At 44.8% G+C, this 144,179-nt stretch overlaps 3 protein-coding genes and 1 long non-coding RNA gene across 10 annotated transcripts in view; 1 reads left to right on the top strand and 3 right to left on the bottom strand.

Annotated features, from left to right (window-relative positions):
• Positions 1–25,782: 25,782 nt before the first annotated feature.
• Positions 25,783–83,108, bottom strand: SLC6A20 (solute carrier family 6 member 20). 5 transcript variants are annotated; one of them, XM_032459023.1, is made up of 12 exons: positions 83,028–83,108; positions 81,787–81,824; positions 48,828–48,968; positions 47,018–47,109; positions 42,818–43,045; positions 39,577–39,687; positions 38,475–38,716; positions 37,444–37,606; positions 34,482–34,686; positions 32,533–32,692; positions 30,077–30,242; positions 25,783–28,341 (listed from the first exon to the last, which is right to left on the bottom strand). In XM_032459023.1, the coding sequence occupies exons 2-12, from the start codon at positions 81,794–81,796 to the stop codon at positions 28,192–28,194; spliced, it is 1,668 nt and encodes a 555-aa protein (XP_032314914.1). In that variant the 5' UTR covers positions 81,797–81,824; positions 83,028–83,108; the 3' UTR covers positions 25,783–28,191. The 5 variants fall into 5 exon arrangements, 4 of the variants coding, with proteins under 4 accessions (XP_032314914.1, XP_006173991.1, XP_032314913.1 ...); XM_006173929.3 differs by lacking the exons at positions 81,787–81,824; positions 83,028–83,108 and adding an exon at positions 58,111–63,267; XM_032459022.1 differs by lacking the exons at positions 81,787–81,824; positions 83,028–83,108 and adding an exon at positions 49,974–50,610.
• Positions 82,643–99,257, bottom strand: LZTFL1 (leucine zipper transcription factor like 1). Its single transcript, XM_032459024.1, has 10 exons — positions 99,101–99,257; positions 93,769–93,893; positions 91,443–91,637; positions 90,374–90,434; positions 89,223–89,294; positions 87,923–87,988; positions 87,759–87,836; positions 85,074–85,250; positions 84,180–84,283; positions 82,643–83,108 (listed from the first exon to the last, which is right to left on the bottom strand). The coding sequence occupies exons 1-10, from the start codon at positions 99,101–99,103 to the stop codon at positions 83,090–83,092; spliced, it is 900 nt and encodes a 299-aa protein (XP_032314915.1). The 5' UTR covers positions 99,104–99,257; the 3' UTR covers positions 82,643–83,089.
• Positions 99,258–100,893: 1,636 nt separating this feature from the next.
• Positions 100,894–114,715, bottom strand: LOC116657049. The gene is made up of 3 exons (XR_004311973.1): positions 114,703–114,715; positions 114,606–114,608; positions 100,894–101,259 (listed from the first exon to the last, which is right to left on the bottom strand). It is a non-coding gene; the product is annotated as an uncharacterized LOC116657049 (long non-coding RNA).
• A 19,410-nt stretch (positions 114,716–134,125) lies between these two features.
• CCR9 (C-C motif chemokine receptor 9) overlaps positions 134,126–144,179 on the top strand; it is a 13,337-nt gene continuing 3,283 nt past the window's right edge. Inside the window, exons 1-2 of one of the 3 annotated variants that reach the window (XM_006173918.3) lie at positions 134,126–134,274; positions 140,474–140,518. In XM_006173918.3, the coding sequence (XP_006173980.1) occupies positions 140,498–140,518 (21 nt within the window). In that variant the 5' untranslated portion in view covers positions 134,126–134,274; positions 140,474–140,497. Of the gene's footprint in view, positions 134,275–140,421; positions 140,519–144,179 lie in introns of those variants that run through there. The other 2 variants (XM_032459021.1, XM_032459020.1) reach the window with 2 other exon arrangements.

Below are 144,179 nucleotides of genomic sequence, written 5' to 3'. Positions count from 1 at the left end.
GCTGTACACCAGAAATTAACACAACATGGTAAACTGACTATACTTGGATTTTAAAAAATAAAAATACTGAAGGAATGAAGAAAGCCTATTGATAGAAGGGCAGATTACTGTAAAAAGGAACTAGAAACTCTAAAAAAGAAAGCCAATTTAAATCAGAAAACTCATTTGCTGAGATGAAAGCCAAACTAAAGGCAATAAATAGCCTCTAAACAATGCAGAAGAACAAATAAGTAGTCTGGAAGCTAGAAGAATGGAAATGACCCGAGCAAGACAGCAGACAGAAAAATGTTAAAAATGTTAAAAATGAAAGCAATACGAGAGGCCTATGGCATGCTCAGAAAAGCATGCTAATCTATGCATAATAGGATCCCAGGAGGAGAAGAGAGAAAAGTGAGTTGAAAACGTATTTGAGGAAAGAATTGAAACAAAAAAATGAAAGAGGGAAAATTAACACCCAATACCACAGAAGAAGAAACAAACGTCTGATAAAATACTGTGAACAATTACATGCCAACAAATTGGACAACCTAGAAGAAATGGACAGGTTTCTAGAAACATTCAGTCCACAAAAACTGAATCAAGAAGAAATAGATTCCTTTGAACAGACTGATCACTAGAAGTTAAACAGAGTCTGTAATGACAAACAAAACAAAGCAAAACAAAAACTCCCTGCCTGCGAGGAAAAAAAAAAGTTCAGGACCAGATGTCTTCACTGAGAAATTCTACCAAACATGTAAGGAAGAATTCATACTGATCCCTCTCAAACTCTTCTAAAAGATTGAAGAGGAGGGAGCACTCCCAAACTCATTCTATGAAGCCACTATCACTCTGATATTTCTCCAGTGGAGACACACAGATGGCCAATAGGTACACGAAAACTTGCTCAGTATCGCTAATTAGTAGAGAAGTGCAACCTCACACTGCTCAGACTGTTCATCACTAAAAAGTCCACAAACGATAACTGCTGGAGAGGGTGTGCAGAAAAGGGAACCCTCCTGCACTGTTGATGGGAATGTAATTGGGTGCAGCCACTATAGAAACCTGTATGGAGGTTCCTTAAAAATCTAGAAATAGACTTACCATGGGATCCAGCCAATTTCACTCCTGGGTGTATATCCAGAGGAAACTCTAGCTTGAAAGGATATCTGTCCCCCACCCCAACCCCCGATGTTCATAGCAGCACTATTTATAAGAGCCAAGACTTGGAAGCAACCTAAATGTCCATCAACAGATGACTGGATAAAGAAGATGTGAAACATTTATACACAGACACACACATACGCATACACGTATACAATGACATACTCCTCAGCCGTAACAGAAGAATAAAACACTGCCATTTGCAGCAACATGGATGGACATGGAGACTGTCATACTAAACAAAGGAAGCCACAAAGAGAAAGGAAAATATCATATGGTATCACTTATATGAAGGACCCAATTAATGACGCCAATGACCCTATTCACCAAATGAGAACAGTTTCCCAAACATATAAAGCAAACTTGGTTTCCAGGGGAGGGAGGAGCTAGGAAGGGATAAATTGAGAGTTAGAGATTTCCAGGTAGTAACTAATATATATATAAAATAGTTAAATAATAATTTGATACTGTATAGCACAGGGAACTATATTATCTTGTAACTTATGGTGAAAAAGAATATGAAAACAAATATTTGTATATTCACGTGTGACTGAAGCCTTATGCTGTACACCAGAAATTTACATACTGTAAACTGACTACAGTTCAATAAAAAGTGTGTATGTATATGTGTGTGTGTGTATATATATACACACACACATATACATATATGTATACACACACAAAACTAAAAATAGACTTCCCACGTGCTCCAGCATATATCCAGAGGAAACTCCAATTCATAAAGATATCTGCACCTCAGTGTTCATAGCAGCACTGTTTACAATAGCCAAGAGTGGAAGAAACTGAAATGTCCATCAACAGATGACTGGATAAAGCTGTGAGATACACACACACACACACACACACACACGACTACTACTCAGCCATAAAAAAGAATGAAATACTGTCATTTGTAGCAACATGAATGGACCTAGAGTTCATTATTCTAAGTGAAGTAAGTCAAAGATAGACAAATATCAGGTATCACTTAAATGTGGAATCTAAAAAAAAATGACACAAGTGCACTTACTCACAAAACAGAAACAGAGTCATAAACATAGAAAACAATTATGGTTACCAAGGGGCAAAGGGGAGTGGGATAAATTGGGAATTCGGGATTTGCAGATGCCAACTACCATATATAAAATAAACAAGGTCCTACTGTACAGCACAGGAAACTATATTCATATCTTGTAATGACCTATAATGAAAATGAATATGAAAAAGTATATCTAAGTGTAACTGAATCACTATGCTGTGCTCCAGAATGGAGTACATCATATAGTAAATCAACTATACTAAAAATTTAATTTTAAAAAGTCACATGGCCAAACTTGAAGTGATGGAGGAGGAAAACGCACCCCGCTGAGGAGGGACTGTATGCTGTCATCTGACCCAGGCTCCAGGCTTGCTTTTGCCCAATGGTTAATGGGAAAAGGCAGCAGAGAGCTTTCCTGACCCCCTCCCTCCCGCTGTGCAGCGCTGCTGCGGTCACACACCAAGCTCTCCTCCACCGTGGGTGTTTCTGGCTTTCAGTTCTGTCCTGTTGGCCTGGGTGTTTTCACTGCTGAGAATTCTTCCTCACGCAGCCACATCTTGCAGGGCGGCCCGGCTTTGTGCTAAGCGCTGGGCCCCCAGCTCCTCGGTCTGTTAAGCAAAGCATTTTCCTGAGTGTTTTGGAGTGACACGAGTCCTCCTGCGTGCTCCCAGCTGTTTATTGACAATAGGGATCCTTGGTAAGAAGTATTTGGAAACATTGGATTGAACAGTCAAAGAGTTGTGTTAACTCCAAGGCTAGTCAGAGGTTTGACTCTCCTAGAGGGGGTGTCTGAAACTCAGCAGTCCCCAGACTTTGTGGTCTAAAGAAATTTTTACTCACAGAGCATCTCATAGGAACATTCTATGGAACTCATTCTGGGTAAGGCTCGCATATGGGTGAGCACTCCGGCCTTGGAGTTGAAAAATATGGGCTCTCTTTTATATTTGGACCTCAGTTGAGTGTTGAACTTGATGGTCTCTTAACCGTAAGTCCTTTGTGGTTTTCTTTTGAGGGGGAGGGGAGGTAATTAGGTTTATTCATTTATTTTTAGAGGAGGTGCTGAGGATTGAACCCAGGACCTCAGTACAGCATTGGTACAGGCTAAGCATATGCTCTACCACTTGAGCTATACCCTCCCCCTTGTAAGTTCTTTGATCTCATTTATATGAAAATTCCCTACGATCCTGCCCACACCCACACACACCCCTGCTGAGAAACCCAGGTAAGCCTACAGGTGGGAGCTCTTCCTTGATGCCCAGTTCTCGTCCTGTGCTAGACGGACCTCACGCAGAGGCTCCATGAATGCAATTCCACTGTGGGGGCTGGGGACAGGCATTAAGGAGTTGTGACATGCTTAATTATTATATGATGAGTGCCCTGGTCCCAGGTGAACTGGTTAGTTGGCCCGTTTGTTCTTAGCACTTCCCTTACAGATTATTCCAAGTGACCTTGTTTTTCATTTTTGTTCATTTCAGCCAAAAGGCCCAGGCACTCGTCTTTCTCCTTTCACCATTTTCTATGATGATTTCCTATTGCTTATTTTTCTAACTGTACGAAGCTAAAGCACTAGCCATTACAATATCATGTCACATTTCATGTCCTAAATCAAGCTCCTGGTAAGAGTTGGGTTTAAACACAAACTCTCACGTTAGGAGAAGTAGAAAGTACAGGTTGTAAGTCATGTTGGGAGGATTTAAGATGTCCTCTCTGAGCTTCTGGGAGCACACATTCTCCTGGGGCCTGTCCAGCTTTACTCGCAGCTGTATTTCCCTCTCTTTTCTGCTTTATCCCTGCTCTGCTGATTTCTGGGAAGTAATCTTACACTGTTGTCAGTTAAGAATTGGGCCTGGCTCAGCTGGGTGATTCTTCTGTTCTAAGTGGCACTGATGGAGGTCATTCGTGGTCCTCAGCTGACAGAGGGGCTGGTCTGCCTGGTCCTGCACAAGGATGGCTAGAATGTGGACGTGGCTGGTTCTGTGCGCTGGAGCACCTCCGTGCGGCTCTGCAGTGCAGCAGCCTCAGGGTAGGACTTCATACCTTGGTGGTGGCTCAGGGCTGCCTGAGTGAGTGTTCCAGCAAACCAGGTGGGAGCTTCCACGGCCTTTTATGATCTAGCTTCTGTCAAATGGAGTCCTTTCTGCCATATTCTTCAGGGGAAGGGGACACAGACCCACTCTCTCAATGAGAAGGTTAAAAAGGAACCCATGTTGGATTTCTTGTCGGCTCTGGTCCTGAGTGAGCCCTCTTCATGGACACACTCACCCTGGGTGATGTGACTTAGACCTGTGGTTGTAAATAGCACCTTTATGCTGTGACTCCCAAGTATGTATCTCTAGACTGGACCTTTCCCAAGGCTCCAGATTCTACTGTTTAACTGCCTGCCAGATACTCCCAGTCACTTCACAGGCATCTCACACTCAATACCTGTCAAACAGAGCTCTTGACTTACACTCCGCAGACTAGTACCACGCCCAGTTTTCCCCACCTCAGAAAATGCCACCAGCACCCACCCACCCAGTGAGTCAAGGACTTCCTCCCTCTCCTTCCCTCAACTATGCATCCATCGCATAAGCAAGTCTTACCTCTCCCCACAGGAGTAACTCAAACTCACACATTCCTCTCCTTGCCTGTTTCCAAGTCCATGCTACAACCTTCACTCCCATGGACTGACTCAGGTAGCTCCTGGACTGATTTCCCAACGTCTCATCTACAACCTTCTCCAATCCATTCTCCACAGCTACCAGTGACCTGTAGAGTGTAAACCAGACCACCCGGGGCCCCACATTAAACCCTCAGTGGATTGTGTTGCTCTTTGAAGAAAATCCAGTCTCCTTGCCGTAGCCTGTGAGGCCTCATGTGATCTGACCCCTGCCCACTGCTCCAAGCTCACCTCTGACCACCCTCCTGTCCAGTCCAACCACAGGTATCCTTTCTGCTCTTTCTCCTCTCAGGGCCTTTGCACTGCTGTTCCCTCTGCCTAGAGGGACCTTCCAACAATTCCAATAACTAGTTCATTCTTCAAAATTCAGTCCACAAGTTGTTACCAAACATAAGTCTGTGTGCGCAATGCACTGTGAGGCCAACACTGAAACATCAGCATTTGGGGCAGAAAGAGGTTTACTGCAGGCAGGGCCGAGCGAGGAGAACGTGAGGCTTGTGTTCCCTAAATCCCTCCTAACTCCCCAGAGGGTCTCAGCCGAGTCCTTTGACAGGCAAGGCTGAGGGAGGGGCGTCCGAGGGCACGCGATCAGCTGTGCACAAGTCTCAGACTGGCTGGTGGTGATCAATCCTTAGGCACCAGAAGGTCCTGGGGCTCCATGCCCATGAAGATTAAGTAGTTAATTTCTGGTGGTGGTTTTTAGCATCTGAAAAACTCGGGAAACATGCATGTGATATTACCTGGCTACTTCAGAGGACATGGGGGAGGGGTCTGTCCCAGGAAGGCCCCACAGGGTCCTGTTCGGTTACAATTCCCCCCTTTACTTTGATATGTCTCAATTATGAGAACATGTATTAGCAGGAAAGGGAGTAATATTTTGGATAGAGAGGTTAATCATAAACTTGGCAGGGAACTCAGTTTCAGTCTCCAATCCTGTTTCGTCCTTCCCACATCTTTCAGGGAACAGGGCGACAACTACTCTGACTACTTCCTGCTCAAGTGGGGTGCAGTCCAGTCTCAATCTGGGGAACGGACAATGAGTTGGAAATATTCCCAAGTTTCAAGTTTTGGATATGAGTCTTGTGTGATTAAGATCTCAGTCCCTTAACCCACCCTTTTGGCGCCAACAGACCCAATTAGTAGCTGAGGAGTGACAACTGGAACTTGAACAGACAAAGCAGCTCTCATTCCCTGAGTTCAGGAGAATAAGCCTGACAGTCAGTCTGGACCTGGCACTCTGGGGGCACTGATGGCCAAAGAGCCAGCTGTCTAGTTTTATCTGAGGTTTTAACTTCTGATGTGGTATCAACATATATATAACAGGAGTTACTGGCCACTACACATGTCTTTTTCTGCTAACATCTGATCTAAGGTAATTTTATTGTCTAAGAATTTAATAGTTACCAGAGGAGACCTTGAAGTCATAAGTTTGCAGCTGCCAGTCTGCCAAAGGACACTGCTTTCAGAATGGCTGGTGGCGTCCTGAGTATGACACAGCCCAGAAAAATCAGAGCTCATCAATATAGGAATGTGTCTGAAATCACATCCACAATGGCCACCTAGTTTTACCTTGGAAGTCTGAACCACAGCGTCTCCATTTTGACTTCCAAATGCACTCCCCTCAAGGCCAAAGCAGATGCAGAATGCGTTTCCAAAAGGCCATAGGACAGGCTGCTTTGGTCAGTAAAATTTAAGTTAAACCATGTATAAGCCAGAATAGCTTACCCATACTGAAGGAGGATTAATAAAATGGCCGCACTTAGGCTAACAGATTGCTTATTCTTATGCTTGCCCTTAAAATGGTCAATTGACCGGTTGCTACTCACAGTTCCAGGCCCGTTGTTAAAACTAAAGCTATTGATCTTGCTGTTTCTACTTTATTCCAGTCACTGAAAGTAAGAATCAAGCTTGGTCTCTGGGTCCTTCTCCAAGGAGAAGGTCACAGGACTATAACCTTACAAAATAGCCTGAATTACCAAGGAGACCACACTTTCAGTGCTTACGAGATAAAGTGACCTATCCGCCAACTGGTCGCCTGGAGGGATCATGACGCCATTCTGTCTTCTGATGAGAAAATGATTCTGCTGCTTGTTTTCAATGCTTTGTTTGAGCCATGACTATATAACCACCCCACCCCGTCCCCAAGGTGGGTTCACTCACTGTTGTGAGTCCCCTTTGCCCAGCAAAGCAGTAACACTGCCTCTTTTCTTCTAAGCTCCAAGACTTTGTCTCTGAGATATTTGGCTCATCAGAGACAGGGGCGATCTTTTGGCAGCAAATTCACGGTGCCCAGCGAGGGATGAACCACCCTCTTTTCTAAGAGGGGCTTCAGGTCCCACCCCGCTGCCAGGCCAACAAGGCTGAAACGACTGCCCCTCCGGGTTGACAGGAGGAACAGCAGAGAACGGAGCCCAGCGGCTGCCAGGGGCTCTTTTGCTCTGGGGATCCTTTCATCCCTTGCCCTTCCACCGGTCAGTGGACCGCAGTCACCCGAACTAACTCCTTGGAGGAAGAAAAGATGGTTCTGTTTCTTCTGAAGTGTCTCATCTGATCGTCAGGCCTAAGGTAAGTTCCCAGTAATGACCAAGGCCCCTTGATCTCACCTTGAGAGTTCTCTAATTAGACAGGAGGGGAACTCTCATTTGTATTTGAAACGGGTACCCATTTGTAACAGAGATCTCGGGCTGAGAGGACTTGGAAGCAAAAGTATTTGTAGTTTGGAATTTGAATTTAATTTAGCCTGTCGTTTGTAAGTTTGTGCTTCCATTTACCGACAAAGGCCTGGTACTGCAATCTGAAATTTGCATTTGCATTTGCATTTGTATTTTGTATTTAAAATAAGTTGCCATGGGGCTGCGCCATCTGTTCCATCTAATAGCCCATTGGGTAAGATTTTGAATGACTGGTCTAATTATCCACCCATGACTAAGAAAAAGATGGCATTTTACTGTAACATTGCTTGAGGAGTGTACACTTTGGGCTCTGGGGAACACTAGCCTGAAAATGGGTTGTTAAATTACTAAACCATTCTCCAGTTAGAACTGTTTTGCCAGAGAAACTGTAAATGGGAAGAAATGCCATATACACAAGCCTTTATGAAATCCCATGATGAGGAAGGTCATGACTGACAGGGCCCGGAGCTCTTAGCCATTTTAAAGACCCCCATACAATTGCCACCCAAGACCCTTAGGTACAACTGACAGTTCAGTCTCAACTAATGGACTTTCTAACTTCTAAACTTCCGTCTCAGTACCAGTGACTCAACTGCTATTATGACCCCTGGGATGCAAATTTTGAGAAAGGGAGTAATTCAGAAACAAATAGAAATCTTAAACTGTCTTCCATAAAAGTTAGTAAAAATGTTTAGCTATGTAGACAGGCAACTTTGATTTGTTCCATCTGCCAGAAACCCAATTTGAATCCAGCCTCTTTTAACCAATGAGTCTTACATTGTTGTACCTGATTCATGGCTAAAATTTTGAAATGGGAGCTATGAGGTCTCTGTGTTCATGTGTTTGTATGTACCTATATGTGTGTTGTAGATATGTGGCATTGCCAAAGTTAATTTGTAAAAGAGCTCTATTTAATTGGTTTAAAGGAAAGTAAAGGCTTATATAAATACTCAGAAATACATTAAAACAAACAAACAAACTTGCCAGAATGAAAATCAGGTTCATGTGATCTTAAAAAAAAAAAAAAAAAAAAAAAAAATCAGTACTGAATTGATACCTGGTATTTGAAGCTAGCTTAAGCCTATTGGTTTAATTAATATAGACATATCTCAAGATTCATTCATGTTAAGCATAAAACTTCTATTGTACTTAGGTTTAACAGAAGTCCAATAAGACATTGTCGTATCTGTTACAAATTTGTCAGCAAGAAAAACAACTTGGAATAATATTCTTGTAAGTAACTTAAATGTAAATGAGAAAGAGCTTTTAGGTAAACTTTTTAGGAATGATTATTTCAGGAATGTCTACTGAAATGAACTCCCCAGATATTTGGTAACTTAAAATTTTAGAGTTTTGCTAATTAAGTTAAATGATGGAAGCTTATTAAATAGCTAGGTCATTTTCAGATAAAATAAGATACGAAAACATTAGTTGCTGAACATTGACTTTCTCTTACAGAGAAACTAAAGATATTTAGAAATATTAATAAATGTTTGGTGCCACCCTGAAATATTCTCTACTACTAAGGGAAACATCTCAATATGCTAGGAAAGTAAGATGAATGTTTTCAGTGAAAAGAAAGGTATAAAGAAGGGAATTATATTTTGTTAATGAAAAAAGAGTGACTTTGTCCTAAGGCTAGTTGCTTCTGAATGAAAAAGAAAATAAGGGACAAAAATAATATGGATACAGAAAGTTGTAGAAGGTGTGTGAAAGAGGAACCCTGAGAAAAAAGAGTTTTGTACATGGTCGGGATTGGCTGAGTTTAAAATAAATTTAGTTGATTAAATAAATCTTAGAAGTATGCTGGTACAAGATGACTAGATTTGGTTCTCTTTCTCTCTGTTGAGAGAACAAAGTTATCTTAAAATGTTTATCTGCTTTTAGTAACAGATTGTAAAGTTTCTTTTACCCCTTAAGTGATCCGTCCTGTATTTACCCTTGAAATATTTTTATTGTTAGTGAACAAGTACTTTTTCACAGTGACCTGTACTTTTATCTGACAAAGTATTTTGAAACTTTTAAACAAGCTTCCCAAATATCAAATTTTAATCAGAATTCTTTTGACCTTCGGCTAAATCTGGGATGCTTCTGAAACATCCTGAAACATCCCAAAGGGAGATTTTAAACTAGTAAGTTTCATTTAGTACATTAAATGACATGGGAAGTATTGTCAAATGAATAATAAATCTTTCTAGGTTATATTGCATAAAAAAATTACTAATATAGATATTCTAGAAATTACATGGAATCCCTAAAAATCTGGTATGTCTGAAATGTTACCAGTCATAATTACAGTTATTGTAACCAGGTTTCTTTATCAATTACAATGTAACTAAGTGTTTAACCATGCTTTTAAGCTTTTTTGTCATTTATAGACAGTTACTGTTTTATTCTGATGCTTTTGCAAAATGCTTTCTCTTCAAGGAGATTTACTGGTTTCTGATAAACTTCAAACTATAGAACTGAACTAAACTGGGTAAGAAATTTTAAAAGTCTGATGAAAACTGATTTCATAAACTGTTAACAAAAAGAAAGGATTAGTTACATGGGACTGGGTAAACTGATGAATATGGTTATAATTTTTGGTTTTGTCTGAAATATTACTGGCTTTTAATCTATGTTCTCCACATATAAAGAAGTCCTTCTTCTCAAGCTAATTATGACTTACAGCAGTTTGGTAAACTATACCTTTGTAAGTAGAATTAAAACAGTTATCTTTTCTATCTGATCCCTCCAGAGACTGGAAATTTTTAGGTTCCCAGTGGCTTTATCAGATAAATTAGGAAAATTACCTTCAGACAGGTTTAGGAATCTCAAGGTATTTTGAGGAACTTGAAGACAAAAGAATTCACCTAAGTCTGTAAGGCAAAATCTATGACAAGCCCTTGACGTGGCTTTCCTGGCCTTAGGAAACTTTATTAAAATTCTAGCCTGAGACTCCATATTAAAAGTTCCAACACAGCCAATTTAAAAGAGTCTATATGATTAAATAATCAGAGTTAATTTGTGGGCAAATTTTTCTTGATTTGGCTATATATGATAAAATTGAGGGTAACTTTAGAGAGAAAATGATTAGATTTTAGTGAATATTAAATTCTAGTTTTGTTAATTGAGGTCTATATTTACTAATACTCACTTCCCAGATCATTGCTTGCTGTTATGTTATGCTGCTGCAAAGTTTAATTGAATTATTAAAAGGACACTCTAGGTTTGTTTCTGAAGCTCTGTAATCTATCCTTGGATGAAGATCCGATGCCCCATCACCTGCAACCAGGGGATTATACTCACTGGAACAGACATGATTTAAAGGACTATCTTCAGCTTGAATGGAAGGACCCTTTATCAGGTACCCTTAACTAGACCACACACAGTGAAAGTTAAAGAAATTGACTTTTGGATTAATTTCCAGTTAGAAAGAGCCCCTGCACAGGACTGATCTATAGAGAGAACTGCTCACCTTAAAACAATGCTCAAATGGAGAAGCAGCTACCAGACCAGGATGAGAAGACGACGACATCCGAGGTAGACAGCTGACCCAAGACACCGGACCAGGCCCCTAGGCCAATTACTGTGATAATTGCTCATATCTTTGCTTATGAACAATGCCTGTGTAACATTTTCCTTAAAGATAAGGATTGGTGAAGAACACACTAAGTGAGATGACCTGGGGATACAATGAGCTGTCCCTGATGAAGTTCTTGGCTTAAATTCTTACCTGTGACCTTACTAATACTGCTAACGATATTATTTGTATTTTGCCTGTTTTACAGAATTGTTGTTTCTTGCATTACCAAATAGTGACTGAGCCTCTGATAAAATAATGACTAGGTAACTTAAAACAGTAGGTCAGATATATACTTCTGTATGGGACCAATGATTGTAATAGTGTGACTCTAGACTTGGGAAGAAGCAACAAGAGGGAATATTCTCTTGGATCGTAACAAGCTAGTAAGACAGGGGGCCCAGAGACTTTTTGCTACTGTTAACAAGGCCTAGTCCCATAACAGCACACCAAGTGGCCTATCGACAAAATCCTCGCCTGACCTGGGAATAAGCATTCCTAGCACCATGACCATGGCCATGCCAAGCCATGGTCAAATTTATGATCATGGGGGCGCTCGCCATCTGCCTCCACAAGGATTGGATCACGTTGGCACTTGCCATCTACCCCTGCTTGGATTAAATCACGAGCTGCTGCAGCCGCTGACCTCGGACACTCCCTGAAAGGAGCTCAGGGTGGAGGTCAGGAATGAGGCGCTCTGTGCTCTGGGAAAACTGGCTGAACAGGCCTTCAGATAGTTAGATATTTTCAGGAGAAGATTTTTATGAGCCCCAATTCTTGCATCTCCTCATTCTCTAGAAAAGCACTAAAATCATTAATGGTAACATCTGCTTTGGCCATTAAGGTGAAAAATGCATTTGAAAATCAAAATGGATGTCTGTAGTTCAGACATCCAAGGTAAAATTAGGTAACCAATAGAGATGTGATTTCAGACAAGTTTCTGTATTGCTGCGAACTTGAGTTTTCTGAGCGGTGTCAAAATTAGAATGCCACCAGCTGTTCTCAAAGCAGCGCCTGCTGGCAGCTTGTAGCTACAACCTTATGGATTTAAGTTCTCCTCTTGTAGTTGCTGAGTTTCTGGATTCGTACTGCCTGTTGTACTTTCCTACCAGATGAATCCAGGAACATCGCAACTGCCCTGGAGGACATAAAACAACAAATACAAAATGTAGGGGATTCAGATGCATATGCGTGAAAAGTTACAACCCAACCAAGTTACACCTGGCTTTCTGGCCTCTTCATGGATACCCCAGGGTCTCAGATCTATACTTATGGGAATTCTACAGTTTCTGTTATCACTTCTGTTAACAGGAGTTGGTATATATCTAATATTTAGACTGTTTTCCATCGTCTAATGTGTGGGAAACAAGCAGCCAAGGCTCTTTCTGAACCCCCAGCCACATGGCAAGATCAGCTTCGCTCATTCTATTTCAAGGCCCCTGAAACAATGCCCCCATTCCGCAGGAAGCAGCCATATGAACACGATGCCCATCTCCCTATTTCCTTAGAAATGGAATGAGAGAAATGGACAGTGGGGATTTTGAAGGATTAATAAAATGGCCGCACTTAGGCTAACAGATTGCTTATTCTTATGCTTGCCCTTAAAATGGTCAGTTGACCGGTTGCTACTCACAGTTCCAGGCCCGTTGTGAAAACTAAAGCTATTGATCTTGCTGTTTCTACCTTATTCCAGTCACTGAAAGTAATAATCAAGCTTGGTCTCTGGGTCCTTCTCCAAGGAGAGGTCACAGGACTATAACCTTACAAAATAGCCTGAATTACCAAGGAGACCACACTTTCAGTGCTTACGAGATAAAGTGACCTATCTGCTAACTGGTCACCTGGAGGGATCATGATGCCATTCTGTCTTCTGATGAGAAAATGATTCTGCTGCTTGTTTTCGATGCTTTACTGTTTGAGCCATGGCTATATAACCACTCACACCCCACCCCCAAGGTGGGTTCACAGTTTTGAAGGCACCAGCCAGCTGTGAGTCCCCTTTGCCCAGCAAAGCAATAAAGCTGCCTCTTTTCTTCTAAGCTCCAAGTCCTTGTCTCTGAGTTATTTGGCTTGTCAGGGACGGGGGCCGATCTTTCAGCAACAATACCTCAATTTGTGCAGGTTTCTCCATCATTTCCTCTTCTGATTACAAATCTTTCAACAGAAAACATTGATGATCAAAGTATCTGTCTGTTGAGGCTGTGGGGATAGCTCCTGCCCCAGGTTTAGATCATGTCCCTCAGTGCTAGACCTCCTTTATTAATTTTTTAAATTAAAGTATAGTCAATTTACAATGTTGTGTTAATTTCTGATACACAGCATAGTGATTCGGTTATACATATTTCTCTTCATAGGCCTCCTTTGTATTTGCCTAGTTATCCACGTTGGGGAAAACTAACCAGACATCAAGAACAGGCTCAGAGGTACGTTAATGGGGAAACACTTTACCGGCCATACATCTTATCACTTACACCCAATTGTTACACAGGCATCTTACATGTGCTCTTAGCAGGACTTAAAGCTAACATTGTTTTACCTCATGACATTGTTACACATCATGAGTAGTTACACTCTGTGACAACTCCATTAGGAAATTCTCTTTCTATCCTAAACATTGGGGGCAATATTGATAAGGAGACAAACATCTGGTAGACAGTTCCATTAGAAAATAGATGGAAAGCCAGTAATCTTTCTGACAACACCAAAAAATCATAATCATTTCATCAGGTCACTCAATCCTATGCAATCAATCCCTTTTACTGACAGTTTTATAAAATCAGAATTTTCATTAGACTTTAGATATCTTACCCCATTCAGCAGTGTGATTTAGAAGAAGCCTGTGCTTGTCAGAAAGTCCTCTCTATGAATCTTCTTGAAGATTCAGCAGTCTTGCAAAGCACCAGCTAAGCTATGACAAAAGACTAAAAAAGGCAAGGTTAAAGATCAGATTACAATGTAGAAATTTCAAGTTGCTGTGACATACATTTTAAGATAACTAGAATTATGACTGCCAGCATTAGACTAGGATGTATCTAAATGTCAAAAGCTTTATATAATTTCTAGAATATAGCATCTGAGGCAGCTTATCACTCATTTGACAATGCTTCTTGTGCAATTCAACATGCCAACCAACACTACTTAGTTTAGTATTTTTCTCTTGAGATGTCTCAGGGGCTCTCTCAAGCATCCCAGAGTCAGCTGGAAGTTAAAAGAACTTTAATTAGAATTTGACAGCAAGTTTGTATAAGTATGAAAGTTTTTAAAACATTTAGTCAAATAGAATCATAGGTCATCGTGAAAATTTAAAGTTGTAAGAGCAGGCAGATAGCCAGATATGAGCAGAGAAAGGGGGACACAGAACAAACGGCAGGAATTGGGCAGGAAGGAGGGGCACAAGCCAAAGGCAGGAAACCATACATCATGTAAGCACCAGGGGTCCCTGGGCAGAGAAAGGAAAGCAGGAACTTTGGGGCCGATAAGGGGTCACACCTTTTGGGGTGATGAGTGGCCTGGAGACTGACAAAGAAAGGTGAGAGAAGGCAGGAACTTTCAGTGTCTGAATGTAACCTTTTGCTCATTCAGCCCTCATTTCAATAAAATTAGCCTTGCAGATGAAGTACCCATCATGCACTGACCCCATGACACTTCCAATCTAAACTAAATAAGGACAAAAATCCCTCCTCCCTTTGGGAAGGTGGAGTTGGGATGATAATCAGGGAATAGAACCCCAAACCCTTCCCTCCCCAGTGAATGTTCTGCCCATTCATTTTTACACCCTATGTAAGTAACTTGCCAAGGAAACGCAGGGCAGCCGCTCACCTCATCCTGCCCCCTCTCCCCTTGAGAGTGTACTATCCATCCTTTAATAAATTCTCACTTTACTTTTTTAACCACTACGTCTTGCCTCTGAATTCTTTCTGGGACGGGACAAGAACCTGGAACACCGGTTGCATCCACCGGCAACATCTTTGGCACTGCAGCCAGGAGATGAGGAGATTAGGTGAGCCACAGCCTCTCGCCTCCCTTGCGCTTGAGAGACTCTTTCTCTGTATTACTTTCTTATCATCTGTCACTTCTGTAGGGCCTACTGCCACAAAAATGTAGACAAAAATCAAACATGTAAAAGCCTCTAGGGAGCTGGCCACTAAAAAAGGTCTCTCCTGTGAGGCTGAGGTGATCATGGATCAGACTAAAGAGATGATGGTTCTGTCCGCCCACCACAAAACAATTTCCACACCGCATTCTCTAGGCGCACAGTTAAGAATATAGCACTGCCCCCTCCTGAAGGCTAACCTTGTCTCCTCGCCTCTCCTCTATCTCACCTCTATCTCCTGCACTTTCATGTCTTACTCTGCGAAAGGGATGGGGGAAGGAAGAATTTACCAAGCACTTCCCAAACCTTGCTGCCAGGTTTTTATTTCTCCTTTTTACATATACAGAGGGCTTGTCAAGGAAAGTTCCCAACAACTTTCACAGGCACCTAAGGACCCAAGCAAGCTATAGGATATTTGCCGTCTGAGTTTAAAAAATAAATACAGCTTTAAATAGACTATAAGAGAGCTCACACAGTGGCTGAGGCCACAGTCCCTATGGGAGCTCCCTCCTGCCACAAGTGCTCCCTGGGGGACCATGTCCCTGATGTCGGTGGGGGGACAATTCTTCGCGACGCGGTGGGGTTGGGGCCATCATTTGCTGACTGCCACAGTGCAAGGTCCTGGTGTCTGACAGATCCCTCCAAGGTACACCGTGTGTCTGGGGTCTACACCCACTCCAACCCCGCCTCTCACTCTTAAGATGGGACAGAACTGCAGAGCCAGGACCATGCTCTTGGCTGCGCCCTGCTGACACTGCACTTGGCATTTACCACTCAGGACCCAAACAGGAGAAAAAAAAAAAAAACGTAAAGCACAAACCACTGGGATACCAGGCCCTCCATTTCCCCTCAGTACAGGCATGATGCTTCCACCTAGTGCCACCATAACCCTTCCCCCATGTGCAGCCCCAACGAAATGCATGTGTGAGGGAGAAGAGGGGATTGGAGTGCTGAGATCTGGGGCATCACCCACAAAAAAAGAGCTTATCCACTGGGCCTTCAGGAAGGTCGCCACCTCGGGTTCTTCAGATAGGGGATGGGACACAGTGAGCTCCCACGATGCTGGGACAAGCACAGCAGGTTGCCATGTGGGGCGTTGCTACCACCACATTGGCCAGGGTCGGCAGGACTAGGTGGACAGGAACAACTGGAACCAGTCCTGTCTGTAACAGAGTCCCAACGGGACCTCCTAACATTAATGCTCCTTTCCTGTTACAGGAACATTCTCCCCCTGAAGGACTACGGTAAACACCTCCCCCATCCCCATCCCCAAGGACTCACCTCTCGGGTGCATTTTGAGTCACTGGGACCAATTTTCTTTAGATTCTTTAAAATAGAAATAGCTCATTTTCTTTTGTAACACAGCCTGGCCCCAATACAAACTCAGGGACAATGAGGCCTGGCCAGAAAATGGAAGCCTCAACTATAATACTATCCTACAGTTAGACATTTTTTGCAAAATGCAGGAAAAATGGATGGAAGTTCCTTATGTTCAGGCCTTTATGGCCTCAAGAGAGAACCCAGAGCTATGCAAATCCTACCTAACAGAACCTTGTTGGCTGGGACCCATTCAGGCTACATGAAAGCCCCCTATGATAGCAACTCTGGAGGAACACAAGCTCCAGACAGAAGACCCAAGTCTGGATACTCTTTCACCATCTTCAGCCCCTCCTGCACCCTATAAGCCTCTGTACCCTTCCACCAAAAGGGCAGCCAGAACGTCTTTTCCCCCTTCAGGAAGTAGCAGGTGGGCCTCAGGGAATTAGCAGAGTCCACACCCCATTTTCTTTGTCTGACTTCAACCAGTGTCGCACTTGTTTGGGCCAGTTCTCAGAAGATCCCAGCTGGTTCACTGAGGAATTCCAGGCTCTGGCTCTCTCCTTTGATCCTACATGGAAGGACCTAAATATTGTCCTTTCCCACTGCTGCACCACTGAGGAAAAGACCCATATCTGGGCATAGGCTCAAACGTATGCTGACGGATTACACTATCACCCAGCCTCAGCAATACCCTGTGGGCTTGACAGAAGTGCCTCCGATTGATCCCAACTGGGACTATCAGCCAGGCCAGCCTGGCATCACTAGAAGGGACCACCTGGTCCGTTGCCTCACTGAGGGGATGAAACGGTGCATAATTAAACCTGTTAACTATGATAAGGTTAAAGAGACCACCCAGGGCCAAGATGAAAATCCGGCCCTATTTCAGGCTTGGTTGGTAGATGCCCTCAGAAAGTATACTAATGTAGACCCAAACACTTCCGAGGGACATACTGTATTTGCAACCCACTTTATTAGCCAATCAGCCCCTGATATCGTAAAACGCTTCAAAAGCTTGCCATGGGGCTCCAAACTCCTCTTAACCATCTTATTGATATGGCCTTCAGTGTCTTTAATAGAGACCTGGCTGAGGAGGAAAAAAAGGAACAGCGTGACTTACGAAGGGTGCAATGGCAGGCAAAGCTTCTGGCAGCTGTCATGACAAGACCTAACCCACCTCCTGGCCACGGCCACCTCAGAAGTACTCCCAAAAGACCCCCACCAAAAAGGGGAGCCTGTTTCAGCTGTGGGAGCCCTAAACACTGAAACAAGAAATACCCAGGAAGCCGGTCTCAGCCTCCATCCAAGAGGCCATGCCCAATCTTCAAAACACTGGGCCACTGGAAGAGAGAATGCCCTCGGCTCTGAAGGGAGCAGGGAAATTCCCCCACGCCAGTCATGGCAGTGGTTGACTGACGGGACCTGGGACCTCCCAAGGCTCCTGAGAAGACAGTCATCATCACACGGGAGGAGCCATGGGTGACCACTGACGTGGCAGGTAAGCTTGTCCAGTTTCTAGTGGACATGACAGCCACTTACTCTGTCCAGACTTCTCACGCTGGGCCCTTTTCCCCTGAAACCTGCTCTATTGTTGGGGTCAAAGGCCAAAGCTAAAACATTTCACCACCTCAATATACAAATAAAAAAATATGGGCTAGAGATAGGGGATACCAAATGGGCCCTGATGGTTGGTAGATTAAGGAGCAATCAATAATGCTGCTCAGGGCATCACAATAGCAAATTTTAAATGACTCCTCTCATCTGGGGAAGGATGCTTTGACTAGCCTGGTGGGAAAAGTTTTCTTGGACATGGGCCCTCCTCAAACCACCTTAGAAATCACGAAGGCCTGCAATATACGTTACTATAACAACCCAGGGGGGAAACTTAGGTCCCCACCCCTCCTCCAGCCTATGCAAAGGAGAGGAGCTTACCCAGGAGAGGACTGGCAAATGGAATTTACCCAGATGCCATCCTCCGGGGGATATAAACACCTTCTGATTTTTACTGACACTTTCACTGGATGGTAAAAGCCTTTCCAACTAGGACCAAAAAAGCTCAAGAAGTCATAAAGACATTATTAAAAGAAATAATTCCTCGGCCTGGGCTTCCATGGTCCTTACAAAATGACAGTGGGCCCCCTTTTGTGGCTAAGATTATGCAACAAACTTCCACGGCCCTAGGCATTTGCTACCACCTCCATGCTGCCTGGAGGCCTCAATCATCAGGAAAAGTAAAAAGGGCATATCAAACCTTAAAAAAAGTCCTGGCTAAGCTTTGTCAAGAAACATCAGAACCATGGACAAAGCTCTTACCCACAGCCCTGCTGAGAATCCTGGTGGCACCTAAAGCAGGGCTAAGGCTCAGCCCCTTTGAAATGACCTACGGTAGACCCTTTTTATCCTCTGATATACTGGTGGACTCTGACACTACTGAGCTTGTTAAATACCTAATTAATCTGGGACAAGTCCATAAGGCAATTACAGAATATGGAAGTCAGGTTTTACCAAGCCTCAGCCAGAAATCAGGTTCCATTCAGGTTCAACCAGGAGACTCTGTCCTCCTAAAAACGTGGCGACAAGGACCCCCTCTGACCAACTATTGCCCAAGTGGAAGGGGCCTTACCAGGTCCCTCTCAGCCCTCCTACTGCAGTAAGGTTACAGGGGATCACGAACTGGGTGTGTCTTTCTAGAATTAAACCTCCCCCTCCCCCAAGTCTTCACAGGACACAGAGGACCTTGGACAGCAAGAGGAGCCCAGGTGGACGAGTGAGGCTCTTCAAGACCTGAAACTCTTATTTAAGAAGGACAAAGGCACTTCACAGACCGGGCTGAGCACCATTATTTCCCCTTGTGCCTGCTGGTACCCTTGTCCGCCCACCTGACTAATTCGCTCTGGTGGGTCTGGATACCCACGGTCCTCCTCGTTCTCCTGGTTGCCCTCACAGTTGTTTATGAGTCTTGTGTCAACACCGCACCCATGCCTGGGAGGAACTTCTCTGCCCTACTGGCTTTAATAAAACCCGCTCCAAATCTAAAAGACACCCCACAGCTGCTTCTTTTTTTTCCTCTTCCTTTTTTTCCCTCCCTTCTTTCTCCTCTCAAAAAATGCTAGGGACCCTACCTCCACCCTCACTTGTTCTTGTCTCATTTATCCAATCTCTTTGATCTCAAGAGCTAACAATGAAAAGATAACATAATAGTCAATAACTCTCAGATTATCGCTGAAGGAGAAAATCTCTCTCTGCTGGATTTGCCACCCACAACCCACACCCCAGGAGACATAAGTACCACCTTCAAGGTCCACCCAGGCAACAACCACACTGTATTCTCTTAACCAATCTTTTTTAATTACTCGAGACAAAATTTCTCTTTAATTGTTACATGGGAGAGGCTCTTAACCAATCTTTTTTAATTACTCGAGACAAAATTTCTCTTTAATTGTTACATGGGAGAGGCCCCCTCTGCTTTGTTAACACATCTCCCTACTCAAAGGCTACAAATATCACCAAAACCTCCCTTATCTGCAGTCAAATTCTAGGATGCACCCCTTGTTACAACAGAGGAAACACAGACCCCTTTTTCAGTCCTTGAGGCTCTAACAGAAACATTAGCCTACCCCTAAATATCTTTAAGCTACAAACTGGAGTGAGGTAGTGGGCCAGCCTCCTTACACATCATCCTGCACTCCTAACAGCACACATGTATGCTATGACAATTCACAAACTACTGCCAACAGAACTTTCTGTGCTGGCTATTATCTCAGATATCCCCCTAAGGCCCCCCACCCGCCCTGACTATAGGACCCCCTCCTGGATACTCCAAACCAGAAACTAAATTCAAAATACAGATGGGACCCCTCCACAACTGTCTCCCACCTCCCAAAACTTTTCTCCAGCTGTGTAACCAAACCAATCACACAGTTTTACCAGCACCACCTAGATTATTACAGCTATGTGGGACCTCAGATAGCTACCTTACCATGACCAAAGCCACTGCTCTCTCACATCTGGACAACAGGCTTCACTATGGGGGCCGCACATTGGGAACTGTGGCTGTAGCCCAAATAACCGTCCTCAATGTGACCCACGTGAGACAGAAAAGGGCCTTTGGTCTGGTACTAGCAGGAATTATAGGGACCGTAGCTGCAGCTGCCCCTTGGAGAGGATTCGCCTACCATGAGACAACCTCGAAAAGACCTGACCTCCCAGGATAATGCACTAAAAACAAAAAACAAAAAACCTGAGATATTCTCACACTCTTACAAAAGTCCCTAGGTTCTCTGGCAGGGGTGGTCTTTGGCAATTGCCGAGCCCTGGACTATGTACTGGCAAGCGAAGGAGGGGTTTGTGCAGTCATATTAATGTGCACGTATATTAATGTCTCAAGAGAAGTAAAAGCAAATGTTAAAGAAATTTATAAACAGGCTTCCTGGCTCCACAGGTACAACCAAGGAAAACAGGAATGGACTGAGACCCTTAAGGGATGGCTTCCAGAATATACCTGGCTTCTTCCATTTCTAAGCCCCACAGCCACCATATTTCTCATCTTTCACTTTGGTCCTTGTATTTTTAACTACCTAGTAAAATTTCTATCCTCTAAAGTACAACTTCAACTTCAAATAATGGTGCAACAAGGATTCCAACCCATCCCACCTGAAGATAAAAACCATCAACATCACTGGACAAGGCCTCTGCCTTCTTCTACTCCCCATTCTCCATCCCTGCCATGACTAAAAACCCCGAGACCCCTACCTCTGACAGATAGCAAGGAGATCTGGGCCCACAGGTAGGGACTACGTACATGTTCAGCTTGAAGTAGTTACAGAAGACTGACCATCATCCCTTTTCTCCTTAAAAGATTTTAAGGGTCCAGACTCCTTGAGGGGGAAATGTTAGAGCAGGCAGATAGCTAGATACGAGCAGAGAAGGGGACACAGACCAAATGGCAGGAATTGGGCAGAAAGGAGGGGCACAAGCCAAAGACAGGAAACCACACATCATGTAAGCACCAGGGGTCCCTGGGCAGAAAAAGGAAAGCAGGAACCTTTGGGCTGATAAAGGGTCACACCTTTTGGAGTGATGAGTGGCCTGGAGACAGAGAAAGGTGAGAAAAGGCAGGAATTTCCAATGCTCATTATGTCCTCATTTCAATAAAATTAGCCTTGCAAATTAGAAGTACCCATCATGCACCGACACCATGACACTTCCGATCCAGACTAAGTAAGGACAAAAATCCCTCCTTTCTTTGGGAAGGTGGAGTTGGGATGATAATCAGGGAATAGAACCCCAAACCCTTCCCTCCCCAATGAATATTCTGCCTATTCATTTTTACATCCTATGTAGCTAACTTGCACAGGGCAGCCTCTCACCTGAGTCCACCCGCTCTCCTCTTGAGAGTATACTGTCCATCCTTTAATAAATTCCTACTTTACTTTTTTAACCACTACGTTTGGGTTACAACAAAGTGACAAAAGATTTCAAAAGCAAACACAGATTACTCAGAAGGCAAGGAAGTTCACACAATCTGTTATCAAAAGCAGCACTCTACATAAACTTGTCCTCTTAACAGAGAGGAACCAAATCTAGTCCTGCACCAGCCTACTTTTAATAACAAAATCCATTTACCTGATTAAGTTTGATCTAATCTCAGCCAGACCACACACAGAGCTCCATTCCTCAGGGCTCCCCTTCCACAACTTTCTAGATCCCTATTAGTCTGGCCCTCATTTTTTTTTTTTTTTTTTTTATCCAGAAAGAACCCAGATTTAGGACAAAATCATTTTTTCCCTCTTAACAAGATGCAATTCCATTTTTTTATACCTTCCTAAACATACTTTCCTACTGTAGACTGAAATATTTTTAGTAGTTTTAATGACGTTTCATTAGAATTTCAACTCTTAAAAAACTTCATTTCCAGTGAAATCCAGTAATTACACAATTATGAACTTTTACATTAGCATTCTGTAGGTTAGCAAACAAATAAAAATAATATTTTCTATGAAAAGCACATATTTTTAGAAATTATCTCAGGGTAACACCGTTCCTCAATAGTCCAAAATACTCAGGTTCTCTGCAAACGGAAGCCAATGTTCAGCAATCAATGATTCAGTATCTTACTTTGTTTTGGAATGACCTAGCCATTCAATAAACCTCCATCATTTCACGTCAGGTTACCAAATATCCGGAGAGATCACTTCTAAGTAGTCATTCCCAAAACACAACCATTTCCAAAGAGTTCACCCAAAAGCTCCCATCTCATTTGCATCCAATCCACCTAGAAGAATTTACATCATACCAAGTTAATTGTTTTCCTTCTGCTGACAAACTGCAACAGAAACACAAACCTACTAACCTTCAGTAAACCTAGGTACAAGAAAAGACATGTCTGCATGGATTATACGAGCAATCTTTAGCTAGCTTTAATTTAATACTGAGTATTTTCTGGATCACATGAACCTGAAATTTGTCCTGTCTAGCTTCTTTTATACTTAGAAGTATTTAATTTGCAAGTGTTACCAAGTCCAAACTCGTTCTGCTCACCAGGCCAGTATATGGGGATGTGGGGTGTTGAGACAAGATGAATTCAGGCTTCTTTTATACTAAACGGGGAAGGGGTAAAGGCCTGGTCCTAGCCAGACTCGAGGGAAGGAGTTAATTTCTTCCTTCCTGCAACCATTTACAGTTGATCCTGGTCAGGTGAACCATTTACTTTGTGAGCTAAACAAAGGTATTTTAGCTTAATGCTCATTACCTGGGAGGCAGGGCTCCCAGAGACGGGCCATTATGTTTAATTTAACCTATAGGCAACATCTGTGATTAACAAGCAATACAAAGGTTAAAGTAAAGGAAACAGATCTAATACAGGATCAGAGTTGTTTTTCCCTATTATACAAGTGCTTACGTTTTAGTCAATTAAATAGGGCTCTTTTACCGTTAATTTTTACACAAAGACAGAATCAGAGATCTTACCGTTTTTCACATAGTTTTAAAAAAGAACTTTTTTCCCTTGAGATCCCAAGTAGATTATTTACATCACAAAGGCACAGAAAGAGAAACGCAAATTCCTCTGCTAACTACTTTTATACAACCCAACCATCTTGACTATTTTCATGGATTTTTCCCCCCTAGTTCCCAAACATCCACTTCAGTTTAAAGAAATAATAGTAATAAACGATAAAATACGTATTATTTACACATGCCTCACTTTCAGCAAAATCCGGAAGAGAACAGGACTTGCACTCAGGTACTGAGACACACACCCACCCACTCAAGATGAAAACAGAAGCAATGGCAAAAGGCCCACTTGATGTAAAAGCAGAGCCATTAAGGGCCATTGCTGTCCAGATCTCAGGGAGTCCTGAGCCCACACAGTGTTACAATTAAAAAAAACTCATTTTCCTGCATTGTTGGGAGCATAGCTGAAGATCTCCCTGTTTTGCAAAATATACCCTAGGAGGACTACAAGATGGAACGGAGCTCTGATCGTCTGTACTTAATATTCACAGCCAATGTCATCAAATATCTAGCCACAAAATGGTCTCTCAGGGTCACAGTTCCCTAGCCCCAAAAAGGGAGATCCCCAACTAATGCTCCACTGGAGAGGAAGCTGAATGAATGGCCAAGGCCAGAAAGGGAAAATCCCAACCGATGCTCGGCCACCGGTGAGCCCAGTGCACCAGGGAAGGATACCCTGGCATTGTCACATGTGGGCTCTGCTACTCAAAGATGTCTCAACAAGCCAATGCAGGTGCTGATACACACACACACACACACACACACACACACACACACACACACACACACACACACACGAAAGCAACAAACATGGTCCGACAAAGGACCAGACAAGGTATAGCCCCAAATTCCACATCCACTCCCAGAGTGGCCTAGCTCTCAAAAGAGAACGGACCCCGAGTGGCTCCCAGTGAGCCCAGGCACTTCCTAGAAGGGAATGAATCCAGGTGAAGCAAGAAGAATTTTCCCGTCCTGCCCAGCCGGAGTGGCTCACCGCACAACCAGACACACGAAACCACAAACAACAAGTAAGCTATGGTCGCACAGAGATATTCCACTTCCACTCCCAGACAGAGGCCTCCAAACACATGGGCCCAGCTCTCGAAAGACAACAGACCCAGAGTGAATGCTATGAGCCCACTGTGGCTCCCTTCCTTGTGGGAATGAGCCCAGACCAGGCTGAGGGAAGCCCCAGCCCGCACAAGCTGGAGTGACTCACCCTCAGGCGACGTGGAGTGTGGACGCAGCTCCAGAAGATTCTCAGCTCCAAACAGCCTCGGCCGGGGCGGCGAGAGAAGGGGCTGCCCCGGGCCGGAGTTGACCTGCCACAGGCACAGACTCCTGTGCGGCGTCACCAAAATCGTTACTGAACGCAAAATTCACGTGCCTGCTGCAACGTGAGGCCAAACAAACCGAAATGTTAGTTTGGAACTGGAAAAAACTTTACAAAGCCGGGCACGGAGAACAAACGCTTCCTGCCTCAAAATCCCCGGAAACCGGAAGCGCTTCGCTTGAGCCCTTTTAACGGCTCAGCTGAGGGCGGGCCCTCCCAGGCACGTGACCTGCTCTTCCGCAATTCTCTGATTGGTTGGATTTGAGGCAACACAGCAGTTAACATTATCAATCCTCAAGCACCAGACGGCGTGGGGGCCACGTGCTCATGATTAACAAGTAGTTGATAATTCTTTTTTTCTCCCTCCTCTGACTGTGAGTCGAGTAGAAAACGCTGGGTAATTAATTCTTTGCCCCAGCTTGTGTATCTACGAAGTGGAACAGCCATAAATAAATTTCTGTATGTAAAACAACTCATACAAAACTCGAACACAATTGTTTACACCCTCTTTCCACCCCAGGACAGTTCTGAGGTTGCACTCAAACCTACTGTGAGTTCTCACAGCCTCAGCCAAGGAGGGACCCCGAAACGGGCAGACTGCCCAGGACACCTCTCAAAGGGGCTGGAAACATTCTGCAGCAATCTGGAAGAGCTCACATTCTGCTTAAATCCAGGAAATTTTTTTTCCTAATTTTTCTTCTGGACTCTACCCCTCCTGTTCTCGTGTCCTCATGTGCTGCACCTGTGCGGTCTCACTGCGTGTGACGACGGGAACGTGGGAAGGGCAACAGAAAAGAGACCAGGTGGATTCTCCTTCCCTTCTCTATTTTCCTATTTTTTTTTCTTTCACAAAATGAACTTATATGTTTACACAATGAGAGAAAAATCTCATGTCAATAGTGGGCTCTCAAAACCGCAACCCATAAATAACAACAAAAAACCTAGAGACATACTTGTTTAGGGTTTTATTGATGACAATTGCTAAAAACCCAAATATTTCTCTATATGATTTCTTAGACAAGTCAAGAGTTTCTAAGTCAAGAGTTGGTATGCTTTTAGTATAAATAGAAAGCTTTCTGGAGTCTGTGATCTGGCCACAATACCGTGGTTAGTGCTGAGGGCTCAGGGGTCGAATGTGCCTTTTTCTCTCCAGCTTATCAGAGGAGAGTGCGCAGACGTCAGGTGACCGCTGTTGTGCGGTCCCTACAAAACAGTCACTGGGGAGTTTCTGAGACGGGACTTGGTGGTTCAGGAGGATTACTGCCAAATGTTCTGCTCTTACTAAAGTCTCAGGAGCCAGAATAAAACCAGATCAAAACTGGAGACATTTTCACTTGGGACACATCATCTATAATAATGAGACTTCATCTCTCTGACTTTCGTGAGCAAAAATTATACTGTAGAAGTGACTTTTCCATACAATGAGAAATACTTTCCAACTTTTAAAGGCCATTTTTGATGTAAATGTGCCTGAATGCACAACACAATTTCCTTTTTAAATGGGGCCATGGTTCTCAGATTTGTCTGTTCCAGGGCGTGGACTGGTCACTGGGAGTTTAAATGCTCCCAGGTGGTTCCAAGGGCGGCAAGGTAGAGGGCACTGAGGTACAGCTACTGTGAACAAAGTGATGTTCGAGAACAAGGCTGTCTCCACATCCCTGAGGGTACCAGGCACTCGGGGCGGAAACAGCCTGCTGATGACTGATCCCAGGAGGGGCGGCTCTACTGTAAGACAGCGACCATGACCGGGGCTGAGCTGGAGACTGACCTGTAGGGATTCAGGAACAGACTCAGTGCTGCAGGGCTGCCCTCGAGTGTGCTCACTCTTGTTCCAGCCTTGATCACTGAGGTTTTCTGACACCAAAGAGCCCTCGGATGAGACACCCAGGTCTGACTGCTGCATGCATTTTAAAGCCACGTGACCTTATTATACCTGGACCTCTGGAGAAGCTGGAGGTATTGATAAGATGGCAGCTCAAGACAGCAGAAGACCTTTCTCATGCCTGATTTACTTATAGGGACATTAGTAGCATGAAAAACAAGTTAAAAAAAAAAAAAGACATCTCCAGCTGATGTCCCAAGTGAGTGTTTAAGCGTCTTTAAAGATGTCTGTACAAATCCACCCAAAGAAAGTTTCCCGAAGTCCATGGTCTCAGAGAAGCACAGATGTTGGAGCAGGAAGGGTTCCTTGCACTTCAGGGATGACCTTGACCTACTTACTGCAGTTAAAAAAAAAAGGCAAGACAGGTGACCTTCCCATGGTGGATGATGCTGTATCGTAAATATGGCGTCTTCAGTGACAAGATGCTCTGTTTGAGATACATCCGTTCTAGAAAACTTACGCACAGATCATTTAAAATTGACTTTAAGTCGTATTGATGGTCTTTCCTAGAAAGAGCTGGCCATCATGTCCAAACAGAAGCTTCAGTCTGTGCGGACAAGGCTTCACATCCATCCTCCTGGAGGCTCTGACAGCTGGTCCATCCACTGAGATAGCGGGGCAGGGGCTGTCTGCAGCGAAGCCCCATGTCACCCCGCCAAAGTTGGTTATGAGGTTGCAAACTGTAAGTTGGGGCAATTTTTGGTTTGTTTTTCTTTTTGTTGGGGGGGGATTTGGTTTATTTATTTACTTATTTAGTTTAATGGTGGTACTGGGGATTGAACCCAGGACCGCATGCATGCTAAGCATGCGCTCTACCACTGAGCTATACCCTCCCCTTAAATTGGGGCAATTTTTGTAGAGAGGACTAGTCCTGGACCCACTGTGAGGGAGCTCGGATTAGGGAAAAGTGACCCCCTTGGTGAGCCCCGAACAAAGGCCTCCTTTCTTCACGGCCAGTTGGTCCCCTTAGTGAAGGAGAACACAGGGGTTGCCTATTCAACGTGGCTGAAAATAAGAGAACTAATTGTGTACTGATGACATTCAGATTTGTCATCTCAGGCCCTTACAATACAACTGCCCTGTATAGTTCGAGATCTCTACAGGAAAACAAACATTGCTCACATTTTATTCCATAAAAATTATAGTCACATTTCAGCTCATAGTGTGGCCTAGTTCTAGGACCTTCCTAGAGCCAAGCAATTGTCTTAAGACTGCCTGGAGAACCCTGCCTCTTTGGTGATGGTTGGGGGGCGGGCATCTGGGTGTGACCCCAAGCGGAGGGGGAAGGAGAGAGATGGCTTGGCGAGCAGGGTCGGGGTTCCTCTTGAGGGACTCAGCTCCCTTCACACCCTCCTAATCCTTTATAGACTCAGCAAGACAATGGGCTGAGGGCTTCCCGAGTCACTGTCTCAGACAGCAGCAGAGGCGGCTCCGCCTGGACCTGGCAGCTGACAGGGGTCTCTGGGAGGCCCGGCTGTCAGGCCCTGGGGGCTGTGTCTCCCCGTTTGAGGCGACGTGTGATGAAAGTCCCCAGGGCCACCAGAGGGATGCACATGGTGGAGGAAGCCACGAGTAGCCCGATGATGGCCAGTGCATACGGCGGGTAATCCTTGGTCACAAGCTGGCCCTGAAAGGAGAACCTGAGTGTCAGCACAAAGAACCTCCCGCCCAAAACCTTCTGAGGGCACTGCATGCCCCAGGCCTCGGGCCTCCAGTGGCGGGAGGACAGCACAGGAGGCTGGGTGTCCTTGTGCCCGGGGCCGCCCCAGCTCTGCACGCAGGTCACTAGTGCATCTACTGTTCCCCCCTCACTTCCTCATTCTCTTCCATGACCTTCAACCAGAGTGTGTGGAGCTCCTGTTTGGAGCTACTCCACAGACCAACCACAGGAATAATCAGGGGGCCTTCTGTTCCAGACACCAGCTGGGCACCGAAATGCAGGGGCTACGCTTGCCCAGTGCCGCCTGATAGAATTTTCCGTGATGGGAGGAACGCTGCCCAATATTGCAGCCACCAGATATGGGAGGCCACGCAGCCCTGGGGTCTGGCAGTAAGACTCAATAACTGAATTTGCAATTTTAATTTAATGAATGTAGATTTCAACAGCCACATGTGGTTATTAGCTACCATGTCGAATAACACAACTCTGGTCTCAAGGGAAGACTTGATGGGCCCTGGGACTCAGCTGGTAGAATGGTGGACGTTTCCCTAGATGCAGAACTGATGAGAAACCAAACGAGGCCAAAAAGGCAATAAATGCTAGCTTTCCATGGAGGACCCAGGGGACAGCTCTGTCTAGGGAGCAGGTGTTTGCTGTCAATCCAAGTGAGATCTGCAAACCAAAATGCCACACAGAGTGGCTGGTGTAGGGGAACCAGCCCACCAACTTTTTGTTGCTGGTCTGTTACTCTCTGTGTTCTCTGTGACAAGGACAGAAATTGGGAGGAAACATCTGGAAACTATTTTAGCAATTTGATAGCATAATCCTGTATCCTCTGATTCTGATACGTACTTGGCGCTTGTATTTAATAAATGTTCTTTCAAGTAAATCACTGTGACTGCATTTTTCCAAAGTATCAGTCTGTTGTGGATTGGAGCAAACACCCGGTTCCTCCCCTGAGGGGGGGGAAGCCCTGATCGGCACCCACCGCTGCTGGAACCAGACCTGGGGGCCCTCCCGGCCTCCCTGCAGCTGTGTGGGGCTGGAGCCCCGGGCCCTCGCACCTGTCTGCACACTCCACACATACCATATGCTACAAGGCAGCATCTTCTCACGGAGGAAGAAATGCAAACTGGCCGGTAAGATTCCTTTCCTCAAAAAGTAACTCTGTCCTATGAAAGCGTGTGTGTGCGAGGAGTCAGGGCTGACCCTCAGGGAGGCTCTGATACAGCCACCCTGGCTGTCCCGACCCTGACCTGGTGCCCTCTGCTGGGTGAGCAGATGCTGCCCGGCCCCCGTCTGTGTCTTTTCAGTCCCAGCCACATCCGGACCAGACCCTCCCAGGATCCAGCAATTCAAGTGTTGATGCCAGCTCCTGCCCCACCCAGCTCCGCAGGTGCCTTCCAGGGGTCAGGGGTAAGGGAACATGCCCTCCAGGCTTGCTGGGTCTCCTCTCAGTGGCCTCAGGGGACGGAGGTCAGGGGCGGCTGGCTGAGGGTCACGGGCAGCCGGGAAGCTCCGCAGGGAGTCTCACTCCCTCTTCACTGCGGCACGTGTGAAAAACTCCCGGCCCAGCTCTGCTGTCTGGGCTGAGTGTTTTTAAACACCTGGCTGATGTGTTCACATTGTGACAAACAACCTACCCACACCCTGGGGAGAGCTCCTGGGCTTCAGAAAACTGAAGGCCCCAGACAGCAGGTACCTGGGAGGCGTCCCAGGCCTGGTAGCGCAGGGTCCCGGTCATGATGTAGTCGCTCAGGTAGAAGACAAAGAGGCTGACGATGAGCAGCGGGCTCACGCCGGCCCACATGGCCTTCCAGTACCAGTTGAGCTTGCGGCCAGTCATGGCCCGAAGGTCGCTTTCAAATCTATTTGGATATCGGGGAAAGTCTGGATTATCCATGCTGTTGGAGCCAGGGTTCCAGCCCTCATGTCCCCGTCTGCTTAGGAGGATTCTGTTCTGGGCACCACTGAGGTTTGCACATGACCACTGGGCCCTGTGACTCCTTCTGGGGAGAGGGGTGCTGGGCCTTGGGAGGGGAGGGGGCTGAGGCCGCCCCAGAGGGGACGAGGCAACCACCCGCAGATGAGTGGACGTCAGAGGACATCCTCCTGGTGCTGGCCTTGGGATGGAGGCTGCAGGTGTAGACGTGGGAACAGAAGGCCTGCCAGGACACCTGTGACTCCATCCTCAACACCAGGGGACCCTGAGGGCAGCCCTGCCCCACCCCTCCCACCCTGCTGTCTATCAGCGACTCTCCTGCTCATTAGAAAAGTCCCAAGAGGGGAATCTCATTTGTTTCAGAGACCTGGGCAGGCTTCCTGGGGTGGGTGGGGGTGGTTCAAACCTGGGACCAGAATCACCTTCGCTCAGGCCCGTTGGCGCTGGTGTGGAGCAGTGCTTCCCAAATGCAGGAGCCCGCAGACCCCCACTGTGATTTCCATCACGTCTGTGGACTGTCTCTTTTCACTTTTCTTTTAAATGGATTCTTTCTCCTGAGTTTAGCAATAGCACAACAGCATGCACTTTATGGATTTCTATCCATGGACTTGATTGGCTAATCACATGTTTCTCTAATACACACACACGATTAGGGAAAATATCTCCAGCACTTTGGGAAACGCTGACCCAGCCATCGCCCCATTTCACAGAGGAGGGACCGAAGCCCGAGGTGCCTGAGGGCACCCAGGTAGTGGCAGACCCAGGGCCAGAACCTGGATTGGTGTCCTACCTCCAGTCCAAGGCCTTTGAAACCGCTCCCCAGGGCGGGAGAGGCAGCCGTGGAGGAGGGGTTGGGGTGGGGGTGAGGCTGTCCAGGTGGCAACCACAGTCCCAGCCTCTCCAGGACCTGCCCTGCGTCCTGAGTTCCCATATCACCACCTGCCCCCGTGCTGCCACTGACCTAGCGGGGCCCTGGGCTCTAGGCCACCATTGCATAGTGGACACTTGGGATTCTCAAAACTACACATGGCAGAAAGTGCTGCATTATCTAGTCCCTTTACATCCCCTGCTCCCTGCTTCCTGGAGATAAAAGGCTTGAAGAGATGGCTGCAGAAGAAAAGGGAGTGTGGTACTGCTGCTGTGTGGCCACCAGATGGCGCCGTATCCCTATAAACTACCCAGAGAACTTTGTATTTCTGCCCCAACGTCCACCTCTTACCACCCACCCCCCAGCTGTGGGGGGACTGGAGCCCCTCTCCAGCACCTCCAGGGGCCCTAGGTTCTTCTCCCTCCCCAGCCTCCTCTCTTTCCCCCGAAACACCCATCCTCTCCGGTGCTCGTTATACTGGCATTTCCTAGGAGACCAATTAGTCCCAGTTTACAGGACTTCCCCGGGTTTAGCACTGAAAGTTCCTCATCCCGGGAAAGCTCTCAGTCTGGGAAAATGGGGACAGCTGGTCACTCTAACACTAGTGTCCTCACGATGTTAGTAGCTTGGCAGGGCAAAGGGCTTTCCTTGATCACAGAAGTTTTGGAAATGCTGCAAATTATAACGTCCTCTTTGAGATTCACAGTTGCCTTTAAGGCTCTGAGAAGACCTCCGGGAAAGAAATTTGGACTTTGTTTAACTTGTGAATTCTGGGTCCCCCCGCCTTCCCCATCTGCTCAATCAGCCTAGGAGTGGAGCGCCTGGTGGCTCTGCCATGAAGTCAAGCTTGAATACTGCTTTAAATCAGTGGTTCTCAGCCCAGCTGCAGGTCCATCACTAGGGAGATTTAATTACTTCATTGCTGCCCTGTGCACCAGGACTGGGGACTCAGCTACCTGAATTTGGCAAATTTTCTAAGGCCTGAGTTATTAACTCTACTTTAATCAGTTGACTTGAAAAATACTAACGTTGGCCGTGATTAGTGTATCTAGTGCCTGGAGGCACGATTCCCTGCCCAGGGAAGGTGTTGGGGTCCAGCAGGGGCAAGAGGAAAAGGTCCTATACTAAAAAGAAAAAATACAGAAATAGAGAAGATATTAGCTGAAGGCAAACTGAGGGTGGAATTGAGGCCCAGAATTAGCTGAGATTTGGGGGCAGAGAAAAAAAACTTGGAAAAACTTAAGGGTAAAGAGAAAAGAGAAACACACACTGGGAACCAACTATTCTTGTGGGACGGGGCTTCGTGGGTGGGATTCCCTTGCAGCTGTCGGGGGCAGGGCCTCCTCACCTCCTCAGCCCATACAGGTAACACACGGCGACCGTCTCCACCAGGACGATGAGCAGCAGGGACAGCGTGGCCGCATAGTCGTTGAAGATGTCGAACCAGTAGTTGCCGGCCTCCGTGGTGAACACCATGCCGATGGCGCAGTTGATGAAGCACACCAGACCTGGGGCGCAAGACCACCTGCTCACCTGCCTGAGACCCCTGCCTGTTCATCCCATTTTCTACAGGGCCAAGCCAGGGACTCCGAGGAGGTTCTGGCCATTTGGGTCATCCTCATGGGTTGGAAGAGCTGCCGTGGACTGGCCTCTCTGCACATGTATGCCACGTGTGTGGGTTGTGGGGCATGGGGCAAAGGTGTCCTAAGGAGTGATGGCAGGAATCGCTGATGTTAATTCATAGAGAAGGCCACCAGGTGGCAGCAAACTCAAAGGAACTGAGGAAGTTGCAGGCGCTGCTGTCAGGAGGTTCTCACCCAGGCTGTGTCTGGTGATGTTATCTCAACAAGTCAGTCCCTGAGCTCATGGGAGGTGAATCAGAGGAGATTCGAGCTGCACGGTGCCCCTCTCAAGACCGCCTAAAGAGGACTCGCTCACGTCTGAGTACAAGAGGAAGTAGGGAGGGGAAGGGAAGAAATGTTCACCCAGCTCCCTCTGCGCCCTAGGCACTTGCCATTCATTGGATCCTTCAGCCTTTGAGGCAGGTTTCAGGAGCTCCCTTTTACAGACAGAAAGCCAATGCTCAGAGATGTCAGGTAGCTTTCCCAACATTCCACAGCACGTAAGAAGCAGAGTTGGGATTCAGACTCAGGCCCTTCTGCCTCCAGAACCTGGGTTCTTGTCCCAGTCTCCTTCGCTGCCTTCCTTGGACACCCCACCAAGTATTTAACTCTAACGCTCCCACCTGCCCTGCCCTTTCCACTGCCACACCCTCGACCACCAGCCCCCGAGCCCCACTGACATCCTGAGGGAGACACACAAGGAGAACAGGCTATATGCTGGCGGGGGGCTGGAGGCACACATAATGCTGGCTCCTGAGGCCAGGAGCAAGGAGGGTGCTAAGTGCTAGAGGGCTCTGCTGGGAGCTGGGTTGACTTGGGCGGGGAGAAGGGATGTCCTGGATGTGGTGGAATGGCGTCACTAAAGGCAGGGGTGTGGTCACAGTGTCCTCCAGACACTGGCGGGTTAGAGAGGAGCAGATGGGTGGAGCAGATGGGTGGTGGAGTGAAACAGGGAAAGGCAGGCTTGGAAAAACAGGTTCTTTCCCTAACAACACAAATGTCCACCAACAGCAGAATGGGTAGGTAAACTGTGGTGGGCGGTTTTACGATGGATTATTACACAGACAGAAGAGAGACTGAAGACTGCTACTTGCAACATGGGTGGATCTCACAGACACAGTCTGAGTGGAGACAGCAGACACAGAGAGGAACTGGGTGACTTCACTATATGAAAATTCAGAACAGAAAAAACAAACCTAAAATGGTAGCCCTTGGAACAGAGGTGACTCCTGGGGTGGGGGGGTACTGACTGGGGACGGAGTGAGAAGGAGCCCCCCGGGGAGCAGGAAATGCTCTGTACCTTGATCTAGGTGGTGGTTCATTGGGTTTGAGCTTAAGAAATGTACACAGTGTAACTGTTATACTTCAATTCACGCAAACAAAGACAGGAGTGGGTTCTCTGCTGGCCCAGAGAGCTTCGAGTGCCAGCTTGGGGAGTCTGGCCTCTGCCCAAGGTTGGGGTGGCCTCTCCACTTCCCTATGACGTGGAGAACCAGATGCCTGGGGGAATCACAGGTACCAGGCCCCAGATGGCCCGAAGGGACAAAGCCAGGGCAGAACCCCTGGGAGGTTTCCACCGCCCCCAGGGGCCACTTCAGTAACCACATGGCCCCTGAAGAAACTCCTCCCTCCACTCGCCTCCCCGACTCCACTGCCCTGCGGGCTGGTCCCTCACCTGAGATGGCCTCCTTGGGCAGGTAGCTGGAGATGGCCTTGCTGTCGGTCAGAGGGGTGAGGATGGCGGCTGTGTTCCCCAGCATGCTCCCAATGCCCAGCATCAGCAGCATGAAGAAGTAGAGCACAGACCACAGCTGGGACACCTCCATGTTTTTGATGGCCTCGGTGTAGACGATGAAAGCCAGCCCGGTGCCCTGGACAGCCTGCCCACGGGGAGAAGGCACCAGTTACACACCCAGGGGGCCTGGGGCTCCTGAAACACCCCTGCTGCTAAGTCACTCGGGGGCCCTCAGAATGGGCCCTGGGAAGACGCAGCCCCTCAGGTGGAGCTGGGCTGGACGGGCACGTGGGCTATCATGGAGCCCGTATTTGCAAAGTGGGAGGAGACAATCAGTCAGCGGGGAACACTGAGTTCTCCTCTCCTGCCCCAACTCGCACCAATTCTGAATCACATATAATAAAACCACATATGTACAAATTCTGCTTCCCGTATCAGGACCGACGGGGTTCTCTGAGGCCTAGTGGCTAAGAGCTGAGGGGAGATGGTGGAGCCAGAATGGTGGGGAGTGGGCCTGGCCACCGGGCCACCGTGGGGTCAGTGCTGCTAGTGGCCTGATTCATGCCATGGTAGCGCTGTTGTGGGGAGACTGAGCTGTGGACACAGAGCCTGGAACTCCTGCCTGAGGAGGTTGGTAGGGGTCATGGGTGGGGCGCGCCCCCTGGTGGCCAGCAGCAGCAGCAGCAGGAGAAACACTGGGAAAGCTTCCACTGCAGGTCTAAAGAGGTCACCTACAACACCAAGAGGACCGAGCAGTGGGAGTGCAAACAGAGTTTTACAAACCCATGAGAAGACAGGCCACTATGAGTGAAGAGTCAGCAGGAGTAAGAACTAAGATTCAGAACACCCTTCCCCTAGGATGGCAGGTGCTGGATTGTCAGATTCGAAATACAGGTCAGCTCAACGCCACACCAGTGAGGACAGCGGGATTCATCTGCCCTGGGTGCAGACCTAAGAGAGTGATCACTTATCCAGACTTTACAAACAGCAACAAAACCTACGAAAGGTGGCCTGTTTATTATTATTATCATGAGCTGGCAATTCTAAATAGTTTCAGTAATAAAACACTCCCCTGCCTGTGGTCACCACTGGAACAGCTACATAGGATGTGTTTAAAGAAACAAAAGGTAAAATTACAAAGATAAACATATAACAAGAAACTACTGGAATGAAAAGCAAATTTGAAAAAAAAGAGTGTCTAAAAAAATAATTGAACTAAAAGGTTCAATTGACAGTTAATATCACCTGCAGCTGAAGACAGAATTCATGAGCTGGGCAACACATCCCAGGAATGAGTCATAATGAAGCAAAAAAAAAGAAAAGGTAAGATGGGAAAAAAATAGACATGGAGGGCAGGATGAGAAGGTCAACAGAGGTCTAAGTGAAATTCAAAAGGAGAAAAAAGGAGAGGCAATGATTAAGAGATAAGAGGCTTGAATTTTCCAAAACTGATAAGATACATGGATCCAGGAAGCCCAAACTCACCCAAGACTAGATTGGATAAACAAAAACACTTCCATTCTCAGATTGCAGAGGCCAAAACAAAGGGCAGGTGATGAGGAAACCAGAGAGAAAGAACTTGGATAACTAAGTGCTTACAAAGAATGAAAGAATATTTCAAAGTAACAGTGAAAAAAACACAAGGCAGATAACTTCAGAGTGTGGAGAAAAAATATCTGTTAACCTGGAGTTTTCTACTTAGGGTAAAACTGTCTTTAATAAGTAAGGGCTAAACATAAATATTTACATACAGACAAAACCTGAGAAATTTCACCATCCAGAAAACTGCTGTAAAGGAATTTATTTTAAGGGAGAACCCTGCCCCCCCCACCTCTCCCCTACTCCCAAGCAAAAAAGCTTTCTTTTGCAAAAAAACCCAACAATGGTAGAAATTGGGGGGGAAATTGATAGCAGTTACAATACCAACAAAACAGTAAGGTACCTAGACATCAAGGTGCAAATGTGCCAGAATATTCATGGAGAAAATCAGTTGAAGAATATAAAAGAAGACCCCAGTGACTGATGAGATAAAGCCTGTTCCTGAATCAAGTGATAATTCAAAAAATATTATTTCTCCTCAAATTACATTATAAAATCAATGCAATTGGAATAAACAATTATTAAAGGGATTTTTTCAATAGAACTTGTCAAATATGAAAAATAAAGGTCCCAGCATAGCAAATTCTGTAAAATATAAATAAGGGTAATTTTAATAGCAAGAAATTTTTTTTAAAAACCCGATGTCTATTAGTAAGGGAATGGATAAATAAATAGTGGTATATTTGGGTGATGAAATAAAAATGCAGCTTTTGAAATGAATGCGAGTCCACCTGTATCACTATAGTCCGATCTCAAAAATAAAATGTTGAATAAGAAAGATCTCTCCCATGACCACTTGTTTCCACTTAAAAACTGCCAACAAAAGCAGTAATATTACTCACGAATAAATATGGGTAAAAAAGATGTCAGAATGAGGGTTCTGGCATCTGGTGAGCAGGGAAAGCTCTGGGGCCATAGCAAAGGGGACTTTAACTTTGTCCCCAAATGTTCTTTTCTTCTATATACAAAAACCTGAGTACAAAATGACAAAATGTTTACAGTTGTTCACTCTGAGGGGTGGTTATATGGTTATTATGTTATTCTTCGTACTTTCCTCTGTTTTGAAAATTTAAAAAGAGAAAAGTTCAAGGAAGAAAGGACACAGGGGCCCCAAAGGAACTCGGCAGTGACTAGGATTCCTGCGCGGCACCCGGGAGAGTGGTGGGCAGGGCGCTCCCGTCCCCTAAGAGGCACAGCAGAGAGAATTCAGAGCTGTCCTTGATTTTCCTGGGACGTATCCCTCAGGGTGCAGCTCTCAAAGGCCCCTGGAGAGAAGCAAGCCGAGACTTCGCCAGCACCTTACCGTGTCGAGCTCCGATTCCAAGCTGCAGTTTTTAATTTGTGGGAACACCTCGTTGTATTTGCTCGGATAGGCAGATGCTAGGTAGCCCTTCACCTGTTCCAGGTTGCTGGCTGTCAAAAAGCCATCTTCAAGGTCGAAAGAGTTGGTCAGCAGCAGAATCACCCTGCAGAGCAGAGGGTCAGACTGACCTTCTCTGATTACAAAGGCCATTGTCGCCAAACTCTCTGTCTCTTCTTTCTGATTTAGGAGAGGTGGTTCCAACAAAGGGGATCTGTTGACTGGTGAGCTTTTAAAGGGTAGGGCAATTCTGAATGGCTTTGAGGAAGCCTCAGATAGGAATAGTGGTGACCAAAGGAACCAAACCCATGCAGCTGGGCGATTTTAACCTCTGGACCAGTGCTGTCCAGGAGAACTCCCTGTGATGATGGAAACGTGCTACATCAGTGCTGTCCCATACCGTGTCCACGACCCACATGTGGAAACCAGGCGCTCAAGCGAGGCTAGAGCAAGTGAGGAGCTGATGTGAATTAATTTACATTGAAACGGAAAGCAATTTAAATCAAAATTTGTATCAATTTAACTAACATTTTAACTAATTTTAAATCAACTTACATTTCAATTTGTAAGCAGCCCCTTGTGGCTAGTGACTACTACTCTGGACGGCATACCTTCTGGATGATGTTTCTGCTATCTGGGGCAAGGGGCAGCAGGAAGTAGGTTCTGCAATCTCCAAGGCTCGGCTGGAGAGCTCTAGGGGGGCTGGGGCAGAAGAACCTAAGGTGTGTGTGTTGAATGCCCTATTGTGCGAACTGCTTTGAACACAGGCACTGCCCTCACCCCTGCCTCAGGCTCGGCAGCTGCAGGTGGTGTGGATTTGAACCCTGGATCCCGGACGGCAGGGCTGGCGCCCTCAGCCCCACAGCCCTGGCCTTCTGGCGCCTGCCTCTTCGCAGGGGCCCCTTCGGCCCAGAGCTCTGGAGGCTCACTGCCCCACTTGAGAGGCTGGGGCCCACCGGGTGGCCCGGACTTACTTGTTCAAACAGCTTTCGTAGTTGAAGGTGGCCTTGAAGCCATAGATGGAGAAGGTGACGACGCTGGCAAAGATGGAGGTGGAGCTGTTGAGGAGGGACACGATGATGGCGTGCTTCTGGCAGTCGTTGGAGGGCTCGTTGTAGCTGGCGAAGGCGATGAGGCTGCCGAAGCCCAGGCCGAGTGAGAAAAAGATCTGGGTGGCGGCGTTGATCCAGGCCTTGGGGTTGGCCAGCTGCTCCATCTGGAGAGCCGAAGGGACGGGCTGGCGAACTCTCAGACCAGCAAGGGCGGGAGGCCGAGAGGGAAGGGGCTGGTCCCCGGCACACAGCCGCTGGAGCCCAGCTCTCCTGGTCCCCACTGGTGCCCTGCCCGGCCCTCGGCATATAAAACACAGCCTCCTGCCATCCCTCCACTGCCCCCTCCCCACAGGGGGTGTGCAGTTGAAAAGTGCAGGGTAAGGTAACCAGAAGGTGTTGAGCCCCCGATCCGTGACCCAGGCACCGCGTGGGTCTGGGCCCCCAGAGACGGAGGTGCTGGGGCCTAGGTCTGGGCTGTACCCCAGCACTGATACTCGGGGGCATCTGGAATGTGATGGGGGCATTAATGTGGGGAAGGGGGCGCTGCCACAGTCATACTGTTTCCAGGGACCGGATTTGCTAAATGAAGAACGTGTCCTGCCCCAAAGGCAACAGTGGCCCCTCAACAAGCAACAGCCATGGGGTGAATGGGGAGGGACCACAGAGAGCCCCGTGGAGTGTGGATTAACCCCTGTAAGGAAAGGGGGGCATGGAGGAGCGAGCAGGAGGGTGAGATGACTGGACTGATGCTCCTGGTGAACAACTCAGTCCACAGGCTGGAGGGAGGGTTCCAGGTGAGACTGGGGACAGGAGGCCAGACGTGGGGCTGGGGTAGCAGTTGGCTGGGGGGCAGTAAGGACAAGGAGGGTGAATGGAAGATTTAATGCCCCAGAATTAACAGGGCGTGGGGACTGCCTGGTGGGCTCACACCCACATCCCTGTGTGCACTAGGGCTTCCACCCACCTTTCGTGCACCCCCTTCCACCCATCCTGGAAGGTGGCAGAATGAAGGGGGCGCCCCTACCTTGGGAGTGAACATGTACGCCAGCCCATTGGTGGCTCCGTGGAGCGTGAGGCCCCTGATCAGGTAGATGAGGAGCACGCAGTAGGGCAGCGACGCAGTGAAGTACACCACCTGTGGGCACCAGAGGGTGGAGTCAGCCTCCTGGAGACGTGGTGACCACAGGGCCCTTTGGCCCAGGACAGACCCGCTGTCCCCACACACCACCACCGCAGTCTTGGCTGTTCAGGCTCCTGACAGCTGGAAAGGTATCGAGATTGTTGGTCAGACGCAGGTTCTGAGTTTGGGAAACTGGGTGGTGGGATGCAGATGCCCATGTCTGTGACCACCTGGAAATCTCTTATTCAGTGGAGAAGAGGGAACAGGTACTGAGGCCACGGTCCCCCACCCTCCCTTCAACCTGACCTTATTCCAGAAAGGATTTGAGGGCCACCCACAAAAACGTATCGATCACATTAACGTTTTAAAACTGCCAGATAAAGAAATCTGTATAAAAAGAAAATGGAGGCAATCCAGTAAGATGAACCTAAAGAAAAAGGTGGCCTATGGAATATGTGTGTGAAGTGCTGCCAAGTTTCTAAGCCAGATTCATCTCTGAGCTTCCCAGTGGCCCAGGAAAAGCAGGGAGCACAGTCACTTACAAGAGTTATACTGTCTCTGAAAAGAAGAAAAAAACATCTAAGGGCTTGGAGGAAGGTCAGGTATCCCCAGGACTGGGGCCTGAGAGAAGCTGGCTCATGAGTGCTGGGAAGGACAAGAAGTGGTATTTGCTGTCCCTATAATAAATACAATAGAAACACAATGATTTTTATGAAAGGTTTCACTTCCACAGGCTTTCAAACTGCACATCAATGGAATTTTTTATCAACTAAATCCTTTCCTGCTGACATGCGTCCTGGGGTCAGGGATGTTTTATCTTTGGTTTTCATAGTGGCTTTGGAAGTAGCTCCTCATACTCTGAGTAATTTTAACATTTATAAAACCTTACAAAGGAGGCCTTCAAGTGCATGGATGCCCATCCAGGCCTAGAATTTTTTTTCTGTATATCAACTCTTATGTGTACCAGAGCCCCTTATGTAGAGCAAAGAAATATTATTTGCAAGTTTTCTTTTGTTTGTTTTGGTGAAAGCAGTTCCCTTAGTGTTTGGGAAACATAGCTGGTGACCTATGTCCAGCTTGAGCTGCGCTCGGCCCTCCATCCCCACTGAGGTGTGGTGCCACCTTCCCATGAGTTTCCAAGGCCACCAGCATGGTGCTCTGTGCCCTCTCACCCTGGGGATGGAGGGCAGACGTGGGGTGTGTCTTCTCTGAATGCTTCTAAGCTGAAGTCATTGTGACTTGAGGAGAGTAATAAATCCACCTGAGATTGCAAGAAAATGAGCCAGGTTTGAGATGGAAATGGATAAGAGGAAAGTGAGGGGCATCTGGCCAGTGAGCTGAAGGAAGTCAAGGGACAGCAGGGGAGGGGTGACCAGTGTCCATAGCCAGTGGACACTGAGAAGACACTTAGAACAAGTCCTTGGAAGCTCCCACCTTCCCCTTAGGTGAATGAGTTTCCTGGAAGGCCCTCTGGAATTGAGATCAGGCTGGCTCACTTCTGCCCTGTCAGGCAGGATTGCTGGACATGTGATCCGGCCTAAACTATTAGGAAAAGCTATTTATGACCAATCCGAAAGAAAAATCTTGGAGGGGAAAAAAGCAGATTCCAACAGAGGAGACCAGGATATGGCGTTCATTCTGCCTTTACCAAAATTAATCCCCATAAATAGAGCTGTTGGGGCACTTCTGCCATGGAGAGGGGTGTGGCTTAAGCAGAGCAAACAGACAATAAGAATAAATAAGTTCTCAAGGCATGACATGGCCTCATTTAACAAGGTTCTAAATGATCTGGAAAAGGGATGGCCTCATTAAATCTCCAAGCTTGCAGATGTTGCCCTCAGATCTTTTGGATCATGGTCATAATAACATGTCAAAGACAGACTGCAAAAACTTTTTTATAAACATAAAATGTCAGCCAAGCTTCAAAATGGGACAGAATGAGTTGCCGCAGGCTCTAAACTTTCCCAGGGAAGATTCGCTAGTCCCTCAGCTTGGCTGTGGGATGAGGTGCTGTTGGGGCTCAGATGCTGGCCATCGCGGGGTCTTGGAAACCAAAAGATGTCCTACTAGGCATGGTTCTGGGGTGTCACAGGGCACCTGAGGTACCATGGGCAGTTCTGGGCTTGAAGCCTCAAGACAAACATGATGGGGCTGGAGGAAGCAACTCAGGCGGTCAAGAGGGGTAGGACAGGTGGGCTCTTAGAACCTTCCGCAGGGAAAAGTTGGGATTGATTAAGTCATAAAAAGTGTGGGGAGAGCAAACGGGTTGGTCTCTTGGGCAAAGCTGGGTCTGCCCGCCTCTGCTCTCACTACTTGGTGCCCTTGGGTAGGTCACTTTACCTCTCTGAGCCTCAGGCCAGTGGGGCAATGAAATCTACTATGAAAGGTTGTTGCAAGATTGCAACAGTGTATACGTCCAACCCATGGTGGATGGTGGATCAGCTGTGAGGAGTGACAAGTATGAGCGGGGCACGCCGGGGACCAGGGGTGTCTGCGGCAGCTTGAGAAAGACGGCAGGTGACGGAGACACTCCAGGACAACTTTCTGCGTGGAGCAGGTTAAAGAAATGTTTAGCCCCATCAGGAGTATAAGCCTGGGGATGCACCAAGAAGAAAAGGTTTTAAATCAGGCCTGACAGCTCTGCAGGGTCATTGAAAGCAGTTAGACCAAGGGTTCTCAAATTCGGCCGCAAAACAGAATCACCTGGAGAGCTTTTAAAATCCCCGTGCTGAGGTTGCACCCCAGACTAATCACTTCGGAACCTTTGAGGGGGCACTGAGACATCAGAGTTTTAAAAGCTCTCCCGGTGGTACCAGTGTGCAGCTAAGTTTGAGAGCAAGGCTGTCTCAGGGATGTCGGCCATCATTAAAAGTTTTTAAAGAAGAGAAAACTGTCCAGTTCCTTGGTGCCGCTATGGCACTAAGGGTTTAGGGCTGGGACAGAAATGCTCATCTTTCTATATAGTGGGAAAGTCCTTTTTTCAAGATTTAAGGTTGCAACTTCAAGCACTGCTGGCCACCTCTATAGGTGCTAGCAGGTGATTTGTGCCAGCATCACTGTCCGTGCCCTCCTCCCCAGCGTGGCTTCTGCCCCTCGACTGCAGAGGGCAGCCGGGGCAGAGGCCCCCCGCGCGCTGCCGCCCCACCTTGCCAGTGGACTCGGTGCCCCGCAGGATGCACAGGTACACCAGGAGCCAGGCCAGGATGAGGCACAGCGCCGGCTCCCACTGCACCGCCCCGTTTTCCTGGATGGACGGCGAGATGTTGAGGGTTTTCCGGTACCAGAAGTACTGTGTCGAGGTCGCCTTCTCACATTCCTCATCATAGCCCGTGCGGTTGCCATTCACTGGGCAGACAGACCATGGCAGGGGATCCTTTGGGATCAAAACAAGCATTATCCACAAAGTTGAGGGCTGAGGCCACAGGTCAGGGTGGGGAAGAAGGGAGGTGGCCCTGGTGGGAGGTTCTTAGAAGAGAAGGACACTGGTCCCCAAAGGCCAGGAGGCTGAAGCACCTGAAGACAGAGAATCGAAGGATTTATTGTGGGCATAGGTGGGGCTTGGGCAGAGAAGAGAGGCTGGGAGGGGCTCCACATGCCTTGCAGTGTTTGTTGAAAACTACTGAACTCTACAGTGGGTCTGAGAGACTGAATCACAGGGACCATTGATGACAAATGAACTCTGATCCACAATCTCTGCAGCAGGCAGCCCAGAAACTCAAAACACAGCACCTACAGCAATCAGCCCAGAGTGGTCAGAACTTGATCACTGACTGCGGCTTTCCTAACTGTGTTCCCTCCAACTTAGAACCAAAGGGAAAGAGCCAAATATGCTCCCCTAATCAATCACACGCGTAGTCCACCTATGGTTTCCATGCCAACAACCTCCAGTCAGGGCACACCCACAGCCTTCCATCTGCCCACCAACACGATTTCCCACTCCTCTGACTGCCTTGGAGTCTCTGCCAAATGCAAATTATGGCACTGACTCCCTTGTTATAGCAGCTCAGAATAAACAGCCTCTGCTGGTTCTCATTTGGGTGGTTTTTGTTTATTTCCACAAGCCCCTAGCAACTCCTCACATGGATAAGACTTCGGTCCTGCCCTCACTGACTGGTGCTGGAGACAGGCATTTCCTAGGACAGGCACTGGGTTTGGAAGTTAGAGGGGGTTGTGGTTCAGCCCCTCTGCAGCCATCTTCTGCATCTAGGACAGAGATAACTGATGACTTCCTTTGAGCCTGAGTCAAGCTACACCTGAAGCAGTTCCACTCCTGGACTTTGTGGATGGAGTCAGTAAGAGCCTCTTCTGCTTCCGCTAGTTTGAAAAGAGTTCTCCATCACTTAGGAACAAAAGAGCCTAAATGTGTACAGTGAACATGACCCAGGGCCAAGCACTAAAGAGAAGTACCCAGCTGGGTAGGGGAGAGTGGATTAAATTCTGGCTTGGAGGGAGATGGGGGTTAGGGAACCCACCTCTGCTCTGCCAAGAACAGCTCCACGTTAATCAGTTTCCCAGCTCAGACTTCATTAGACAAAAACCCTCCACTGACAGAATCAAGTCCAACCCCACAGGGTTCAATCCCTGTATTTCACAGGAAACAGCATTGAGCCCCAGTGGCGTTCCCTGGATGGGCCAGGGCCACACTGCCAGTGAGCAGCTGGAGCCCAGGTTTGTCACCTGGAAAGTACCTGGAACCTGTGCTGGTGGGACCCCTGGCAGCAATCAAGGGACCCTCACCCACTGGAATGGAGAGCCAGATTCAAGCTTTGGCCCCAAATGTTTCCAGAGGTGACCACCAGCAGTTCCTCCCTTTAAGAGGTGGCATCCACTGACCCGCCTCGTGAACCTGGGCTGGCCTGTGTCTTGCTTTGACCAACAGAACGCAGTGAAGTGAAACTGTGTGACTTCCTGGCCTCAGCATGAGGCCTTGAAGCTGTCATTTTTGCCTTCTTGGACACCAGTTGGCATGTAAAGACATCTGGGCTAGACCGCTGAGGAGGGCTCCTGGGGAGGACGCCCAGGCGGAGGGAACTGAGGTGCCTGCAGACTACCAGCACTGAGCCCCAGTCCTTGGGAGGCTCCCTGTGGACCTAAAGCCCAGAAGACAGCCCCCGGGCCATCTGCCCGGCTTCTGCAGGACTGACTGGGTCCATTCACTGGACAGTTGCTGTTGCCTGCCCAGCCCAGCCTGGTTCCCAGCCTGTACGTGACTCAGTCAGCTGCGACAGAGGCTTTAAAAATACAATGCCCAGGCTTTTACTGTGCTCCTCCCTGCCACCCCCTGCCAGTGACTCAGGTTTCACTGGCCTGGGCTGGGGACTGGGCACTGGAGTTTTAAAAGCTCCTTTGGCTGATTCTAGCACAAAGCCAGCATGGAGAAGTTTTAAAGTACAAAGGACTTGTTCAGTTGACCAATTCCCAGAACCTAGCATCTCCAGCTCTGAATCAGTGGGTCAGGCTGGGATCCCGGCACCTGCATTTCTAACAGCTGGTGCTCCTGCAGGGAAAGGCTGGACACGAGGCTGGAAAGCCCGGCCTGGAGGAGGGATGGACAAGAGCAAAGACCCTGAGGCCAGGCTGCCTGCATCGAATCTCCCAGCTACTTAACTCCCCTCTGCCTCCGGTACTCAGTGTATCAGCATCATGGGGTATGGTGATGATCACATGAGCAAATACTTCTGAAGTGCTTGCGACTCTACCTGGCCCAGAGAGGGTGTGAGTGAATGTTGCTGCAGGAACTACCGTTATTATGTGACCTTGGAGGATGCTCCAAGGCAGAGACAGATCTGTGAAGGACGGACCATCCTTCAACTGGAAGGATGACCACTCACAGTCAAGTGATTTTCAGGAATCACTAACCTTCACACTTCGGAGGGTTAGAAAAAGATAACCCCTTTCTTGAGACATTCTATTTTCGCCTTTGGAAGACGGTAAAATTAACCTGATTTGTTAGAGCAAGACACATTGCTTCCACTTTTGGAAAATTGTCTTAATAAGTATACAGATCTATAATGCCTGCAACCCCTTAGCTGGAATGGTGTTGTGCAATGCACAACTTGCCCAACCATACATGACAGCCCTGCACAGAGGAGGGGAAATGGTCCCCAGGCTGGAGAGTAGAGGAGTGCCCTGCTTCTCTGAGGAAGGTGGGGGAGAGAGAGGGTTGTGGCTAGTCTTCATGGTGCTCTAGGCTGAGCCAGGGAGAGGATGAGGGGCTGCAGCTAAGCTCAGGGCAGAGAGTTCTTCCTGTCAGGGATGTGCGCAAGGCATTTTCCAATGAGGTGACCTGGGTGGGGCGGATTGGGAATCCAGAATTGGGTGTGGAGGTAGCACCTTCTAAGAGTAGATGCCAACTCCTGATTATTGAGGTCATTCACCCCAGCATTCCTCGGGGCCCCATGTGCCCCAGAGACTGGCCTCACAAACTGGGGCCAGTTCACAGTCCATGCCGGCCCCACCTAGCTTTTGGACCTTGGAGACAGGGTCTGAGCCGTGAAGGCCTGGCTCAGTGGCCAAGGGTGAGGCATCCGTCCAGCGAGCTCCTCTCTCCTCCCACTGGGGAAGAGGCTGAGATGGAGGAGGCTGCTGGGAGGTGAGTGGGGGCAGTGGCAGTGGGGTCCCCAAGAGTGAAAGCCGGGCACCGAGGAAAAGAGTGAACACGGGCAGTGGAGGGGAAATCCCCATTTCAGATACGAAGACCACCTGTTGGTGCAGAATCAGGATTCTCTCTTCTCTACGATTTCCAGCCCCTTCCTCATTTTCTACAGTGAGCATCAGCGATGGTTATAGTCAGAAATGCATTTTTTAAATGTTTATCTTTGGGAAGAGCTGCTATTGTGTTACAGGGGGTGACAACGGTCCTTCTAGGAGAATTTTGCAGAGAAAAGGAGGGGCTCGGCCTGGAGGCAGAAACTTGGAAGAACAAGAAACAGACAATGATGATATGGGGAGGAGGAGGGGAAGAAGGGCGAGGAGCAGGAGGAGGAGGAGCAGGAACAGGAGGAACAGGAGAAGGACGAAGGCCGGTACTGTCATGCTCCGTGGGTGGAGCCCCTCCCCAGCAGTTCTCTTCACAGGTTTCCCCCAGGACCCACTATGTGGTGATTCTTAATATTTCAGGGGTCACATCCTTCAGAGAGAACCCGATGAAAGCCGTGGGCCTGCTCTCCAGAAGTGTGCACACACACAACAGCAGGGGTCCTGGGGTGCCCGGCCTCCCCCCAGCCCTTTGTACCACGCCCCGGCTCTAAGGCTGCCACCCCCACCCTCCACCCCTGGGCAGGTGGGTGGCCTGGGGTCCTCCCCTTCTCCTGCTGCGGCCCCTGCGCTGCCCAGGCTTGCTCACCTGGAAGGAGTGGAAGAGGTACCAGAAGGCCCAGGCGTTGATGACGTTGTAGTACATGGAGAGGAAGAAGGACACCACCACGCTGGCCACGCCTGAAGGGACAGGACGCAGAGGGCGCTGAGGGCCGCCCCTCCCCCCGACACGGACCGGGCAGTGGTGGCTCTGCCGTGTCCACCCTGTGGTGGCAAAACCTCCTTTGGCAGGTTGGTGACCTGGCACCTGCGAGCACTTTCTAAGGCTTAGTCTCTCCCCCACCTCTCTCCCCGTCTTCTGGGACGTGAGGCTGGTGACGTTCTTTTGAGATCTAAGTGCCAGGTGCTGGGCAATGTACTTTATATGCTTCAGGTCCTCACAATGCTGTTGTGAAACGGGTACTGTTATGCCCACTTCACAGAGGAGGAGACTGAGGCACAACGCTTGCCCAAGACCACACAGCTATGAAGTGGCAGAACTAGGATTCGAACCATATGAGAAGCACTTTGTCACTGATGCCAGACATCATAATTGCTCCTTCCTTGGCTTGCCTGAAGCTGGGTCACTTGTGCCAAACCCTGCCCAGTGGTGTCAGGGAGCAGGCTGTGAGGGGGTGTGTCAGGAGTGGAGGGGATGGGGGCTGCCCCGACCTGGTCAGGCCTGCAGGGAACCAGTGAGGGGTTGGGGGCACCCGAAGCAGAGAGAGGGTTGGTAACCAGAGATGTTTAGAGCTGGCCCTCAGCAGCCCTGAGAGCCACTGTGCACATCTCTGCTCAACCCCACACCCTGGGGCACCGCCTTAGAAGTTGACATTGGTGGCAGTAGTTACACCATTGGTATCCATAAATGCTACAACCAGGCCTTCCTCCACCCCCACCCACCTGGACAGCCAGCTGTTAAACATTCACCAGAATTCCTGATTGGCATAAACATCTGGTATCTTTCCTATTGCACCACAAATGCTGCGTCAGAGAAGCCCTCTGTGATTGATGACTCAAGCCGATTGTAAAACCACACACCTCCATGTTAAAAATTAACAGCCATTCAAAATGAGGCAGCTGGATCTGGAGATGATTTGTGAGGCCACCGGACGCATTTCTTCTGTATCTAAGTCATGTGCAGGTTTACATCCTCCTTGCTCCTGAGATATCCCTCAGCTTTCCCGCCTGCCTTTCTGCTGGAGGGTTGAGAGGGACGAGCAGAATGGACCATGGCCATTGCTGGTCAAAGTTCCTCCTGCTCACAGAGGAGCCCTGGCACGTGAGAGCTGTGCAGAGCAGGTGAACCATCTCCCCGGTGCCCAGGACACTGGCTCCAAGTAACTCAGCGGAGGCAGGATGGAAAGCTGTGCCCCTCTGGCCATCCACTGAGCCTTGGCTTCTGTGCACTGGAGATATGGATGGTGCCCCACAACCTCTCTGGTGTGATGAAGATTAAATGAGCTCACACACAAATACACGTAAAGTTAGTAGTAATTAGCAGGGGAGTTTCCAGAATGGTTGCTGGCCAGGACAGAGTTACAGCTGCTTTCCTGGTCAGTTATTTCCCTTTAACAGATGAGCAAACTGAGGCCCAGAGAAGAGAAGCAATGTGGCATCAGTTCCCTGGGGTATGCATCCTCCTTCTCTTACTGTCCCATGGGTAAGAGATCCAGCCCACATTCTACAGCATCTCCCTCCTGGGCCATCCGCCCACCCCATTCCAGGGTTCTCTCCTGGGCTTCATGCTTGCCCCTTGCTCCAGCAGCTTTACCAGTGGACTCTCCCCTCACCTCCTCCTGCCCAGGATAGAGTCTGAGGGTCCACAGGTGGGAGAGGACTGGAAAGGACCCACTTACCAACGCCACTGAGGTAGGGGCTGATTGTCCTCCAGGCGCCGATGCTGCCCTGCCGCATGCGCTGCCCCACTGCCAGTTCCAGGTACAGGAGCGGCATGCCCTCCACGATGAGCATGACGATGTAGGGCACCAGGAAACTACCTGCAGGTGTCCAGCCAAAACCAGGTCATCAGCGCTGGGCTTTGTAACCCACCCAACAGCTCAGCCAATGTCCTTCCATTCATCCTCCCTTTCTTCCCTCAGTCTTTCCACTTGTCCATTCATCCTTCTGCCTTTCCATCCATCCACCTATCTTCCATTCATCCATCCATCCATCCATCCAACCATCCTCCATCCGGTCTTCTTTTATCTTTCCTTCAGAATCCATCTGCCTATCTTTCTACTCATCCTCCATTCTTCCAATATCCACTCTTTTGTCTTCCATCCATCCATCCAACCATCCTTCTATCTTTCTACTCATCCATCTATCCATGGATGACATGTGGCCAGATCAGTTGTTAAAATCTTTAAATACTTCCATTCTGGGTGGTAGACTGCTGCTGTCCCAAGCCCCATGAGTGCCTTCCTCAATGCCTCAGCTGCCCCAGCCCCTCGGCCAGAAACCCCCATTCCATCTTCTGTTGCAGCAACTAATGGTTGATCAGAGCCTGGACCACTGCATGGTTAAATGTTCTGAACATCATTCCTGAATCTGTCCATCCAGCCGTCCACCTCCACACACTTCCTTTGGGCTTTTCGCACAGCCCTGATGGTGCCCACAGGAGGTGTTACGTTAAACAACCGTTTCACTAAACCTTCCTCTGAGCTGGGCCCTAAACTGGGTGTGGGGTGGATGGGAGGTTAGCAGCCCTGCTCCTAGCCCACGAGGGATCACGTGGGCAGAGGAGTTTCACCTTCCTTTACAGAGCACCTTCGTTGTGTTTATCCATTTTATACAGTGGCCTTCAGCCTAAAATTTCATTTTAATAAAGGTACTATACCAATACAAATTTTAAACCCACTGGTTTCCAAGGAGCCACCTGCAGACAAATGCCCCCATGATAGTGGGGAGCCAGAGGGTATGATTGGAGCCATGAAAGGCACCCCCCCCCACCACCGCCAGACACATGGACAAAGGATGGCAGCCTGTTGGGAGGTCCCCCACACCGGCTGTCCCCGCCGGCAGCTGAGCCACTGCTTCTCCGGTTGGTCTCGGCCCCCTCCTCCGCAGCCCCTCGGCCATTCCTCCCTCAGTTCCTGGCTCCTTGGCAGTGGACCTGAAAAAAGTTCACTAGGAGAAGAGGGCAAGACTTCTGATTAAAATAAAACCCTGACCCTACAGATGCAGGGATTAAAGGCTGCTTACAGGAGGAACTGGCTCTGAAAGTATTAGGGTAAACAACACAATACATATGCTCATAGAAACATCTGGTATTTACAAAAATGCCTCCGTTGTATGTACGTGCGGCCTTACAGCCCACTTTTCTCCCTCAACAGGATCGCACCATCACTCTCTGGGCTACCCCAAGCACCTCCACCTGACTCCGTAAGTAGCTGCAGGACATTCCACTGGGAAGATGAGCCCAGAAGCAGAAAGGCCAAGCAGAGCCTCCCGTCCTCCCACCCCAGGCTCCCTCCCCACGGAGAGAAAGGCAGCGGCTGTGTGCTCGGGAACGTGAGCCCCACACCGCCAGGTCTCCATCCGCTCTGCTCACACCGGGGCTACAACAAATCCTGCCCTCTCATTTCTGGGCTCTTGTGTTGAAGACGCTGCCGGGCCCTTCCTTGCTCCCTTCCTGCCCAGGAGAAACGTGTTTCAGCCTCTTACCCCAGGTCCTCTCAACAGCAAGGAGTCCAAGAGGCCATCAGGGGCTCTCACCCACCACATACCTATCAAGATAGGTAGCGTTGGGACAACCTGCTTGGAGCAACATTCAAACCCTCACTGGTTATAAGAAAAGCTTATTTTCACCCAAGGTGTTAAACAGTAACCACAGGAGGCCGGAATGGTCCACGGAAGGCTTTCCTCTTTCCCAGGGCCTGATGGTCCGCTGCCCACGGGCAGGTCGGAAATCCAAGGCCAGGCGCCCAGATGGGAATGAGGGCTCTTCAGCCCTGCCCTCCAGTGATTCTTTCACCCCTCCCACTGCGCAACCAGCCAGCCAGACACACTCTCCCAGTGGATCTGCTCCACTTTCACTGCCTCGACAAATGATGCCAGAACAAGCGAATATCTATATGCAGGAAAAAATGAACTTCAATCCATACCTCACATTTTATACCTTCCCCCTAAAAAAACCTCAAAATGGATCACAGACCTATTACAACTCAAAACTATAAAACTTCTAGAAGAAAACACAAGAGAAAATCTTCCTGATCTTAAGTTAGGCAAAGATTTCTTAGCTGAAACATCAGAAACATTATCTGTGAAAGAAAATGTTGATATATCTTCATAAAATATTAGACTTCACTTTAAAACTGTGCTCCATAAACAACATTGTCAGGAGAGTAAAAAGACAAGCTACTGGGTGAAAATATTTTCAAAACATGTATGTGGCAAAGCCTTTGTATCTAGAATATATATAGAACTCTCAAAACTCAATAATGAGAAAACAAGGAACTCATTTTTAAAATGTACAAAAAAATGTGAACAGACATTTCACCAAAGAAAATATGTGAATGGCAAACTAGCACACGAAGATGTTCAGTATTGGTGCTCAGCACGAAAAGGCACATTCAAACCACAATAAGATGATGCTACACACTTATTAGAACAGCTAAAACAGGAAATGCTGGCAATTCCATGTGCTGCCGAGGATGTGGAGGGACTCTGCTAGGGGAAGTGTACAATGGTGCAGCCACTCTGTAATGCAGTTTGGCAGTTTCTGATGAAGTTAAGCAGACGTTCACTGTATGACCCAGCAATCCCATGCCTAGGTATTTACTCTAGAGAAATAAAAACTAATGTTCACACCAAGACCTACACACGAATGTTTACAGTGTCCGCATTCATGGTTGTCTTAAATTGGAAACAGCCTAACTGACCTTCAGTGAGTGAATGGAGAAATAAACTCTGCTACATCCATACAACAGAATATTACTCAGCTAATAAAAAGGAACAAACTACTGATTCATGCAACAACATGGGAGAATCTCAAAAGCATTATGCTCAGTGAAAGATGCTGGATTCAAAAGGCTACATACTGTGTAATTCCATTTATATGACATCCCAGAAAAGACAACACTATTGGGACAAAAGACAGACCTACAATTGCTGGGGGCTGGGGGGGGGGCTGACTACAATGGATATGATTTTGGTAGTGATAACACAACTTCATGTATTTGTCACAATTCATAGAACTGTACACCAAAACAAGTGAGTTATTCTGCATGCAAACATATCACAATAACAGAAAATTGTTTAGTGACCAGTTTGAGAACAAGACTACTGACCAACCCTCTTCTGACTGAACTGCTCCTCATGCTCCTCTTACGTCACACTCTGCCCCTGGATCTGTATGGGAGACCCTGGCATCAGGGAGAGGCAGACAGAGGCCTGAAAAACGGCGTGTTTGCACCCTCGATGTTGTTGCATCTCGGTGGGGCACAGTGCTGGAGACTAAACATGGCCACACACTCTGCAGCCGCTCCCGGGAAGAGGTGAAGTCTGTTTCCACCCGTGGATCTGGGCTGACCCTGGGGCTTGCTTTGTCCAGTAGGAAGTGGGGAAGAGGGTGCCATGGTGGTTCCAGAGCCCAGGCCTCAAGGTAGCTTACAGCTTCACCTTCATCATCTTGGAGTGCAGCCCTGAGACCACCATGTATGGAAGCTGGTCCAAGCTACCTGGGATAAAGGGCCACGTGGAGGAGGGTCCCAGCCAACTCAGCATCAGCTGCCAACATGTGAGTACCTTCCAGCCCAGCCGACCCACCAGCCAATGGAGCTGCTTGAGCCAGGCCAAACGAAACCGGCAGAGAAACACCCAGCCCCTCACAGAAGTGGGAGAAATAAGTTAATTGTTTCAGCCACAACTTCCTTTTTCCTTTTTACCTCTTAATACTTCAATATGTATTTCCTAAAAACAAAGACATTCTCTTCCATAATCTCAGTGCATAGAGCAAAATCAGGAAGTCAACACTGACACAGATCTATTATTTTATCTGCAGACCTTACTGGCATTTTACCAATTACTCCACTAATGGCCTTTCCCTGGTCTCAAATCCGGCTCACGATCGCATACGGCCTGTGCCATGTCTGTTGGCCTCCTTTAATCTGGGACAGCACCACACTCTGTCTTTGTCTCTCATGACCTTGACATGCTGGAGACGCCAGTCGGTTACTCTGTGGAATGTCCCTCATTTGGGGTTTCGGCAGGAACACTAAAGGAGCCGGGTCTTTGTCCAGAGGCATGTGATGTTGATTTGCCCCATGCTGGGCAACGTTAACTTTGCTCACTAGGTTTGGAGGGGTCTACCTGGTTTCTCTTACTGTTTTCCCCTTTGCAATTACTAAGAGTCTTGTAGGGAGATGTTTCCGGACTAGGTAACTATCCTATTTCTCATCAGACCTTCACCCACTAGTTTTAGCATCTGCCTGAAACAATTATTATTGTGTTGGTTGCCAAATGGTGATTTTTCTAATCCTATCATTCCTTCTAAGTCCTGACATTTTAGAGTGGTCTGTCATGCAGAAACACACAATGGAGGCACCTCTCCAGCTCTGTGTAGATGGCCCGGTCTAACCCCAACCTAACCCTCATTTTCACCTCCTCCAGAAGTGGAGAGGAGGCTGGACCATCAGTGACAAGGGCTCCTCACAGATGGACGGACGCTGCAGACATCAGCCACTTGGCCAGGCCCCCTCCAATGTGTAGATGAAGCCATGGCTGAGTGTCACACCAGAACCACATGAGGAAGTGCCCTGAGCCGTGGCAAGTGTGACTCAGGGTCCTGGGAGAAGGTGCGGACCTCAGCAGCAGCCTGCCTGTCCTGCCTTTATCAGATCAGAGACGATGCTGGATAGTCTGCTGAGAGAGCCCTGGATGGTCTGTGGAGAGAGCGCTGGATGGTCTGTGGAGAGAGCGCTGGATTAGACCCAGATGTGGTCGCAGCTACTCCTCCAGAAGTCATCTTTTCTTCTCTGAACTTGATTCCCATCTCTAAGAGGGGTGGGGGGTGGAGACGAGACTGACTTGAGGAGTGTTGTGAGGAGTTAACTGAATACCTGCAGAAAATGCCTGGCGCATGCTAGGGGCCCGATAGCTTGGTTGTTACCAGGATTGAACCTAGAAACCTCAGGATGAGCAGCAGATATGGCCTCTCCCAGGATGCCCTGGCCACATTTTCTGATGGCTGGGACCCGGCATCTTGAGTTGACTTTGCAAATTGAATGTGTTTGGTACTTTACAACCTCTGAAACTCAAGTTCCTGTTCTATCCAGGAGTGCTGTGAAAACACCATGAGCCAGAGAATGAGCACGCGTGCACACGTGCACACACACACGCACAAGCAAGCAGCGGTGGTGCTGTCCACCGTCCTTCCGTGGACTGAGCTGGTGCGGCTCAGCCCCGGCTGTGTGCTGTCCTGAGGGGCTGTGGCTCTAGGGCCGGGCCAAGGCTGGCTCATACTGGCTCACACGAACCTCACACCTCTTCCAGCCCCACATTCCTGGACATGACATTGGTGACCTGAAATCAGCCATAGTGGGAATGTTTACATCCTGGTCATCAGCAAATGCTGTAAATTGGGTCCTGCTCCTCCTTCCAAAAGCCAGCTTTTCTACATTAATGGCACCCCACTCCCTGGCTCCCAGGTGCTGGTGGCCTGGTTGGTGGGGGGCAGGGATTCCTCTAAAGTGTGGTCCATGGACCAGCAGCATCCATCGGCATCATTTAGGAGCCTGTCAGAAATGCAGAATCCTGCCCTCCCATGCAGGTCTGCAAATCAGAATCTCTAGGGATGGGGCCAGCAGTCTGTAGTTTATCAAGAGACTTAGGTGGGCAAAATCTGAGACTAATGATCTAATGATCTAAGCACCAGGGAGGAGCAGAAAGGGCTTTGAGGGGAAGTGTCATTGTCCCACTGTCTGGTCAGGTGTCCTCTGATTTCCCCTCTTTCTAGTTCAAATATCATACAGAGAAAACAGGTGAAAAAAAAATCCACATTTCCGTGAGCCACATAACTATTCTCATCCCTCCACGTTTCTTCCACAATTTGAGCCTGTTTATAACAAGGTCAACCGCTGGTGAACTCACTTCCCGCACGTTAGTATCCAGCACGTTTGCATCCCAATTTCATCCTGAACAACCATGGCCCTAGACTTTGACATAGTTGCCAAGACCTGCTGACTTTCTCAAGCAGAGCTTTTGTGCAGTTCCTTCAGCTGCCTTTCCTTTGTTCTAGCGCTGACGTGCTGTAAGAGGTGGTTGGCACCTGGAATGTAATCTTCAGAATTAACATTCCTCGGGCCGGCCCGGCCCGCAGAGCAGGAAAGAAACCAGCCTCCCTGGTCATGGGCAGAACCTCATGGAAAGCAGCGTGGACCCCTAATCCTTTTTATTCTGGTAAGTATTTTGGCACAGCTTGGCTCTACAGTTGATAAACAAGCTCTTTGTTGGCTGGCAGGGGATGGGGGTGCTGGAAGTCACGGCTCTGTGTAGAGGGAAGTTAGATACCCTTCTGGGGCTTTTCACCATGTGTTTGGTTACCGTCAGGCACGGGTGTGTAAACATAAAGCACTTATTGTAGCCATTGGGCAGCGAGAGCCTTGCGAAAACCACCAGCATCCCCAGCTCGTGAACTCTGTGGCTTTTCATAATAGACCTGGCTCCTTCATCCAACAAATATTCACTGGGTGCCTCCTCTGACCCCACCACTTCACAGAGATGGGGCTGATGGGGGACAAACTCTAGAACAAGGTGCAGTCCTTCTGACCAGGTGCTGAGAGTGCTCCAGGCTGACAGCGCATCCCAGATGGCGGAATAGCTTGTGCAAAGTGTGGAGGCAAAGAGTGGGCGTTCACTGATGGAGAGTTGTTCAGAATAGTTCTGAGGGCTGGAGGATGAGTGGCAGGAAATGAGGTGGAAATAGGGGCAGGTGTTAGGTGGTCAAGTCCTTACTGAGCGAGGATAAGCTGCCAGGTCTTGGTTCTGTGGACACTTAGGACTGAGAGGGCACCACCCATTCATCCTACATCTGTCCATCCTGGACACATCCATCCATCCATCCACTCACCAATCTGTCCCCTCCCCAGTGTCTATCTGCTAGTCAACCATCATCTATCCATCCATCAGCCTAAGTATACTCTGTACCAGGCACAGGATGTCTTCTTTCCTTTCCTGGGTTCTGAAGGTCTTGCAGTTTCCCTGGCAACTCTGTAGATACAGCTGACCCCTGAATAAAACTGGGTTTGAACTGCATGGGTCCACTTATGAGTGGATTTTTTTCAGTAGTACATACCACGTTACTACGATTCCTGGTTGGCTGAATCCATGGATGCAGAACTGCGGATATGGAGGAACGGAAGATACAGAGGGCCAACCACAGGGATTTTCGACTGTGTGGAGGATCAGCTATACTCTGTTTCAGAACTACTCCACCCTACCTGTGTCCATCTGCAGACTATTCGGGTGATGGTGTTGTTAGAAACAAGGAATTAAATAGTCATGTGACAGCAAGTTTCACTAGGCCTGATGTCCAGGAAATGTGTAGTCAGGATAAAGGTACCATGAGTAGGTATGCTGAACATAAAATGATGTGGAAATCTCATGTTGACAAATCTTTCAAAAGTCATTTATGAAGCTGTCAGAGCACACAGGAACACAGGCACTTAACATAATTAAGAGGTATATACGTGTTTCAAATTTCAAAAAAGGAGTCAGAGGATTAAGAATGCACTTTTTAAAAAACTGTACACTAACCTTTTGTCTTTTTTTTGAGCTGGAGGGGTGAGGGTCAGGAAGCAGCGTTTTAGGTCTTGGCCTTCTTAGCCTTCTTAAATGGATTAAATTTGGTAAATACTTTGCTCTAACATCGTTCATTGTCCTTTATGGTGAAAAAACCACTTATGCTGATTATAGAAGACATCATACACACACGCACACACACAGTATAAGGTAAGCAAAAATCACCCAGAGTTAACTACTGTTGCATTCCCCCTTGGTTTTTTTTTTTTTTTTTTTTCATTCTCTTTTCTCTGTGTAGTTTAAAACACAGTTGACCATCCATTTTATAGCGCTTTGAATCTGACTTCCCTCCCTCCACTTAATATACGATATGAAAAAATACTCATGTACATTTTCTACAAACACTAACTTAATGGCTTCAAAGAGCACCGCTGGTGTATGTTCCGTAATTTATTGAACCAATTCCCTTTAGTTGAGGGCTAAGAAAGTTTCCAATGTTTTGCTCTTATTAAAAGATGGAGGCCATCCTTTTATTGTCTACCTTCTGTCTAGAATTCTACCTAAAGGTAGAATTCTAGAAATGGAATAGCTGAAAAAACAATTTTTTTTTTTTTAATGCTAAGACTTCATTCTCTGTTGCCGCCTTGCCTTCCAAAAAAAGCACTTGGCCCTCACTTTGGCAAGTCATGAAGGTGTACCCAGCTCCCTGGAAGGTACAGGAATGCTGTGTGGGTGTGTTGCTGTCTGTCTAGTGAGTGTGCTGTGATGCTTCAGAGGAAAAATTTGTAAAAACCCAAAACAAGCAAAACTGAAATAGAGAGATTAGCATTCCTGCCTATTGTGGTTCCAAACCCCAACCAATCTTTTGATTAAACGTTTAAAGAAATAGTTTAAGATCCTTTTATCCTGAGTTTCAAATCATGCTGCCAGGAATCTAAGTCTCTGATCTGAAAGTTGTATAACGAGTTTCTGTTGAACGAGATAATTTCCTGCTCACTTTTTACACTTAAATGTAAGGATTACTCACTAGCAGTCATATATTGCCACCTTTCTTCCTCCCGAGGGAAGAAAATAGTGTCCCCCGAGCCTCCTACTGCTCACAGAGAAGCCTGACGGACAATGAAGGGTAACGAGAGTGCGCCGGGGGGCTTGGCCGCACCAGCGATGGGGTTGGGGCTGCAAAGGCTCCGGAAGGCGCTTTGGACAAGAGCTCCCGCTGTGGACTGAGGTGTCCTGGGTCCAGTTCCCAACTCTGTAACTTTGGGCAAGTTTGCTCTCTGAGCCTCAGTTTACTGGGATGCAATATGGGACCAACCCCAGCGCTCACCCCCAGGCCACTCCGCACGGAAGGCGCCGGCGCGGGTCCTGCGGGGACGGCGCAGCCCGGGCGCCCGCACTCACCTCCGCCGTACATCTGGCACAGGTAGGGGAAGCGCCACACGTTGCCCAGGCCCACCGCATACGAGATGCAGGCGAACACGAACTGCAGCGGGGTGGCCCACAGCGGCCGCGCTTTCTCCATGGCCCCGGAGCTCGGAGCTCGGCGCTCGGCCTCGCGCGCGGCGGGCTGGGTGCGCGGCGCCCAGGAGCGCCGTCCAGCCCGGCTCGGCCTGGGGGTGGCCCCGAGCCTCTGCGGCGGCCGCTCGCCCGCTTTTTAATGGCTAATCTCATTAACGGCGCGCCCGTCGAAGGGGCGAGGCTGGTAAATAGATGACGGCGAGCCCCACCCCGCCGCCCGGCGCCGCTACCGGGAAGGCGCCCGAGATTGCGTGGAACAGGGCGGTGCCCCGGTCCCTCCAGCTCCCTCCAGCTCCACGTGGGGGCCGGTGTGTGGGCTACAGAGCTCCTGGGGTGGTCGGGTTCCCTCAAGCACATACCCAGCATTTACTGAGTGCCTACTGTGTGCCAGGCTTTGTCTGAGGACTGGGCTGTGAACACAAACATCTCCAGCCCTCCCAGAGCTGACATTCTGGTAGCGGGAAGTGTTTAAATGGACTAGATGAAATATCCCATTTTCAACTATTTTTAACCTACATAAAGGACAACTCCATATGGTTCATCCTAGTCCATATTTAAGACCTAGAAACGCAAGGAAGCCAACCGAGGCAAGGCAAAGGTGTTAGCAGTTCCTAGAGGGTAAGCTGGGGTGGTCAGAGAGGGCTTCCCAGAAGAGGTGACTTACATTTGCCCAGAGACCAGAAGGAAGTGAGGGACTCCCCTACCTCCCCAAAGGAAGAAGAGTTGTCAGGCAGCCAGATCTCCTTCCATCCCCAGACAGGCTGTGTGTACCTACTGTGTGCAGGGCCGGAAGTCTGGCCCTGTAGTGCCAGGTGGGGCCTGGAATCGAATTTTGAACAACTGCTGTGGAAGCTTCTATTGCTCAGGCCAGTCTAGGGGCCAGAGATTGATTCACTGGGCTCAGGTTGGGGCCTCATTACTTCTACCGGTCTCTTAAGGTGAATTGGTTCTGGAGGGTCATGAGACTCTACTAAGCCATGTGCTTTGGAGTAATGCAGGATCTGGCTTCAAATCTCAGTTCTGCCACCGACTTGGCTGTGTGACCTTGAACAAGTCACTTAACTTCTCTGAGCCTGTTTCCTCATCTGTAATGGGAACAAATATATTTCCCTTCCCATGGGCTCACATGAGAACTAACCTTAGCTTACTACCTGGCACATAGTAAGTGCTCAATAAAGAAGCCTTTTTTTTTTTTTTTAATGTGCCTGCATACTGTCATACACTGCAGGTAGGCATGTAAAATAGTACAAGACCTATGGAGAACAATTTGGCAATATTCACTGAAATTACAAATGCACATATATCCTTTGACCGAGCAATTCCATTTCTGGAAATATGCAAAACAGTGCATATATAAGGTTATTCATTATAGCATTTTGATAGTTAGAAACTGAAGACAACCCAAGATAAACAAATTATGGCACATACACAGAAACAAATGCTCAGGAACTGTAAAAAAAAAAAAAAAAAGAATAAGGATGCTCTCTATGTATTGATTTGTAAAGATCTCTGGGATATATGAAAAAGAAGCTGTTATTTTAAGACCCCAATGGGCTAAATGAATGAATGAGCAACACACTAAATTTATAATGACCTACTTTGAACAGTGCACCTAGTACATGGTAAGAGTTAAGAAAATGATTGATAAATAAGTACAATTAAAAAGAGATGAAAAGCAGAGTTGCCAGTGGGAATCTTACTTGACACCACAATGAAATCGCCACTGTGGATCAGCCCCTGGTTGGGCTTTCCCTGGGTTCCTGCCTGGTTGGCGGCTGGGGAGAAGTGGGGTGGGTTACGGTGAGGAATGCAGGGGCTCCTCGGACTTACTACCTGTCCTCAAAGTTTCTACCTCCAAAAGGCAAAGCAGAAGTTCTCAGTGCATCAGGGGAGATGATTTTGATTTCTAAATTTCAGAGGCTAGGGCATATTTTTCCCTACCACCTCCGAGAGAAAACCACCATCCTGGTTTCTATCCCAGAGGTCAGTTTAAGCTGGTTTTTTTTTTTTTTTAAGTTTCAGCTGCATTGCTCTCTACAAAACTGAACTCACGAGGCATGTGCTTTTTGGTGCTGGGCTCCAACGGTGGGATTTATTCATGTCCTAGTGCACAATGGACGATGTCCTTTATCACTGCTGCCTAGTAGTCCATGGTGTGAACATCCTTGAGTTCATAACTGATGGACGATTGTGTTGTCTCCCTTTTGGGGCTGTGATGAATAAAGCAGTAATGAACATCCTGGTACGTGTCCTTGGGTGTGTGAATCCACTCATTGCTGGGAACTCTGGGATAATCAGGTAGGTGTATGTTCACCTTTAGTAGATGTTGCCGAACTGTTTCCAGAGCGGTAGTACAAGTTTAAACGCCCATGAGAGTTTCAGTGTCTCTGCATCCATATCAACACTTGTCATTCTGTTTTTAACATTCTACCCAGTCTTGTGGGTATATGATAGTTCACTGTGGTGTTTAATTTTAATTTCCCTAATACTAATAAGGCTGCATACCTTTCCATAAGCTAACTGGGTCAATGGGATATCCTCTTTCATGGAGTGCCTGTTCAAGTCTTTTGCCAGTTTTTAAATGGCTTGTTTGCATATTCTGGATATGAGCCCTTTGTCAGGTTTAAGTATTACAAGTTTCTTCTCTCAGTCTGTGAATTGCCTTTTTATTCTATCAGTGTTGTCTTCTAAGGTACAGATGCTCTTAAATTTAATGAAGTACCAATTTACCAAAAGTTCACTTTAGCATTCTCCTTTAGTTTTTAAAAAGATGTACTTTTGATAAATCTCTTCTTTATCAACTCCAAGGTCATGAAGATATTCGTGAGTCTCAGCGACCCAGAGATAGGGCTTTAATGTTGGTGAATAGTAAGAAGGCATGTTGCTGGCTCCAGCTTTACACTGGCATGTTCTTGTTTCCATAAATGAGTCTTCCCTAGAGGGTACCTGGCTATGTGGTGGCATTCAGGAACTGGGCGCCTTGGAGAGATGTCCAGCCTATTACCTGGAACAGGAGGCTGCTTGGAGTTTGTCCGTTTGACATAGGCAAGGCCCCTCTTCAATTGCCTACCCCAGGGATCAGGCCATCCCCTCCCTGGGAGCCTGTCCACTGTATGAGACCCTGGTTGCCCAAGGAGACATCCCCATAACAAGACTAAGTAAATCCTCAGGGGTCCTGGTAAGGTCCCCACACCTTCCTAAACCCCATCTGACAAGACACTAACCTGACAAGACCCATTGTGCTGTGGTGGCTGCTGGAAGTGGACAGAACAGGTCTGGAAAGGGTGGGTGCACTTCCACAGGGAGCCAGCAAAGCAGGGGGCAGACGTTAGTGGTGGTGGGCTGGCTGATGCTATACAATCGGCTCTCTGCAGAAAGAGCTCTGGTATGTAGCATTTACCAATTTCTGCAGTGTAAATATTCCCACTACGTAGGGTCACTGAACACGGAGTTGGGGAGAGATGTACAGTAGTTCATTCCAGTAAATGTCCACCATCCATATGCAATGATGTTGGTAACCTCAAGAACATAGCTAATAGTGTAGAAAACACTTAGGAAGTGGTGGGTTTTATTTACTACCTCTATTTTAAATCACTTGTTAGTTCATAGAATTTAATTTGTAATAACAGCTGTGTTTAGCAATCAGCTCACCAAAGTCCTGAAAATGGACCAGGTGGCACTCGCCAGCCTGTAGGAGCTAGCCCAGCGCTCTAAGGGGAACTGGGGCTGGGGAAGCAGCTTCTGTGTGGCAAGTGGGGCGAGCTGTGCTCCCAGCAGTCAGGTGCCCAAGGGCAGCAGGTGTTTGGCTTAGCTCAGCCCCACCCAATCGTCCTTGAGGCCTCCACTGCCAGCGTGGAAGGAATCTCCCTGTGGACCGGCCTGTCCGGTCTCATTATGTCACATGTCACTCGGGACACACTCCCCGAAGGATAGAAGGCCAGCCTGTCTGAGTTATCTGATTTGGGGGAACAGGGTGGAGAAAGTGGGGACGGTCCTGACTCAGTTGTGTGGGTGTGGGTACCAGCCTCATGCTAGGTGAGATGCCAGTTTCTTACCTCACCAGTTCTGGCCAAGAAGCTTTTGAGAACGTGCTCACCCTAGTGAGCCCGCTGTTACTGGCTGTTACTTAATCCCCATCACTGGCTCCCAGTTCCCCACAAGATAAAGTCCAAACTCCTTAGCCTGGTCTGTAAGGCTCTAGGAATTTTTTTTTTTTTAATTGGGCCCTGAGGAATTTGACCCTTGCTCACCTAGGTTCCATGAGAAGCTAGACTTTTCACCTCTGCAAAATGCTGTGCATTTTTATACTTCTGGGAAATTCCCTCACCAGGAACACTGTCTCCCTTTCTTGACCCAGGAAAAGCCTGTCCATTCTTCTGGACCCAGATGGAATATTAGTCTTTTTAAGAAGCCCCAGCACCTCCATCCCCAGCCATAATCTATCACTCCCTCTCCGCTGCCCTCAAGCCTGACTGCATAACTGGTTTCTAACACCTTCAGTGCAGCCTCGTCAGGAAAAGTGCAAGATGTGTGTCCCCTCTGGGCTGTGGCTGGTATCACATCTTACTCATCCTCTTCTACCTAGTGTCAGGCACACGGCTGAGTCTCAATAAAATTAGTTGATAAATGAGAATCCTGCTGCAGATTCTGAGCCCTTCAGTATAAATTCATCCGTGTTTTTCCACAGCATCAAAGACTCTGGGACGTCCATGCTGCAAAAGGTTTCTTCAGACATTCCAGGCTTTATTACCCACCTACTACTGCATGCCAGGAGCCAGCTCGGGGACTTGACATAAAACCTCTGCACATGGCTGATGGTCCTCCCTTCCCTGCTGTCCAAGGCACCTGCTAACCCTCCCAGGGGGAGCACAGACAAACACACAGTGAAAACAGAAGTGGAAGCCATCGGAGGAGATTCTACAGAGGAAATGCTAAAGCTCCTAGTGGGGCTGACCCAGCTCAAGTGATGAAGAGGAGCTTGGGGGAGCCCCTGCCCCAGGACAGAGTGTGTGCACGTGTGTGTGTGCATGTGTACGCGTGTGCATGTGTTTGTGTGTGCATGCATGTGTGCATATGTGGGTGCATACGTGCCTGTATGTGTGTGCACATGTATATGCATGTGTACGTATTAGTGTGTGCATCAGTGTGTGCATGCATGTACGCACGTGCTTCTGTGTATGTCTGATGCTGAGGAGACAGTGGAACTGACTGGGACCCTGTGGGGCCTTCCCAGGTACAAAAGCCCCTCCATGTCCCCCATTTCTTATTTGTAGGAGAAAGCTTTAGTCTTCTAGGCCTTCCCTGAATTCCAAAGAAGACTCACTAATTAGAGAAGTGAGAGAATGCAGAAACAAAGGAAAGCAAATAGTTCAGTGATAAAACAGAGGCCTAGTTCCTCCTTAAGGGATATACATAACAATCTGAGGCGTATCTTTGAGTTTTTAAGCAGAAACTAAGACCGCTGCCCAGGTCACCAGAAGCTGGTGACTACATGCTGACCTCAAGCACACAGACCCCAGACTGATTGGAACAAGAATGTTGATGATTAAGATTCCTGAAACACCACCTGGTTACCTCACTACCAACCAGTCAAAAGAAACTCATGCACCCTGCAGCCCTCACCCCAAATGTCGCCTTTAGAAACTCTTCCCTGGAAGTCATTGGAGAGTCAGGGTCTTTTGAGCAGGAGCTGCCTGTTCTCCTTGCTTGGTGCCCTGCAAATAAATGCTATACTTTCCTTCAACACAACCTAGTGTCAGTAGAGTGGCTTTACTGTGCAGCAGGGGAGTGGACCCAAGTTCAGTTTGGTAACAATTTTGGCAACCACAAAGGGACAGTCATCCCGAATAGGGATCCTACCCATGGCTCCTCAAACAGTAGAAGGGCACTCCCTCCAGCTGGGCACCCCCTGAAGTTCTCTCTCCCTGCAGCTGCCCTGAGTGTGGGCTCCCACTCCCTTCGGGGCCTCTGGCATCTCTCCCACCAGCCATCCTGTTTGACCTGGCATTGTTGATACCTTTCACTTTTCCTTCCTCCCTTCCTTCTCTCCTTCCTTCCTTTCTTTCTCCCTCCCTCCCTCCCTCCCTTTCTTTTTATTTCTTTTCTCCTTCTTTTTATTTTTTTCTTTTTTTGGCTTAAAGCTATTGTCAAGTTCCACTAAGAGCATCTTTCAAAACCTTCTAGATCTGCTTACCAATAACTTTTATCCAAATGTGTGGCCTGAATTCTTTGCCTCCATCCCTCATCACACCATTTACTTCCTCACCTCGTATTAAGGAGTAATGTGGCACTCAGACCTAAACTCTAATGACTCCAGTCTGTCAAGTGTATGTGGATGCATGAGCCAGCCTTTCTTTTTTCCTTCTGTTACAATGGAGGCGGAGAGGAAGGTCCCCTCTTCCTCACTGAGCCCTCCCTCCAACACCAGGACTATGTGTGCCTCCAACTTCCTCTGTGTCCTCATACCCAGACTCATGCTAGTATATAATCATTTTTAAGTAAAGACTCAATGACTTAACTGAAAGATACAAATATTGTTAGTGAATGGAGAAATTTGGAAAATGATGTTAATGAGTAGAAAGAGAGATACATATTGACTATCTTCCTTTTTTGTTTTTTCATAGTTAATATAATATACATAAAGAAAATTGCACACAAAAAATTCTGCAGCTCAAAAAAATTAGGTCAAGAAAGGGATTGCTAGCACCCCAGAAGTCCCTCAACCTGTCTATCCTGCCTAAAATTCCAACCTTCTCCCTGTGGAAGTAACCCCTGTGCTAATGGTCCCTTCCTTTCATTTCTTAGGGAGTATGATTTTATCACTGAAACATGAATCCCTAAACACTTTCCTTTAGCTTTATCTTTGTTTGAACTTTGTAATGTGAAAAACTATAGCAGCTATTCTTTGGTATCTGACTTTTTTTTGGCCTCATATTATGTGTTTCTTTTTAAAAGTTTCATCCAAGTTGGTGTATGCAGCTGTAGTTGATTTTGGGGGAGGGGGGCACCTTCTTGTATTCCCTATATGACTGTAGCCACAAGGTAAGTAAGTCAAAAGTCACTGTAAGTAAGTAAATTAAGATAGGGGAAATAAGTCCAAATGTATCGGTAATTACAGTAAACATAAATGGATTAAATGGACCAGGGGAAAGACAGAGACTATAAGACCCAAGTGAAAAAATTCGTACATACAGTTACATGCCATTTACCAGAAACAAACCAAACATAAGATCACAGAATGACTTAACAGTAAAATGATGACAAGGATACAGCAGGAAAATGTTATCCAAAAGAAAGCTAAGGAGAGCTGTATTATATCAGACAAAATAGACTTTCTGCCAGAAAGTGTTATTAGTGATAGAAAGAGCATCTATCACTAGAAATATATAACATTTTCAAAGTCGAATATAATGAATTAGCTTCAAAAACCAAGAAGCAAAAGGTGACAGGACTACAAGGAGAAACTGACACCTCTGCCATCATGATGGAGATTTCTGCACTCCTCTCTCCATCACTATAAACACAGCAGAAAATAAAAAGTAAAGAACAGGGAATGAAAAAGGATACAGATTATTAGAATAAGAGCCAAATGGAATATCTAGAAATGAAAAATGCAATAACTGAAATTAGAAACCCAATGGATGGGTTTTATAGTGGATTAGATACAGTTGAGGAGAGATTTGATGAATTCAAAGATATGTTAGAAGAAAGTTTCAGCAACATTGCACACAGAGATAAAGAGGTGAAAAATAGGAAAAGAAATTAAGGTATATAGACAAGATCTGGAGGGCAATAAAGCAGCATATGCTTACCTAGAATTCTCGAAAGAGAAGAGAGAGAAACTGAGAAAGAGCCATATTTCAAGTACAAAATGCTCAGCATTTTCCACTATGGATTCTTGCAGCCAAATGAATCTTACTCAGATTTGAAAAAAAAAAAAAAAAAAGAAATGTATCTCAAGATGCATCATGATGAGGTCCCAGATCACGGTGAGCCCTTAACCCATGACAAAGGTCCCACTGCAGAGGATTCTTTAATTTGGATTTTGAAAAAATAAAAAGGTAGAACTTAAGTCCTGATCAAGTAGAATAGCATATAATTTAGAAGAGTGGTAAGAATTCAAATGTTCCACAGAAGTGAGAAACTTCAGACTCTGGGAAGGTATGAAAAGTGAAAATTTCAGGGAGCTGTCCCTAAACGCTTTTTATAAGCTCTCCAGGATCTAATCAGGGTTCAGATATTGCATTTGGTTGTTAAGAACAGAGCTGCTTTTAGGACTGTTTCCTCCTTTTTATTTTCATGACATTGACTTTCTGAAGAGACCAAGCTAATTGGCTTAAATTGCAGAATGTTCTATATTCAGGATTTGCCTGATTGTTTCATTGGGGTCATTTAACACTGTTTCTTCCTCCCTATAACTTGCAGAGAATGTGTTCAATTTAGACTTTATATGGTATATATGATATATATTATAGCAGTGTATATGCACTTAGGCAATTAATTGTGTTTGTTATCGATGGACTTTGGGGAAAAAAATGAGTATACAACCTGAGTTTATATTATACATGTAAACTCAAAATGGGAGACAATACTGACTTTCTCTACTGCATAGTTTCAAGCAATTTAGACTATCTCGCTCATCTGAGGCAGCGAGCCCCTAGATGGTAAGGAATTGCTGGCTAGAACTGAAGGCTAGTGGTTGCAGAGAACTGGGGCCTGGGTGGCAGCTGCAGGGTGTGGCTCTGTTTCTGGCCCTGCTTCTGCTGTGAGATATGAAAAAATTAGTGGGATACAGATGACTTTAATGGCAGCTTTAAAAATGAGAGGAAAAAATGAGAATTCTAAGGCTTGAAAGCAAAGAAGGCTGAACCTAAAGTGACAGGGAAATCCTAAGTGTTTGAATTTGTCTACTTTACCAATACTTAGGGGTAAAAACTTAGGGCTTTGTGAGACTCAGAGTGAAGATAAAGAAAATACATTTAATATACTGTGTCCTTTTGTCCACATGCCCACTTCCAAAGTGACAATGGTTTCAACAGAGTAACCTGAAAGGATTTTCTGGAAATTGATCCTTACTTGTCTGAAGTAACTCACTTGGGTAAACACCACCAAGTGGGTACTCTTTAGAAAGGCTGGAACGGAACAAACAATGTTTCAGGTCAGGGAGAGCAGATGCAGAAACAAGCTTATTTGGAAAACACTGTGGCTTCTCACCACGACCACTCAGCTGATCACCGGCCTCGGACAGGCTCAGCCAAACGCTATGAAAACATCAACCAGAGAGCAGAGATGAACCTTCCGCACTTTGTGTTGCTGTTGGCTACACTTATGTCTTCACCTCAAATATTTTTGCTGGGAACAAGCCATCACGATGAACTAGAAGGCATAATCTGGCGGAGAAAAACAGATGGAGCCCTGTGAAAATATTTTCCAGGGTCCGAGTCTGCCTGGGGCCATGCTGTCTCAATTAGTGACCCCCCAGGAGCTTCACTGTGTCCTGCTGGGCTGTTTTGTGCCTGTTCTCTCATTCCATAACCGGAGAGGGCCTGTGAATCTCACTCTGCCAGAAAACACACATGCTCCGTTTCACAAGCTCAATAGTTCAAATTCTATTGGATTTCTTTCACCTGTCGATATGCAGAATGTGCTCTCTGGCCCAGAATGGGCACCACTGGGGAGCCTGTGAGACATGCAGACTCTCGGGACCCTCCCCAGGCCTCCTGAGTCAGAACTTAACATTTAACAGGACCCCCGGGGGATCCGCGGGGACGTTAGAATCTCAGGAGCACGCTGGGCTCTTCAGCCTGGCTGTGCATCAGATCCTCTGTGCAGCTTTAACACCCAGATGCAGGTCCCAGTGAACCCTGTACCTGTCCAGGAGTCTCCTGAATGTTCCCTGTGAGAAGCCACCTGGCCGCTGGCGCAGGCTGCCTTTCCCCAGGAGAGGAAGAAGCCTTCTCAGCACCTCTCTGCATTCATCTTATCAAGGGCTATAGATCTCCCGGAAAGGCCCCTCCATCTCCCACTTCCCACGGTCCCCAGTGCCCCTTGTGAGTAGTCCTCTACCACTGGCGTTTCCCTCGCCTTTTAAATCTCTTCTTTAAAATACATTCGGAATCAACAGGAAAAAAGATCTTAAAGATAATTTTGTTGTCTATGCAACAAAAAATTTCTCCTCCTGAACACGAGGAGCCCGAAACCTTTTTCCTGCTTGCCAAGGTGCCACGTTGCCTGAAAGGCGCTCACGAGCCCTGGGGGAGGGGTTTTGCTGCATGGATTCCCAGCTGTGGCACACGGAGTGACATGCTTCCCATACTTCTGACCTTCTGGTTTCCATTTCCCAACAAACAACCTACCCAGAATTACATTTTATCATGGTCTGCCATGTTTCCTTCTCATTTATTTTGTACTTTTAAAATTAGGACCATATAGCATACCCGTAGGAAAGTTCATACACATGTGTGTAGTGTAGCAAGTAATAATAACATTAGTGTCCATGTAGCCACCACCCGGGTGAAGAAATAAAGTATGTCCAGCACTCGAGAGAACGGTCCGCCTCCACCCTCCCCAGCTCTCCAACGCGCCTCCCTGCCCAGAGACCACCACGATCCTAACTTGTATGGTGACTGTTTCTTAGCTTTTATGATTTTACTATCTATCCGTATACCCTAAAAAATGTAGCTTGGTTTTGCCTGGCTGTGAACTTTATGGAAATGGAATCGTGATGTCTGTCTTTTTGTGTTTTACTTCTGCTGTTTACTGTCCTGCCTGTGGGACACATCCATGTTGTGTGTGGCCATCACTTGTGTATTCTCATTGCTGTGGATGGTCAATTGTATGGTTATAGCACATGGGAATTTTCAGTGGAACACACTTTTTGTGATTCAGTCTGTTGAACTTTGTGGAGACCTGCCACACGAGGTGTCGTGAGGCCAATCTGCACAAATATTCTGTATGGGGTTTAAAAGAAGGTGGATGCAGCAGTTTGAGGGCAGTGCTTTATTGGCCGATTAGGCCAAATCAGCTTTTGTATGGTTCCTTGCTTCATATTCTCACTGATTTTTTAATCTGCTTGTTCTGTCACTCACTGAGAGAAGGGTAGTTAATGTCTTCCACTATCATTGTGGATTTATTTCTCCTTTTAACTGCATCAAATTTTACCTTATAGAATTAGAAGCTGTTAGGCAATCAAACTTTTTAAATTGTTGTATCTTCCTGGAGGAATAAAACTTTTATCTTCAGGAGTGACTGTTTGTCTCCAGCAGTGTCAAATTCTCTTTTTATTTGAATAATTTACCTGCAGATTGTTGTGGTTTTCTTATGTTCACAATCATGTTGTCTATGGATAATGACAGGTTTTTTTCCCTCCTGGACTTGCGCTTTGGTTTGGTTTGAGTAGAGGTGGGGAGAGCCGGGGGCTTTACTGTGCTCCTCAGATCAAAGGATGAGCATTCCACATATCACCATTGAGTATGGATGTTGAGTTTTATCAAATATGAACCAAATCAGGTCAGTCCTCTGCTAAGACCCTCAGGTGGCTTCCCCAGCTCCCTCAGCACAAAAGACCAAGTCCTTGCAGTGACCTCCGAGGCTCTGCAGGGCCAGGCCCTCACTGCTTCTCTGCCCTTCTCTCCTACTGCTCTCCCTTCTTCCTGCTACTCCAGGCACAGCACCTTCTCTGCCGTCTTCAATACTCCAATTTCCTTACTTCCTCAGATCTTTGCTCAAAAATCTCCTTCTCAGGAGGCCTTAGTCATAACCTTCTCTAAAATGTCAGCTACAAACCCCACATTTTATATCCTCTTTCCTGCTTCCTTCTATCTCTTTGCCCCTCATCACCCTTTGGCATATAGTATGAGTTTCTTATTTATCAGGTCTGATTCATCAGTTTATTTAAGAGATAATTTCTGATGCCCCTACATGCTGGGCCCTGTTCTAGGTCCTGGGGATAAGGCAGTAAGCAAGACAACCAGATCCCAGACCTCTGGGAACTACACTCTGCTGGGGAGGAAGACAAGGAAACATGCTGCTGCTTCTCCATCTCAAGAAAAAAAATCCCTTTGCTTGATCCCCACTTTTCCTTCTGGCTTCTGCCCTATTACCCTATTTTATAGCAAAACTCATCGAGTCATCCAGACTTACTCTGTCTCCAAGTCTCTCTCCTCCCATTACCTCTTACAGTCACCTGCACCAGACCCACCACTAACGAACTCTGCCAAGGGCACCGATGACACCCCACATGGCTGAACTGTGCAGTCAGTTCTCAGGCCTCCCTCCTTTGCCCTCTCAGCTGTGTCTGACCCAGGAGGTCCTCCTTCCTCCTGGGGCGCCTTCCCCAGCCTGCTTTCAGGACAGCACTCTCTCCTGTTCCCCCGACCCTTCCCAGCTCCCTGGCTGCTGCTCCTCCCCCTCCTCTGCTGATTCCTCCTCTTTTCGTGAATTCGTGATACTGGAGTGCCCCAGAGCTTCTCACCTACACTCACCTCTCTGGTGTATCTTCCTCTTTTGAGGTTTAAAAGCCACCTATACACTTATAACTCCACATTTGGTGGTCTGGGAGGGGTGGCATCTCCAGCTTGTCTAAAACAGAATTCCTGATCTTCACCTCCCAAGACCTGCTCCTCACCTCTGTTGCTCCCAACCAACCGATCAGCTGCTCAGGCCAAAACCTTTGGAGTCACTCTTGATTCCGTTCTCTAATACCCCACTTCCAGTCTGAGCTGATATCCTATTTGTTTTACCTTCACACTATATCTGGACTCAAACTCTCCTGCACTGCTAGTAGGAGTGTAAACTGTCAAACTGGAAAACTTTGGGGCAGTATTCACTGATGTTGACCATTCGTATATGCTGTAATTCGGCAATGGCATTCCTAAATGTACACCTCTCCACCGGAAGTTATGACAACATCTCTGTACTAGCCCAGAACTGGAATAGCCCCAAATGTTTGGCAAAAGTAGAATGGATACATAAATCATGGATGCTTCACTGAAGGAGAATGAACAGTTTCAACATACAATAACACAGATGAATCTTACTCCAATGCTAATAGCAGCACTATTTACAATAGCCAAGACAGGGAAGCAACCTAAATGTCCATCGACAGATGACCGGATAAAGAAGATGTGTGTATGTGTGTGTGTGTGTGTGTGTGTGTATAGACACACACACACACACACACACACACACACACACACACACACACACTGGAATACTACTCAGCCATAAAAAAGAATGAAATAATGCCATTTGCAGCAACACGAATGGACCTAGAGGTTATCATACTAAGTGAAGTAAGTCAGTCAGAGAAAGACAAATATCACGTATCACTTACATTTGGAATCTAAAAACGTAATACAAGTGAACTTATTTAGAGACCAGAAACAGACTCACAGATAGAAAACAAACTTATGGTTACCAGAATGAGAGGGAATGGGAACAGGGAGGAACCAACTAGGGTTATGGGATTAACAGATACAAACTACTATGTATAAAATTGATAAACAACAAGGATATATTGTATAACACAGAGAACTATAACCATTATATTGTAATAACTTATAATGGAGTATAATCTGCAAAAATACAGAATCACTATGCTCTATACCTGAAACCAGTATAATATTATAGGTCAACCATACTTCAATATAAAAATAAAAGAATATACAGTACAAGGAAGCAGAAAATATAAAACCAAAGTGACAGAAAGCAGGAGGCTCTGACTACTGGGAGCCTGACCACAGAGGCACATGCAGAACGGCACTGTTAACAGAATCCACATTTTAGGCCACGCAGCAACAGCTTCTCACCTTCCGTGTGAAGCTCTGGGACACAGATCAGTGGCCTCAGTCATGCAAGAAGACCTTTCCTGGTTAACAGGGCAGCTGTCCTGGGGGTACTGGTGGTTGTTCATTACTCCCATCTCCCCCACTCATGCTTCTCACTATCTATCTGTTCTTTCCTTTAAGATGGTCTTGTTTCTGACCACAGATAATTGACTTTACATATAAAGTGGAGTAAACACTGGTTAAAGTATTCAAAGATTTAGTTGAATATTAATCAGTTATTGATTCAGAAAGACTGTCGGTGGCTTTCAAACAACAGCTGTTTTACAAGAAAGGAAAATTCCAGCCTGATCTCTAACATAAATATTAATGCAAAAACCCTCAATAACGTATCAAGTAATAGGAACCAGCAAGATATAATAGGACAGCTCAGCAAGACTGTTGAGGCTGAGTCCCTGGGAAGCAGACTGAGGTGTGCTGGTGTGCAGGACATCAGTTAGGGAGTGCACTTGGGAAGGGAAGGGAAGGAAGCAGGCCTGGGTTGGCCCAGTAGAATGGCTCTTGACCCTGTGGGGCGTTCTCAAGATGAGACACACTGAGGCAATCCCACGCTGGGGATTGATACTTCTCCATCGACTGTTGGATGCAGTCACCTGTAAGGGGAGCTTAAAACTGGGCGAGGTGTCTCTCTTTAGCTGGGCAGTCCAAAAAGGGGTAGTGGAGGAGTGACTGCCATAGACATTTGCAGTAGCTGGGCCATAGTCCTTTGTTCCTGAAGGGGATTATCATGTACACAGCAGCAGCCAAGGAAGGGCCGAGGCTGGGCTAAGTCTTGGTAGTGAAACAATGAGCCACTTTTAGATTCAGGTGGTTTATCACTTACATAGACAATGGGAGGACAAGAGTAAAGAAGGCAAAGGTGCCAGCTCTTCAGGCCCTTTGCCCACATCCAAAAAGGATGGCACCAAAATGAAAAGGGCAGGGTGACTACAACGCAAGTTGTGGGGTGCTACATTGCTGAGAAGGCAAGTCTAGACTAAAGCTAAGCAGTGTGACGTTCTGCAGGTCTACCCTGAGCTCCTCAGAGTCATCAGAGCCCTGTTCCCAGGGGGCGTGGTGGAGGAGGGGGAGATGGCCTCGGAGCAGCTCCTCACCAGCCTCCCATCCCCACGTCTTCTGGGAGAATAGGAAGGTGTTCTGCCAAGACTCAGATTAGCTGTGGTCCAGCCCTTGCCCGTGTGGCCTACGTGCCAGGGCGCCCATAGCAGGTACCATGATGGCCAAGTGCAGTATGTTTCAAGGCTCTAAGGACAGTTCAACATTAGAAAATGAAGTGTTGCAATTCATAACATTGACAGAGAAAATGAGAAAAATTATATCATCTCAAATGAAGCAGAAAAAGTATTTGACAAAACTCAACACCCATTTATAATTTTTATAAAAGTTCTTAGCAAACGAGGGATAGAAAAGAACTTTTTTTTAAAAAGAACTTCTTTAATCTGATACAGAATATCATAAATATTGGTAAAATATTTAGTTTCCCTCTGAGATTGGGAATAAGGCAAGGATGCCCTCTAGTACTACTCCTATTCAACATTGTACTAGAGGTCCTAGCTAGCGCAGTAGGGGAAGAGAAGTAAATAAAAGGCATGGTATCTTATTTACCCAGAATTGTTTACCTGGAAACTGCAACTATCTGAAACAAAGCTGATAACCTGGGAGGTTAACTTTCTCTTTACAAAGCAGTCTGAAAAGATCCTGGAGCTACCAAGATACCTTAAAGTCTATGCACTTCACTTACAGAAGACATGCAGAGAATAGAAGGTCCTGGGAATCAGGTCCAAGACTGGATTAGGTATGGTTATAAAGAGAACCAAATTCACACACTTGGAAAGTCTCTTACTCAAGTCAGAGCTCTGATTGGGAAAGAATGGGTCTCTGAGACACGAGTTGGGCCCATCTGGTTGGATGTCCTCAAGAACCTGGAAACTCCAGACTCCCCTGAGCCCTTGGGTCTAGCAAGTGGTTCATTCCTCCTTACTAGAGGACAGTCTCCCATCACCTGGAAATCATTCAAAGACCTCTCTTGAAAGAGAAAGCTGGCAAGATAACTTTTGTCCTCCCCAGGATCTGCCCCCACTTACATTCATTATTCCTAAACCAATAAATAGGATTAAGTATTGGCATGGCCTTTGTAGAGAAATATTGTCCTGCTTGGAGAGGGAACAAATTATTCCCCCAAAGAGCTGAAGAACCTGGCTAATATAGACTGGCAGAAACTGGAAGAGCATGGATCTTGAGGATGATGGAGCGGGTGGTATAACAGAAGCTGGATAAGCAAGAGTTTATTGATATGGGGACTCACTTTTGTGACTTAGGATTTGGCACCTCGGCAAGGACACTTGAAACCTGCAATGGCTCCTAGGAGCTCAAAGACCATGGTGTACCAAAATAAGAAGGAGATTCTATAACTTCCTTGGCAGAGTACTGAAAAGGGGTCAGAAGGCTCAGAGGGATGACATGCTAGAACGGATATAAGATAGGGGAGCCCACCCACAGGCAGAGGATACTTCCCTTCACTGAAATAATAAGGAATGCAACATTAGCATTGTTGAGAAGCTCAGTGGTTGCTGTCCTATTGGCCAGAGCTGACAACAGGAGATGATGGTATATAATTGGGCCTCTAGGGTCAATGGATAGGATTCCATAATAAGAGTCTAATGGCAGCACTTAGTCATTAGAGAGAAAAATGAATGCAATAACCTAATGGGCAGCAAGGCCAGAATAGCAACCAGAGGCTGAAGATCAGTGGCTAATAGATTATGGTGTTCCTAGAGATGAGATGAATGGGCAACCAATGAAGCTATTGTTTGTGTTATAAAACCAAATAGCTGATGAGTAAAAAACTGATGTCAGCCACCATTATGGAAAATCCTAATCTCTCTTACAGTTCCCACCCTTGAGTCAGTTCTCAGTTCCACAGCCCACCAATTGGAGGGGAGGCTGGGTCCTCTGAGGAGGACCCCTATAGTGTTACAGTAATCATACATAATAAATATGCCCCCCAAATCACCCCAAAGAGCCCTGTGGCTGTTTATCAGAATAAATGTACACTGGCAAAGTGGACTATACACATTTTTCAAGAGCAGCTGGACACAAGGCTTGAGCTGCCATACTTAGAGGATCCAAAGGCCCATTGCAGCCCTTGCTGGAATGGAGCCATGCAGGAGTCAGACAATCAACAAGGTTCTAGCCCAAGTCCATCTCACAGCAGATTCAGTGAGTCTGTGGATCCAACCTGTAGTTATTTCCCTGGTTTCTGAGTAGGTAACAGGGATGAGTGTACTCTTACACTGGTTTCTTGACCTGAGGAGTAAAAGCCGTAATGGTAGGAAAGGCTTATTTTAGGTTCAAAATGCTCTTCCTACCCTATCACCCCTGCTGGCCCAAATCAGAGGCAACACCATGTCCCAGGTGTAACGGCAGTGATCCCCATGATATCTCACTAAATAGTCCCTGCAAGGCAACAGCAAACCCCCAAACAAACACCCCCCCCCAACAAAATGAAAAACCAGTGGGTCATGGAAGATAACAGAGGACTAGCCTAAAGCAAGAAGTAGCTTCAAAGAGCAGCTGCTGTGCTGGATGTGGTACCTCCACTAGAACAAATCAGCAAAACCTCTAGCCCTTGGCATGAGGCTGTGGACCTGGTTAATGAGTTCTTTCCAATCCCCATCAGAAAAGAGAACTGAAAACAGTTCACACTCACTTGGGTTAGATAACAGTACACATTCACAGTTTTGCCCCAGGAGTAGATAATTCTCCTGCTTGGCCATAATACGGTCTGAAGAAACCTTGATCACCTTGACATTCTGTGAAAGTCATGCCGGTCCACTACGCTGTCCATCAGACCTGGTGAGCACGAACTGGCAAATCATTTGGGTGCTCCATGTGACACGTGTGTCAGAGAGGAGGGCATGAATCTCAGAAAGATTCAGAGGCCTAACAAAGTGGTAAAGTTTTTGGAGGTACAGTGATCTAGGGAATGCTGCGACATCCTGCCAAGTCAAGAGCTAGCTGTTGTATCTTGAACCTTCTACCACCAAGGAAGGCATAGCATTGGATAGTCTTTGGACCCACTTATTGGGTCATTCAGAAGGCTGCCAGTTTTGAGTGCAGAGTGAGAGAGGGCTCTGTAGCTCTCTGTGCTTCAGACTGCAGCACAGAATGTATCCTGCAACTTGGGCTACACGTCCCAGAAGATCCATAGTGCAAGAGGCAACTGTGGTCAGAGGCTGACAAGCCCCTGTCAAGGAGTTCTGATGCTGAAACTTCTAGGCTTCTGGAGCAAGGCAGCAGAGAACTATCTACTCTTTGAAAAGCACGTCCTTGCATGCCACTAGACCCCTGCAGAGACTGAGTCATCCATTATCAGCTGAGTCTTGTCAGAACGACTAAACCATAAGGCCAGGCAGGCACACCATCAATCCATAATAAAATAAAAATGGTACACTCAGGATTGGGCCAAGAAGGTCCAGAGGGCACAAGCAAATTGCACAGATGGTTTAAACTCCCATGTCGTTACACTAATAACTCGCCTGTAGCTCACACCTACACTACGGTAACAAAGAAACAAGCCCAGGTTTGGTAAACGAATGAGTCAGCTCAGTATCCAAATATAAGCCCCAAACGGCTTGCTGCTGTTCTACAGTTCCACTCCGTAGTGCAGAACAGTTCGGGCGGGAATTCCCCCAGTGGGCAGACCTTCAAGTGTACACTTCAACCTGGTGGCTGAAGGAGGGAGAAGAGGTCAGAGGTAAGAATATATGTGGACTCTAGAGAGTGTTGAGTGATTTGACTGGAGGCCGGGGTCCTGGAAGCATCGAGTTTGGAAGATTGAAAACAAGGAGGACTGGGAAAGAGGCAAGGGGTAGACTCATGGTAAACAGCACAGAGTGTGGGGATGGATCTTTTTATTTTTTAGCTTTAGTTTTTTAGAACAGTCTGTTCATAGCAAAATTGAGTGGAAGGTAAGAGTTCCCATATACTCCCTGTCCCCACACATGCATAGCCTCCTCCACAAGGTAGTAACATTCCCCACCAGAGTCTAACATTTGTTACAACTGATGAACCTACAATGACACATCATTATCATCCAAAGTCCATAGTTTACATTAGGGTTCACCCTTGGTGTTATGCATTCTATGAGTTTGGACAAATGCATAATGGTATGTATCCATCATTACAGTACCATACAGTGAATATTCACTGCCCCTCATTAAATCCTCTGTCCTCCACCTATTCATCTCTTCCCTCCCCTCAACCCCTGGAAACCACTGGTATTTTTATTGTCTCTACATTTTTGTCTTTTCCCTAGTGTCATATGGTTGGGAGTCATACAGTATCTTTTCAGATTGACTTCTTTCGTTTGGAAAGCATTTTATGGCTTAATAGTTCCTTTTTAGCATGGTGTGGATGTACCCTACTGTCTGGATGGACCACAGTTTGTTTATTCATTCACCTTCTGTGGGACATCTTGGTTGCTTCCAAGTTTTGGCAATTATGAATAAAGCTGTTATAAATACCCGTGTGTAGGTTTTTGTGTGGATATAAGTTTTCAACTCCTTTCGGTAAATATCAAGGACCACAACTGCTGGATCACATGGCACGTGTTTGTTTAGTTTATAAGGAAACGCCGAACTGCCTTCCACAGTGGCTGTATCATTTTGTATTCCCACCAGCAATGGATGAGAGTTCCTGTTGCTCCACATTTTTGCCAGCGTTTGGTATTGTGAAATACTTTGGATTTTGGCCATTCTAAAAGATGTATAGTGGTATCTCACTGCTATTTTATTTTATTCCCTGATGACATGCTATTTTCGTATGCTTATTTGTAGCTGTATATCTTTACTGGTGAGGTATCTGTTAAGATCTTTGGCCCATTTTTTAATCAGGTTGTTTGTTTTCTTATTGGTGAGTTTTATGTGTTCTTTGTATATTTTGGACAACAGTCCCTCACCAGATGTCTTTTGCAAATATGTTCTCACAGTCTGTGGCTTGTCTTCTCATTCTCTTGACATTGTCTTTTGAAGAGCATAAGTTTTTTATTTTAATGAAGTCCAGCTTTTCAGTTCTTTCTTTCATAAATTGGTGCTGTATCTAAAAAGTCATCACCATACCCAAGGCCATTTAGGTTTTCTCCTATGTTATCTTCTAGGAATTTTACAGTTTTGTATTTTATATTTAGATCTGTGATCCATTTTGAATTAACTTTTGTAAAAGTGTAAGGTCTCTGTCAAGACTCACTTTGTTGCACGTGAATGGCCAGTTGTTCTAGCATCCTTTGCTGAGAAAACTATCTTTGCTCCATTGTACTACCATTGCTCCTCTGTCAAAGATCAACTGACTGTATCTGTGTGAGTCTATTTCTGGGCTCTTTTTTGTGTTCCATTGACCTATTTGTCTTCTTTAAGCATCATCACACCATCTTGACTACTACAGCTTTACAGTCAGTTTTGATGTTGGGTAGGGTCAGTCCTCCAACTTTTGTTCTTTAATATTGTGTTCGCTAGTCTGGGTCTTCTGACTCTCCACATTAATTTTAGAATCATTTATCTACAAAATGGTATCTTCATAGCTACAAAATAACTTGCTAAGATTTTGACTGGGACTGCACTGAATCTACAAATTAAGTTGGGAGCAACTGGCATTGTGACAATACTGAGTCTTCCTATGTATGAATATGAAATATCTCTCCATTTATTGAGTTCCTCATTGATTTCTTTCATCAGAGGTTTGTAGTTACCCTCATATAAATCTTTCACACATTTTGTTATATTTATACCTAATTATTTCATTTTTGGGGGTGCTAATGTAAGTGGTGTTGTGTTTTAAATTTCAAATTCCACTTGTTCATTGTTGCTGTATAAAGAAAGAGATTAACTTTTGTAAATTAATCTTGTACCTTGCAACCTTAGTATAATCATCTACTAGTTCCAGGAGTTTTGTCGTTGATTCTTTTGTATTTTCTAGACAGTCATGTCATCTGTGTACAAATACAGTTTTATTTCTTCCTTCCCAATATGAATATCTTTTATTTCCCTTTCTTATTGCTTTAGCTACAACTTCCAAAACAATGTTAAAAAGGAGTGGTGAGAGAGGACATCCCTTCCTTATACCTGATCTTAGTGGGAAAGCTTCAAGTTTCTCACCATTAAGTATAAGAGATGGATCGTTTTATCTCTTGTTAATGCCCACCAGAGAACATCCATTGTAGAAGGTGCTGAACAACTAGGTGGACAGAATGTGTTATCACTTTAGAGAACAATCAGCCAGTTTGTTACAAGTTGATTACACTGGACCTCCTCCACTCTGGAAGGGGCAGTGATTCATTCATCCTGATGGGAACTTACACATATTTCAAACATGGGTTTATCTTACCTGTCCACCATGCCCCTGCCAGTACCACTACTGAGGGCTCACATGGGATCCTACACAACATCGGATCAGACCAAGGGACCCACATGAAGGGACTAAAGTCAGAGAAGTATGACAGTGGGGCACACAGACCCAAGGTCTATTGGTCCTATCATATACTACATCACTTGGAAGCTGCCAGATTATTACATGTTGGAATTACTTGACAGCAGATGATGCCCCGTGGGACTGAGGTGCTGCCCTTCACGATGTGGTATATACACTGAACCAACAACCAGATCACATGATTTTGGGAACCAAGGGGTGTAAATAGGAGTGGCTCCTCTCACCATCATTTTGTTACTTGGGGGATTTTGTGCTTCTTGATTCTGCAGCTTTAGGCTCTGAAGACTAGTGTTTCTAGGCACAGTAAGAGTTCCAGTTAATCCCAAGTTATGACTGCTGCCTGTGTATTTTGGGGCTCTTCAAGTCAGCAGGCCAGAAGGCAAACAAAAGTGTTACCATACTGGGAAAGGGTAATTGACACTAATTGTCACCAGGAAGTTGGGGTGTTGCTACACAATGGGGCAGCAAGAAGTTTTCCTGGCTTTATAAGTCACAGGGATGCTCCTTGGGGATAACAATAAATGGGAACTTTCACTACGACAGCATGACAAGGGCAAAGTAATCACGGGCTCAGACCCCTAAGAGAAGAAGGTCTGGCTCACCCCACCAGACAAGCAATGCTGACCAGCAGTAATGCTGGCTGGAGGGGAGGGGGAATCTAGCACAGGCAGTGGGAGAACGTGGACATGTTTCCACAGTGTCTCAGGGGGTCCCCAGCAGGACTGAGCCCCAGATGCCTCTAGTGGTACTCCTTTCAACTCGTCTCAGGTCCTTATTCTCCCACAGGACTTCATGGAATCACTTCCCAAATAAACTACACCCAAATCCTTATCCTAAGGTCTGCATTTGGGAGGACCCAAGTAAGACCCTTTCTAACAAGATTATCATGAGGTCTTTGACAAGCCAGCACTAACTATTTAAAGGTGTAAACATCTCTATAAACCCTTTTCAGTTCATCAGAATGGAAATACAAAATAGCAAAGGTTTTATCGAATAGGATTACAAATTCAATGTAGAGCAATATTTTTCTCATAATGAGTTATATAAAACATAAACAAATGATCATTAAACATTAATATGATTCAAAATGAAACACAAAATGAGAAAAAATAAACTTAAATGTTGAACAGAAGAAATTAACAAAAACCCTTTACATTTTATTTTTGTCAGTAAAGGGTCTGGGTCATAATTCAGTAGGAATCTTGAATATTTAAGCTAAATTAAAGCTTTAGGAATTACAGCCACAGTGCACAGTGTATATAGCTTAGCACACTGACAGTTCAATCAGGGCTGTGGAAGCAACATTCTCAGAAACCCAAAGTGTATCAACTAAAAAGGCTTTCTGTCTTAGTTAAATGAGATACATCTTAAAACTAGGAAAATATTTTAAAAATTTAATACTGCATTTTGCTAACCATATGAGTTAAAATACACACACACACACACACAGAATGACAAAACCACGGCAGAAAAAGTATTTACATGTGAATCATTATGTTGATTTATGTCAAAGAATGCTAATTTTTTTATCTTAATGTGGGGCATAGTTAGCATAGTTAGGTTTTAAGGTTTCATAAATACTTTTGAATTTATTACTGAACTGGAATACACTATATAGACTATTTCAAAGTTGCTACCAAAGAAAACAAGGTGAAATTCTACCTAGCAACATGGATTTCTCAACATAACTTCCTTCCCTACAGGTATCAAACTAAGAAATGTGCAGGGAGAAAATAACGGTTTTTGAAAGATACACAAGCCAGTTAATCAAGAATTCTGTTTCTGAATTATACAGAATATCCCAGTCCATAAATAATGGAATGTTTTTTGGAGAGAGAATTAATTTTGGCATAAAGAAACACGGGGTGAGACTAGAACCCTCAGTGAAAGCTCTAAAAGGACACAGAGCAGGGAGGGGATAGCTCAAGTGGTAGAGCACATGCTTAGCATACACAAGGTCCTGGGTTCAGTCCCCAGGAACTCCTCTAAAAATAAATAAATAAATAAACAGACCTAATTACCTCCCCACACTAAATAAATAAATAAACAAACAAATAAATAAATTTTAAAAAAGGACACAGAAACCAATGAGCGACCTGAATAGTGAGAGACAGGTGAGGAACGACCATGCAACAAGTGCTGGCTTGTTAGTGGCTTTTTCTCCCTCCCTTCTCTGATTCATTCGTCTTTTTAAGACTGCCTTCTGTGTCCTTTTGGAGGGAAATTATCTTACCCTTTATCATTTGTTCCTTCAGTATTTTAACATAAAACCTACAAGAAAAACAACAAATTCAAGGCTAGTATTAAAAGCTTGAATAAAAATAATAGCAAGCCTTATCCTCCGATCAGTAAACTCTTCTTGGTAAATAAAATCTTCATTTGTGGACATGGGATGACCTCTCTTAGCAGACAGCGCTCATTTAGGGTGTGACCTTCTGCTTTTGGAAGTGGGAATAATTACTTTCTACATAATGTGTTAACAGTAAGTACTTTCCTTCTGAGGTATCACTGCTTTAGGGACTTTATTTTGTTTACCCTTATAGTGTATTGTCGCCTTACACAGCTGTAGCTATGATACCTAATTTCTAATGATTTACCCCAAATCACACAAGAAAAAGCAGGATGAATGGAAATATAACTAAAACCTCTTGACAATGCAATTACTGTAGATGCATATAAATTATACTCAAAAGTTGAATCTGAGGTTTGATAACTCATTTTATGTTGAAAAGAAGCCTTTTAAAAAATGTTCTTATTTAACATGTAATTTAAAAGAATATTCTGGAAAATGAAGTATAAAAATTAATTTATTCTTTGTCTAGATACTTTCTCAACTATAGAAACACAGGATGGCTCTGACTTTTTCATCAGTAATACAGACTCATGATAAGTTGGGATACAAAAAAATGTCTGACCCTCCTCTGATAAACACAGCATTTAGCAAGACAGACCAGAGTTAACTGAATCTTCATGTGCATTGTTAATTTTCATTACAATTTTGGTAAAAGTGCTGCCTATAATAGATGGTATTCACATTTTCAATAAATTCATATATTTTCTTGATGGTTAAATAGAGAAAACAAATTAGATTCCATTTTAAAAAATAAGGTTTATTTGTAATAACTATCTTTAATAGTTCTATATTTATTTTTACTCTGGGAATGCACAAATAAAGATGCTAGCTTTAACATTATTGAAAAAGCATACTCCTTATACTAATGCAAAAGGAAAACCTTTCTTCCCACTCTAAAAGCCTCTTCTTTACTATAGAGAACTCTCACTGCATTTGAACTAAGACTCTGGGGCACTCGGCAGAGAGGAGTTAGGGACAACCCGGCCAGAATGAGTCAACAGGTTTCTCTCTTTTCAATTAGGTAACTTAGATAAGAACTCTAGTCCTAAATATTAGAAGCAAAGTCTAAATCTTAGAAAAATAAAAGAGAGGGATTATAACAAACTGCTTCAAATACATGCCTGAGCTGGGAAACAGCCTGTACTTTCACGCTGTGGTAGCTTCTAGACAAAACCTTCAGTTTTTAATCTTCAGGTTCGTATCTGGAAAGAGATATAAATTAAGAGCATAACTGCATGATACTTTGTTGTTGTTACCAAATGAGTTTACTTAAAACATTTCCAGTGACTGAACCAGTAACATTTCATTTTTCACTTAAAATCACTGCTACAGTAAAAGTCAGATATGTTCCAGGCATTAGGAGGGTGACTGAGGGGAATCCTGCAGCAGGTGGGAGAATGGAGCAGATAACTGCTAAGACATCATCAGACCCCCAGTCTCTGCACCTGCCACTAGAGCCGTGACAGCTTAATAGAGTCGAGATCCAGTGGTTATCTAATCGACTGCCTGATGGACACAAATACCTGATAGGGCTTTGTGAGTAAAGGGTTAACATATCCCCTTCTCTAAGGACAAATGTGATCCTGGATTCACTTTTTAGCTCTGGTCCCTTGGGACCCTGATAAAGGTAAAATGTCAGCTGAGTTTCCAGGCAGAACCACTGATGACAGAAATGACCCTGATAAGAAGACTCCATCTGGACCAGGACAACTGTGGACAATTACACATCCATGGTGGGAGCCACGGCTTAAGCTTCCTTGGGGGCAGTGAGTTCTTGTATCCAACACGTCACTGCCTGGGTGTCACGTGACTGTACTAGAAACACTGGACCTATGTGGGGCACAGACTTCTAGGCATCGCTGGCTTTGGCACCTTTCTGCATGGGCCTTATTTTCTAGCACCTAAATTGTCACATGAGGGCACAGTCTGACAGCTCTTGGATTGCTACAAGGACACTGCTGAGGAGAAACGCCCAGTGCTGCCCTGCATGCTTGCTGTGGTTCTTGTCTGATACCTGCTAAGAGAATGCACTGCAAGAGTAGCCTCGTGTAGTCCTGTGTGAGCCTAAAGGTCCTGCTGAACCCAAAAAGAAACCCTGGTGGGCATTACAGACAAGGCCTGGCCAAAGCCCCTCTGCCTTCCTCACACACAGGCTTCTGGACTGAATGACAGAGCAACTCCCCACTGGCCTGACCTCTCCGGACACAAGATTAGACTTAATGAAGGACAGACATCAACCCAGCAGGGTGACAAATCCGGGAAGCTTGGCTTACTTTGCCAATCTTTTTCTCAGGTCTTTGATTTGGTCATTCTTCTTTGTAAGCATTTCTTTCATGTTTCGATAAGCTGCTGTTTGTTGGAATTTCTTCTCTAATTCCTGAATAGCAAAAAACGTCAGCTCATTACTAAGAAATTGTTATGGAAAGAAAGAACAAATCTGATGAAAATGTATATTTTTTGCTTTAATTTTACTAATTTTCTGCTTATATTATATTCTAATTTCTTTTTAAAAATATGTTTATATAAAATTAAGACTATCCAAACTTAAAAAATACATTCTTTCAATGAGAAGCCAATAAAATAGTAACATTTCCCCAAGTACAATACTAGCAAATAAACATACGATGCCCTAGACATGGGAAATCTATTTGAAAAAGTAAATTCATTTTCAGGTAAAACAAGCATGCTCTTTTTTCCAAATCCCAAAGTAGTGCCAGTATTTAGAGAGGAGGGTTTTTAATTTAGTTACATTTTGGCTCCCATAATCCTAAGAGTCTAACCCCTAAAACGAACAAACTGTTCTCTACATATTTCATATAAATTAAGAAAAAAGGTATAGAATCCTTTAAAAAAAAAAAAGCCACCTATCCCTCTGCCACTGTCAGAAGGACGAGCAGGAAAAGCAACGTAGCAGGTGCAGGGTAGCGGATGTAAGCCACCTGGGGTGAAGTGTTTACCAGACAATAGGAAGGAGTGCAGGTCTCTTAATGTCACAGATATTTTAGTGCCAAAGATAGGAGAATCTCAGTGCCCAAAAATGATACATCTTTAGAACACAAATTGCCTAATACCTTGAGAAAAATTAAAGTGACTCTGCAGTTGTCTAACATTTCCCTTAATTACACCAGGTTCACCACTTAATTGGACTGTGAACTGACAAATCTGACCTTTTCAGCCATGCTCAGCTGCTCCTGAACCCTGAGGAGGTCGTGCTTGGCCATGGCCAGATTCTCCTCCAGTGACTTCTGGTTTTCTGTCTGGTTGTTAAGTGTCTTCTGAAACTCACTCTTTAAAGCAGCAACTGTGTTTTCCAAGTCACTCAAATCCTGGGCTTTTACAAAATCCTATGAAAAATACATAAATTCATATAATTTCATTCTAAATAGTAACTGTTTTAGATTCAACACGGCTGAGGCTGTGTGTCACGTGTGCATGTCAGCCTCCCCGCCAGCCTCCTCCGCTGCTCCAGCTCCAGAAGGGTCGCCAGCACACTCAGTTCACCTGCAGCCCACAGTGCACGGTGTCTGCACCCAGCAGGCACTCAATGGTCATTGATTTTCAAGGATGTAAAATATGATTATGAACTGCTGGAATTCCAAAGAGGAGCAGGAGAGGGGTAAGATCCTAAATCTGACAGGGTTGTGTGTCCCAGAATTGGGATGACAAACAGGTTTCATTTTAGAAAAGTTAAAATAAATCCTTAAGAATTTTGAATGATACAGATGGAAAAATAATAAAATTAACACAATTAATATAAAAATGTAACAGGCATGTTTTACTCATGTACGATATTAGGAGAGCCTAGTTAATGCTTACTGATTGTATGGCTTGCTAAATTGACAAGATTGTAAATTTTTACATTGATTCAATATGCACATATTTGTACACTTTGTCAGTGTAATACAAGCACAGCTGGATCTTCTAACTGGATCCTGTTTTAGCTAGATAAAATTTATAGTAGAAAAAAAAGAGTCTTATTAATAAGACAGGAAAATAGTTTATAATTGCTAAATATGAAGATGAAGCAGTACTATCAACGAAAGAATTCCTTACTCATTTTTGAATCTGGTCTTTAAAAAGATTTTATTTCATTGCATCTAGTGAAGACATGTACATATTTTGCTTTTGCCAAAATCTTAAAATTAAAATTGGAGTAAAGTCCAAGATGGCTTTTAAAATGAATTCATCATCCAAAAATGTGTGCAACTGTTTTACTTTTGAGAAATTATAAAGCTGTTCTGGAGTATTTAGCTATTTTATAAATTTATGGTCCTTGGTATATAATAATTTAAAATCATATATATTTCGTTTTTTAGCCTTATAAGAAGTATCCTTCTATTTAAAAAATATCTACAGAGGAAATGATGTAATCTCCGAGATTTGCTTCAAAAAACATGGGGCATGTTCATAGCAGCACTATTTACAAGAGCCAAGTCATGGAAGCAACCTAAATGTCCATCAACAAATGAATGGGTAAAGAAGATGTGGTACAGACACACTCAATGGAATACTACTCAGCCATAAAAAGAGTGAAATAATGCCATTTGCAGCAACATGGATGGACCTAGAGATTATCATACTAAGTGAAGTAAGTCAGAAAGAGAAAGACAAATACCATATGATATGGCTTACATGTGGAATATAAAAAATTGACACAAATGAACTTACAAAACAGAAAGACTCACAGACATAGAAAACAAACCTATGGTTACCAAATGGGAAAGGGGATGGGGGAGGAATAAATTAAGAGTAATTAAAAGTTTGGGATTAGCAGATATAAACTACTATATATAAAACAGATAAACAACAAGGTCCTATTGTAGTACACAGGGAACTATATTCAATATTCTGTCATAAACCAAAATGGAAAGGAAATGAAAAAGAATATATATATGAGAATATATATATATATAACTGAATCACTATGCTGTACACCAGAAACCAATACAACATTGTGAATCAACCATACTCCAATAAAAAAACTTTTTAAATTGGGGCGAGGGAGAGGACAGTAGAGGTGAGCATGAAGCCAGGCTGGCCATGCCCTGATGCCTGGTAAAGCTGAGTGATGAGTACCTGGCGTGCATTACACTATCCTCTCCGTTCCTATATATGCTCGAAATTTTCCACAGAAAAAGCGCAACAAAAGGCTAAAGAAGTAGGTTTGGGGATTGTTCAGTAGATATATACAAGGGCACTAAAACCACTAGGAAAGTCAATGCTGCACTAAGAATTCACTCAAGTGGTCTTCTGACGTGAAACCCTAATCTCCATGGGAAGGCCACAGGAGGCAGAACTGTGCCCACGATGACCTCCAGCAGGTGGAGTGACACCCAGTTGTTCCACTCAGACAAGCGGGAGAACTTCGACACTGGACTGCGCTGTTACACAAGCACTGCTGGATACAGATGGCTCTGAAGATGCATGACCGGTAAACTCATTCTACCGTATCATATTCACCAAAGGGAAACTTGAGTAATAAGTTCTATATTAAAAACCCCCAATACAAATTCAGTTAACTAAAAACTCTTCCTTTTTTCATTTCTTTTTCCCCAGTAATTGGAATGGCAAAGTGAGAGGAAGAACTTTAAAAAAAATAAAGTTACGAATATCTTATATGCCAGCGGGCTCTGGGACACATGAGGCACCTGAGCTGCGTTATCTGTCCCCTGACATCACCAGGCTCTCACCTGGCTTTCCTGCATAAGGACATGACAATGCAGGACAACAGTGGTGGCCTCCCTCTCAGGGAGTGGTAGATGGAAGGGGCATAATAGTAATTAAGATTTCATATACGTTTATAACTTGATTCTACTTAGAAAATATGAAAAAACAGCTAAAACTTAATTCACCTTTTGATTTCCTTGATCAAGCTGTAAATCTTGCAGTGCTCTTTCTAGTTTCGACTTCTCATCCAATGCATTTGTCGCCTATAATCAAGTTCAGACAAAATACATTCAGTATTTAGTCTCTAAGTAACTCTTTCAATAATTTTGTTAAAGTATTTCTTGGTTACCTGTGTTTCAATGGTCTTCAGCCTTGACTTTAATTTCTCATTCTCTTCTTGAAGTCTTAAAATTTCCTTTGTGAGTAAATTCAAGTTTTATTATGTTAGCCAAAGTATTTTTAATACTTGAAATTACTTGTTTCACTTAAAAATGTTAAATTAAATTTAAATTACATAATAGCTCAAATATCTGGAAGCCCTGGTTACTGGTAATATCCCAGAGTTTCACCCAGCCCACCAGCCTGAACTCCTGGGAGTCAGCTTTGGATCTAAGACTTCCAATTTCTTCTATCACAGTCTCCCAGACTCTTTTCAGCCCTCTGTTCTCAGTCTTTTCCCAAAGTTCCCCTCCGCTGGCATCTCTTGCCCGCTGATGCTGCAACTCTTGGGTCTATTCTCGGCCTGCACTGCACATCATCTGCCACTTATCCTAAAAACACAAACTTCATTATTCTGACACCCTGTGCCCAGCCCCCAAAAGGTCTGACTGAGCTGCGGCCAAAGGCCCTTGCTCGTCAGCTCCACCACGAGCATCACAGGTCAGTCCAGTCTTATTCGTAGTCTGCCCCAGCACACGCAGCTTCGCTGGCCCGAGAGTCTACACTCTGCTCCAGTCGTGCCAGCCTCCTCTGCCTGACTGCTGCCCACGCTTCTCCCAGCCGGCCATGCCTCTTCCCTTACCTCTGACAATTCAATCTGTCTTCACCTTATAGCCCAGCTCAGGCACCAAGAGTCTGTCCTCAACTGCTCTTATCTACACAGAACTGTGTCTCCTCTGCCACCCTGTGGCGTACAGGTTAGCAGTCTCCTGTCTGTTTCTAGAATATTAGTTCTCACTTCCCAGTGAGACTATGAGGTTTTTGAGGGCAAAAGGCTAGGTATTATGTTTCTCTTTATGTAACATAATGTTGTAATATCTAGCATAATATTGAGAATACAGGAGTCATGAAAAACAGTTGCATATTGGTAATTAATTATTACAAACCTCTTAATAAAAAAATCTCTTCATTGTTATTGCAGATCATAAACTTCCAATGTCTATCAATAAACACTGTCCCAAATCCCATGCTCTTCACTTCACCATGAAAACATGCAACCAAGAGTTGCACCAGACTCCCTGGGAGGTAAGTGTGCCCTCTTCTGGACCATTGGGTACCAGTGAGTACAACTACTGTGGTGGCTAATTATCCTTGGTGGATCGGGCCTAAATCAACTCCTTCCACCCCTGTCTCTCTGTCCTAGAGCTGTGCCAGCCGTGAGCACACACCCTTAGAGGGTTTGCCATTTCTTGAAATGATGGCAACGTTACCTTGTTTAGAAGTTCTGCTGTTCCACCTTCGTTAAGTGGAGCAAGTTTTGGCTTTATGTTATCTATGATGGGCTGAAACGAAAAAAGAAACCAAACTGCAATCACCACTGAATAAATCATGTGAAATCACTGAACACTTGTACTTCCTAAGTGGAGAAACAGTATAAACATATCCACTGGGATGTCAGCTAGATTTTCATTGGTTTGCTTCTCTGCTACATCCCAGTGCTTAGGACCATGCCTGCCCACGGTGCCCAATGCAAGTTAGACACGAATATGAAACTCATCCTTCTTGTATCTTAAAAAAATACATATGAAGAGAAAGGAGGGAAGAAAGGCACTCAAATCCAGAGCAGATATAGATCCTGGTATCTAGGAACTGGATTTAAGCTGTGGGAGCTGAAACAGAGGTTTCTACATGAACTCCAGACTCTGGGAAAAACTAAGTTTGATGGGGATTTAGGTGACTATACTAAAGATGAATAACTTGGCACAAACATCCTGGCAGTTTAGCAATATGTATCAAAACAAAAGAATCCATGCCCTCTGACCCAGAAGTTTCTTAGCCAGAAATACATGCCAAACGAATAATTAGAAAATTGTTTTGTACATGTATGTTCATGCGTTCACCTTAGCAGTGTTTCACTATCCAAAACCACACAGTACATATGATGCCTCAACACAACAGAATGCTAAGCGGTCACTGAAAATAATGAGGATTAAAGAGAGGAGTAGGTAACTACTAGTACTGTCTCCACTCGACAGGTGAGAACGAGGTTCCGCCACCTCAGGTAACCTGCTTAAGGCCACACAGTGCCAGGATGCACACCGAGGTGTGGCTGCCCCCAAAGCCAGTGCCCCACACCTTCCGAGTCGAGCCTGCACGGCTGGAGTCAGGTGGACTGCAGGGATTTCATGTGTGTGCGCACACACTTGTGTGTGAGAGATGGTGGACAAAAACTAAGTTTTTCATAAATATTTCCAAAGCTTTTCTTTTTTTGCCTTAAAGACTGAGAGGCAAGTTTTGAATTCTGTTCTTGAGTCAGTGCTTTTCCTTGAGGGTTCTCACTTTAACCTCTGAATGCTCTGAGTGACTTAAGGATTTTAAATACTGGCTATTAAGGAATGGACTTAGAATGATCAAAAATTACCTTTTTATTTGAAGATGTAAATTCTGCCTTTTCAAATTCTGCAACTTGTTCTAATAATTCTCTTCAAGATAAAAACAAATATGAAAAAATATTCATTTAGAATAGATTTGTATCACACACACAAGATTAAAAACACTGGTACCAATACATGACATGCCAGCGGCAAGAGAGCAAGAGGAACAGAACTTCGTCATATCAAAAATGGTATTTGGCTACCAATGGCCAAGAATCCAAACCCGATGGACTCAAATTTGAATCTTCCATAGCACCTAGTATTATAATTGCTAGAACTAAACTGCGGTGGAAGATACAGCTCTGTCTGAAATTTGTAGTCAACTCTATTTTTGAGGTTCTACCAAGGGAGATTGCTCTATAATATAATATACATTGTTAGTTAGTAGATGTTTGAGGAAAACTGATTTTAATAGAGTAGCTCTGGAAAAATGGAATTAGTTCATATCCACTGAAAAAGAGTATGACAAATTTGCAAGGAAGGCAGATGGTTTGGGGGTGATCCGCCTGAACGTTCCCTTTTATTTGCAAAGGTACATGGAGGCTAACTATACAAAAGCTTATAGAGTGAATGGCAGTAACTACTCTTTTAAGATTCTTAATAGGTCAGTTTCTCCAAGTTTGCTCATCAGTTACCAGTTACCCACTGACAGTTACTACCTACTACAGTTAATACTACTAAGTGTGAATTGTTGGTACTTGAATTAATTTTTCAACTGTTTCATAATCTTTATTTCTTAGTTGACCTATCTCTAAAGACTTACTAAAATACTGATCAGGCCAACAAAGATACCGTAAGGAATAATTAATAATAGCCTGAAGAGTAATCTCATCAATCTCGAAGGCATTTATAACACTGAGGAACTGTGAAACAGAGCATCTTGAAGAGGACGCTGAGTGGCACCTAGGAGATCACTCAGTAACCGGATGCTTTGCTGTTACCCTACCTAAATTTTCTCACACACCAGCCCCAAGAAAAGCAGCAGGAAAGATATTCACTAATGTTTACGTATGCTTGGGCCTCTATGGTCATAATTGTGGATACAAATTTTATTACCTGTTTTCAAGTTCAGAAATGTCTGTCTGTAGCTTGAGGTACCACTTCTCAGCTTGTGAGAAGAGCTGGCGCAGAAGGAGCACGTTGGTGTAGGCCGTGTTGATGAGCTCAGACTCCACCTCACTGTGGACCACAGCCTGTAACCCATTCAGGACTTCGGAGACTTCATCTATGGTGAAAGTCTCCTCCACCAGCCTGAAAAACAACCATGATCCAAAACCTCTGCATAAACAACAAAAACCACGTACAAAGTAAAGCACAACTAAGAAACTCACATTCATGTCACTTAAGCGATTAAGGGGTTACAGTGAAAATCCCATCTTCTTTATTAATAAAACAGTTTGAAAATAATTTAAACTCAATTAACTTTTGATGTTTATTTAAACGATTAAACTGTGACTCATTCTTCACCTGTGCACATCCTTTAATCTAAGTACATGCTCAGAAACCTTCCCCAAACTACTGACTTCAGGTTTTCAAAGAAAAAATTTTTACTTTAATCTCTACTAAAATTAGTCTTATCACATTTAATTATTTCATAAGTCACCTGAGAGGTGTAGTTTCTCCTTTCTTTGTATTACTTGTGTAGCATTTCAATGACAGTACGAACTAGTCACACGTTAGTAAATGCCTATGAAAAAATTATGGGTAATTATACATTGCTTCTCTTAGCATTCTTGAGATCCAAAAGAAAGAACCCTAACTTATCTTAGTTAAACTCCACTGACCACTGACCACACCATAAAAATGAACATCACCATCAAAAGTATTAAAAATTCAGTCTCCGAAGGAGAATGTTTGGGGGGAGGGAACTTCGGAGCCATTCTTCAATCTCCTCACTTCACAAATGGAACACAGGCTCAGAGGGTGGCGGTGACAAGCACACGGTCCCACTGAGGGTGATCCAGCCCCACAATCATTTCCAGCAATCTTAGTAACACGCCCAGCAGCTGAGTCCTTGAGATAGCTTACAAGCACACCTCCTACTTTCAATGAGTTTTGCAGTAACACAGTCCTCTCCCCTCCCTGCCGCCACCCTCGAGGTCCTTTATCCCTCACACACTCAGCGGATGAAAAGCTACAGCCCCAATCCCAGGTTCTCTTCTCCCTCCTTCCAAAAGGACACAGTGAAGGGAGCTGCACCAAAGGCTTATCACAGTCATACTCAAGTTAATATTGTTTGGTTTACCATTCTTTAACGTTTCATTTATCTAGTGGAATTTAACCACTCTAAAAAACCCCCAAAATTTAACTATTTTTTTGCACATACTTTTTTTTTTTAATGGAGGTACTGGGGGTTGAACCCAGGACCTTGTGCTTCCTAAGCATGTACTCTGCCACTGAGCCATAACCCTCCCCTTAACTATTTTTGATGCAAGTCCTTATTAAATATATATTTAAAATCTTTCCATATTCTTTAATAGAACAAATCAAATATGCTTAAAAATATACTTTTTTTTTGAGCAACCCAAGTTCATTATTATGAACAGCAATTAAGGTACTTCAGTGCATACAGTAAATAATTAAATACTGTCTCCAGCTGTCTTACAGCCTTACCAACTAGATTGCTGCTTACATCTGCTTGGGTTAGGAAGCCAGATGATCAGATTAGATTAATAGATCAAACAGGTAACGGTCTGTAGTTGATGGTTTCTGCTGCTGAGTGAAGTTCATGACTTTATGAACTGGGAAGCCTTTTTCATTAAAGTGTGCCAAAGTCTGCTGCCCAAGTAGTCTGATGTTTCTTTATTAGTCAGTCCTTTGGGCTGGTTTCCCTATTATCCCCTATTATTAAATTTTCTATGGACTTTTATTATCTTCCATTATTTGTCCAACCAAACTAGTAATCATCTCTTGCTGTAAATCAACTAACAATTTTCATACCAGTCAGCAAGCTTTTCACGGTTTCCTACTGTTTTCCCCTCTTCTAATTCTTCAATGTAAACTGCATGGGTGTTTTCTTACTAATTGCCATGTCTTATGGCCCTAATCGTTTAATTAATAACTCAAGTAATTAAAGTTCTGGAATCTTTAATACAGCAAGCCAATCATTAACCCACAAGCACTTCACAATCTCCTAATTGCCTTTCGAAACTCTGCAATCCCTTAATTATGGTATGTGCATGTTCCATAATAGATTGCTCCCACCACAGTCTGACTTCTTGGGTTTCACAATCCACAGGGCTTAGTGTAGCTGCTCTCAGTGAGTAACTGATCACGATCCCCTGGCAACAGTTTGTAAGGCCTCTGCTGCAGCACCCCCACACCAACCACCAGAAAGGATCCGTGTTCTTTCCCACGGGGTTTCTTTAGAATCCTCTGATACCTGCTCTCCTTGAGGTCTTGGAAGCAGGAATCCACAGTTTTGAGTCTCAAGCCTCTTTTTGAACGAGCAAAACGCATATAATTAATGACTTCATTTTGATGGTGTTCATTGAGCCCCAACTCTGCCTGAAAGAGAGAAATAGTTTGTTAGTCTTGAAGATACAATAAAGGAACTGACAGTGAAAACATACAGGCTACCCTGCGGTGGAGATTGCTAGATGTCCACTAAATTCTGTTCTTCCCATCTTCCTGGACACATGGCTGCCCAACTAGAGGACACCCCCAGCCCTCCCTGAAGTCAGGTGTGGCCATGTGACTACCTCTTGGCAATGGATGTGGGCAGAAGAATGAGGGCTATTTCCAAAGCCTGTGCCTTGAGACATGGGGTATACCCTGGCCACACACTTTCGCTGGAGGAGGTGGTGACTGCACTGAACCATGCAGACAGCACAATGCCCTCAGGATGCGGGAGCATCAAGATGAAAGGGACTCATGCCCCTAAATGACTTCCTGGAGCAGCACTGACCCACGTACCTGAGATGAGCGGTGAGAGGGCTACTAAGTGTGAGAAAAATAAACTATATTCTTTAAGCCACTGTTCTGGGGATCTCTATTAATGCAACTTAACTTTATCCCATCTCATACAGCTTTAAAAATATATATATTTGGTTTTGAAGTAGCTATTCACTGATCTTGATTTTAACCAGATGAGAGCTTAACAACTATAAGCTGAAGATTAATGATTTTTTTTTCATTTTATAGCTATCCCAGAAATTAAGGAAATTATAAAACTGAACATCTAACGCAGGGGACTAAATGAGTCAGAATTATCTTTATTTTAAGAATAACTTAATCTAACATAGTCTCCTCATGGGGGGCAAAGGTCTAACCCGCAAGCCTCTCTTCCAGGGTTCCCTCTCACTCTCGGCACGCAGGGCTGCCTCCAGCACTGTGGAGGACAACACCAAGGTCATTGGGCATGACCTCCTTCACCCGCCAAGTCCCTCACCGTGGCTTTACTACATCCACATACATCTTACCTCCTCTCAGCAGTTTCAGTTTCTGTAGAACATAGTCTAAACAGAGCCAGGACCATGCACATCTGGTCCCTGAGTATCCCCAGGACTTCTCATAGTGCCTGGCACACAACAGACATGTGCCCAACAAGTGAATTGAAAGAGTTCCTCCTTCTGAAGGTCACTACTCCATGAGGCCTTAACTGGTTCTCTTTCAAAACTCCTGGGGGACTTTATTTAACCAATTATCCCCCCTCTCAACACTCTATAGGTTTCTTCTTCCCTTCAGACTACACAGAAGACTGTGTACATAACCTCATTCATGCTAAAAAAACAAAAAACAAACAAAAAACACCAACCGGAGACCCCCTCCAGTTACCACTGCGTTTCTCCACTTCCCTTCTACTCTTGCATTCTCCGTTCTATATGCTAGTCAAACCGCCTTTGTAAAGCTTGCCATTTGTAAAGCTTGCCAGCAACTTCTTAATCACAATTCTAAGTACCACGGCTAATGCCTTGGCTGTCAGCTGACCTGCTCCATTCTTTGGCTGCTAACCCCATCTTCCCTTCTTGATCTCATCTGTAGGCTTCTTTTCTTGGGCTTGCCTCTTAAGCACCTGTACTTTCCAGGGCCTTACCCTTGGACCCTTACTCTTGCCACTCTATCTCCTCTCCTTGATGACATAATCTATCTCAAGGTTTCAACTGTTATCTATATGCATCTGACTCTCAAGTCTAACAGGCTGACAGATGTGTATCCCCAGCTGCATGAGCAGCTCCACTGAGTCTTTTTCTCTCCCATATTGTTTTTAGCATTTCTACAATTCAAGACGTTAAAGTTTAATAACTTAAGAATTATCCTACAGGGAACTACATTCAATACCTTGTAATAGCCTATAATGAAAAAGAATGTGGAAAGGAATATATATATATATGTGTGTGTGTGTATGTGTGTGTGTGTGTGTGTATAAAACTGAATTACTAAGCTGTATACCAGAAATTAATACAACATTGTAAACCAACTATGCTTTAATTAAAATAAAAATTACCCAGGATATCATGAGGCTTCCTAATGGTTATTTATCCAGTAGACTAATGTTTCAGAACAACCAGCTGAGGTATTTTGACCAATGTAAACCAACACATTTGAGGTAGGTACTTACTTTAAATTTCATGACTCTACTTTATTTGATTAAACTAGTAATTAAGATTTTGTCTTAGGGCTAGATAATGTGAATGGCAAGAAGGAAGAAGTTTCTTATGTTTTGGTTTACACTATTAGCCAACTCCTTGAACTAATGTCGAACATTAGAAAGAATAATAGTAATGATGATAACAGAGAAAAGTCATTCAGAGGTTACAATGTGCCAGGCATGATCTCATTTAATCCTCAATACAACATCTATGAAAAAGGTAATATAATCCTACTTCACAGACAGAAAACTGAGGTACACAGAAGAAGTTCCCCCCATGCTACTGAAGTGGCAAATGGGAGACCAGGGATCTGAACCAGGCACTCTAACTTCAGAGTCCACACTCAACTTTGCTGTTTCAAATCCTTTTTGGAAAATGGCAGAATTTAAATAAATAAAAAAAAATATATGTTATAGTTGCATATGCACCTGAGTTGTGACTCACATAAAGGCAGATTTCCACCAGGCATTAAAAACAAAACAAAACAAAACTGATACCTACATTAGAAACAATGTTATCTTTAACAGTTTACGTAAGTATGGGCAAGAATATCCCACAATTGGAAATATCTCACAACAATGTCAACAACTTACTTAAAAAATCGCATTAACAAATTTTCAATCATTCTTCATTGTTTATAGTATTAAATCCACACCCGCAAGCCCTCCATACTCCACAAACTCTTTCCCTAGCCCTGTTTCCAGGATTCTACTGTAAGAACACGCTACTTCAGTCAGACTAGTCTGCTCATCAGCCCTCAAGCATGTTTAACACTTCCCGTCTATTCTTTCACTCTCATTACTCCAATCCTTGACTAAAAGTACCTCTCCATTCCTATTCAAGAATCTGAATCTGACCCAGTGGTGTGCTGGTAAATGCTTAACAACAGGCTTTTGGGGAGGGGAGGATGAAACTGATTTGCAGCCCTTGCTGATTTCCTTGGTGCAAATACTCCCAGCATGGCTGATTTCAAGCTACCTATACAATGTCACTGAATGCAGAGATGAGAACAAACGCATATAATATAACTAGCCAGTATCAGCATGCTCCAGAACCCCCAAATTCCTACCCATCCTTCAAGACCAAATCTGTTTTACCTACTCTGTGAAGCCTCCCAACATACTCTTAGTAACTCTAGTTATGCATTCTCAAAAAACTAGCACATGTCATCTCTGCTACTCATTTGGCACCACTGCAGACTGATTACTACTCTGTACTATTAGCTGTCTTTTCCCCCTAGGTGTAATTGTAAGATTGAAATTGAATCATTTCTTGTACCTCACAGCTCCTCCTAGAGTGCCTTGTGCAGAGTAGGTGGCCAGTTCATGTTGTTAATTATTTTCTCTTCTGTCAAGAAAAGTTAAGACTATCCTAAGACTAAGAAAAAAATCACTTAAACTGAGGATAAGCTTTAGGACAAAAGACAGAAAAGTTCCTCTAAAATGGACAGAGGTGAAGAAAGGGAGCAGAAACAGGCAGCTGAGTTCAGGAGGAGAAACAACATCAGCCCCTTTGCTTCCCCATATGCACATGTATACACTATATATACACACGAGTCACATTATTAGAGAGAACAAGGAAGGGGCTGATTGTGGTGTAAGCAGACAAACCACTGGATTAAAAACCAAACTTAAGCCTAGCCATGTAACTATCTGTTATATCACTTAACTTCATTGACACCAGTTTTGCCATCTGTTAACTGAGACAAGCAGATACGAGAGTCAGCTTTAAAATATGTAGATACAATGGGAGGTACCCACATAGGGAAATCAGAGTTTGTTTGAATTTTGTAGCAGAAATATTCTATTAAAATAATAATTTAAAAAAAGAGCTAAAAACACTGAGCAAGAATCCTACCAGAGCATTGCAAAGCTAGTGCCCTGAAATTAATGCCACAAAGGGAGGGGGAGGGGGTGAAGGTACCAGAAATGGTTCTCTGTTCCTGACCAGGCCCCAAAGTCCATATACAGTTTTACTATGAGAAGCATAAGGTAGAAAATATAATGATAAAAACGAGCACAATCTAATAAAACCTAACATGTATTGAGTGCTTAGTATTTTAACAGGTACTGTGCTGTTTATATGTGTTATCTCATTTACCGTTTTAACAATCTTAGTATACTTATTTTACCTGCAATTTACTAACGAAGAAACTGAGCCTGATTCCAAAGCCTCAGTCGTTAAGCAAACTGATAGAAAGGAATGACAGAAGCTAGAATGGAAGCAGATGTCAATTTTTCTGTGACATCACCATCATTTTTTCAACTTGTTCTTGATATTTTAGGAAAATCAAGAGAATGAGTACGACACGCTCTGAGCTCAAGAAGGGTAGGGAATTGTCTGTTCTGTTCACAGCTGTACGCTCAACTGCAAGAAATCATTTGGGACGTAGTGCGGCCTAAATGGGACTTCTAGTTGCGAAGTATTTCACTAGCCCATTTCAGTGGTGCCCCAACCCTGGTTTCACTCTTTTTTTTTTTGAACACTTCAATACTGTGCTTTGTTCTAAAAATGGTTGCTATTTAAGTTGACATGCTGTACCCGCTGGAGTGATTAATGGGGTATGCTCTAGCATACAGGAAAACATGTCCTCTTCTGAACAGGTGAAAACAAAAGAAATGTCACTCAAGGTTCCTCAGCTGTAAAACGGGGGCTGGGACTCTTAAAATCACTCCTATATCAGAAAATTGGATTCAGTCACGTTCTCCCTCCTCCGCTCGTTAACATAATGAATACTGCCAAAGGGGTGTGTGTGTGAAAACGTGGAGTTTTTGGTTTTGGGGGATCGACTGAGAATTCCTCCCTAAGCCTCCTGCTGGCAGCCGGTTCCCTCCAGCTTTCTTCACCAGCCACCTGCGAAATGCGTCTTGGCCTGTGCACCTCAGGCAGCTGTGAGGAATGAAGCGACGCGGCGGAACGCGGGTGCTAGGAGATGGCTCCACCTAGGATTATTCCAGAAGAGCCTCGGCCGAGACTCACTGAGCCTCCCGCACCCGGCGCAGCCTCCCCTCCTCAGGGAGGCCCAGGGGCGGACTCAGACCCGCCGCAAGACACGCCATCACTTGAGGCCCCGGCTCCGAGTCTTTCCTCGGCGCGGGGCGGCGCCAGCGGGCGGCTACTCACCATGGCGGCGGGCCTGCGGGAGTCAGCGGCCTAGAGAAGTGGGAGAGGCCAGGCTCAGCCTCGCCAGGCCCGGGGTCGCCGAAGGAAGTTGGGCCGCAGAGTATGGGGAGCGAGGGCGGGTTGTTTAGAAGCCTACGGTTGCTAATGGGAACCGAGGCACGTGACCCCGCAGTTCTGCACTTTTATTGGCCCTCCAGATCATGCGACAGGAAGTGCCTGTGACTGGCCGACCGCCGCATGCGCATTGGCTCCCAGAGTCGGGAAGTCCCTCCTTTTCGCGCCACGCTGACTTTGGGGGCGGCCGCCGTTGCCAATGGTAACGGGGGCTGAGCGGCCGCCAGGCGCTCCAGCGCGCCTCAGGGTATTAAGAGTCTGTAGTATTGCTCGGAGCTTGTACCGCACTTATTGTGGCCTGACGGCCTCTACCGCCGCGGCCTCCAGCGCTGACTCCGGACCTTCCAACGGTCTCATGAGGCGTCAGCGCGCACGTCCTAGACTTTCTCTTCTCTGCCGGAGTTCCTGCTTGGCTGAGAGACCAACGGCAGCCTTGCCGCGCTCCTGGATAGAGCTTTGAACAACCCACCACTCCCCATCGCTCCCCCCACTTATATTCCTGGTGAAAATCGCTAATATAGCAACTTTTCCCTTAAAAAAATTAACAAAGTTGGTGAAAGAGCAAGTGAATTTCAAACTATTATGCCTAGAATCATCAGGGAACCGTGTTGAATAAATGCTTCCCTGGCCTCACCCCCAGAAATTCTGACGAAGCCAAGGTCGGGTCCTTGGAATCTGCAGTTTTTACTGACACTTCAGGATTGATCATGGACCACTCTTTAAGAAACACTGTCCTAATGTAATTTGGTGCAGGCACTATGGAAAACAGTATGGAGATTCCTTAAAAAGCTAAAAATAGAGCTACTGTAAATCCCACTCCTGGGCATATATCTGGAGAAAAACTAATTTGAAAAGATACATACACCCCAGTGTTCACCGCAGCACTACTTACAATAGCATAGTCATGGAAGCAACCTAAATGTCCATTGACAGAAAAATGGATAAAGAAGATGTGGTGTGTGTATGTATGTATGTGTGTGTGTGTGTGTGTGTGTGTATGTATGTATGTATGTATGTATGTATTTATTTATTTATTTATTTATTTATTTATTTATATTTATATATAGATAGATATACACACACACATATATATAACAGAATACTACTCAGCTATAAAAAAGAATGAAATAATGCCATTTGCAGCAACATGGATGGACCTAGAGATTATCTAATTGAAGTAAGCCAGACAGAGAAAGACAAATATATACTATCACTTATATGTGGAACCTTAAAAAAATGACACAAATGAACTTAGTTACAAAGCAGGAATAGACTCACAGGCATAGAAAACAAACTTGTGGTTGCCAAAGGCAGAAGGTGGTGGGGTGGATAAATTAGGAGTTTGGGATTTGCAGATCCTAATTACTATATATAAAATAGATAAAAAAGTCCTACTGTATAGCACAGGGAACTATATTCAATATCTTGTAATAACCTATAATGAAAAATATGAAAAAGAATATATATATAAATATAACTGAATCACTATGCTGTACACTAGAAACTAACATAACATTCTAAATCAACTATACTTCAATATAAAATAAGATTATTAAAAAAAAAAGCCATGAAACAACCAAAACATCAATCAATGGTAGTTAAAGCATTATAATACATCTATATATACACAGCTGGTATAAAAAATTAGGGGCAGGTATAAAGAATTAGGATATATCACTAAGTAAATAAAGCAAGCTGCAGAGCACTCCTAAAAGGGATGGATTATTGCAAGTACCAGGGGGTTGGGGCTGAGTGGGTGAAAGCCAATGAATGGGTACAGGCCATCGAGTGGGCACTTTAGAGGCTCAGAAGACAGAAACAAGAGCAGATACAATCACTGGGGAGGCAGCCAGTAAGCTGAAAAGTGAGCCCTGCTCGATAGACATTGAAATGACAAGGAGCACAGAGCCGGGAGCTTTCTGAGAATCTGGGAGACTTAAAACTGAGGGGAGGAAGGAGGGTATAGTTCAACTGGTAGAGTCTGTGCTTGTCATGCACAAGGTCCTGGGTTCAATCCCCCGTAACTCCTCTAAAAATAAATAAACCTAATTACCTCCCCTCCACCAAAAAAAAAAAAAAAATTAAAATAATAATAAATAGAATATTTTTAAAAACTAAGGAGAGGACATTTGGCATTATCTCTGATTCATGAATAAATAAGCTAATTTAGGTAATGCTTTTGGGGTTTAAGTTGATTTTGGCTCCTATACAGTGCAACTTAAAATGGACCACAGTTGGAACCTTAAAAGTCTAGATAGGATTTTAGAGACCTGGTTCCACCTGCTTAATTTATGGATGAAGAGACTCAGAGCCAAGGTCACATGTCCAAGACCTCAGAGGGCTAGGTGCGGGCATCTGAAGTTGAATCTGTGATGAAACTAATACAAATATGTTTTTGAGAGCAAAACCAGAAAGCAGGTGTGAACTATTCTGGTACAGTGCATGCTAAGTCATACTCTGGTTTCAAGAATTTCATTTTTCTTTTCATTTATCACCACATTCATTTAATGTAAATGATATACCACATAATGTACGAAGCTTAGTAATTGTCCCAAGAACTGAGCTCAATATTTTTTTAACTTGAAACTTTCATTGCTAGAACAAAGTGGTAGCAGATAAATTCTGCAGAATAAAGCTAACTTACAAATGGATGATGTCCTTAGAAAAAGAGGTGCAGCAATGAAAACATGTTTACTAGTTAAATAGTCAATACAGTAAAATGTAAGTAATTTAAATGAATAATTTTCAATTCAGACAAAGTTAGAGCTAGAAGAAAATAGTATTTTCAGATGAGGAAAGGCAGGTAAGAAAAATAAAGTGTCTTGGCCAGAAATAGAAGCAGCAGAACCAGGTCTGGAATCCAAATTTCATGACTTACTGGCAAGAGTTTCTCGACCATTTAGTCCCACCCAGATACAGGTGACAGGGCTTTCTCTTCCAAATTCATCCCTACCCCTCTCTATGTAAGGCCCCTCACCCTCTGTTTAAGGGATCTTATGAGTGTCCCATGACTGTTGAAAAGCAGGGGGAGAAAAGGCAGTCTACCAGCTTGGACGGGGCTTGGCAAAGTCTTGGGGCACAGTCAGGAGTCCTTTGCTTGGATGATCCAAGGATGATATGCAGACAGTTGCCCACAGAAGGGCCTCAAGCCTCTGGGACAAGAAGAACCGCTGACAAGGCTCCCCTGTGTGTAACCTGGAGCACTCCCAGGCATGGAAGGATGGCCTGGGGGCTATGCCTAACTTCACTTTGGCCTCCCTGTGGTATCTGGGAAGAATCTCTGTCCCCTGCAGGGTCTAAAGGGCAGGTTCTCATTGCCTCCCTTGTCCCCGCTCCCCCCAGTATGACTCCCTCCAAGCCCAGTTAAATTTCTACTTTACCATGCCATCTCTTACATTTCTGTTCAATGAGTGTTTGTCGAATTTGGTGATAGTTGCCCTTATTTAGTACCCACAATAGAAGAGACATATTCCATTTCAGTAACTAATCCTCAAAATCTTTGGTTCTTTCTTACTACAACAAGCATTCATTCAATTCATATAGAGAGGTCACTTTACTAGGTGTTGTGGATGCAAGATAAAGAAGGAATTTCATAAATACTTTTATGACTTTTACATAAACAAAGTTGTTCACCAGTTTGCATTTCTAAGGAAACTGAAGTGTATTTTCCTGCTGGCAAACTCCTGTGCTTGCTGTGTTGCTAATGCAGGGGAACCAAAACAGTGGGTGGGTAATGCAAATATTTCATTGGTGAATGTGTGCGTGGCTTGGGGATTTTTAAAGTTGTTCTGCAAAGCTGCATCAGCTAGTTTTTTTTTTTTATTTAAAATTCTATTTTTATCTAAAATCTTCTGTTCCAAGGATATTCTAATATCACTGTTAGCCCATCTACCCAGCTGAGCTGGATGTTGTTACATAAGCTGTCTAAATAGTGTCAGCAAATACGAAGATGTATTTTGGTCTTCGGTTGATGAATTTGGCTCAGGAAAAGACTGAGCTCGTGCCTGGGGTTGTTTACTAGCTTGGGTTGATCAGCAAAGCAAACAATCTGAGCTGTGAGGGAGAACGGCTCCACCCTGCCTTAATAGTGAGCTTCTCAGCCTCACTCTAGTTTTGTTTTGTTTTGTTTTTTTTAATCGCTGTGACAGTTTAAAAAATGTGCTTGTGTGTGTATGCATATGTGTGTCCATCCATTTGGAAGGACTGGGTGGGAGGTATACAAACAAGGCCATTATGTACCTTTTAGCAAAGTTCAGTATAACTAAAAGGAAAATCAACTGTCTTTTTAGATTCTTACAAAATGAAACTTTTATGAGTTTGTAAATGACTAGTCATAAATAGCACCAAATTTCAGGGTGTTTGCCACCTAGACTAGGCAAAGGTAGGAATGGGAAGGTGATCATGGTCTTAGCAGTGCTGACAGATCCTCTCACTCCACCACTATTGACCGAGCACACTTTGCGTGTAAGGTTCTGTTGCCATGATGAACTCCAGGGAAGAAGTGAAGGGGTTCAGGAAGCCCCAGTTTCCCCTACTCGATAAATCTTTGGTTAAGGTTTGGGGGACTGAGGTGAGGTTTTTCTTGAGTAAAAAGGAAATAATAAAATGATTAAGTAAAAAGTAATACAGATAGTACACAAAAATCTTGAAGGTTATATGGGAAAGAGGAAAGTTTGAGAAACACTAAACTGGTAGTGGGCGGGAAATGGTTAGGGGAAAATCATTTGCGCGGTGGGGGATTATCTTGAAGAAGGCAAGGCCTTTGGAGTTTGGCTTCGTATATGATATGTTACCGGGGTCCTCTGCAACTCCCACCACCATGCCCAGTCACGACTCAGAAAGCAGCCAAGATGTTAAAGGAAGATCTCAGGACTCAAAGGCTTTACAAGGAGCTACAGCATTTGAGTGGGTCTCTAGTGGGCAGGAGGCTATTTTCAGTTCCCCTGCTATTTGCTGGTTCAGTCGGTTAGTTTCAGGATGCTCTAAGTGACCCACAGAGTATTAGAGGGTGCTGACAAATTAGATTAGTGAAATCAACATCACATGCATTAAAGGAGGTCAGGCAAGGAAGTGGTTCACCATAAAATACTACAACTCCCTTTAGGACTGTGTGGATGACGGCAATTCTTAGCCCAAATGATAGATGAGTTTCACTGATAAATCTCCATACATTAAACTGCTCCCCCCCAGAAAAAACAACAAAAAGTGAAGACTACCTTGAAAAAATGTTAGGAATTGGTTGTGAGGAATATCTCCTTGTGAAGTCAGGAAAAGTTTACTGTAAATATGGTGCTATGTGCCAAATCCTTATTCCACATCCTCATGTGCACTTACATGTTTGAGTCAGACCCACAAGCTCAGTCCTTGTGTTCAGCGATACACGACAGACACTGTTGGGGAAGGGAACAAGGAGCAAGATGGGATTTGTCCCTTTCAAACGTGGCCTTATAATCAAGTCAAGGGAAAATGCAAGCTTGCCAAACCATCTCAGAGCAGACGGTAAGTGGCATGGGAGTTCAGAGAAGGGAAAGGTTACCTCTCCTGAAGGTGGACAGGAGAAGTTCAGGAGAGTCTTCCAGAAGGCAGTGGAATTTGGGCTAAGCTTTAAAAGCTGTGTGGAAGAGTTGTGGGTGAGCATGAGGATTGATGGAGAGAAGGTTGTCTTCAATAAGGAACAAGAATTTTCATCAGGGGAAGTAGTGGATGTGTTCAGAGATGTACTTTTAAATTTGTTATGATTTCAAAGGTCAAATTGCAAAAGGAGAGATACAATGATGGAGTATCTATTCTAGTGTGTTTTTCAGCAGCGTGTGCCTTCCTAGGTCTATGATTTTTGCTAAATGTTTACTTGGACTACTGTCAATGTCAAGGCATTAACCAATTACATCCCATCTTAGAAAGTGGAAAACAGACTTAAATTTGCTCAGGAAGATTTGCTTACAAAGGTGGGGATGTGTAGTTCCTTTGTTAAGTCTGAGTGGCCCAGTGCAAGCTGTGTTCATGAATGGAAGTTTTCTCAGTGAGATGAGTAAATAGAAGGAAGGCAAAAGGAAATGCCATTCTTGGTCGGTTTATACTTCTTTGTCTTTCCCACAATTACAATTCAGCTCCTTGAAGGATGGAATCTTTATTACATGATAACTTGAGTCCCCCTCAGCAAGGGCTGGGCCACAATCAGCTCTGAGCAATGCTTACATAATGGAATTGAAGTTAAACAAGAACATCTCAACAAACATTTGTGAGTTCCTGCTGGGTTCCAGATACTGTCCGGATTTTTTTTTTTTTTTTTTTGGCCCAGGACATGCCTTCTCTTGGAAAGTGTATTGTATGTTATCAAACTTTCAGCTATCCCTATTTCCCATATTAAATGTTATTTTGAGATGGTTTATATAACTTTTATAATTTGGAGTCTTTGAGAATAAAGTATTTAGTTCTTGTGATTTAACCCTTACATTTTTATAGAAGTACAAATTGAATTCTAGTTGATCAGTTGACCTAATGTTACATTTTGAAGATAGGCCATAAAACTGTTACTAATTTAGATTTTGTGGGTTTTTCATATCATGGGCTCACTATTTTATTATATATTATATTTTTATTAAGTATTATGTCATATCATACATTATATAGATTATATAGTATCTGAAATATTTTATTTCAGATCTCACACATGTTATAGGCTGTAGGCTCTGCCTTAAATGCCTCTTGGATGTTGGGAAAGCAAAGATGATTGAAACAAGGCCCCTGTTCTCCAGGCTCCTAACTGTATAGCAAGAGAGACAGACTCATTAGAAGGTCACGTTCATATAGTGTGGTCACTTTTGGGGAAACCAGATATGGGGCACTCAGCTCAATATAGGACTTCAAGGAAACCACTGAGGAAGATTCCTGAAGTGAATCTTCAGGGACTGGCAAGAGTTAGCCTGAGAAAGCAAGGCAGAAAGGGCAGAGGGAACACAATACACCTGAAATAGTTCATTTCAGTTGTCTGAATTCCTCACAAAGCTTAAATATTAGGTTAGCATCTACTTTTAGAAGTTAATATCGCCAAAAATGTCATTGCTAAAAATACTGGCGACTAAATCATGAGTAGAAAAGCAAAGTACCTTTACAGGGGAAAGAAATAATCCAAAGCACTAAAAACCAAAGGGATATAAAGATAAGTTATATCTCTATATCTGTTAATTCTCTGGAAGGGAGAAAATGGGGACTTCCGGGGTACTAGTGCTATGGTAATATTCTGTTTCAAGATCTGGGTACAAGTTGTGTATTTTTAGTTTATAAAAATTAATGAGCTATACTCTTACATGTATAACTTCAATAAAGAGTTTAAAAATTTAGCTGAACAACAAGGTCCTACTGTATAGCATCACATGGAACTATATTCAATATCTTGTAATAGCCTATAATGAAAGAGTATGAAAAGGAATATACATATGTATATATACACATATATACACACAACTGAAATCACTTTCCTGGACACCAGAAATTAACACAACATCGTAAACCAACTATACTTCAATTTAAAAAAAAGTTTAAAATTTTAAATGCCTGTGAATATATGGATGTATTTGTATATAAATACTTCAATTGAAAAGTTTTAACTCAATAAAAAAAAAAGAAAGGTTTTTAAAATTCAGGAAAAAAAGGTAAGTTATATACCCAGTTTACTACTACCATTGAGGCTAAGACACCCATCAAAGGCACTGGTGTTAACCCAGGGGGAAGATGTCTTTCCAGGACTGGAGTGTCTTTCTCTGACCTGCACTTGGTCATCCTGCAAAGCCTCCCTGCACCATCAAGTACCGGTGGAGGGGAGATGTGGCAGGGACAGCTTTATTAAATCATCTGCGAACAAAACTGTGGAGGATGACTTTGAACATCTCACACTCACAGAATCGATACCTTCAGGGAATCGAACTGGTAATAAATGGTCCCTAATTGTTCTTATCTGATATAACTTGATCTTATTTAAAAGTAGTGAGACCTGAGTATAAGGCAGAAGACAACACAGACTGTAATAGCTGCATGCATAGGACTGAAACAGCTTTGCATTTTAAGAGATTTAAAGTAAAGTGTGAATTTCTGTATCTAATTTTGGGTGAGAGAAACCAGTAAAAACACGGAGTTAGTTTCTCACTAGGCTCTCTGCTTGTATCCACAAAAGAAGGTTCTGTCTGTGTGTTGAGAGACTGTCCATATACCCAATGTATTTTTCTTTTAGAATTTACAATATTGTGAAGATTTCCTTCTTCAAAAAAGATACGTATTTTTAAACCCTCGGTGATGTGAGTCATTATAGCTATCATTTATTGCACACTTTCTGTGTTTCACTAACGAATGTTTCATGTTTAAAAGTTGATACTTAGTTTAATCCTCAAAACAACCCCGGCTGATCGATACACCCTTCTTCCCACCACTGCTCCCTCAACACACACTCCCTGTGGGATTGGTAGGTTGTGCCTCCTTCACAGTCACCGACCCTTTCCTCAACCAGCTTTTGTCTCTCATTACCCACTGCTGCCTGTCTTCCATCAACCATCGTCCACTAACCTCCACATCATTCACACATTCAAGCGCACTGGAGGCCTGTCACATTTGGCTCCAGCCTGTCCTGCCACCCTCAAGGATGACCCAGCTAGCGCCCCCGCTGTCCTGGCTCCACCTGCGGCTCTCCGGCAACCTTTAGCTCTATTTCATTTTAGCACCTACTCTGCTCTCCACACTCATTATAGCCTGCGGCTGCTCCATTGCAGTACACCTGGAACTCAGAAATGACCCTCTCTGATCATCACCAGCTGTCTGAGCTGCTCCAACTCCACTTTCCTTCAGCCTTGCCTCTGACCTGATTGTGACCTGTGATCTCACAAACCTTCTATTTTCTTCTACTCTAGCAACCATTCTCCTTGACTCACCTCTCCTGGTGCCAAGTCTAGACATCCAGGTCATCACTCTACCAGGAGAAGTTCCTATTTTCTCACCAGCTGACTCTCTGTTATAATATCAATTTGATCAATTCCAACCGTAAATCCATCCATCCATCCATCCATCCATTTTGTTGTTGTTGTTCTTGCTTCAAAACCAGAAAAGTCACATAATTAATTCATAAAAACCTTTGAACTTTTTTTTTTTCCAATTTCCTCTGGCTTTTACAGCTGCTTGGACATTCTGGACCAGATCCTGTTCCAGGTCACCCAAGGGGCTGTCCTCTAAAGTTTCCTAGCCCTCAAGCATCATCCCTCTCCATCCTCTTCAATCCCCACAGATGATCCCACTTCTGCTTTTTAAGAAGCTAAGCTCCCTTGATGTCCCTGCATTTCTGCTCAAATTTTCTTCATCAGTAAGTGAGGAAACAGTGATGATCAACACTCAGTATTGCCTAGGGCATAAGGAAAAAGCCATTCTTAAAAATTTTGGTAGGAGGATAAAGGACATAGAGGTCTTTTTTTTTTTTTTTGGAGGACCAGCTGGAAATTAGTATCAAACCTGAAAATGCACACGCCCTTTGACCCAGTGATTTGTCTTCACTTCTAAGAATTTATTTAAGAAAAAACAAGAGCACAAAGATGTATGTACAGATATGTTTACTGCGGTTTTGATGTGGCAAAAATCTTGAGATAGTTTAAATGTTCCTCTTTTAGGGGAATGACTAAATAAATTGTGCTGCCATAAAGTGGAATTTTCTGCCAGCTGTCAAAAATACTAGGAAGAATCTATGTGCCTTGACATGGAAAGATATCCATAATACATAATAAAATGACAAAATCAAGTTGGAGAATAGTAGTCATGGTAAGCCACTTACTTAGTTATAAATGCGCAGACAAATTCAGAAAGGTGAAGTGATAAACTCCTTATACCCAAGTCCGGGCAGGGGTAATAGAATGGTGCTAGGCATGGGAGGTAGTTGATTCCAACTTTACACATACCAGTAGCTATAATTTTGTTATTAAGTGGGCATTACTTTTATAACTTAATGATATAAAGAGGAAATAAAATAAAAGCCAATACAAAAACATCCTTTGTTACATTTGCCATTGTTTTATATGCTCACCACAATCAAGGCACCTTCCTTCTAAGGGTCAAGCCTCATTTCTGTTCTCCTTAAACAAGAAATGAGGCAGAAATTTCAGGTCACCAAGAGACCTAGATGGAGACCACCCAAAAGCGGTCGTTCCAAACACCACTGCCAATATTTAGATATTTTCACTCTGGTTGCAGCCCTCTGCTGTTAGCTTTCTTCCTTTTTTCTCCAGGTGGCTGAGCAGATGTTTTATAGTAAAATTAAACCAGAAGCTGGCATATGTCTTTGGACACAAAGATGCACCATAAAAGGAACATTTTAAGCATTAGGCTAATTTTCTTTACATTACAGGGGATATCTTTTATGGGAAATAGGCATGTCAGTTTTGGTGTAACTTACTTTGAGAACAATGATAGTCAATGAGTTTATTATTGCCAGGTTTTTTTTTTTTTTTTCAGAAATAGGGGGCAAAATTATTAAATGCATGCTAAGAATCTCAGGGGCTACACAGGTAGTCTAAGTTCTCACCTTATCTTCAAGAACACTCACGTACCTTCTCCTTTCCCTACTGATTCTCAAGAGGAACTCTTGTCCAAGGCTAAGTATGATCCAGTTCTCAAGGTCCCCATCCACCCCCTTCTGCTTCTTCTGGAACTCAACTCCATCCCTTATCCCTTTATATAATATATATAATATATTATATTATTTTATATATTAATATATAATATTGTATTACATATTATATATATATATAGAGAGAGAGAGAGAGAGAGCTCCTATATCTTCATTCTGTTTCTCCCTCTTTGAAATTCCTCAGTTAAAAATTATGCTCGTCTCCTCCAGATTGAAAATGAAACAAAACAGTAACAAACATTATCCCAAACCAACCCTTTCTTTGTCCAGACTTTTCCTACAATCAGCCGCCCTTTTCCCCTCTCTTTATTGCTAAACTCTTTGAGGAGAGTACTCCTTGCTGACTGCTCACACTTCACAGCTCAGTCACCCCGCAGTCTGTTTTTTCCCCTCCTCCCTACTGAAACAGACTTCTCAAATGCCATCAAACGATCTCCTAGTTGCCAAATCAAATGCCCGATCTTCACAGCCTTTCACAGGGTGGCCCACTTCCTTCTTCACACTTTCCTTGGCTTTTGCTGCTCTGCTTTTCCTTTCTGTTTCTTCTCACTTTCCATGGTTGGTTCCTCTTCGGGTCCCTTTTGAAAACTGATGTCCCTTGAAGTCTCTCCTCAACTGCACTGTCTTATCGTTTTACCCTCCTTGTCCGTGTAATTTCATTCATTCCCAGGGTTTCATCTCTCCCTATGAGGATGACCATCAAAGCTGCACCTTCAAGCCATGCTTCTCACTTGCATACCTGAGTTCTATTTCTAGGAGCTTACAACTTTTACTTCCAGGATTTGTCCAGCTGGGTGTCCCAAAAGCTACTTAAATTCAACATATCTAAAGAGAGCTCACAACCCGCCAGTCTGCCTTGGTCCCGTTCCATCACCGGTCATTTCACCACCATCCACCAGTGAGATGACTGAGTCCTCCGTGAGTTCTCCTTTCTCTCCTGCTGCTTCCCGTACAACCTGGGATTGAATCTCCTGAAATAATCTGCAAAATCACCAGCCCCTCTTCTTCATTCTAACAACTACTCCCCTAGTCCCATTCATCTTAACCGCGTTAATAACAAAAGAGAAACATCAACAAAAACCAACACATAATTCTGATATATCTAAAGCACTTATTAATTTACAGAGCTTTCTCCTACTGGAATTTAGACCAGCTTCATGGAAAAGTTGTGGAAGCCTGGGTGAGTGGGGTAGGATTTGATGGATATTGTCCTTCCCCATGAAATAAGAGCTCAAAATAAAAATTTAATCGTGTCTTGGAAGATCAAAGTGATGATTCTTGTACACCTGACTCTGTGGATTGAGAAGTGTATCAGTTGCACTAACTGAGAAATTAATTATGTTGATTAAATTGCCCAGTGGGCTAATCCACTTGTTTAAATATTTAAAGTAAAAATTTAAAGAAGCCTGCTAGAGATGTTATTGGGCAAATAGGCTGAAAGACCATTTGGTTTTAGTTTTCATTTCTGTTGTGTAAAAAATAGTTTTGTGATTTTTCAAATCAGTTAATCATAATGATCATTTTATCAAAGAAGTTCCAGTTTGAATGCCTGCTAATTTTGCATTTTTCTTGTGAAATGGATTAAATGAATGGGCCATAATTTGAAAAAGAAAAGAAGCCTTTGTAGGGATTTCACACTTTTCACACCCTTGATTTTCAGGAAAAAGATACTGGCTAATTTACATCCATTTCCAAGAACACTGGATAAGTATATAAATAGTAGATTAAAAATAAATGCTACTATATTCGGCTTTTTTAACAACTGAGGGTGTGTTGGCAAGAGAAAAAACACCTAATGTTTCACGAAAGAATTATTTTATGTTGCTCTTTTTCACTCTGACAGATTCTTGGGAGGCTTGTATCTAATCTGTAAGTACGTCAGCCAAAATATGAATTAGCCCTTCAAACATCACCTCCAAGGTCAAGAGAAAATTTGGGGACTCTAGTGTACAGGACCGCTGGGGTACAAACATGGTGACAGAGGAGCATTCAAAGGGACAGGTCAACTAAGTAATATACTTGCTTACATTTTTACCTCGTGTTATGGTGATAATTTATTATTACCCCTAATATCAGTTTTGTCCTTTATTAACGTTAAAATCACACGCCATATCTTGTAACCTAAATTTACATGCGATATAGACTATAAAAACAAAAACTAAAAAAAAAAGCAACCTTAATTAAAAAAAAAAATAAATCTTGAGAGAATGAGAAGCTGTACACACGACTACTTTGAAAATGCCTTGTTGAGATCCCAAGGAAAAGGATAGTGAGCTTTGTTAAATCTGGATTCCTGTTTTATCTCATCATCAAGAAGTTGAGTCTGTGTTTACTAAAAGAGCAAAGAGTTTTCCTGTAATGCCATCACTAAAAAAAGTAATTCTAAGAATTGTCAGTTTGACGCTGGAGGCTGCAGACGTTTGTTTACAGTAGAAATCAGTATTTGTTCTCCTACAGTTACAAGTTGTGGTTTTCAGAGGAGGTTGATTTACTTTACCAACCTTGTGATGAATCCACTGACTGTGAACTCACAGGCCTCCAGGAAGCTGTCCAAGAAATGACACAGTTGGAGGTACTGCTCCTTATTAAAATTATTTTACAGGTAAATTTTAAGAAATGACTCTAACAATCGGATTTAAAACAAGACGTAGGATCTCACTTCTCTGGACAGTACAAGTTGATAAAAAAAAATATGAGGCAGAAATGGGAACTAATCTCTTCCTGCTTTTAAAAAAATTTCTTTGCAGAGACAATTTTTCATGTTATTGTTAACCCAAAAGTCTGGTCTAAATTTTCTATTCCATTCACACCTATCAGAAAAATGTCTGACCCTCCCCAGGCCTCTAATTTCTGCTGGTACTTTCATCTTTCACCAACAAGAAACACCAAAGGACTAGTTCTCATTTTCAAATGGCAAAAAGTAATAAATGAATGAACGTGGATCTTTTACAGAGAACACTACATGGAGTATTTATTAAATAGCATAAAGAACTGAAATAAAATTCACTTCCTTTTTGAAAAATAAGGGTTTCAGAAACTTGAAATGGAAAGACATATTAATTATATATTCATCACAGTATATGGCTCCCCTAGTCTCTAATGATCACAGCCTGATGAGCAGCCGCTGTTATTTTAGACGGGGAAAATAAAGATCTCAAGTTAAAAAAAAAAGATTTAACATAGGTGAAAAAATTTGCACCTGCAAGTAATAATTTATTCAAGAAATTATGCCGAGAAAATGAAAAAAAAATGTGAGTGTGTGTGTGTGTGTGTGTGTGTGTGTGTTAGTAGGGAGGAGAAGAAATGAAAACGAAAGGACTTTGGGGTCCTAAGATAATTCTGATGGTGGATGGTCATTTATCATGAGTCTATCTTATTTTTTTTTTTAATTTTTTGTTGTCGAGGGGTATTTATGCATTTATTTTAGTGGAGGTACTGGGGATTGAACCCAGGACCTTGTGCATGCTAGGCATGTGCTCTACCACTGAGCTATACCCTCCCCACCACAAATCTATCTTAATCAATTCTTTCTGTAGGTGATGAAAGAATAGCATCAGCAAACAAAAATCATCTACTATTGTCAGTCATAGAGTTTGTGGAGTTCTCTTTGGCAGGTAAAGATTTTCTTTGCCTGAAGTCAATCTTTTATTACTTTAGATTTTGTCAAAATACTTAGGCGAGGCACCTATGTTTTCAGTAAAAGGCCACCATGTGCCTTTCAGAGCCCATGAAACATACAAATCACCCTGAAAATGGGTCATGAAGGCTCCAGGGGAGGTTTGCTGTGTAGAAAAGGTTCATTCTCATCTGGTCTCACTGATGCCGGCACAAGGAAACTCAGCTCAAGGGGCTTATAATAAACATGGAGTAGCTGAGCGACATGCAATATGAGAACCAGTGTCATCTTTTCCCACCTTAAGAACCACTCTTTTTCTGTTACTAGGAGACATTTGCAGCTTAAGTCTCCCAGCTGACATCCTATCCAGTCCATTGCCAACATTTTCCTGCTTTACTCTCATTTGGGAATATTTCTTGTGGGTCTTTTATTTGGGATTATTTTTAGAGAGAAGAAAAATAAATGTAACTCTATTTAGTGCAGGGTCCAGGTACACTGACCTCGTAGGCAGGCATTTACGCTAGAGAGATAGACATCGTTTCCAGGAAACCAGGGTGGCCTGGGAGGAGCATTTATCCCAAACCTGCTTAATCTCAATACAGATACCCTTTGTGGGTATTCTAGCTATTTTGAAAGAATGCAAAGAAGCAAAAAGCAAAAAAAAAAAAAACAAAAAAAAAAAACCACCCTTCAGGGATCAAAACTTCAGAGGGCAAAAGTTCAAGGGAGGATTTATTTTGAAAGTTAAAAGGGAAGATGGATCGTGAGTAAAATCGAGAACATTGATTAAAAGGCAAAAGCTCAGAAAGCACAGAAGTGCTGTTTGGTTTGCTAAGTGCTTTTTTTTTTTTTTTTTTTTTCCTGAGCCAGAAGCCTATTAAATACACCTGCTTTATTCCTAAAAGGTATTTCTAACTGGCTGCTAGTCTCACACAAAAACCACTTAATCTGGGTTCAACGTGTATGCAGGGTGGGTGTGGTGGTGGTAGGGGGATGTTTAAAAAAAAAAAAGTCCTCTGGTAGGTTGACCCTGCGTATTAGTGAGTTGTGTTTGCAGAGGTGTGTGTGTGTGTGTCTGTGTGTGTGTGTGCCTGCTTATTTGCAGATATAAGAAGCACAATCTAAGAGGGATGGTACACCTCAAGTGGCAGAGTGCATGCTTAGCATGCACTGGGTCCTGGGTTCAATCCCCTGTACCTCCTCTAAAAAATGAACAAATAAATAAACCTAATTACCTTCCCTCCAAAAATTTCTTAAAAAAAGAAGCAAAATCACAGATGAGTAAGACCTGGAGAGAACATACCCAGGGGTGTTTTATTACAAGCCAAAGCACACAACTGCCTTGAGGTCCACCACTTTCTTAGGCTTCACCAATTACATCTCTCAGTGTACCTAACTGGAAGACTATATTCACCCTTTACCTAAAAAGGCAATTTATTTTTAGAATCTGAAAGCTGTGAGGGACATTCATATCATTTATTACAACCTATCCTGGGAAAACCAAGGTCCAAAACAGCCCACATGGCTTGCCTAAGGTACCAAGCCACTGCAGAGCATTTTATCCCCTGCCTGGCGGTTATCATCACTATTATTGTCATAGAGCTCTTTTTCCTATGAAAATAAAAATTGTAGATGGCCAGCTAGGTACTTTTGCTAATCAAGTTCATTTATTTGTTCATCAAATGTATAGTGAGACCTGATTTATATGTCAGGCACCATCTTAGGGTCCAGGGGTCACAGTGATGATAAAAACAGATATATTTCTGCTCTCATGAGGTAAAGTGAGTTTTTTTTTTAAACTGAAGTATAGTTAGTTTCCAATGTTGTGTCAATTTTTGGTGTACAGCACAATGTTTCAGTCATACATATACATATATTCATTTTCATATTCTTTTTCATTATAGGTTACTACAAGATATTGAATATAGTTCCCTGTGCTATATAGAAGCAACTTGTATATCTATTTTATATATAGTAGCTAGTAGCTGCAGATGAGTCTTAAAGCTGTGTGAATTGGTTCTAAAATTTTGCTTTTCCTTTGGAGAAATTTGCAGCTTAATTGTAGCCTCTGCCTCCCCCATCTGAAGCACTAGGGACACGTGGAGTCGCCTGGAAGCAAGCCTCAGCCTTTGCTGAGGGGGACAAATTGGGATCATGCACCAGGTGAGGAGCTGGGATGCTCTGGTGTCTCTCCAGTTGCCTCTGCTCCCCAGGGAGAGGACCAGGAGGGACACAGGGCAAAGTCAATCAATGTGCACACCTGCAGGGCCATGGAGGAAGATGAGGAGGAGGGGCTTCTGCACATACACCCTCCTTGACAGTTACTTTAATAACAACAACAAGAACACTTAGTCTTCTCCTGATGGTTTCTGCAAACCATGGTGGGGAAACCATGACTTACTGAGGGAACCGCCTGAGGATGCACTCTGATTTTCTTGTTTCTACAAGCTCTTATGTGAGGAAGAAAGAGTTTAGATTGGGCTCTTGCTGCAGGTAAGAAGAAAAAAATTTTAATTTTGTGACTCAGAAGCCTCTTAAGTACGGGTCAATCAACTAGATGTTAACCTTGAACATGAGGTTATCTGTGCTGCATTAGTCACACCAGCACCCTAACTCGCTAACAATCGGTGAGCATGACCGTCCTTCAGGTCCATGTCTGGAATTCTCCCATATCTTGAAGGTGAGGAAAAAATGCAGATGTGAATAATAATGATAACAATAATCTATTAGAGTATCTTCCATTGTTCTCTTAGAAAGTAGCACTTCCTCTTTCCAGAATGTGTGAAGGTTATATTTGGAACCACTCTTGTTTTGAAACTTGGTTTGAAATTAAACTCAGTTTGGGCTGCATTGGTTTCTGATGAGAATAGTATTATAAGGGGAGCTGAGAATAATTCAATAAAAGCACATCCATTGAATGTATGAAAATTCATGAGTCCATAATGATACTTAAAAAGGAGAAAGCCGGAAGAAACTTATTTGGGGCAGTTAGTCACCAATCCCTTATTTGGAAACTATGCAATTAAAGGGAAATTACATTTAATGTCTTCCCATTAGGAACTATATTTGAGGATAACCAAAAGCTCCAGTTGATGAGATAAAGCTCTGTTTTACAGAATGCCGGCTAGGTGTAGCAGGATGAGAGATTCAGAAAATCATAATCTTGCAACTCCCAATAAGAATATAGATCCAAGCAAGGAGTATCAACTTGTGGTGAAGACATTAGGTGAATGGTCAGTGGGACCCAGGACAGTCACATGGAACCAAAGGAACATCACAACAATATGGTTCTGGTCAAAGGAGAAAAACATAGTTGTACAATGGATGGATCAGACTGCCATCACCCTCATCGAATGGTTGATCTTAGTGTCAGAAATGGGACAGCAGAGATCACATGTCCCCTGGTGTCATGCATTCTGATATCACAGCATCCCTGGGATACAGTCTAGCCAAAGATATCTACCTGGGGTCTAATCACCCCATAGATGTAGCTTCTTGGAAATACCAGGGAAAGAAGAACAAGCTAAATGACACCACAGTCAAGTGAAGGGGGGGGGGGGGAACGTCCATAGACCCAGTGGTTGCAGTAAGAAGTTTCCAGGAAGAAAGAGACTAAAGAAACTAGAGGCTAGATTGAAAGACACTGAGGGGACATAGTAACCAGGTGCAATGTGTGGTCTTGGATTGGTTTCTAGTTTGGACAAAAAAGCTACAAAGGACATTTTGGGGAATTTGAATATATACGGGCTATTAGATAATGTTAAAGAATGACTATTAATTTGAGGTGTGATAATGTTATTTTTTGCTACATAGCAAAGTGTTCTTATTTTTTTTTTAGAAATGCAGTTTGAGGTATTTAGGGGTTCATGTCATGATGTCTCCGATTTATTCTTTGCAGATGACACAAAGTGGGATATCTTGTGTGCAAGAGACTGACATTCAGGTCCCCTGTGGAATGGCTGAATATATAAACACAGACTTTTAAACAACTACACTCATCAGAGGCTAGCAAGTAACATGTCATTTTAAATTGCTATCAAAAAATGAGTAAAAATTAAGGACAACATTTTCTAAAGATTGAAGTCTAAAATGAGTAAAGTAAAAAGAGTTGCATAAAATATTTAGTTGAAAAACAATGAGGAAAGCATTACCATTAGAGGAGTAAAATATTCTAAAGAATATGAAAATGAATATATGCATGTATATGCATGACTGGGACATTTTGCTATACACCAGAGACTGACACATTGTAACTGATGGAAGTTCAATTAAAAAAAAAAATTCAAGACCTGATAATTAACGTAATTTTAGTATTGCCACCAGAACCTAATTTCCACTGATCACAAGGAATAATTTGTATAACTTTTCTTTACTTTAGTGCTACTCAGAATCTTCATCTATTAGCAAAAATTGATCAACCACAAGGAATGGTTAGATAAATTATGGTAGGTCCACATCTGAAATATGGTGAAGTTATTAACAGTTAAGATTTGGATTTAATTTAAGTTTTGAATTGCTATTTAATAACATGGAAAATGTTTAGGATACAATGTTAAGTGTGGGGTATATAAGATAGTCCTAATTTTAGTAGGTGTAAGTGATTTAGCCCCCAGATAACTGCTGAGAGAGAGATAAAGTGGTACCATTTCATGCACTCCTAGCAACACAAGACTGTTAAAATAAGAGGGAAAAATACACTTAGAGGAGGCAATAAAAAACTGTAGAGTTCACCAGGCATAGATTACATTATGGTCTGTTTTAAACAAGAGAGTAAGTTTTCTCACCACATTGGGCAGATATGGTAAATGTTCTCCAACACAATAAAAAAGAAACTCCTAATTTCACTCATCTACAAAGCTGAAAGTTGAAGAGTTGAAGCCCTTTTGCCCTTCTCAGAATGACTAGCTGTGTGTGAGCCTCCTCACCACCAGTACAAGTACAGGACACGACAGGGGACCAGAAGAGGCGACCCTGCTCTGACAGACATGAGATCAGCCCACTCAGAACATGATGGCAGTGCTGCTGAAACCCTCTCGCCATCCATCAGATGTTCACTGAACATTCTCTCACTCTCCAGAAGGGCAGCCACGCCTGTGGTGCTACCAGGAGACGAGGATCCGCAGGAGGAAAAGCAATCCTCCCTCAGTTGTGAGAAGAAAAAGAAACTTCCCTAAGGGTCACACTCATCGAACATTTCAAAGAGACCTGCCTCTTGCACGAGACAGGTCAATAAATTCTAACTGCATCAACAACCTCTTTCCTCCCCTGATTATTGAAGTACGATGCTCAGAGCTATAGGCACTGACAAGGAAGGTCTCCAGGCTTCACTGTGCACTGAACAAACCCAGAGCCAGAGCCACAGGACCACAGAATCCCACTCAACACACGTGCACACGCATTCACATGCAGACACCCATGTGTGCACACACATGCATGCCCACACAAAGACAAGGATGTGGATGAACACACACCAAGCTTTTAATAACAAATACATATGAGGAGCTGGGAAAGGTGAATGAAGGGGAACTTGAACTTCCTCTAGATAGTTCTGATTTTTTACAATTTTCTTTTCCCAGCAGCAGATATTCATTTATTTCCCATGTAATTTTTAAAAAGAAACAAACAAACTCATAGGCTCCTAGTAGAAGTACAAAAAACAGTACACAACACAAAAACAGTTTGGCAGTTCCTCAAAAAGTTAAGCCCAGAGTTACCATATGACTCGGCCATTCTACTCTGAGCTGTTTACCCAAGAGAAAAAGAAATATCTGTAAGCATAAAGACATGAATGTTTATCCAGGCATTATTGGTGACAGCCAAGCATTGAAACAACCAGTATGTCCAGTAACCAGTGAATGAGTGGAGGGAGGATACAGCTCAGCGGTAGAGCGCATGCTTTGCAGGCATGAGGTCCTGGGTTCAATCCCCAGTACCTCCATCAGATAACTAACTAACTAACTAACTAACTAACTAACTAACTAACTAAACCTAAGTACTGCCCCCCCGATCCCTGTCCCCCCAAAAAAAGACAAAGAAAAGACAAAGGGCAAAAAACAGTGAATGGACGACAGACTGTGATACGGCCAGAAACTGAATACTATTCAGTAGTAATAAACAACTACTGAAACCCACCAACAGCTTGGATGAATCTCAAAATAATGAGGTTGAGTGAAAGGAGCCAGATCAAAAAAGAATACATGCTATCTATTTCAACTTATATCAAATTCTAGAAATGCAAGCCAAACTGTGACGGACATCAGATTGGTGGCTGAATGGGGAGGAGTGAGAGGGAAACTTCACAAAGGGCACAGGGAAACTTTGGGGTGACGGGTATGTCCACCCCTTCACGTGGTGATGGTCTCACTGGTGTACACTATATCAACGTCTATCCAATTTTATGCTTTAAGTAAGTGCAGTTTATTGTGTGCCAATTATACCTCAATAAATCTGCAAAAAAAAAAAGTCATCCATGTTTAATAAAGAAAACTTGGAAATTACGTAAGAATGAAGAAGAAAACTAAAAGCACTATTAGTTAGCACTTCTTTAGCAGACTCATCTTAGCCAAAGATAAACGCTGGCCCCGCTGGGATGGATTCCAAGTTCTGGCGCCGAAAGCTCTGGTCATCAGAAGGATTCGGGGGAGCAATTTTCTTTTTTGGGTGGATTTTCCTCAGCTTTCTGCTAAATTTCGGGCTTGAGTAAGTGAAGTTTGGTTGAAACCACTAGCTTCATAGAGTTGTGGTAACAAACCATAAATCATTCTGGGTTCCTTAAGGAGCTCTGTAAACCTTAGAAAACCAGATGACTCTTAACAGAGCTGTATGATTTAGTAGCTTGGGAGTGGATTTTTTACTCGAATTCTGGTTCCAGATTCTCAGCATTTAGCAGAAATGTTTAGTGAGTCACACACACAAATACACACACACACACACACACACACACACACACACACAAAGCTTTTGTTCATTTAGATTACAAAGAGAAATATGTAAATATATACTGGCTCAGAACATCTGCAAATACATCTTTCTTTAAATGATAACCTCCCGTAGTATAGTTAAGGAAACAGAGTGACTGACTTGCTCAAACCTCCACTTAGTAAGTGGTGAGAGGGATAAATCTAGCTCTCTCTAAATCCGAAGTAAGTAGGTAATTTATATATACAAAGTTACAGTAACAGCCAGTATTTTCTGGGCATAGCACAGTTTACAAGGCCCTTTAGCTACCTTCTCTCTTTGGGCCCTGACAACCCTTTTCTGTTCAGGTGGCTACTGGGATGCAGGGCTTCTCCACATCTCCTAGACTTGGAAATAAATTGTCATTTGATGTCACGCTCCTCAAAGTGTAGTCCCAAACCAGCACCCTGGACATTTGCTGGAAACTTGTTTGAAATGCAGATTCTCAGGCTCCATGCAGACCTGCCAACTCAGAATTTGGATTTTACAAGACCCCCAGGTGACTAGTGGGCATATTAAAGTTTGTAAGGCGCTCCCATCAAGTCAGACATCAAATGTACATAGGATGGCCAGAGCAGAGATATGCAGAGTCCTTGGGAAGAGACAGCTTTGTGTGACATTGACTGGAGAGCTAAAGAAAGCTTGTGTGCATTAAAACGGGCTGGTCAGGCCAGGAGGAATAGAGAAGGGAGTGTTGTAGAGGTCACCACTGACAGACAAAGCCAGCAGTGCTCAGGGATGCAGGGTTTTTGTAAAAGGCCAGTGGCAAGGCCAGGCCTCCTGTGCCAGGGACTCATCAGACATCCAAATCTACTGACGCGGCACGTTTGTCATGGGAGTCCCTTGGGATGATGGGATAGCAAGACTGTGATCCATTCTTATTGTTCAGCCTTCCTGAGGACCTTCCTCGAAGACAAGGTTTAAAGCTCCCTTTCATAGACAAATCACATTCTGTTTCCTCTTGTATGTTTCCCTTGGAGAACATGGTCAGTGGAGTTGAATGTCACCCTGTGCCCACAAGTTCTATCTGCCACTGGCTGGGATGCAACACAGGTTTTAGAAGCAGCATACCTCCTCTCACCTCTAATTTTTAAGGAAATTCGGCTAACTCAGCGCCTACAATGGCTCATACCATCAATGAGCCCCTCCTTGGTGGAAGGTGGTTGGAAGCAGTGTGTGTAGTGTCTGGAGGTGGCATGGCCCTGCACTGGGAGGGAATGAAGATTACAGGAAAGCTCTGATTTGGGGGCCCTAAAATGCCCATCTCACTGAACTAAAGAGGAATTCAGGTATGTCTGATCCAGAAAGGGGAGGTCACCCCCAAAGTCTGGAAGAATCTAAGAGGACATAATTCATTTACCTCTAGTTGATTTACAATATGAGGTTAGTTTCAGGTGTACAGCTTCAGATTCTTTTTCATTATAGGTTGTCACAAGATACGGAGTATAGTTCCCTGTGCTCTACAGTAAACCCTGGTTGTCTATCTATTTAATATATATAGTGGTGTGTATCTATTAATCCATACTCCTAAATTTATCCCTCCCCCACCCTTTCCCCTTTGGTAACCATACGCTTGTTTTCTATGTCTGTGATTCTGTTTCTGTTTTGTAAATAAGTTCATTTGTATTCTTTTTTAGATTCCACATATAAGTGATATTATAAGTCATTTGTCTTTCTCAGCTTGACTTATTTCACTTGGTATGATAATCTCTAGGTCCATCCATGTTGCTGCAAATGGCAATATTCCATTCTTTTTTATGGTGGAGTACAAGATGACATTTATGTCATCTTCTAACATACTTTCTAAACCCATTTCCTCCAGATTTCTAATTTGGCTTCTCCTTTGGGTCTGCCCATGGACTGAGAGAGAGAGAGTGGTTATGCCAACAAAAGTAGATGATTGTACATTTTCTCCAAATCACCATTATACAACACTGCCTCATTAAGTGGGGTACGAATTAGAAGGCTGTAATAAGATGTTCCCGAGACGACTTCTGCCAGACCCGCAGCCTTCTAGGCCTCTCGCCATCACCCGGGTGCCTGCTCTCAAGCTCAGGCGGTGGGAGGGACAGGGCAGCATGTTACAAGGATGTTCATGAGGCCACATGGGGAGCCGTGTGGTTTGGGGTCAGGAAGCCAGGTGCCTGCCTGTCAGGCTACACCCACAGACCCAGGCACCACCACCAAGTCAGGTGTCTCTTGGTTTTGGCAGCTCTGAAATTATGAGTTGACAATCAGATGGCACGGAAGCCTGGAGACAAAGTTATCAGCTAATCAGAAAGGCCTGCTTGGATGTGGTTTAGATATCCTGAAAGTTAGCACAATGTGGCATAGGGTGGAAATTGCTGTGCCCAGGATGAGTGATGGTGTGTGTGTGTGTGTTTGTGGTTGATTTGTTTTTAACCATCAGATGAACAATGAGTGATTTGGACAAATGGGATGACTTTATAATAACTTTCTGAAGAGAAATAATCATATATTTGTACAAATACAAAGCCTACTTAACATTCAAGACAAGTAAAGGGTTTCTTTTTAATGCTGTTCAACAGATAAAAATGCTTATTAAAATCTTAAAATGTTTAATGTTAAAAATGCAATTATGCAATTTATTCCTGAACACTCTCACCGTGAAATATTCGATGGTTGCAGACAAAGCTAAATTCCTCTTTAATCATCTGCCACCAACCCCTGATTTCTTCCCAGAGATAAGTAGTGTGGCCATTGGGGTATGAATCCTTCCAATTTTCTTTGGTCATTCAGAAACATACCCTGGAGATTTTTTTCCATGTTAGTGCTTACAGATCCACCTCCTTCTTTTTAACTGCCACACAGCATTCAATAGAATGGATATGCCATCCTTTATGAAATCCTTGTCTTATTGATGGACATGTAAGTGTTTCCAGTTTCACCAACACAAGTCCCTTTGTTGCAATACTTCCTTGAGGGCATGCGTGGATATCCCCTAAAGGGGGTGACATTGTGGAATTGCTGCAACTTTTATACATTAACGGCTCCTGCCAACACCCCCTCCCGACATGGCTGAACCAATTCATACAGTCAGGAGTGTGAGAGTACCTAGTTTCCCACCCCATGACTCACTATTCAACTTATAGAGATTTGCCTACTTGAAGGGTGAAAATATTGTTGTTTAACGAGCATCTCCATGCTTACTAGTTAGAGAGGATCTTTTCAGATGTTTCTCCCCCCTCATCTGGGAACTGCCTCTTCATACTTTTGCACATTTGAAAATTTGGCTTGTCTTTTTCTTTTGAGTTTGTAGGAGCAGAACTTCTTTTCTAAGAGAAACTGCAAAAGCAAGTAGTACCAGACAATTCTCTTGATTTCTGAAAGCCATAAAAGCATCTGCTTGTGCAGAAATGGAGGGAAAAAAAAGCCTGTGGTGTGTGTGTACCTGCAGGTTTTTTTCCATAGCATGACTTTAACACCCACACACTTTGAGTAAACGGAGTGAAGCCCCCAAAGATTGCAACGGCAAAGATGAAAGACAGAGAAGTGAGGCAGTTCTACTGCACGCTTAATAACAAGGAGGGCGATTTCCAGCCCCCAGCTGCAATCTGGTTTTCACGGTCTGCAGGGGCTGGGTTTGCAACCCTGGGACCAATTCTGTAGAAATCTCTCCTAGGGCAGGAGCTTGGGATTTGGGCTCGTGCTCATCCGTTGCCCATTGAAGGAACTGACGTCAATTTGTGGCCCTCGTCTGGGGTTATCTGAGGGGCTCATCGACTGTGGTAGCGACAGAGACAGAGGAGCAACCAGGTGGTAGCAAGGAGTTGGCAGACCCAGGCTCACCGACTCACTCTCAACCGCAGGGGAACTTATCTCCACAGGGCATCTCCTTGGGTGAAAGCTGAAGCTTGGGGCACTTACAGGGCACAGAGGGGCTGAGAAGGAAGGGGGCAGGGGACCCGTCCTCTCTGTGGTTGGTTCTGATGCGTGTAGGGGTGGGGGTGGGGGTGTGGGGGTGTGGACGAGGTCATGCAGCAAACACAAGGATAAAATCAAAAGGCGGGGAGTGGCATGGAGAAAAGAGCTGGATGTGTGTGACATAATCCCTTTGACCCTGTGTCTTTAAATATTGTTTTAAAAGATTCAGTAGAAATCTCCAAAGTCTCCAGCCATTTTTAGGAAACAGGCTTGGAGTAGTCGGCTGTGTCTGTGAAAGTGGTTCATAAGTCAAGGCTGTCACTGAGGGGTTTTGAATTGTCTTTCTTTTCTTCTTACAATGTTTCACTCATAATAATCCTGTCTTTCCTCCAAAAGCTCCCTGTAGCAGATATTCTACGAAATTCCCTTCTCTCTGGAAGATCTCCCAACTCCCACTCATTTGACTCCTTCCTCAAATTCAGACAAAAACAAACCCTTCCAGCCTCTGAGCATCCCTCAAGCCATTCTCTCCTCCTTGCACACCATCCCCCTCCCCTACCATCTCTTTCTCACAGGCTCCCGTGCAACATGTTGACATATTGCTCATCACTCAAATGATAGCGCATCCTTCTGAAAACATTGGGCTTCTCTGCTCCCATCTGCAAAGACGGCTTCCTCTTTTCCTGTACCTCCTTATTCCTCTATCGCGCATGTACGTGCATGCACACACATGCGTGCATGCACACTCAAATATCTATATTAACCTCATGACATTTTCTTATTCTGTCTTATATTAATTATTTGGAATTTGCTTTCTCTCCTGCCATAGACAGTGACCTCATCCATTCACGGATTCTACAATTGTTTATCAAGGGCTTAAACCACATGTCAAAGATTTTTCTACCCTCCTTTTTCCAGCCTCCCCCTTTCTTGTTCTTCTTCCCTGCCTTCATCCTTCATCCTTCATTAATACTCCCTTTGCTTCCTCCTCTCTCCCACATCCCTATTTTAGGGGGCATCTGTCTCAAAGGAACCAAAACTATTTCCTGAAAAGAACAGCCACTAGAAAACCCCTCAGGCTCTCAGTAGCCATTTGGCAGTGGAGGGAGGTGAACCGATGAACATTTTGGTGCTAAGTTTATGCTACATTGCTCTCCTGGGTGCCTCCTGTTAGGCCCTTTATTTAATAGATGTCTATCTAATAGGTCTGTCTGTGAAAGATGGATGTTTTGCTTTGGGGACTGTATCTTTTGTGATAACTTCATCTTGGGGGAAGCTCCTTCCTGTGTCTTGGAATGGTTCTTCCTTTTCATACTGAGCACAAATGTCACCTCCTCAGAGAAGCCTTCCCGGTCTGCTCATCTGAAGTAGCCCTATCTTCTCCCTTCCCCAGGACCCAGCCGCCCTCTATCACACCACCCTGGGTGGTAGATTAATTTCATTGATGTTCCCAATTAACAGTCTCCCTCTAGCCATCCCCTTTGAGGGGGACTTTGCAGCTCTTCCCATCAAGAGGTGGAGTCTATCTCCCTACCCCTTGAATCTGGGCTGAACTTTGTGACTTGTTCTGACCAACAGAATGTGACAGAAGTGATGGCGTGCCCTGTTCTGAGCCCAGACCTTGACAGCCCTTGTGTACTTCTATTGTCTCTTTTGGAATCTTATCATCAGCACGTGGACAAACCCAGGCGAGCCAGCTGGAGGAGGGAAGACCACAGAGATGAGAGCGACAGCCATTCCGAGACAGCCAGCCCCTAGTCAACTTGTTAGCTGACCAAGGACACGTGAGCCGGCTCAGCCAAGGTTAGCTGAGGTTGCCTGAGACCAGACAAACTGCCCAGCTGAGCCCAGCTTAAACTGCAACTTACAGAATCACGCGCTAAATAACAATAATTGTTTTAAGCCACAAAATGATGAAGTGGTGTAGTATGCAGCCAGAGCCAGCCGGTATACCTTACTTATTGCCTTTAGCACCCTTCTTGGGAAAGCCAGGGAGCTGCCCCAAGACTCAGCTTCCTTATATTTAAAAAGGGCACACTCTCTATCTTGGTAGACTTATGAAGGGATTTAGATGAGTTGATGTTTGGAAAGCTCTTGGCACAAACTAGGGGTTCAGGACATTTATTTCCTTTTCCCCTAGAGAAGAGTGGAAATCAGAGTCAAGAGGAGTCTTGAGTCATTCTCCCCCAGGAACAGGAGAGAAAGCCCCAGAAAGCCCTTAGAGGCTTCAGGACCATTAAGGAGAAAGTTCATTAGGAAGCGAACCCAGCATGAGATAGAGAAGCAAGCTTGATAATTTGGGAAATTTCAATGACGTTCCTGCATTGTCACTGGATTTCTCTGTAGTGTTTAGAAATGAAATCTTTTAACAAAAAAAGGTCCAGTACTTTTGCTTTGGCACCTCCCAAATACCAGACTCTCAGACAGCAACCCTGAGAGCAACCCAAGGGAATAGATAGTAACGTCCTGTTTCATAGAAGAGAAAACTGAGGCAAAGGCCATTCTATAAGTAAGTGCAGAACTGGACAGACCCCAGATGTAACCATAACATCACGATGACCCCTTTCAATAGAAAGTAATGCTCACTGAGCATGTGCTAAGTGCCAGGCCCCACCTGGCTCCTCCCTAAAGTAGCTCCTTTTACCCTCATAGCAACTATTTGACGTGGGTACTATCACCACTTTTTACAGATAAGGGATGTCTCTTGCCCTGGGGCACACAGGTCACGGTGGTCACCCCAGCCCTGTTCTGCACTTTCACTCTCTTCCTTGGAATGGAGGACAGTTCAAGAAATTTAGTAGATAGTAGTCTTAAAACAGGAAGAGAAGTGAGCTAAATCGCTGAGGCCAACAGAACGGAAGGGTGGGTCATTACAGAGCAAGTGGCAGGACAGCGGAGTGGAAGGGGACCAGTCCCTCAGCCTCTCTGCAGGGCCCCCTGGATGCAAGACGGCGGAGGCTGAAGCCAAGACAGCATTGTCTCCCTCTTGTGTAATCTCGAACACAGCAGAGAAAGGCCTCGTCAGCACATGTCAGAGAAAGGGAGAAGAACGGTGGTCCCAGCTCCCACAGCCTGAGATATAGTGAATAAAAAGTACTGAAAAACAAATTCCAAGTTTGAAAAACAGCAAGCGGGCTTCTTTCTTACAGGACATCTCAGAACCTTAGACGTGCTGCTTTGCCTGTTTTACAAAGGATTTCACCTTTTGCTGACACCTACCCAGACCTCTGGACCACAGGACTCAGTCGGGGAAGGCTGCTCTAGGTGGTTTTGGGGGCATATTTTTTTCCAAACATGGTTAATATTGAAAAGCGGGCTGTTATTTCTCAGATAGAAACTTGTGAGCAATCCGAAACCTGTGATGGGGTCTTAACTCATGCTTCCCTGCGTCCAGCAGGTAGAAGTTTAGTGAGCACCAGGGTGCTCAGCACCCAGTGTATGACTTTACGGAGGAAGCGTCAGACAGGAGGCCGCAGGTCAGCGGCCCCCCACCAAGAAGCTCTTCTCTGAGTCTCCATAAGAGAGACTTGGTGTTTTGATGTGGTTGTTTTGATGTGGCCATTTTGAAACTGAGGACATTTTGATGCAGCTATTTTAATGCTGTGGAAATTTTCTGACTTTTTAAAAACACCAACTATTTGAAGCTTTTGAAAAAATGATCAAGTCTCAAGGCAGCGTAGGGTCAGGGACAGGGTGAGGGTGGACCTTGTAGAGAAAAGTGGGGGCAGGATGAGGCTGGGGGATAGGGGTCTATTTTTTATTTACGTTTCTTATAGGAAAAGAAGTATTAAAAGTGTAATGGACTGATTTTAAGGGTCACAAAAGCCCCCAAGTTAAAAAAGCCTTTCAGTAATCAAGACAGTGTGGTACTGGTGAAAGACTAGACAAATAGATCTATGGGACAGAACAGAGAGCCCAGAAATAGACCCCTGTGAATAGAGTCAGTTGATCTTCGACAAAGGAGGAAAGGAAATACAATGGAGCAAAGACAGTCTTTTTAACAAATGGTGCTGGAACAACAGGACATCTGCGTGCAAAAAAATGAATCGAGACACAGACACCCTTCACAAAAATTAACTCAAAATGGATCACAGCTCTAAATGTAAACCACAAAACTCCCAGAAGACAACACTAGAAAACCCAGATGACCTTGGGTAGGTGACAACCGTTTAGACATAACACCAAAGGCACAATCCATGAAAGAAAGAACTGAAGAGCTAGACTTCATTAAAATTAAAAACTGCTCTGCAAAAGACAACATCAAGAGGGTGAGAAGACAAGCCACAGACCGGAAGAAAGTATTTGCAGAAAGCACACCTGATAAAGGACAGTTGTCCAAAATACAGAGAACACTTAAAACTCACCAATAAAAAAACAACCTGATTGAAAATGGGCCAAAGGTCTCCACAGATATCTCACTAAAGAAACAAACAGATGGCAAATAATCATATGAAAATATGCCCCATAGCCTACGTCATCGGGGAAATGCAAATCAAAACAGCAAGAAGACGCCACCACACACATACAAGAACGGCCAAATCTGGGACACTGACAAAACACCAAATGCTGGCAAGGATGTGGAGTAACAGAAGCTCTCATTCATTGCTGACGGGAGTGAAAATGGTCCAGCTACTTTGGAAGACAGTTGGGCAGGTTCTTACAAGACCACACATGTTCTCACCATACAATCCAGTGATCAAGCTCCTTGGCATTTACCCAAAGGAGTTCAAAACTCATGTCCACACAGAGACCGACACTTGGATATTTATAATTGCCAGAACTTGAAAGCAGCCAAGACGTCCTTTGACAGGTGAATGGATAAAAAAAACTGGTTCATCTAGACAATGGAATATTAGTCAGTGCTAAAAAAAAAAGGTTATCAAACCATGAAAAAACAAGGAGGAAACTTAAATGCATGTTACAAAGTGAAAGAAGCCAATCTGAAAAAGCTACAGACTGTATGAGTCCAAATACAGGACATTCTGGAAAAGGCAAAACTATGGAGATGGTAAAAAGATGATTGGTTGCCAGAGGTGAGAGGGGAGGGAGGGGTGAATATAGGTGGAGCGCAGAGGATGTTTATGGCGGTGGAGCTACTCTGAATAATACTGTAAGAGTGAACTCTAAGGTAGCCTGTGGACTTTGGGTGATAATGATGTGTCAGCATAGGTTCATCAGTTGCAACAAATTGGGATATTGATGGCGTAGCAACAAGGGATATATGGGAACTCTCTGTACCTTCTGCTCAATTCTGCTATGAACATAAAACTGCTGTAAAAATAAAATCCTTCTCTGTCTCTCTCTCTCAAGCCTGTCAGCACATCTTGCTGCGTATTTGTCATCAGCTCTGCAAAGGTCCCCTGACAGCATGGTGCTCTCCCTCTATCTGGGGTGTCAGGAGGGAGGGAGGGAGGAATACAAGTGCTCTGAATCTGCCCTGATGCCTCCCTAGAGGCGGAAGTGGGAGAACGGACAGTGGCAGGCAGAGCTGAGGGTTCCGGCTCCTGCGGTGGCCCAGCTAAGGGGAAGCTAGACTCCAGTGAGCTGGTTCTGGCTGGTGGGAGCTCATGTTGAGGGAGTCTGCAGAGAAACCACGAGGTTCTGCTGTTTTCCCTGAACTTTCCCATACAGCAGCCCGCGAGCCATTAGGGATGGAAATCAGATTGGTGTCATTGCCTACGTAGATCCCTTGGGTGGCTCTCCATCACATCTGGCGTCAGATTGACACCATGGACCCTGGCCTCAAGTCCCCACACCCCTGGGCCCCTCCTGTTTCTCTGGCTGCCTCACACCTGTCTGTCTCCCAGCCTATCGGTCTTCTCCTTGGACATGCCAAGTGCCTCCTACCTCCTGTTTCCTCTGCTGGGAATGGTTACCCCATATTCACCTTTACTAGCTCTAAGATCAGTGCTGGTGCACTGCACAACTTGGCAAATACGTGTTGAATGAAGGACTCCAGTGAGATCTTCCAGTGACATGAAGCATGTCAAGGCAGAGGGGCTGATTTTTGTGATGAATAGATGGAGCAAATAAAATCACAAATCCTGCAACTGGTCTCATGATTCACCTGCTGTAAGCACAAAACCTCAGGAGGTGTGGATGACGTTTATTTCCCTTACAAATAATGCACATTCTGCAAGAATTTGGCAGCCACACAGTGAACTCTTGACCTCCTCTCTGGGCTCCAGATACCTTCCCTTCAACACCATCATATCACATCCAATGCTAAATGTATCATGATCTTCTAAAAACCAACACTTACCCTCACATCTCCTCTCTATTAAAGGCACCCAGGTCTTTCCAGAGCCTCCGAATGACCCTGCTTCTCCCTCCTGCGACATCCTATCACTTGCCAGCTCCGGTGGGTCCCAGGGCCATGGCTCCCTCATCCCTTTCGTCCCTCCTGCTGTGCATGGCATGGACAACTCTTTCCCCCACTCCTCTGCCTCCAACAATTGCCTCCTAAGCCGCTTCCTAACCAGCAGTGGCTTTTCATGGGAACTGATTTTAGCAAAAATGACTAGTTTCTCCTTCTTGTCAACTTTAATGGTTTTAATGGCTAACCACAAAGCATGAGGAATTTGAAGAATCCGTATGTGTTCTTGCAAGCCTGCACTGACTTTAAGCCTCCTGGGGAGGGAGGGAGGGGGTCCCCTTCAAGCCCCTCTGCCCTCGAGGAGAGAAGAGTGGTCCCGTCCTGTATTGCAGACTCACTCATCCTAAGTCTCTTGCTAAGGTAGAGCTATTACCCGCAGAAACGTGGGTCAGTCTAGACCAATCCTGTGCACTGTCATGGCCACTAGCCCTGTGCAGCTACTTAGATCTAAATGCAAATCAACTGCAATTAAATAAAATGTAGAAAAATCAGTTTCTCAGTCACACTAACCTCAGCTTAAGTGCTCCTTAGCTAAGCATGGCTGGCAGCTGTGCGCTGAGCGGTGCAGATGCGGACTATTTCCACCATTGCAGAGAGCTCTAAGGGATGGCGCTGCTGTAGATTTCCAGGACTTAGGTGAGGTTTGATTTTTCCATCAATGTCGTCAGAAGATGATTACTAAGCTCCTAGAATGCAAGCTGTGCTGGCCAAGACCCCCTGGTCCCCACCCTTGTGGAGTCAGTGGGTAAAGAAGGTCCTTATGGACTTTACTTCCGGAAGCTTGCTCCTGGAGCCCCTTGTACCTGCTGGTCAGACCTGCACCACCAAACCACTGTTAACCCCTTCCAGACCATCTGGAAGTCACAGGTCAGACAAGGCCTCAATCAAGTGAGGAGCAGAAATCTAGCATCGTCCTCTTCCAAAGACCCCACCGTGCTCGTGGACCAGGACTTCCTCAGTCTGTGCAGGAAGACTCAGGATGGAGAAAAACGAGATGATAAATCTAGTCTCAAATGTGGAGAACCTGGAAAGTAGAGGATTGAAGCGACACTCATTTCTCCTCTGCCAGAGACTGTGAAAGACATTAGGAATGTGGAAGGCACCAGGGAGGCCCAGGCGCAGCTCCCCCACTGGCCCCTGTAGGCAGAGCCAACCTGGGCCTGTCCTCTGAGGTAGACATCAGAGGTGAGGGCTGCAGCTTCCATGTCACAATGAGTCTCTAAATGACTGTCAGCTCCAGGCGCAGCCGTGGGCCCCAGGCCCCCGAGAGGATGCACCCACCTCCCTGCCCTCTAGAACTCATATTTGGCGGGTCAGAGTGCAAAGAGAGAAATACGCACTGCCAAAGAGAGCCAGCAACCTCTCACACTCATTCAGCTCTGAGTCCCACCTGCAGAGAGAGAGACACAGCAAAGAACACAAAAGATTGGGGTGTTCCCTCCAAGGAATGAACCCAAACTGGATGACAGCAAAATGAATCTCGCTTGTCCTAGCTCCCTGGAGAAATCAGAAGTTCTCTCTCCTACCTCCTTGCATCTGCCTGCCTCCTCAGCCTCAGGCCGCCTCTCTGCATCCCAGGTGAGGGGACCTGGGAGTTCTACAGCAGCTCCTCCAGAACTTGATGCTAAGCGCCCCTACCTCACCTGGACCATGGTGCAGAGGGGCACACGGAAGAGCAAATCTCCCCACAACGGCGCATTTACTCCTTCTCTGCTTCCCTGACTGCCTCCCCCAATTCCCTTCCTTCCAGCAGCCTCCCCAACCATCGGGTGGGCAAGCGGTGTCTACTGGGGATGCCCGTACCTGGTGAAGAAGCAGCTTGAGTCAAGAAGAGGTAGAAAGCACAGCACCATCTTCACCCAGGGCTCCTGCACCTGCAGTGCGTGTCTCAGCCTCCTGAAAGCCTTCCCAGATCCCAATCAAACATAAAGGAGAAGCAGTTTCACCGCTCCCTCTGCTTGAAACACTCAGAATCAGTGAAGGGAGAATTTTCGTCCCTCTGTTGCCCCTTCCTTCTGTCATTATTCGCCAATTCAGAGGAAGAAGTGAAAGGCCAGAGCATCTGGCTGATTGTCAGTCATGCCCCGTTTTAGACACGATGCTCAGTGACTGTGGAGGAGGTGAGGGAATTCCCAGCTCCCTTAAGGCTGTTGAATCAACCACTGCTTTCATTCTTACTGCTCATGGGCTGTACCTTTTGTTGACCTTTCTATTTAGATAATACATTCAGTTGCATCTTGTGCACTGCTTTGTTCTGTAGCGATCAATGTGGATTGATGGGCCAAGTGTGCGGGAGGGCCACTGCTGGAGGGCACCGCTGAGGCTCCAGGGTGGCAAGTACACTAAAAAGACGAAATCAGTCTCCACTGGAGTGTAGCTGAGTTTTCCTCAGAACCAATATGAAGAAGAGGTCCTTGCCACAATGACAACAAGGAATCCACTGGGGTCCTTCTCCGTATGGACAGCACAGGCCGTGGCCTGCGGCTTCTATTCCAGGGATTCCCTAAACACCCCTCAACTGCCAGGCACAGCACTCGGCCCTGGGACCAGAGGGGTGCAGCTGTGTCGTGACCAAAGGCCACACCACAGCCGTGGCCAGTGAAGACTTCACCTGTGACTTCATTAAAAATACAACATTTGCATATTTAGGCATTTTCACAATTTCATCTAAACACCTATGATAAATAAGATGAAATGCATTATGGACGTTAACGTGTCTGACGGAGTGGTCACGTCAAAATAAAATTTTACTGTATTTGACCCCAGTTTTAAGGTGGCTGTGGCTCTCCAGCACTCCCTGTGTTCTCAGACACATCACACACGCGACCTTCTAAAGTAGCGCCACTCAGCAGCGCTTTCCGAGGTGAGGGGCCTGCCCTGTATCTGTGCTGTCTGCTACAGCGGCCACAGCTACGCGTGGCTGTCAAGCACTTGAAACCTGGCTGCTGTGACTGAGGGACTAGTCATATTTTAATTAATTTAATTTTAAACAGGCACGTGGCTAGTAGCTACTGTGTCAGACAGCACAGCTGCATGGGTTTAGGTGTATCTGTCAAGGCCAGAAAGGGTTACACTGTGACGGACAGTGCTGGGGGGTGATAACCCCATACTGGCCTGTTCGGACAAAACCACCCAGAGACCTTAAAGGCACACCCTTCAGCAAGCCTGACGAGGCTGACCTCTCGTGATGGGACTCTGTCTCCCCATTCCCTGAAAGTGGCTGTGCTGTCTAGGAAAAGATACTGTTCTCAGCTGCTCGGTCTTCCTTTAGCCCAGCCGTTCTTGGCTTTTCATTTCTGGTTGCAGGTCACCAACTCTGCTGATTGCGGGAAGCTGCAGCTGGTGACTCCCCATTCCCCACCCTCCTGGGCCACCCCCACCCTCCCCAGCGACAACACAGGCAGGGGTGGCTTGGCTTCCTTTCTGGTGTTTTTGTCGGGTAGTAGCAGCCTGCTCAAAGCTCACAGAAGGCCTGCCCCTCATCCCAGGCAGAGAGCAACCCGCCCTCTCCCCAGACACGGAGCCACTGGGGCCACCTTTTCCAGGAGCCTCACACCTTGCCTTCTGCCGTGAGTACTGCCCTGCCTCCTCCTCCCCGTCCCAGTGCCACCTACGTTCTAGGTTGTGTGCTGCCACAGAGGCTTCTAAACCCCAGGCTTTCACTTGTTTGCTCAGTGGCTGTGAGCGCCAGGCCCACGGCTAGAAGCCCAGGGAGGCAGAGGTGAATCAGGTGGCGCCCTGCCCGGGCTTCTAGGGTGAGTAGTGAGACTGTCTCCCACCCACATGTGTGAAGCTCAGGTTCAAGACAGTCTGTCTGTGCTTTGTACCTTAAAGGAGGGAGAAGCAGGAGTTGGGGACAGGTGACAACAAGGTGGCCAGGGTGGGGAAAGTGAAGCCTCCATGAGGTTCCTGGGTCTGAGAGACTGTCCCATGGGAAGCGTGTTTTTGGCAGCGTTCTTTGTGAAAAACTGTAAACAAGCAAACTTGCACCAAGAGGCAACTGGTTAAATGAATTGTAGTGACTCCAGACAGAAGAACCCTGGGTAGCCACCCAATCTGGTGACATAGCCTCACACTGAACTGGCATTAGAAGTGGTCCATGAAAGACAGTTAACTAGAAAGCAAGGTATAAAATGGCTTGTGTAGTCCAATTTCCATACCTTTCAGATTGTGTGTACGTGTGTGTGACTGTGTTACAGAGAAAAAGTCTAAAAGGGTGCATCTCAGAAAGTTAACAATGGCTATCCTAGGAAAGGGGTGTCTGAGGTGTTTAAATTTTCTCCATTATCTATGTTTGCTTTTGGGCAGATTTTTTGGGGGTACATTGTGAAAATACTCCTTTATAATCAGGAAATAGAAAAGCCACTCCATTTTAAGTGACTCATCAGTGAACACTGTTTTGTCCCCTCAGACACACCCTCTTGAGTTCTTAGTTGCCTGTTGCTCCAGGGATGCGGGGAAGTGGCTGCTGGGTGCGGGGCTGGGATGTGGTGCGGCCACCAGTGGGTGAGGCCCGTCTCCTCCCTCCCCTCACCCAACAAACCAAGTTCCTCTGCCATTTCAGCATCTGGAGTTTGACAGCCTCTTTCTTCCAATATCTGCCCATCTGTTCTGAAGCCCCTAGTGTGCACCCTACTCCCAGACTTCACTGGGAGCATGGGGTCCAGCATGTTGCCTACCCAGCGAGGGGTGGGCACCTGGCCCAGGCTGGGGAGCAGACAGCCTGATAGCTCACAGTCCCTGCTTTCTGGCAAGGTGAAAAAAACAGAGCTACAAAACAAAAACAAAACAAAAGCACAAGAGGTGATTCAACCTCCATATAGCAAGTTGGGCAAAGGTCAAAGTCAGGACCTGCATCCCAGACTCACTTTAGTATCAGTATCCAATTCATGGAGGCTACTACGAGCAACTCTGTGCTGATTTTCATGTTGGTTATTAAATGACAGCAGAGAATAGAAAGAGTGGTTAGAGATGAATGAATTCCAGGCGGACTTTTCTAATAGGCACTTTGTACTCTTACAGACTCAGCCGCTCTCTACCTCCAAGAACCCTACACATACCTGGTGTTTTCTGGTGATCATGCCTTTGTGGATACGTTTTATGCTTCTCTGTCCTAGAGCTATGTTCTCTCCCCTCATTGCATGTTCCCATGCTCTCTAGACTGCAAGGGCCAACAAAAAATTGTCACCTCCTCAATGAAGCCCACCTAGGTTTTTCCCCAGAGCTGGAGATATGACTTCCTTCTCCCAATTCCCAAAGTGTCTCATAGCATTTTCCATTGTTGGTATCTGTGGCCATGACATATCCATTGTACTTGAATATGAGCTTCTTGAGGACACAGATCGTGTCTTGTACAGTGTTTAAGTGAAACAAGTGGATCTGGTGTCAAGGCATGTTGCATAAGTGAGCTATGGGATGAAGGCAGCTCCCTAGTTGTTGCAGAGCAATCTCCGTTCCTCTGAGAGCATTCATGCACAGCACTGGACTTGACCCTGGAGACAATCCTTGGATAGGCTGGGCTATCACCTCCATTTTACAGACGAAGAAACCAAGGCTTGGGGAGGGCAGGTCACTCCTTGCTGAGGTCCCACAGGCAGCAAAGGATGGACCAAGGAGCAGATGGGGGCCCCTGTGCTTCCTCCACCTCACTCCACCGGGCTGCAAAATACCGCAGGGTTTTCAGATCAGGCGGCTGCAGTGCCTGGAATGAGGCCACACCGAGCAGTGAGTGGTGAGGGGAGAGATTTGGGGCAGCACTGAGTCCAACGCCCGCGTTCTCCCAATAGATGGTTGAGAGGTTCCTTGCTTTCGGTGTATTTTGTCACACATGGGGTTTTCCCCCTGTTTTTCTCTCCTTCTCAGGGGCCAGAAGAAAATGAAAGCCAGCTCTGAGACTTTGCAGTTGGTGGAATAAAATAGACGAAGAGTATTCTGATAAAGAGCAGAGAGGAATAGATGAAAAAAGCTGTCGGCGGTGTCTTTAGACGGTGGGTCTAGGGAGGAATACATTCCGTTTCTGTTTTTACCCTTGGGCTCTCTCCCAATCTTCTAGGAGCCAGAAACACACTTATAATGGAAGGAAGAGAAACCTTTATAAAAAGCCAGGGTAGGATTTCAAAGTTGCAAAAAGTAGCCTCAGCGAATGGACTTGTAGACTTGCCCTTTCAGTGCTAGCTGCTTTCCCGGCCAGCGGGCTAGGCTGCGAGTTCCTCCTTTGGACCAGTTTTGCAAACAGGTGTGCAGGACGGAAGAGCAATGAGGCTGCTTTTTCTTTTTTTCAAGCTGACAAGTTATTTTTATGAGAGCTCTTAAAATAAAATTTCATGCCCAAAGCCAAATATTGAAATAGTTTACAAAACCTAAAGAAAAAAAATGAAAGTCTCACTTTCCACTGGTCATCCTTGTTCAGTTTCCTTCTAGAAAACGTTTCAGTACTGATCAGCCATGAAGTGTATAACCTTTTATATCTATTTTTTGTACTTTTAGAAGATTACACAGCATAGTCTTCTACATCTTGTACTTTACCTAGTAATCTCGGTGACCTCCTTGTATCAGTGTGAGGTCTATTTTATTTATTTATTGGCTACATGTGGCTTACTGAATAGATGTATCAGAATATTACCTATTGCTGGATACAAAGGTTGTTTCTATTTTGTTGTTGCTGTTGTTGTTCTGCAAAAGACTGCGGCCACACACATGCCTGTGTCTGTATCTTCAGGTTCTTCTGTGAGATCACTAGTAGGGTGTGTTCCCAGCAGAGAAACTGCTGAGTCAAAGCTGTTGTGCCTTGTACATTTTCACAGAAATGGCTTAACCTTCCCCCCAAAATCACCCAGATTTACACTCCCCACTGCCGGGTGCCAGCCTTTCTCCCAACATCTTACCAACATCATTTACATCAATCCTAATTTTCAACCCATAACTAGCTATAACCATAATCAAAGCCATTCCTCCTTCTTCATGTTGGCTTCCTTCTTTGGGAATTTGCTTTCACAGATATTATCACTTTAATATTCAGTCTCTTCATGCAAGCTAAGAGGAGGTGATGTAACCAAGGGTACTAGAAATGGATGAAGTGTTGTCTAACAAATGTCTCAACAACCATTCTCCCCGTTCCCCAAGCTGTACTGCATTAAATTAGCTGAGCTGGGCTCTTCCAAACTTAACTGGACAATTTTTACAAAGATTTTATTTTTTTAGAGCACGATTCAGGGAAAAAAATGAGAGAATGATAAAGTCAATGGAGCAATATGTAATTTGGGGGAAGATCCTTTGAGATGAGGTAAATAACTGATTTCACCATACATTCTCCCACTAATTTCAGCATCCACTGGTGATTTTCTAATTACATTATTCCTTCTATATTTATTAGTTGGCACCAAATAAGAAGAGCTTACTCTTCTCATTTATTTACTTACTTATTTTTATCAGCCTGGATTCATGGATCCTCATTTAACTGAATGTGCTATAATTATTGCTATCATTATTTAATTTGATGCTCAAATTGCCGTAGATTTGGCGAGTACAGCCCCATCAAGTTGGCACTTGTGTCCTTTTGACTAAGTCCTCATTGTCCTTTGAGCACTTGCTTTCTGGGGCAAAAAGCAGTCCCAGGTTCATCTTGTAGTCTTCCTGGCCCTAGCTTTGCAACCAGACATTTCTCCAAGGAGTCCTGGTTCCTTGGTGAGGAGAAAGGAATCTGGAAACCACGATCTGAGCACTAGATCATTATTCTACTGTGTGTCATTGCTCTCAGGTCCTCTCAGCAGACAGAGCCAGGAAATACATACGTGAAACAAATACGTAACACCTGTCACACAAATCAATCAACCAATCTATCCATCCATCCATCTATCTATCATCTGTCTAATCTCATCTAGCCCTGAAAGACGTGAGTTCATATGGAGCCCTCAATTCCCACAGAACAGGAAGGCTGCAGGTACGAAGTTCTGACTGCCCTTCTACCCGCCTGCTAATGGCCAGATGTGACTCTGAAGAGTGAAGAAAACCAGAAAGTTTTCATCAGATCTTGCTATTTTACCGTTCTTCACTTTACCTGGTATTTTGAGGTTCAACTACGACACACTGCGCATATTTAAACTGCAGAATGTAAGTTCTGACATATACATACACCTGTGAAACCATCACACACATAATCAGTCTGGCGAATGTATTTATCACCCCAACGTTTCCTGTCGTGCTTCTGTGTCCCTCCTGCCCTCTTGCCCAGCCCTGCCCTTCCCTCTCTTACCAGGAAATCACTGATCTGCTTTCTTTCACTATTGATTAGTTTGCATTTTCTATAATTTTAATATAAGTGGAATCCCACAGTATGCATTTTTGGGGAGTCTGGCTTCTTTTCTTTTTAAACATATCTTTTTATATTTTTTTAAAGATTTTTTGGGGGGAGTAATTAGGTTTTTTAAAAAAAATTATTAATTTTTAATGGAGGTACTAGGGATTGGACCCAGGACTTTTTGCATGCTAGGCATGCATTCTACCACTGAGCTATACCCTCCCCTGCGGCTCGCTTCTTAGCACTTTACTTAAATTATCTTGAGATTCATCCATGTTGCTGTGTGTATTGGTTGCTTGTTCCTATTCTGTTGTTCCACAGTGACTTACCCATTCGCTATACTTGATGGACATCTGGGTTGTTTCCAGTGGTGGGTTGTTATAAACAGAGCCGCCATGAACATCCGTGTATCAGTCTTTGTGTGGGTGTGAGCTTGCATTTTCCCTAGGTGAACACTTAGGAGAGGGATGTTTAGGTCCCAGGGTGAGCGTGCTGAATGGTTTTCCAAAGTGGTTGTCTCACACGTTATATATTAAAAGCCCCCTGCACTTATAGAAAAGCAGAGAGAGTCACAATGTTGTGTTACTTGGGGAAAAAACCAACAGGTTAGGGTTGGATTTGTGAAGGAAAATATTTCCTTCTAGAAACTTGGGGTGTGGGCTGGATGTGTTTATTTAAAATATACTCATTGAAGGTATAAAAGGAGACGCCCCACTCAGTTACAGGCCCCTTCCCTGAAAGGAGCCAAGCTGTTGTTGGCTTGGTTACACAGGGGTTGGTTTTGCAGAGACTCAGAACACAGGAAAACAACAGCCGAGATTTCTCTCAGTTAGTTTAAATGCCCTTTGCGTGGAGAACTACCTTTTCTTTGGTAAACAAACCTAGGACTTCCTTTTCCTGCTGGAGTCAGGGTAAGGGTTAAATAGGCCTATTTTCCTGCCTGAGTTTGTAAGTGGAGCACTTAGGTAGGTGCTGGGGTGCTGGGCCCCTCCCAGAGAGGGACTCTGATGCTGGCAGACACCACCTCCCCTTTATGTTCTTGCCACCTGGTTACCCAGAGGCCCCTCCCCTGCAGAGTCAGCCCAGAGCATCCTTAAGTCACTGCTGTCCTATGAGCCTCAGGAGACTCTTGGTGGATAAAATGGGGGTGGGGTACACCTGATAGCAAGTTGAGTCAAGAGAAAACGAGCTAAGGTGAAAAGGTTGTGTTGGGAAGATGTCAAAGACCCAGGGGGCTCCCAAAGGAGAGGTTTCTTTCATTTTTAGGTTAACAACCGGATGACTTTGAAATCGAGACTTGACTTGAGATCTATCTGACTTGACACCAGTATAACATGGACCCTAACTCCTGCTTGGGATTTCTTTTTTAACATGAGGAGAAACAGATATAATGCTTAATCTCCATCTTTAGGTACCTACTACTGTTCAGTTAAGAGCCAGTCCTCTTTCTGATTTTTGCCTTCTCTTTTTAGAATCAGGTTTGCATCTGACCCACCATGGTCCCCACCGAAACCACAGTAAGTACAGCCATGCCCCTCAGGCTCCTCAAATGCACTCTCATCTTGCCTCTTTTTGGGGAGTGGGAAGGAACCCACTGTGGGGGAAGGATTTCTCTTAGGTTTCCCAGGGTAAGAGCTCTGCTGAGCAGTGCCCTGTACTGGTGGTTGAAGCCCAGCACAGAGGGCTCTGCAAACAAGAAGAGCCAGAAGAGCTTTGGGGTACGTGGGGAGGACAGAGAAAAATGCTGTTTTAGATTTTATGAACAGGGGAGGGTTTTAGGATCTTTAGGATGTGCTTAATTCCTTGTGTCACTTCTGAAACTCAGAAGAAAGAGGGCAAGAGAGAATCCATTTAAGTTGTTTTTAAAAGACCCACGCTGGGCTCAAGGTTGCATTTCTCATGTGACATTACGTGGCCTTCACAAAAAACACATAATGGTAACTGTTATTTGAAAGAGACAAAGAGGCTAACAAAAATTAGTGAGGACAGTCGTCATCCAGAGAATCATTTGTGATTTTACAGTCAAATATAATGAATTATAGAATCAAATCCAATTCCTATGCTTTTGTTACATTCATAAATGCTCACAAAAATATCTAAGGGGTTTAATTTTGCTTTTCTTGAAGGGAGAATCTGGGCTTTACATGTAGGTAATTGAAATAAGCCTTCTTAATGGAGCGAACACACTTCACAGCACACTGGAGGGTCCACAGTCTGTGGAGAGTGGCAGTTGCCACCGAGTTGCCACCTATCCTATGCTAATGCTTTTAGTATCACATATGCCACTCATATCCCGCAACAAAAAGACAATTAACTTGGACCTGGTGAAGTAATGAGGTAAGTCTCTATTTTCCTGACCAGAATTAGACTCTTCATTTCTCCTGAGTTAGAGTTTGCTCTGCATCCCTGATGTTGGAAACAGAGCTGGGTTGGGGTGGCAGAGCCAGGGGTCATGCTGTCAGTCTTTCAGTTTTATCATCTGAGATCTTGGAAAATATCAAAACTCTGCAAGGCAGCCCCAGAGAGGAAGAAAAATGCACTCCAAAAATGACCTTTTGTGGTCAAGGGGTGGCCAGCACCACCTAAATGGGGACAAGATGGGACCTCAGTGGGTGTGACGATGGCAAATCACATGACGTTCCTGTGGTCACTTTTCTGAGAATGGGCCCTGTGCCAGTCACCACCCAGGATGCCACATTCCTTCAGCCTTACAGTGGAGGCTGAGCCCTGCTTACAGATGACAAAACTGAGGCTGGGAGAGGGGACGGAGGGCTCAGGGTCTCACTAATCAGGAGAGGAGCCCTGGAGGCGCTGTCAGCATTGTCATGGCTTCAATGGCTTCCTCCCTATGGGTAAATGTCCACACACTAAGGTCTAAGTCTCACGGTTCGGAAGTCTTACATCCTCAAGAGTGAGGACAGGGCCCTGGCGCGGATGCCTGCCCACTTCCACCACTCATAGCCGCCCACATCCCCCCAAAATGCCCCTCTCCCCTTCCCCCATATCCCCTCCCCCAGGGGCTCATCTTGGTCCTAGGGAGCGATGGGGGACACAGCCTTTGCCCTCTACCCTGGCCTCTCCCCAGAGCTAGGAACAAGGGGCCTGGAGCTGTAGGAGGGTTTCCAGAGACAATGAGTTGGTGAGGGAGGCTTCAGAAAGCTCTGGAGATCTTCCTGCTCAAAGACCTGCACCACCTTCACTGCCTGGGCTGCTGCTTCTGGGCCAAGGCTCCTGAGGGGAGGAGGACACACTTGCCCGGGCACGGGAGCCAGGGCCTGTGGGTTGGAGCCTTACTGGGGACCCAGGCAGGCAGCGCAGGCCCCTTGCCCTGGCTGTGCACTGAGGTTTGCCCCCAGCAAAAGGCAGCTCCCGGATGCTCTGGGCAGAGGAAGCCACAGGGCATCCTCTGGTGCCCACAGTCTTTCGGGGGTGGTGTGAAGGTGGAGGCGGGTACCTTGACAGTCACTCTGGCTGGGCTCTGTGAGGCTCAGCTCAGGCGTCGAGGGCATCCTCTGACAACCTCAGAACGTGGAGCAGGGCTTTGGGTCGGGAAGAATTAAAAGTGCCCCAGTTTGGGACCGAGGGGCTCGAGGGGCTGGCTCTGGCCTTGACCCTCGCCCAGTGGCTAAGGGCTTTGGGCAGAGTCTTCCATTCCTTGGGTCTGTCTCCTCCTCTCTAAGATCTTAAAATCATTCTAAAACCTGTGGAGCTTTCAAAAGTTTTTCCAGAGCAGAAGCAAAAGCCACTGCGAGAGGAGAGGGCTGCCCATGTTGCTGAGTTCTGAGCCAGCTGCTTGGTGCTCTGTTACACATTCTCTCTCATTTACTTAGATCTATGACTTTTTTTTTTAAGTGCACTTTTTTTTTCTTGATCAAAATGCATCCAAAATAAATAATACAAATCTCCAAATTAAGTGGCCCCTTGGCAGTAACACAGCCGTCCCACAACGCTGCCCTGTCTAGGGCACCTCTGAGCTCGTGGGGCTGCCGTCAGGGCTCTGCAAGCAGGCAGACCTCTTCCCCAGCCACCCACCCGGGTCCCACCTGCGGGCCTGGCTCGGGCGCCGTGGGCCTTCCTCGTGTTTTGCTCCATTTCTATTTCCATTATCACCATGAATGGTGTCCTTTTGGAAGTGGTTTCCTTGCCTGGCATGAGGTCCGTGCTCAGTAATAACTTGCTGATTGAGTGAACAAATCACATTATCTATTGTAAGTGAAGGCTGTTTCTCAAGCCGGGGACGAGCAGGCCATTTACTTAGCTGAACAGGGAGGAGACGGTCACATTTTCACACAAACCCCATCCTGGCCAGGTCTGGGCCCCACCACCCCAGCCAATCACTGCTCCTCACAGTGGATGAACTGGGTCTGGCTCAGACCTCTGCTTACTGGGGACAACGGGCTGCAAACAGTGGTCTAGTAGGCACAGACGTCATGTTTTAAGAGGGTCTGAGAACAACAGAGTTTGCTAAGAAAGGCAGCAAGAGAAACCTCAGGTAAGAGAACTTCTAGATGTTCTAACAAGATGTGGAGGAGACTGGTCAGCCCTGTCAGACAGCAGGGCCTGGCACTTCCAGCAATAACCACGCCCTGTCTCACTCTGGCCACCCCACCTACCTGATGTCCCAATACAGGCTTGAGGCACTTTACCGGGTGTGTACAACAGGACAGAAAAAAAAAAAAAAAAGGGACAGACACAAAACAGGGTCAGGGAAAACTGACCGGACAGGGAGAAAAGATCGAGAGGAGGAGTTAGAACTTCGGTTTTCAGCCTAAAGCTGTACTGTCTGATGAGGTAGCCATGAGCCACGTGGGGCCCTTGAGCACATGAAATGAGGCCACTCAAACCAAGATGCCCTGTGAGTGTAAAACGCATTCATTCTACACCCCAAAAGGATGCAGAGTATCTTGGTAACTTTTATACTGCTTACACAATGAAATATTTTAGACATACTAGGGTTCAATAAAATACATTACCAAGGTGAATGTCACCTGTTTCTTTTCCTTCTTTCATGTGGCTACTAGAAAATGCAAACGTTACTGGGGGTTCACTTTATATTCCTACTGGATGGAGCTGGTTGAGAGGGTCTTGTTTGGTTACTATGATGGGGCTACCAGTTTGACTGAGCCTCCTGATTAAAAAGAGAACCCTGATCAGTCACAAAATTCATATGGTTCATGA

The sequence above is a fragment of the Camelus ferus genome, chromosome 17, assembly GCF_009834535.1.
Source record: "Camelus ferus isolate YT-003-E chromosome 17, BCGSAC_Cfer_1.0, whole genome shotgun sequence".
NCBI classification, from domain to species: Eukaryota; Metazoa; Chordata; class Mammalia; order Artiodactyla; family Camelidae; genus Camelus; species Camelus ferus.
This window is presented reverse-complemented; position numbering and strand designations above follow the sequence as displayed.

What these genes read in the sequence shown, in the direction of transcription:
- LZTFL1 (XM_032459024.1), bottom strand. An exon ending in CAAGACCTCAAGGAGAGCAG is followed by an intron (nt 91,638 to 93,768) that starts GTATCAGAGGAT and finishes GTTGTTTTTCAG; the next exon opens with GCTGGTGGAGGAGACTTTCA. An exon ending in TTACATCTTCAAATAAAAAG is followed by an intron (nt 89,295 to 90,373) that starts GTAATTTTTGAT and finishes TTTTCGTTTCAG; the next exon opens with CCCATCATAGATAACATAAA.
- SLC6A20 (XM_006173929.3), bottom strand. Translation starts at nt 58,231, where the DNA reads ATGGAGAAAGCGCGGCCGCTGTGGGCCACCCCGCTGCAGTTCGTGTTC. An exon ending in TACGAAAGCTGTTTGAACAA is followed by an intron (nt 37,607 to 38,474) that starts GTAAGTCCGGGC and finishes TCTGCTCTGCAG; the next exon opens with GGTGATTCTGCTGCTGACCA. An exon ending in TACCTGTATGGGCTGAGGAG is followed by an intron (nt 30,243 to 32,532) that starts GTGAGGAGGCCC and finishes ATATCCAAATAG; the next exon opens with ATTTGAAAGCGACCTTCGGG.